This window comes from Macaca nemestrina, chromosome X (genome assembly GCF_043159975.1).
Source record: "Macaca nemestrina isolate mMacNem1 chromosome X, mMacNem.hap1, whole genome shotgun sequence".
Classification (NCBI taxonomy): Eukaryota; Metazoa; Chordata; class Mammalia; order Primates; family Cercopithecidae; genus Macaca; species Macaca nemestrina.
In genome coordinates this window covers 83,116,876-83,243,961 of record NC_092145.1, presented here as the reverse complement: position 1 = coordinate 83,243,961, position 127,086 = coordinate 83,116,876, and the positions used below count along the sequence as shown (strand labels likewise).

General features: G+C 44.9%; 3 protein-coding genes and 1 pseudogene across 5 annotated transcripts; 2 read left to right on the top strand and 2 right to left on the bottom strand.

Moving 5' to 3' along the window:
• Positions 1 to 6,629: 6,629 nt before the first annotated feature.
• Positions 6,630 to 11,837, bottom strand: LOC139360679 (suppressor of cytokine signaling 6-like; annotated as a pseudogene).
• A 170-nt stretch (positions 11,838 to 12,007) lies between these two features.
• Positions 12,008 to 54,931, top strand: LOC105476641 (O-linked N-acetylglucosamine (GlcNAc) transferase). Of its 2 annotated transcripts, none has more exons than XM_011732742.3 (22): positions 12,008 to 12,257; positions 15,084 to 15,234; positions 16,706 to 16,949; positions 23,688 to 23,756; positions 27,023 to 27,139; positions 33,521 to 33,600; positions 34,171 to 34,366; positions 34,929 to 35,069; positions 35,661 to 35,761; positions 35,933 to 36,086; positions 36,176 to 36,277; positions 36,474 to 36,653; positions 38,259 to 38,417; positions 38,563 to 38,652; positions 40,701 to 40,826; positions 41,773 to 41,943; positions 42,056 to 42,172; positions 42,257 to 42,427; positions 43,518 to 43,670; positions 46,491 to 46,743; positions 46,983 to 47,106; positions 52,630 to 54,931. In XM_011732742.3, exons 1-22 carry the CDS (start codon positions 12,221 to 12,223, stop codon positions 52,802 to 52,804), a joined length of 3,111 nt encoding a protein of 1,036 aa, XP_011731044.1. In that variant the 5' UTR covers positions 12,008 to 12,220; the 3' UTR covers positions 52,805 to 54,931. The 2 variants fall into 2 exon arrangements, with proteins under 2 accessions (XP_011731044.1, XP_011731043.1); XM_011732741.2 differs by having other exon boundaries at positions 15,054 to 15,234.
• A 2,645-nt stretch (positions 54,932 to 57,576) lies between these two features.
• GCNA (germ cell nuclear acidic peptidase) lies at positions 57,577 to 96,096 on the top strand. 2 transcript variants are annotated; one of them, XM_071088378.1, is made up of 15 exons: positions 57,577 to 57,802; positions 60,159 to 60,219; positions 70,450 to 70,496; positions 70,870 to 70,903; positions 72,971 to 73,017; positions 73,393 to 73,426; positions 75,441 to 75,487; positions 75,870 to 75,903; positions 79,070 to 79,158; positions 85,311 to 86,372; positions 87,383 to 87,458; positions 91,187 to 91,331; positions 92,898 to 93,036; positions 94,842 to 95,046; positions 95,352 to 96,096. In XM_071088378.1, exons 2-15 carry the CDS (start codon positions 60,161 to 60,163, stop codon positions 95,470 to 95,472), a joined length of 2,139 nt encoding a protein of 712 aa, XP_070944479.1. In that variant the 5' UTR covers positions 57,577 to 57,802; positions 60,159 to 60,160; the 3' UTR covers positions 95,473 to 96,096. The 2 variants fall into 2 exon arrangements, with proteins under 2 accessions (XP_070944479.1, XP_070944478.1); XM_071088377.1 differs by lacking the exon at positions 57,577 to 57,802 and adding an exon at positions 59,241 to 59,341 and having other exon boundaries at positions 95,352 to 96,095.
• A 1,930-nt stretch (positions 96,097 to 98,026) lies between these two features.
• On the bottom strand, positions 98,027 to 100,631 carry LOC105476639 (C-X-C motif chemokine receptor 3). The gene is made up of 2 exons (XM_011732737.2): positions 100,550 to 100,631; positions 98,027 to 99,572 (listed from the first exon to the last, which is right to left on the bottom strand). Exons 1-2 carry the CDS (start codon positions 100,559 to 100,561, stop codon positions 98,478 to 98,480), a joined length of 1,107 nt encoding a protein of 368 aa, XP_011731039.1. The 5' UTR covers positions 100,562 to 100,631; the 3' UTR covers positions 98,027 to 98,477.
• Positions 100,632 to 127,086: the final 26,455 nt, after the last annotated feature.

The following is a 127,086-nucleotide window of genomic DNA, read 5'->3' as shown; positions in this document are numbered from 1 at the left end:
TGCGGTGGCTCACGCCTGTAATCCCAGCACTTTGGGAGGCCGAGGCAAGCAGATCACCTGAGCTCAGGCATTCAAGACCAGCCTGGGCAACATAGTGAAAACCTGTCTCTACAAAAAATACAATTAGCCGGGCATGGTGGTGTGCACCTGTAGTCCCAACTACTCAGGAGGCTGAGGCAGGAGAATCGCTTGAGCCCCGGAGGCGGAGGTTCCAGCCAGCCGAGATCGCACCACTGCACTCCAGCCTGGAGACAGAGTAAGACTCCCTCTCAAAAAAAGAAAAAAGAAAAAGAAAATCAGGTAGAGTTTGTGCCCATATATCATCTTGAGACGTGACAATGTGCTAGCAGCCCTCACTCTCAGCGCCTCCTCGGCCTTGGCGTCCACTCTGGCGGCGCTTGAGGAGCCCTTCAGCCCGCCACTGCACTGTGGGAGCCCCTCTCTGGGCTGGCCGAGGCCGGAGCCGGCTCCCTCTGCTTGCGGGGAGGTGTGGAGGGAGAGGCGCGGGCCGGAACCAGGGTTGCGCGCGGCGCTCACAGTCCAGTGTGAGTTCCGGCGGGCGCGGGCGCGGGCGCGGGCGCAGGCTCGTTGGGCCCGGCACTCCCAGCGGCCGTCCGCCGCCGCCGGCCCAGGGCAGTGAGGGGCTTAGCACCCGGGCCAGAAGCTGCGGTGGGTGCGTCCGGTCCCCCAGCAGTGCCGGCCCGCTGGCGCTGTGCTCGAGTTCTCGCCGGGCCTCAGCTGCCTCCCCGAGGGACAGGGCTCACGACCTGCAGCCCGCCATGCCCGAAGCCCCGCGGTGGGCTCCCGCGCGGCCAGCGCGGGAGCACCGCCCCCTGCTCCGAGCACCGCCCCCCGCTCCGCGGCGCTCGGTCCCATCAACCGCCCAGGGGCTGAGGAGTGCCGGTGCACGGGGCGCGGGGCTGGCAGGCAGCTCCGCCTGCAGCCCTGCTGCAGGATCCAAGCCTGTTGGGCTCCTGAGTATAGTGGGGACTTGGAGAACTTTCCTGTCTAGCTAAGGGATTGTAAATACAGCAATCAGCACCCTGTGTCTAGCTCAAGGTTTGTAAATACACCAATTGGTACTCTGTATCTAGCTAACCTAGTGGGGACTTGGAGAACTTCTCTGTCTAGCTAGAGGATTGTAAATGCACCAATCAGCACTCTGTGTCTAGCTCAGGGATTTTTTTTTTTTTTTTTTTTTTTTTTTTTTTTTTGAGATGGAGTCTCGCTGTGTAGCCCAGGCTGGAGTGCAGTGGCGCGATCTCGGCTCACTGCAAGCTCCACCTCCCGGGTTCACGCCATTCTCCTGCCTCAGCCTCCGAGTAGCTCGGACTACAGGCGCCTGCCACCACGCCTGGCTAGTTTTTTTTTTTTGTATTTTTAGTAGAGACGAGGTTTCACCATGTTAGCCAGGATGGTCTCGATCTCCTGACCTCATGATCCACCCGCCTCGGCCTCCCAAAGTGCTGGGATTACAGGCTTGAGCCACGGCGCCCGTCCAGCTCAGGGATTGTAAACGCACCAGTCAGCACCCTGTCAAAACAGTCCAGTCAGCTCTCTGTAAAATGGACCAATCAGCAGGATGTGGGTGGGGCCAGATAAGGGAATAAAAGCAGGCTGCCCCAGCAAGCCAGCAGCAACCCGGTCCCGTTTCACAGTGTGGAGGGTCTGTTCTTTTGCTCTTTGCAATAAATCTTGCTGCTGCTGACTCTTTGGGTCAACACTGTCTTTATGAGCTGTAACACTCACTGCGAAGGTCTGCAGCTTCACTCCTGAAGCCAGGGAGACCACGAACCCACAGGGAAGACTGAACAACTCCAGATGCGCTGCCTTTAAGAGCTGTAACACTCACCACAGAGGTCTGCAGCTTCACTCCTGATAGCGAGACCACAAACTCACCAGAAGGAAGAAGCTCCAGACGCCTCTGAATGTCTGAAGGAACAAACTCCGGACACACCATCTTTAAGAACTGTTAACACTCACCGCGAGGGTCCGTGGCTTCATTCTTGAAGTCAGTGAGACCGAGAACCCACCAATTCCAGACACAATCTCAGTTACCATCCAAAACTATGATCAAAATGTATTTGGACCAAACTACAGGATGAAGTTTTATTTCTCCTTTTACCTTCCATTTTTTAACCAGACTGTTTTAGTATCATATAAAGTTAATCTTTCATATAACGTTGTGCTACCTATGTCAAATGACTATTTTGCCATACAAAATCAGAAATTATTGCAATACTCCTTTCTTTCTGTTTGTAAATTTAGTTAATTTCTTGGCAAACACTTTTATTTTCATCAATATGCTATCAGAACTTAACAATTTCAAATTGTATTATGACAGGGCATATTTCTTTAAATATATTATGGCTATACAAAAGCACATCAAATATTTATGAAAGAGAATAGTGTTTACATTTGCTCTCCAAAACAACATGAAATACAACTTTAAAAACATTTAGATGAAAGTTTGAATAATCTTGACACTAAACAGTTAGATGTTATATACTGTCATGAGGAAAACTCAGGGGACAAGCTATGTTCACATGATACAATGGGATTCAGGGCAATTCAAAGATCTCTGTGCACAATGATTTCACAAGTAGTACATGTAAGTGCTTCTTGAAACATGGAGAAGCCATTTCAACATTTATTATTAACATACAGTGGCTCTCTGACAATACCTGCCATCCTAATATAGATGCATGGGAACTTTCAACTCACCCTAGATATATTTTAAATTGTTTACATATAAACAGTTTTGCCAAAAAAGTAGTTTAAATGTCTGCACTAATTTGATAGCAAGTTCACAACTGTAATAGTTCTTTTTGTTTGTTTGTTTTTAGAGATTCTTGCTCCCTCACCCAGGCCAGAGTGCGGTGGCACAAATACGGCTCAGTGTAGCCTCGACCTTCCAGGCTCAAGTGATCCTCCCACCTCAGCCTCCTGAGTAGCTGGGACTACCAGAGCATGCCACCACACCCAGCTGATTTTTGTATTTTTAATTTTTTTTGTAGAGACGGGGTTTTGCCATGTTGCCCAGTCTGGTCTTGAACTCTTGAGCTCAGGTAATCTGCCCATCTTGGCCTCCCAAAGTGCTGGGATTACAGATGTGAGCCACCTCACCCGGTCTGTAACAGTTCTTAATCCAAATAGTTTATAGTGAACACATATTACAACACATTCCATATTGTATCATATTAGGTGAAAATATATCAGAAAATGAGTCTTCATTAACAAGGTACAGCCAACGTTTCTCCAAAATTAATTACCTTTTTCCCTTTAAGTCAAAATAGCATAATACCATGATAATTATGGCTTTGTGTCTTTTCTGATAATATCTCAGTCTGATCTCAAAAAACAAAGGAAAAGCTGGGTGTGGTGGTGCACACATGTAGTCCCAGCTACTTGGGAGGTTGAGGTGGGAGGGTGGCAGAGCAAGATCCTGTCTCTAAAAAAAAAAAAAAAAGGCCAGGTGTGGTGGCTCGCGCCTGTAATCCCAGCACTTTGGGACGCTGAGGCGGGTGGATCACGAGGTCGGGAATTTGAGACCAGCCTGGCCAACATGGTGAAACCGCATCTCTACTAAAAATACAAAAATTAGCCGGGCACAGTGGCGGTCGCCTGTAATCCCAGCTACTCCGGAGGCTGAGGCAGGTGAATCACTTGAACCCAGGAGGCAGAGTTTGCAGTGAGCTGAGATCGCACCACTGCACTCTAGCCTGGGCGACAGAGTGAGACTGCGTCTCAAAAAAAAAAAAAAAAAAAAGGAAAATTTAAAAAAGTGGGGATACAGATATGTTTGAATGACAAAGCCCTTAAGTTTGACTTAAGACCTTTACCTCTGTGTTTGTTTATTTGTTTGTTTGTTTATTTATTGAGACAGAGTTTCACTCTTGTTGCCCAGGCTGGAGTACAGTGGTGTGATCTTGGCTCACTGCAACCTCCATCTCCCAGGTTCAAGCAATTCTCCTGCCTCAGCCTCCAGAGTAGCTGGGATTACCAGCACCAGCCACTACGTCTGGCTAATTTTTATATTTTTAATAAAAAGGGGGCTTCACCATGTTGGCCAGGACCATCTCGAACCCCTGACCTCAGGTGACCCGCCTGCCTCGGCCTCTCAAAGTGCTGGGATTACAGGCGTGAGCCACCACTCCCCGCCCTATCTCTGTGTTTAAATGAGGGTAGAGATAGGAAAACTGTAAAAGACAAAGGAAGAAACACCTTGAATTACATGTTGTATGTGAGATGGAAGCATTTTCCTTTAAAGCTGTGTAACTGGAAACATCTTCTGGACAAGGCAATACAAAAACACTACATTACAGCATTGTGCAATGAATACACACACTGCATTTCACAATAACTGAAAACTATTGGGGATAACCACCTCCAATGACTACTGATTCAGAGAATAAAAAGATTAATGGTTCCAAATTACTTGAGACTTAGGTAAAATAAAAATAAACAAAAAACTTTCTTTTTTTTTGAGACAGGGTCTTGCTTGGTCACCCAGGCTGGAATGCAGTGGTGTGATCTTGGCTCACTGCAAACTCCACCTCCCTGGGCTCAGGTGATTCTCTCACCTCAGCCTCCTGAGTAGCTGGGCCCACAGGCAGGCGTCACCACACCCAGCTAATTTTTGTATTTTTTTTTTTGTAGAGATGGGGTTTCACCATGTTGTCCAGGCTGGTGTCAAACTCCTAGGCTCAAGTGATCCTCCCACTTTGGCCACCCAAAATGCTAGGATTACAGGTGTGAGGCACCGTGCTCCCCCTCAAAAGAACTATTTTTTAAATGGCAGTATATATGGTATGCAATAAGACTCCCATAAATCTGGCAGAGTCTTTTTTTGTGCGAAGTGGGGAGGGCAGGGGTCAAATGTAGCATATTTAATAGTGACTACATTCAAGAAAAATATAAATCCAACTTCAAAACAATGCTTTCTTTTTCTTTTTTAAACAATGTTTTATTCAAATCAATTCAAACTTTATAAAAATTTTAATGTTGCAAGATAATACGATCTCTTACGAGAACCAATTGTATAATCAAGTTCTAACCAAGATAATGTTTACTAATCTAACAAGATCAAGATAAAACATTTACCAAAGGAAAATACAGATAATACAAAAAATACTATCATAGGAATCTAAGATCATCTAATACTTTAAAAAATAATAGTTCTAGTTGTCTTTATATGTTATGACAATGTATAGCAGAGTTTAATAACAGAAAAAGCAACAATGTCTATATTGGTGGGATAAATTTCTTTAAGATTTTTATGTGCAAGACCATTTAAAAAGAGGACAAACCACAGATGAAAATGAAGGCAACAGAAAAATTCAACTTTTCACAACCAAAAAATTAGTGCAACCTTAAAATAATTTGGAAAATGATGTTCTAAAAGATATGTTGTGGATCTGTGTTCTCTTGTCTAAGATTATATCAAAGCATAATTCTAAATCTTTCTAAAGTGTAAGATTAAAAATACTTAATCTAATTTACAAGGTAAACGTAAATTCTGTGTTTTATCACAGGTATGTCTCTTCAACACTAGCTTTTGAAAATGGGCCATTTGAAGAGACAACAATTTTTAGGCCAGGCATGACCCACCATGCCTGTAATCCCCAGCACTTTGAGAGGCCAGGGCAGGAGGATCATGTAAGGCCAGGAGTTCAAGACTAGCCTGGGCAACATAGTGAAATTCGGTCTCTACAAAAAAAAAAAAAAAAAAAATTAGCTGGGTGTGTTGGCTCATGGTGGGAGGATCACTTGAGCCCAGGATCCTCCCACTGTGATCCTCCTACCAAACACCATCATGCCCTGTGATCGTGTTACTGCACTCTAGCCTGGGTGACGGGGTGAGACCATGTCTCAAAAATAAAGACAACAATTTTCATTCGAAAAATTTCATTCAGGCCAGGCGAGGTGGCTCACACCTGTAATCCCAGCACTTTGGGAGGCTGAGGCAGGCAGATCACCTGAGGTTAGGAGTTCGAAACCAGCTTGGCCAACATAGTGAAACCCCATCCCTACTAAAAATACAAAAATTAGCTGGGCGTGGTGGCACATGCCTGTAATCCCAGCTACTCAGGACCCTGAGGCAGGAGAATTGTTTGAACCCAGGAGGTGGAGGTTGCAGTGAGGTGAGATCGTGCCACTGCACTCCAGCCTGGGCAACAAGAGCCAAAGTCCGTCTCAAAAAAAAAAAAAAAAAAAAAAAAAAAAACGAAATAAAAATTTCATTCAACTTTACTTGAGATTGAATAAATATGAAATGTGCTTTCAATACATAAAAATAATAGTGGATAGCAGCAAAGAAGTGGCGGTAGCAGTGGAGGAGGAGTTGTGGCAGATCAAGGAGAATCTGAGAATTCCTATTGTAATTATTTGGAAATTGATAAAGATAATTCACAGTTCTAAAAACTCAAGACTTTACTTTTTAAAGGACAAAAATAAACTCAAGACACCTTGCCAACACTTTCCTACCTCTCAACAAATTGATTACTCTTTTATACATAAAACTGAAACAGTTATGGCATCAAAATTGATAGCAATGAAAGTTTGTAAAACTGTATTTCAGTCTCTTTTTCTTGATTCCAAAGTGCAAGATGCAGGGTTTTCATAATCTTTTAGCAATGTTTCCCCTGTCAATAAGCCTTCATTTTGTTTGGCAAAGACAGTTTTTGAAATAAGTCTATTCTGGTATGCTGACATAAAACAAATGACATGGGTGCTGCAAAGAACAAATCCTGTATGAATTGTAATATTGGATTGATCAGTCTTAGGGGGTAAATTGCAGATCCAGGCAACCGAGACCTTGAATAAGAAAAAACTCTATTTTCCAGAGTCCCTGGTTGAATGTTCAATTAGATCAACTAATTGTCCTTTTACATCTGGTTGTTCATAAAAGCAAAACCTGCCATTTGAGTGTTCAATTCTAGTGTGAAGTGTTTACTATGGGAGCAAAAGCTTGAGCTTGAAAAATGACGGTCATTAGGGCTATCTGGGACAAGAAAAAAACCATCTAGCACATTTGCTCACTTCTCTTCTGCCTGTCAGCGTGTGACTGCCCCCAGCACCATCCTTATTTTGCAAGTTTTTTCAGCTCCTCTGTAAGGCTTATCACAACCATAGTGTCACTACTTTGGACAGAATCATCAACTCTTGCCATCCCAGGAGGAGAGTCGGATCAGAATTCAAATGACAGTGGATGCTTTCAGACACTGGACAACTGCACCTGTGAGTCCACAGAAGTTCCTTTAGATTTGATTGTTCTGTATTGGAGGTAGTAATGATGAAAGTGTCTTCAGGAATGTCTTCATGACTTGTTCTTGGGCTCTGCATTGTAACTCCTACAGGTGCCAATTAACAAGCCATTCGGCAATGGATCCGCAAAGATCTCCAGGGCAATGACCAGGTCCTGCTCTTCCCGATTCTCAGCTTTGGGGATAGAATTCCCAGAAACTTCTGTGTTCGGAGTTGGTTCCTTACAGTGGGTTCTTAGTCTCGCTGACTTCAAGAATGAAGCCGCAGACCTTCGTGGTGTTATAGCTCTTAAAGGTGGCATGGAGCCAAAGAGTGAGCAGCAGCAAGATTTATTGTGATAGAGCAAAAGAACAAAGCTTCCACAGCGTGAAAGGGGACCCAAGCAGGTTGCTGCTGCTGGCTGGGGGGGTGGCCAGCATTTATTCCCTTGTTTGTCCCCGCCCATGTCCTGCTGATTGGTCCATTTTACAGAGCACTGATTGGTGTGTTTTTACAGGGTGCTGGTGCATTTACAATCCTTTAGCTAGACACAGAGCGCTGATTGGTGCATTTTTACAGAGTGCTGATTGGTGCATTTACAATCCTTTAGCTAGACACAGAATGCTGATTGGTGCTTTTTTTTTTTTTTTTTTTTTTTTTTTTTTTTTTTTTGAGACAGAGTCTTGCTCTGTCACCCAGGCTGGACTACAGTGATGCGATCTTGACTCACTGCAACCTCTGCCTCCTGGGTTCACGCCATTCTCCTGCCTCAGCCTCCTGAGTAGCTGGGACTACAGGCACCCACCACCACGCCCAGCTAATTTTTTGTATTTTTAGTAGAGATGGGGTTTGACCGTGTTAGCCAGGATGGTCTTGATCTCCTGACCTTGTGATCTACCTGCCTCAGCCTCTCAAAGTGCTGGTATTACAGGCGTGAGCCACCACACCTGGCCAGTGCGTTTTTACAGAGTGCTGATTGGTGCTTTTAGAATCCTTTAGCTAGACACAGAGTGCTGATTGGTGCATTTTACAATCCTCTTGTAAGATAGAAAACTTCTCCAAGTCCCCACCCAACCCAGAAGTCCAGCTGGCTTCACCTCTCACTTCCATGGGAGAACTGTCCAGACAACAGCATGACACCCTTGCAAAGGATAGAGCCTCTCATCTAAAGGCACAGAATACTGAATGTAGTCTTGAGGCATAAGTCCAGTAAGTACAGGCACATGTTCATCGAGGTGAAGATGCAAGTCTCCACTCTGAAATTCTGAACTCTTTACTTTGTTCTTTGTATGAAGTTTCAGGCTGAAGATAGTGAAAATCCGTGCCAGACTTGGATTGGAAGAAAGAACCAAGGCTTTGAGTCTCATCGTCTCATTTCTGTTTTGATACATGTTTTCTTAGTTTGTAAGCCAAGGAGAGGACTATAGTGAGGACTGTGGAGGGAAGTGGACCTTATTGGTCTTTAAGCTCTCACATCTTTAAAGACTGTTGGTGCTGAGAGAAAAAGTATCCTCATCTGGCAGAACTCCCATAGAGTGTGCTCCCCTTGCTGTTCTGCTTTTGTTTTGCAGAAAGCTGCCTTTTCAATGTACTCATTAGGCTTTCACTGTTTTTTCCTTTTTTCCTTTTTCATCTTTCACTGTTGATATCACAGGTGGCCATATCTTTACCAGTGTAGCTACCAAATAAGAAATCATCTTTTCCACATTCACTAGCTAGTGATAGTTGTACTACCATGAAATCAGTTTCTTCTTTACTTTTATTCAGGTTACAAGATTTCTGGAAGGTGTTAAGATCAATTTTAATTAGTCTTTGTGACTGGTTACTTCATCCAGGGGAGTAATTTCTCTCTGGAATATTAGCTCCACACCCCTGGAGAGTCTGTGCGGCTGCATCTTCGTCTGGAGTTGGTTCCTTCCGGTGGGTTCCTGGTCTCTCTTACTTCAAGAATGAAGCCACGGACCTTTGCAGTGAGTGTTACAGCTCTTAAAGGTGTCATGGACCCAAAGAGTGAGCAGCAGCAGGATTCATTGTAAAGAGTGAAAGAACACAGCTTCCACAGCGTGGAAGGGGACCTGAGGGGGTTGCTGCTGCTGGCCTGCGGGAGTGAGGGGGTGGGGCGGGGATGTGGCCAGCTTTTAGTCCCTTATTTGTCCCTGCCCATGTCCTGCTGATTGGTCCATTTTACAGAGTGCTGAGTGGTCCATTTTACAAAACTCTAGCTAGCCACAGAGCGCTGATTGGTGTGTTTTTACAGAGCACTGATTGGTGCATTTTACAAACCTCTAGCTAGCCACAGAGCCGGCTGAAGGTGCGTTTTACAATCCTAGCTACAGAGTGCTGATTGGTGCATTTTACAATCCTCTTGTAAGACAGAAAAGTTCTTTAAGCCCCCACCCGACCCAGGAAGTCCAGGGGGCTTCACCTCTCACATCTATGTATTTCTTCAGCTTCATTTAACCTTTGGAGCCATTTTTTTTTTTCAGCAGCAGCAGCACAGCAGTAGCCACCAGCCACGAGCCCGGGTCTCCTCCAACGCTGGTGCTACTGCTGTGAAATGTTGTGTTGTTTTGAGCAGCTGTATTTGTGATACTTTGTTACACAGCAGCAGAAAAGTATGCAACATCAGTGGTGTTATTGGGTGGCAAAGTTTGGGATTGGGGTTGAAGACTCAACTGATTTAATTATAATTGGTTCTAAATTTAAAATTGCCCACACAAAAAAACCCAGAAATCAATGTGAACAACAAGCACACAAAAGCACTTCCTTCAATGTCCAGATCAAGCCTTCTTCGTCACCCCCTCCAACCTTACCTGTTTCCTCCCTAGATATTCATAGAGAGTAATATATTTTATCATCTAAATAGTCTTCTGTATTGCTCTCTAGTAGCTTTTTGTGTATACTTAACTAGGCTTCAGGTTCCTTGAGGGCGAGGATTTGTTTTGTTCATTTTTGTGCCGCCCACAGTGCCTTGCACATAGAGACTTTAGTAATGTTACTTATTGACTGAAGAAGTACGAGCATGACCTGCATTTAACAACAAAAAGAGTTTTAGTTAATTAGCACCCGCTCATCAGCAAGGCCTAAACATCTGCCAGTGGAATCGGCGAAGTCTTTTCCTAAAAGTTGAAAAGCTGAGTTTATTCATCACAGATTGGGAACTTGTAGTAGGTGTGTGTGTGAGCGGGGGAGGTTTTACCAGTTAAATCAAATTACAAGAGGTTGGTGCCCAATTTTCAAGGGAGTTTGTGTAGTGATCTTTGTCTTTTTCACTGCATGATGTGACTCTTGATTATGGGATGGAAGAAATTAGCATTATGAATTTTCTCTGTGCTTATTTCCATAATTAATTGTTTGTTGACTGTTTTGAAGAAATTTAAGCAGAATTTGAGGATTTAGTTTATCAAAAAATGTAGTGAAGGGGCTAGGTAGCAAAAACTTTTTTTTTTCTTTTTTATTATACTTTAAGTTCTAGGGTACATGTGCACAACGTGCAGGTTTGTTACATATGTATACATGTGCCATGTTGGTGTGCTGCACCCATTAACTTGTCATTTACATTAGGTATATCTCCTAATGCTATCCCTCCCCCCTAGCAAAAACTTTTTGAAGAAATTCATTGACCTGCTTTCCTAGATCAAGGACTTTTTGAAATAAAAAGGCTCTCAGAGATCCAACTTGTAGCCTCCAGTGGCTTGTAATAATTTCTTGCTGATGTGGCAAGTTACCTTAAATCGTTTCTAGAACAAGACGTGAGGTATAAATGCCAATGTGACAAAATGTCTGAACAGTAGACTTGAAACTGCAGGAGGATCATAAGAACCCATTTGTTCAAGGAAGTGGAGGCAATTCATGACTAAATCTAGACGTGTGGTTTTAGGCAGATGGCAAGTGAATTCATTTATCATTGTTGATCTGCTTTGAGCTCAGTGGAATCGCCGATTGTGACAATCCGCAGAGCTAGTTGGTTGAAATGAAGTCACAACTCGGAGGAGAGTCATGAATTTTGACGAACATGAATCACCTTTAACATTTTTATGGCTGCCTTCGGAGTGCAAACCCCCGGCATGTCCCTGAGTTATTAAGCATTTGCCCTATCACTGTGGGCAGGAGTCTTCTGAATACCAAAACGATTTTGAAATTTCGGGCTATACGGTCAACATTGGAGGTGTCTCCATTCAACTGGCCCCGTGAAAGTTTCAGTCTTTTTCATCGAAGTGCCGAAATCGATAGCCGAGTCACAATGAAGACGGCTTCAATCGGAACCCTCTCGCTCCTAGTTTGGAGCAGCTGTCTTTGCGAGGCAATCTTCTGAATTGACTGGATCGGAATTGATCCGTGAGAGTCGTAACCATCCGTTTTTGTACGAATAAAGTTGACAAACTTTTTTAGACGCCTTTGGCGTTTATGTTTAAAACGACACCACCTGCTAAGTAACAAACAGACTCTTCTTTATCGCCGTGGCAGAAATGTATTCTCCCCGTGTGTGTGTTTGTTTGTTTTTACCCTTCCGCTACACTCTTAAGAAACTTAGCCGCTTCCGCCCGGGAGAGTGCCCTAACCGCGAGTCGGGTTGACAGGGCTGCTCGCATGCGCCGTCTCCACCGTGGTGTTTGTCGCAATGGGCGCTGCGCGGAGGGCTACATGGAATCTCGACTTTGCAGCTTGAAGTCATTTTGTTGGCGGCGCTGGTTACCGCGGCTACCTCCGCGCGGGCACTTGATTGTAACAGAAAGTAGTTCCGGCCCGTGTTGTTTCGGCCGAGGAGCCGTCGCCGCCATTTCAAGACCGTACTAGGTAGATGGCCAACTAGAGTTCCCAGGGTTCGAAGCCTGTAACTGCTGCCGCCGCTGAAGCCCTCCAGAGCATTGCTACGGCTGCTGCCCTTGTACTACTACCTCCAAATACGTTCTTGCCGGTAGTGGCGGCAGCAGGACCAGTTACCTTTTTTTTGCTCTCCCTCGAGAAGCTCCAGATGGCGTCTTCCGTGGGCAACGTGGCCGACAGCACAGGTACCGGTGTCCCGTTCTACCTTGGCAGATGCCCCCTTGGGGTCTCGCGCCGTCCTCTACCTTGTATCACTCCTTCCCTCCCTTACCTCGAACCATCCCCATTACATCAGTGACATTGCTGAGCTTCTCGTGGTAGATCGGGTTTTCCGCTGTCGTCCGCTTCCCGAACATTTCCTCCTCCTGCTTTGCTTGCTTTTTGCTCCCTTTCTTGCTTTGTTTTTATTTCGTAAATGTTGTAGCTTTCCACTCTCTCTGGGCGCTTCTATCACACGTGCGCGCTTAGAATGTCGTGGAATGGACTGCATTGGAATCCCTGCCCTTTCACTCCTTTGCAGCGGTTTTCTCCCCTAATTCCAGCTCTTCACCTCTCCTTTTTTCCCTCCGTCTCCCCCTCCAGCCTTTTCCCCTTAGCCAGATTTGGTCCTTCTCTGCCAATCTAGGGCGGGGGTGCCGTTCCGATGTAATCGTATCCTCACTTTGCATCACCCGAGGACGAGCAAAAGCTCGTCGATGGTGCCACAAGTCACCTCGAGAAGAGGGGACGTTGAGCAGCACCCCGCTAGGCAGTGCCTTTCTGGTGTTCTTTCGGTTGAGCGGTCCCGGTTTAGATTGGAAATTTCCAGGGGTTTCCTTTGCCATCGCTCAATTCCACCGCTGCCCTCAGCCTGGATTTCCCACCCTGTCCTCGGGGAACCACACCCTTCCCTTCGCGAGGTTGCCAGCCCTACTGTTCACTTCCTATCCTTGGGGGAGAAACCACCCCGACGCTGCTGCTTTGGCGTTGACCACCCTGCCCGCCCAATTCTCGCTTTGTGTTACTTTCTCGATGTATTCCTCCGCCGCCGCCTCTGGGTATGCCATCCCCATTCTTTAGCCCAGCATCTCTTTATTCACAGGGTGTAATATTTTTTTAAGTTTCCATCCCTGCTTGAAGAGTTTGTAAAGCAACTGGAGTGTAGCTGCACAAGTACAAGGCGGTTGCCCTTTTAGACAATTCAGTCGCGAGCATTTGGTACTAAAAATACGAAAACAACCAAATTATAGGAGTGTCCTTCAGCTGCCTTTCCATATTGAGTCGATTTGGGCGGAAGGGGGTGGGGAATTGGGCTGCGCTTCTGAGGTTTCCCGCGAGGTTATTTTTTGGTTGTTTCTCAGTTGAGATGTGTGGAGGGTTTTAGTTCCTGTTTCTGGAAGTTGTGCTGTAAGTAGTAGGTGAATCGTCCATAGCATCTTATCCGTAATCGTAGGGAGTGGGATTAATAATTAGTCCGTGCCCCTCTCCCCACTTCTCCACCGTGATTTTCAAAGGTTTGAGATTCTGTACTAGCTTGCCCTTTTTAATGTGTTATTTTATTTGAGGAAGCTGTCGTTTCAAGTGTTAAAATAGATAAGCGGCATTGAAAAGTGACAAAGTAATGTGTGAAAACAAGGAGCTAGGAAGTTCTAGAAACTTAGCTAAAATGTAATTTTAGTTTCTATTAGAGAGATAACCTCTCCCAGATGTGGATGCCAGTCTCAGTGCTCTTTGTGTTGGTGGTCAGCTGTGCATTCTGTCAGGAAATTTACTTTGCTTTCCTCAGTATCCAGAGAACACTCATCAGCTCTAATGATTGGGGAGCTGGGCTCAAGTTTGAACTCGTCACCTTAACCTTGGTAGAATTAAAAAATTTGTCCATGGTTTCCCATTTCAACCAGCTAGTGAAGTGCTACGGTCGAATTCCCAGTTTAAGTATTTACAGTTGTGACAAGCAGTTTTTTTCCCCTCTTTGGGCTTTAGCTATATCCTTTAAAGATCTTGATGTATCTGGATTAAGTCAGTTGCAGCAAAGTGCTTTTATTTATTCGTTATGTTGCGCTTTATCAAATATCTTATATTTTAGCGTCCATCCCCCCTCCTCCCCAACGTTTTGACCATTGCAGTTGCAGATAACTGCCTGGTTTATATAGGCTTGTTTGCACTGTCTTAATCCTTTAGTCAATACCAGAGCTCTTTGGAAAATGTTAGTGCTAAACCAACGTGGGTGGGATTTAGCCAATTTAGTCTCCTTGTGAGTTTAGGATGGTAGAGGAGCAGTAAAATCGTGGGTCTTTATTTAAAATGTTTGATGACCCCTTTAACTATTTTGGCTGTTGACAAATGACAAACATCTTGTTTATCAGCTGTTTTAAAAATAGCACTTTGACTTTTTGGTTTTTCCCTTAGGCTCGTTTCTACTTGTCCTTTTAAAGAATTAAATTGTGAAATATACAAACACATTGATAGAATTTAAAGAGTTAACACATCTGGTGTCCTTACTGAGGTTAAGACTGGTAGATTGTTACCAGTACTCCACTTCCACAAATCCAACCTGAAATATGGTACAAAATATTAAGTTTTCCAATATGTTATTCTGGTATTATTAAGTTTTTGTGACCTTGCAAATCACACGTTTAATATTTTGTTTCTGTATGTAAACTAAGATATAAGGAATGATGTTCGGTGAATCCTTAGATGCTACCTATGATTTATAATTTAAAAGTACAAAGTATTTTTGGTCATAAAATGTAATCTCATATGGAAGTAAATATTCCTTTCTAGTTTGGGAAAGTATTAATGGGTGAATTCTAAAAATGTCAATTCTGCACTTGATGTTAACTTGGAGATATAAATAACGTGCAGAACACTCTAGTGCTTTACATAGTTTCAAGCATTTCCATTTTTAAGTTAAATATACCATATTTTTACATTTTTTTGTTTACATTTCTAACTTTTTGTTTTCCCCCCTCCTTCCCTCAAATGTTTTGATGATTCTCCAGAACCAACGAAACGTATGCTTTCCTTCCAAGGGTTAGCTGAGTTGGCACATCGAGAATATCAGGCAGGAGATTTTGAGGCAGCTGAAAGACACTGCATGCAGCTCTGGAGACAAGAGCCAGACAATACTGGTGTGCTTTTATTACTTTCATCTATACACTTCCAGTGTCGAAGGCTGGACAGGTAGGAGATGTGGGGGTACCTGCTCGTGATTGCTGCCTCTGGGTGCTGAGCTTGAAAAATGATACTTAAATATTTGAACTTGAAATTTTTCCAGTACCGGGTTTCAACTGAGCCGCCAACGCACATCTGCTCTCTCTTGCCCACTTGTGACATGCCCAGCTGCCAGTTTTTCTCCTTCCTTTTGTGGTGGTGGTTATATTATCAGTATGACTAGGGACCTTTTCTAGATTTTTCTACCTGGGTCTGCTGCTTTCTAGACTCTGTTCAGGTAATAAATTATTATCAATGTATATCTGAGCATCCAGTCTCCCTTTCATGAGACCTGTCAGTTTGAGGGACTGAAATGCTCAGAAATGGTGGTTATGTATGCTGTGGCAGGAGATGCATACCTGAAGTTTCGTTAAGTTGTTATGGTGTGTTGCTTTTAGTTAATCAGTTGAATTAATCAAAAGGGAAGAATTTGTGTTCTTGTCCTTTTAATAATTGTCATTCTGGCATATTTAGACACTTAAAGATGTGCATCATCAAATCTTAACAAATGGAAAACGAGACTCGTGCACATAGCTTTTCATTTTTCATCTTAATGATCGTGATTTCCAATGTGTGTGGTTTTTTTTTTTTTTTTGTGATGGAGTTTCGCTTTTGTTGCCCAGGCTGGAGTGTAGTGGCGCCATCTCGGCTCACCACAACCTCTGCCTCCCAGGTTCAAGAGATTCTCCTGTCTCAGCCTCCCGAGTAGCTAGGATTACGGGCATGCAACACCACACCCAACTCATTTTTGTATTTTTAGTAGAGACGGGGTTTCTCCATGTTGGTCAGGCTGGTCTTGAACTCCCGACCTCAGGTGATCTGCTAGCATTGGCCTCCCAAAGTGCTGGAATTACAGACGTGAGCCACCACGCCCAGCCAATGTGGTAGTTTTGTAACAAGACCCTAGTTAGAATTTAAAAAAAAAAATTTTTTTTTTTTTTTTTTGAGATGGAGTTTCACTCTTGTCACCCAGGCCAGAGTACAGTGGAGCAATCTCAACTCACTGCAACCGCCGCCTCCCAGGCTCAAGCGATTCTCCTGCCTCAGCCTCCCGAGTAGCTGAGATTACAGGCGCCCGCCATCATGCCTGGCTAATTTTTTGTATTTTTAGTAGAGACAGGGTTTCACCATGTTGGCCAGGCTGGTCTCGAACTCCTGACCTCAGGTGATCCTCCCAAAGTGCTGAGATTACAGGCGTGAGCCACTGCACCCAGCCAGTAATTTTGTTTAGTAAGAAAAAGCTTTTCATTTTGAAATCTAGAATACCTCCACTTTTGAAAATCTTTGATTTTCCAAAATTTTCTGGCTATGCACTAGTTAAAAGATAAGGTATTTATAATGAGCAATAGCGCAGGTCTCAAACTGTTTGAGTTGCATATGGGCCATACCTTCTTTTCTGTAATGTGAATACCCATGCATTAACACTTCTCACCTTTTCCAGATCTGCTCACTTTAGCACTCTGGCAATTAAACAGAACCCCCTTCTGGCAGAAGCTTATTCGAATTTGGGGAATGTGTACAAGGAAAGAGGGCAGTTGCAGGAGGCAATTGAGCATTATCGACATGCATTGCGTCTCAAACCTGATTTCATCGATGGTTATATTAACCTGGCAGCCGCCTTGGTAGCAGCGGGTGACATGGAAGGGGCAGTACAAGCTTACGTCTCTGCTCTTCAGTACAATCCTGTGAGTAAAATTTTAGTGGTTATTTTCCCTTCCTAGAAACCCAGAAAGAAACATAGTGTGATATTTCAGACACTAAAGTTGGTTTTCACATGGAATAAAGTCAAAAGTTTAGAAATGCTTATGTACTTAAAATGGTGAAATTGCTTTTAGCTGGTCTGCGTTATGTTAAAATATTTGTTTTATTTAGCAAGTTATATTAAAAAGCATAAAAATTAAAAAGCATAAAAATTCTTATTGCAAGAAACTACATCAATTTTAAAATAACACCTATAAAGTACAGGGCGCATGACTTTTTTTCTGCTGTGATTAACTTTGGATAAATTCTGGTAAGTGTTTGCAAGTTAATTGATTTTCAAGGAATTGTGGATAATGGGTCTTAATCTGTAAAATTTGTAATATAAAATAGTTTAAAACAAGATGCCACTATATGGAATGATGTGAAAACTAGGCTACAAAATTTCTTCCTCAATATCCTATTCTCTTTTCTTTCAATGTAATTAGAAGTGATAGAATTTACATGATACTACTTACACTGGGCTTTTGATTAGTTTAAAAATTTTTTTTGTCTAAGTTGCAGATGTATTCTGGGAGCAAGTGAGGCTCAACTGGCAGACCTTAAATTCATACTGTGTTTAGGATCTCTGAAAGATACAAAAACTTAAGACTTTCCCTCAGAACTTATGATGTAGTTAGAGAAAGTAGATGTAAACTTAAGAGGTAGGTGACAGTGGGGTTACAGAAATCTAGAAAAAGTTCCCAAGTTACATTGTCAACATTCAGTTTTGTAACCTACCTGGGAATGGCTAAGTTTATTTTAGCTACCATTTACTGAAAGTCTGTGTGGTCACTCTACTGACAGCTTCAAATCATTGGTCTTAGTTAATCCTCACAATAATTCTTCAAAATAGATGATATTATTTCTGATTTTATCAATTAAAAAACAAACCATGGACTCAGGGTTATGTGGCTTTCTTGGGATCACAAAGCTAGTAATGAAGTATTAATAGATATTAAAACCTGAGTCTGAATATCCTCAAAGCAAATGTCGAAGTGAAAAGAAATAAAAGTGGGATAATGTGCCCAGAGGGCACCTACCCATCAAAGCAGCCCTTAGCACAATCAAAAAACCATTGATCATATCCTGCTGTCCCTTAATCTCCATTTTATTGGTTAGGAAACTAAAACTAAATTTAGTAGTTTGCTCAAAGATCCGAAGTCACTTTTCATGATGACATCTATTAACAATTTTTGTAGTTAATTTTGAGAGTTTAAACATGTCCTTTTAAAAAAATCCATTGCTTTAAAAAAATTTTTTTAAGAGATGGAGTCTTGCTATGTTGCCCAGGCTGTACTCATACTCCTGGGCTCAAGCAATCCTTCTGCCTCCACCTCCAGAGTAGCTGGGAGTACAGGTGTGTGCCACCACACCCAGCTTCTAAATTTTTTGGTTTTTGAATGGATACAGTGAATACCTCCAGTTAGCACTCTTGGAGGTAGCAAATGAAACTAATTTCTCGTCTTTTCAGAGACACTCAGTGTATATATATGTACATTTGAGTGACTTTTTGTAAGTTTTATTGCAATACTAATCTAGCTAGTTACCCACATAAAGTTTTAGGGAGACCAGTATGTGCTGCCACTGGGCCTTGGACCCCATTTTTCCCAGGGATCAGGGCTCACCTCTGTACCCAGTTGTCACAGTAAGTTCTTTCCCTTTATTAATCAGGTTGATTCTACTCTTACACAGCTGTGATTCTTGCCATCTTTAACTCTGATGCCCTTGGCTCAGATTTCCAGTTGCCTATGTGTGTAGCAGAGCAGTCATTGCTACTGATAGTGTACCAAGCAGTAGGAGCATGTTGAGAAGGAAAACTAAAGTGAGAGATGGAACCATGCTATTTAATATCTAACCTGCTGTTAGCAGGAAGCTTATTGTTGTACCCTACCAAGGAAGTGAGATAGTACTAAGATAAATCATGGGATTACCTCTTGAATGCATTGAATGGCCATGTGTTCTCATCTGGTTCTATGTTTCTTCTAGTGGAAGGTGCTGCTTTACTTATTTATTACTGTTTTTACCAATAAGAATGAAAATGGGATTGTGCAAATTCCCTTGATTTCAACTAAATGTGCCATAGTGATCATATTTTAATTTATTTCAGGATATCTAAAGTCTTAACTAGATTTAAACTTACTGTCAAATGCCTGTTGTCAATTCAGTAGTGGTAGAATCTTGCGTCTGTTCCTTATGTTCTTGTTGACAGTGCTTAAATGCATCATTAGTACATTGTGGGCCTGAATCATAGATGTAGTTGGCATTCTATGAAAAATGGTTAAAGAAACTCAGGTTATTTTGGTTTTGCAGCAGTGAAAGAGTAGAATGTTAAGGTAGTATCTTTTGTAACCTTGGTAACTGTTTTCAACAGTGTTTATCTTTTTAAGTTAATAGATACATCAATTTAGAAGTTGTTCTCTGTGACTTGATTAGAGAAATTATCTTTGACACAGCTATCATTTTTTTTTTTTTTTTTTTTGAGACGGAGTCTCGCTCTGTCACCCAGGCTGGAGTGCTGTGGCCGGATCTCAGCTCACTGCAAGCTCCGCCTCCCGGGTTCACGCCATTCTCCTGCCTCAGCCTCCTGAGTAGCTGGGACTACAGGCGCCCGCCACCTCACCCGGCTAGTTTTTTGTATTTTTTAGTAGAGACAGGGTTTCACCGTGTTAGCCAGGATGGTCTCGATCTCCTGACCTCGTGATCCGCCCGTCTCGGCCTCCCAAAGTGCTGGGATTACAGGCTTGAGCCACCGCGCCCGGCCAACACAGCTATCATTTTTTTCATTCTGAATTATCTTCTATAATGTTGGGTGTTTTCATAATTTTGGTAAGATTTTAGTCTGTCTTTTTTTTTTTTTTTTTTTTGGAGACGGAGTTTTGCCCTTGTCACCCAGGCTGGAGTGCAGTGGTGCGATCTCGGCTCACTGCAACCTCTGCCTCCTGGGTTCAAACGATTCTTCTGCCTCAGCCTCCGAAGTAGCTGGGATCACGGGGGCCCACCACCACGCCTGGCTAATTTTTTGTATTTTTAGTAGAGACAGGGTTTCACCATGGTGGCCAGGCTTGTCTTGAACTCCTGACCTCAGGTGATCTGCCAGCTTCAGCCTCCCAAAGTGTTGGGATTACAGGCGTGATCCACTGTGCCCGGCCAGTCTGTTGTATTTGAAGGTCTTATTGCAGATAGCATCTTGCAGTGGCAGCGCATGTTCTTTTACATGATGACTCAGCTAGAGTTGCCTATACCTGGCAATTCCTTTTACAAATTATGTATAAAATTATCTTTTGTGTAACGGCTATAACCCTGAGTTGTTTTAAACAGGTCTGTTTCTGAATCTATAGGTTGTTGAATTGTTGCTTGTGCTTTGATTGTGGATGCACAGAACGGAGAGCTGCTGGCATCCTGGCCATCATGTGTGTTCCTGTCGTGTTATTTATTACTGCTGAGCCTCACTTATACAGCTGCACTGTAGAAAACCATACATTTCGATTCTTTTTGTTCTGCTTTTTGTTAAGGTTGCTGTGCAAATGTCGTATTTAAATACGTGAGTGCTTATTGTGTATGCAATGCTTTGTTAGGAATTGGGGAGATGTGTTGTGGTTGAAGTTGCGGGTTATAATATAAGACAGGACCTAACCCATAAAGGAAAAAATGGTGTAAGCTCCTCGGATGATAATTGTTGGAGAGTATTAATCAGAAGATTTCCTCGAGTGGGTGCTTATAACCTAAGCATTCTGTAGGAAGGTAAATAGCAAGTAGACTTCCTTGGCTGAAGTGGTAGTCAAGTAGTAACAAGAAGTGAATGTAGTAGAGGAGAGTCAATTGGAAGATTTAGAAAGAATAGAGAGGCTGAGGAGTTTGAATTTAATTTGAGAGGCAATTGAGAATTACTGTAGGTTTTTATCGACCTGATTTTACTTCATATGTATGTATGTGTCTAGATGTTGTGGCTGGTGGGGGTGGGAGGCTCTAGGGGGAAAGGCAGGAAACTGATGCAATCTTAGGAGGAATAGTTCTATAGGAAAATTTTACTCATTTCCATCTCCTTTTATTCTCACGATTTTCCCTTGTTTACAGTGCCTCCTCCTTTGTCTATTAAAACCCTTCTCATCCTTCAAGGCCCAGCTTAAACTTTTCTTATGAGCTCATCATCTAGTTCTCTTAAAATTCTTTACTATTGAGTGGGCATTTAGCGTGTGCCTTGTCTTTTCACATAGATTTTAAGTGCCTCTTGATGATAAGGATTCTGTATCTTTTCCCTACAGTTCCAGGCATGTTATTGAATTGAATAACAGTTTGCATGAAATGTATTAACCGGGGATGGATAGAATGGGCTAGTTTTGAGAAATATAACTGTCAAAAATGTTTTGATTTGATAGATGAAGCAGAAGTGATATCTTAGGTTTTGAACTTTTGGGAGAATGGTGGTGCCCTTGCATTTTCTAGAAATTAGCTGTTCATGCACATAGATTTGGATCCCCAGACAGGAGAATTGGATTTCACCGTTACAATTAATATGGTGTTTTAGCTTTTTCTAAAACTGTCTTATTGATTATCTTATAGTAATCTTGAAGATAATCTATTTTTAACTATGAGCATTGTGTTAACTTGATTTAGTATACTGTAATGGATCTATATGATAACAACAAAATATAGATAGACAGATACACTGTCAGGACTTAAGTGGCATCCATCCAAGAGTTCATAGAAACTAGAGGGTAATAAAATTATGCATTGGTTGGCTACTATGTATGGCCATTACAGTCATTGTTGGAGAATTATTGCAAGACTTCTGATTATTATGGCTTAGAAAAGGCATAGGAATTGGTAAAAGTCCAAACATAAATAACCACAATTATCAAGTAGTAGAAGGAGCTTGTATGAATGGATTGGATTATACGGTCATGGTCTGCCAAAACAGGGGTAACTCTTTAAGTTTAGAAAAAACATAACCATACAAAGTAGATAGCAAGATTATATAATTCATTACTTCTGAGAGTATAGTGTTAAAAAGTGCTCAGACTAATTAGAGAAGTCAAATAAGATTAATGGTACCTTTGATGTTTTGAGGATTAGTATTAGCCTTTTGTGCTCGAAGTGATGGGAGACAACCTAACTCTCTAGAACATCAGTCATTGCTTGAGGGACAGTACTGAGTCAGGAAGATCATGGAACTGACCCAGTATGGCTGACTGTAAGATTGTTGTGTGGCAGCCTGTACTTTGTTGGCAGACTTTTTGGTTCACCTGATGGATGATATTATACAACCACAAAAGCTGTTTATCAGTAGAATTAATGAACTGATTTTGGAAACCATAATATAGTTCCAGAGCAAATCATATATATGATGATTTTTCGGCACAGTTGACAGAATTTCACTTTCTAGGACTTAAGTCTCTTTCACCCATGGAACAGTTTGGAATAATAAGCGTACTTCCTATTGTCATTGTTTCTGCCTGTCGACTGGTAGATGTGACTGACAATGGCAAAATAGGGCAAATAAAAATTTAAGCTCACTGTCGTGATGAGTGTCTCATCCAGATGAACGGACTGGTGAGTCAGATGACTAGCAGCACAATTGAGCTGCTAATAAAAAGCAGAGTCAACTGCTTTTCATTATTCACCCACTCAACTCTAATGGCACTTAATACTAATGAGTAATCTAGTGGCAGGTGCCAGGATCGAGGCTTTGGTTGGATAATTCTTTTGCCCGATAGTGAAATGAAGTCAGGGTTTCTAAATATGCCTGACAGCCTAAGGGGAGGTTTGCTCATAGGTAGTCATTTGCTAAATATGTTTTTTTCCACTCTGGAAAATTTTTGGTCCTTGACACAGGAGTGATTCATCATAACCTTGAATAACATAGTTGGACAAATATTTGAGATGTGTGTGTATATATATATTCCTTTTCTTTTTTTTTTGAGACAAGAGTCTCTGTCGCCCAGGCTGGAGTGCAGTGGCGTGATCTCAGCTAACTGCAGTCTCTGCCTCCTGGGTTCACCCGATTCTCCTGCTTAAGCCTCCCAAATAGCTGGGATTACAGGCACACGCCGCCATACCCGGCTAATTTTATATTTTTAGTAGAGATGGAGTTTCACCATGTTGGCCAGGTTGGTCTCGAACTCCTGACCTCAGGTGATTCTCCCACCTTGCCCTCCCAAAGTGCTGGGATTACAGGCATGAGCTACCGTGCCCAGCCTGATATATATATGTTTTTTAACGTGACTGACATTTGGGGAGGAGAGAAAGAAGTTCTAGTAAGGTCCCATAGTCTTTTACGTGAAGCTAATGGGGCCAAATGCATTTCAACATTCAGAATTTTTAGGATGTTAGAAAGATAATACCATATATAAAACACCCAGAAAGGTCTGGAGCAGCACCTTTTAGTAAAACACATTTATATTTCTGCAGCAAAAGATAGGAGTATTCATACTAAGTGAGATAACTAAATTCTATAAATAGTTTCATGTCACCTCAAGTCAGGTTTAACCCTCAAATGAGTTTTTGGAACTTTTTGGGATTTGGAATTGTGGATGAGGGGTTGTGGTCCTGCACTGAAGTTTGTCAGGCAGTATCTTTAGTTGATAGAATAAAATGGCAGGGAGCTAGATGCTTAAAAGTGATTTGAAGATATTTTTAATTGACAAAGCAGAGTATAATTAATGACAGTGTCTCTGGGTTTCTAGGATTTGTACTGTGTTCGCAGTGACCTGGGGAACCTGCTCAAAGCCCTGGGTCGCTTGGAAGAAGCCAAGGTAGGTGTTTGATAGAACACATTTAAACATCAGTGTTATGAAAACTTGTACTTTTTGCCAAGTCTTCAACTCTTCATTGAGCTATCTTCACAAAACAGTCCTTTGAAACTGAGGAAAACTGACGGCATGAATCGCCTCAGAATAGAGCAAGGCCAGGCTTTGGCATATCTGTTCTAAATCTGGGGGTAAAGCAAGAACCTGAACATTTTGGAGCCTTTCTGCTGAGCTAGACCATCTTTATAACACTGGGCTCCGTCATGATCTTATGTGGGAATAAATAACATTCCTTCAAATCTGAGGCTTGCCTGCTGGTGACAAGCAGAGCGCCTGTGATTTGGCTCAAGACTCCTATATGATGCAGGTGCCATTGAAAATGCTGCTCTTCTAAGTCCTTTGTGGCTTGTAAGTGGAGAAGAATTTCATCCAAATGTTACCCTGTAATACTGGCATTTAAAATTCTTATTTAACCTTCCTCCCTTCATCTTCCTCACCCTTTACAGTGGAAGAAAGGCTGTTAAAATGATTGCAAATTAATAATTGGAACATCCTGTCCCTTCTTGTCCCCGCTCCCTTCCCAAGTTCCTTTTTCCTCTTTTCCAATCCTAGTTGTCTACCTTCTTTTCTTCCTCATTTCCTTCTTTTATTCCTCCCCACCCCAACCCCTTAAAAAAAGGTCAGAAGGACAAAGCTGGTTTGTTTGGGAAATGGACTGATCGAAAGAAAACTTGCCAAAGTGGAAAGGTGGCTTTTAGCATTCTGTGTTTCAAAATAATGAATTTGAACACCAGGTTGGGTTAATTAAAGCTTTTGGTATAATTTAAAATTAAATTTATAATGCAGTTGTCTTGTTACAAGCCACCTTACGCAACCGCGCTGCAGGGGTGAGGAGTGGGGAGAAACCAGAATGCTTCTGAAACTCCCACCTGTTGCTCTGAGCCCCACGCGCATGCTAATGCGTGGAGTGTATGCGCAGCGTAGCTGTCTGTTTGACTGCTTCATCCAGGGAGGGAGAAGGCTTTTCAGCACCATCTGATGTTAAAAGGCACAGTTTTAAGTGCACAGCTCATAAATTCTGCTGACATTTTGGATTAACCTTATGTAGGTTGCCAGCTAATGAATTGTAATTGATTTCAATCTTAGCCGATAAATCTAATAGGTAATTTATAGAACAAATATTTGATAAGCTCCTATTAATTGTCACCCCACCAAGCGGACAGCTAACATGAATTGCACTTCACTGCAGCTTTAGAGATCGGTTTAGGCTGAGACATTGCGCCTGCCTTAGGTTGCTGACTTCTTTATTTCAGAGCTCTGGAGACACCTAGTTTGAAAAATGTTATTCTGTTTTTTTGTGAGAACTTAGTAAACAAGAAAATACTCTTGAGTGAAATGCAATGTATTTCTTTTGTAATCAGTGCATTTGAAAATTCAAGCCAGCATATTCCTAGTAGATGGAAGCAAAATTAAGTTGTCTTTGTAGAAAATGAAGAGCCTTTCTTCCAGCAAAAATCCCTGCTGTATGCAATAGCCCTGATTAACCCTCTCCCTTCTGCATGTTTCCCATGTTACAGACTTGAGACTGTCCTCATTCCCATATGTAATAGACATCCAAAGAATTTCAATTGCTTTGTTGAACTTTTACTAATGATCTTGTTTTTATTTTCTCTCTTGTTTTTGGTTTTTCACCATTGATATTGTATTTAGAAGGTTTCAGGTGGGTGAAACCTCCTATTCCATGCGTAAGGTGCCTCGCTGAAGGGAGCTCGAGGCCTGGATCTAGGGCAGACACACAACCTCCTCCTCCTCTTCCAGCAAGGAACGCACCGAAAAGTCACATGATGAGAAATATGGTAACGGGTTTGTAACTGCCACAGCAAAACAATTTGCCTCCATGCCTGAATCTTCTGTCTTGTGGCTTCAGAAACAGCTTAAAATAATTTTATTTACAAGCAAGTTATGTAAGAGAATGTTTTATACTATAGCCACAATTCTGTCAAAGATAAGTAAAAGTTAATTGATGTTAAAAATTATTAGAGATAATTTACTTAGTAAAAGCTTCTAACTCTTCTTGTTGTTCATTTTTTTTCCTTTTTTCTTCTTTGTTTGGATTGCAGCATTCTGCTCTTCTGATGATGCGCTGTGACCCTGCAGTAGCGCACAGGCTGCGCAGCGTTAATGCGCATTGCGTGCGAATGAACCCCTGTGAACGGTTGACTAGATGAGTAATCTGATTGACTGGCTCCCTCAGTCCTATTCTGTAGCCTTTTTGGATAAAATTGGGTTTTAACGTACCTCGAGTCCAACTAATCTCATTAAACGAATATTCTCTATGGGCCTGTCTAGTAGATTAATGGATCTGGTTGGCCGTTTGCTGCGTCTGGGGGTGTTCTATGTAGCGCAGCAGTTCGCAGCGATTGCGCAGTGCGATGCTGTTAGGTTGCGCAAGCGATGTTTGCGCTCGCATTACAGGGACCTCAACCTAGGTGCAATCCTGTCATGTGAGGTTTCAGCTTCAGTCCTCCTTGGGAGACAGGGGCATTGTGACAATGTAACTTAAAGCCTGGCTTTATGGTATCCAACTTGGCAGAAAGACATTTTTCTCTTCAGTAGCATAGTTTTGATGTTAGTGAGGAACGTTGTTGAAGAGCAGCGTTTCCCAAAATGTGTTTCATAGTATTCTAATAAAATGCCCAATGAAAGAAGAGTTCCATGGTCAACTAAGTTCAGGGAACCCTGTTATACTATTAAAGGCTTAGGGAAGTCCAGTAAAGAAACCCGTTTTCCTAATTTATTTGATCATGAACTCCCTTTTTTTCAGCCATACCTCTTAACACCTCATAGAACACACTTTGGGAAACAGTGGGGGTAGGAAAACTCGGCCTCAAGTTGTGCCCTCTAGATAGCACTTGAAAACATGACAAGGGCCAGTAGTTGTTTGGGTAAGAGAACTCCAGCATAGAGCCTTATAGCACCTGACTTCCTAGTTAAGTCCCAGTGTAAGGGTTGGTCTTTGGTTGGCAGAACTGAACATGGTGGTTTGCACTTGGGTTCTGGTGGCGCAGGCGCAGGAGCAGCCAGCTGTGGCAGCGCATTAGTTTTGGCGCAAGCGAGCCTATGCTGCAGGGTCACTTTTGGCTGGTCAGAGAAGGAATAATGATATCACCTTCTTCCCCCCTCCCCCCAATCTTTTTTTTTTCCCTTTACAAATTTTCCCCTTTCCCTTTACCTCCTTTCCCTCCCATCTTCTTTCATTAACCCCTCCTAAGGCATGTTATTTGAAAGCAATTGAGACGCAACCGAACTTTGCAGTAGCTTGGAGTAATCTTGGCTGTGTTTTCAATGCACAAGGGGAAATTTGGCTTGCAATTCATCACTTTGAAAAGGTTAGTCATTAAATTAATAATTGCTATTTTTGAAGTGCTTACGTGTGTAGTGTTTTTACTAGAACTAAATAATAGGTGTTAACCAGTCACATTATATCTTTGTTTCTCTGGCAGTATAGGCAGTATGTGACTTACAGAGAACAATGACTTGACTTAAATATTTTTTCAACTTGACAGTGGTGCAAAAGAGATACACAATAGAAATTGTACTTTGAGTACTCATGTAGCCATTCTGGTTTTCCCTTTCAGTACAAGATTCAGTAAATTACATGAGATGCCCAACACACTATTATAAAATAGGAAGGAGGCTGAGGCAGGAGGATCACTTGAGCCCAGGAGTTTGAGGCTGTAGTGAGCTATGACCATGCCACTGTACTTAGCCTGAGTGACAGAGTGAGACCCTGTCTCTAAGATTAAAAAATAAAAAGGTACCATAAAGACACATGCACGCGTATGTTCATCACTTCACAATAGCAAAGACATGGAATCAGCCTAGATGCCCATCAATGGTGGGCTAAAGAAAATGTGGTACATATATGCCATGGAATACCATGTAGCCATCACAAATGAAATCATGTCCTTTGCAGCAGCATGGACGCAGCTGGAGGTTATTATCCTAAGTGAATTAACGCAGGAACAGAAAACCAAATACTGTACTTACTCACAAGTGGGAGCTAAGCATTGGGTACACATGGACAGAACGGGGAACAATAGACAGCGGGGCTTACTTGAGGATGGAGGGTGGGAGGAGTGTGAGGGTACAAAAACTACTCACCGGGTGCTATGATGGACAAAATCATTTGTATACCAAATTGCTGTGACACAATTTACCCATGTAACAAACCTGCATGTGTACCCCGAACCTAAAATAAATGTTGGAATTAAAATAAAACTCATATTAAAGTTTTAAAAAAGGGCTTTGTATTAGATAATTTTGCCCAACTGTAGACTAATGTGTTCTGAGCATGTTTAAAATGAGGCTAGGTGGGCCAGGTACGGTAGCTCACACCTGTGAGCCCAGTGCTTTGGGAAGCCAAGGGCAGATTGCTTGAACTTAGGAGTTGAAGACCAGCCTGGACAATATAACGAGACCCTGTCTCTACAAAAATTTTAGCTGGGTGTGGTGGTGTGCTCCTGTAGTCCCAGCCATTTGCAGGGCTGAGGTGGGAAGATTGCTTGGGCCTGGGAGCTGGAGGTTGCAGTGAGCCAAGATTGCACCACTGCACTCCAGCCTGGGTGACAAAGTGAGACCCTGTCTCAAAAAAAAAAAAAAAAAAAAATAGGCTAAGCTAGGATGTTCAGTAAGTGTTTTAAATGCATTTCGACTTAAGGTATTTTCAACTTATGATGGGTGTATTGGGACATCATCCTAAGTTGAGGAACATCTTTATTGCAGTGTTTCCTGGATAGTACACGGTATGGCAGTTTCCAGTTTTGTGTTGAAAATGTACTTTAGGCTGTGTACAGTGGCTCACACCTGTAACCAGCACTTTGGGAGGCTGAGGTAGGAGGACTACTTGAGCCTAGTAGTTTGAGACCAGCCTGGGCAACATAGTAAGACCCTATCTCTACAGAAAATACAAAAAGTAGCCACGCATGGTGGCGCACGCCTGTAGTCACAGCTACTGGGGAGGCTGAGATGGGAGGATCACCTGAGCTTGGGAGTTTGAGTCTGCAGTGAGCTGTGATCATGCCACTGCACTCCAGCCTGGGCGACGGAGTGAGACCCTGTCTCAAAAAAAATGTGCTTTAGTAATTAAAAAGTGATTTTTATAAGTGGGCTTTAAAGAAGCAGGGCTTCTTGGTGAAAAGGCAGATTCCAAGTCTGGGGCAGGAAATTTAAAAAATGTTTTGGAATGTCTGGTCATACCAAAAAGCAAGGAAGCTTTGACATACTACTTTGTGTCAAAAGGACTCAGGAAGCAACTTGAGGAGGCTCCCACTGGCTAAAGATAAAGATGGAGACTTGAGCATCAATAAGAATAATAACTGAAATATACTATAGCTTACCAAATATGTTTAAATCTATGAGCTCATAATTATGCTAAAACATTCATTGGTCACCTTTGGAAGACTTATATATATATTAAGGAGCAATTAATTGGAAAACTGGTTAAAAAGAGAAGAATAAAGTGTTTGAGGAACCTCTATACTAGTTCCCAAAACGGCTTTACCAGTTTATACTTCCCCCATCAGTTACAAGGCTTCCCTTTCTTTACATCCTCACTAATACTTGTTATTATTCATCCTTTTGATGATAGCTATACTAACAAGTGTGAGATGCTAACTCATGGTTTTATTTTGCATTTCCTTGATGATTAGTGATGTTGAGCATAGTTTTTATGTATCTTACTTGACTTTTTTTTTTTTTTTTTTGAGATGAGATCCTGCTCTGTTGCCCAGGCTGGAGTGCAGTGGCGTCATAATAGCTCATTGCAACCTCAAACTCCTGAGCTCAAACCTCCCATCCTGACCTCCCAAAGTGATGGGATTACAGACATGAGCCACTGTGCCTGGCCTGTACCTCTTCTTTTGAGAAATGTCTGTTTAGATCCTTTGCCTGTAGTTTAATGGGTGTATTTGCTACTGAGTTGAGTTCCTTATCCCTTTATCAGATGTATAGTTTGCAAATCTCCTAACCCAGGGGTTGCCTATTCACGCTGTGTAATTGTTTCCTTTACCGTGCAGAAGCTTTTTAGTTTGATGCAATCTCATTGCGTATTTTTGCTTTTGTTACCTGTGCTTTATACTAAGTGAAATAAACCAGGCACAGAAAGTTAGATACTGTATTATATCACGTATTTGTGGAATCTGAAAAAGGTGATTTCATAGAAACAGTAGAAAGTGGTGAGGCTTGGGGGGTGGAGGAGGGATGGGGAAAAGGGAGATATTGGTCAAAGTGCACAAAGTTTCAGTTAGACTGGAGGAATAAGTTTTAGTGATCTATAGTACTACATGGTGACCACAGTTGTTAATCATGTATATTTCAAAATTGCAAAAAGAATAGGTTTTTAATGTCCTCAACCACAGAAAATAGGTGATGGATATGTTAATTAGCTTGGTTGAATATTTCTAAAATGTATACATGGATCAAACCATCACATTGTATGCCATAAATATACACAATTATATGTCAACTTTAAATTTAAAAATTAAAAGTATAAAGCATTTGTCTTCCCTCTCCTGTATGAACTGGACCATAGAGTAACCTAATAGTTGATGGGGGAAGCTTCTCTTTATAAAAGCATTCTAGCTAATAAGTGAAGAAGGAATGATAAGAGTATCATCATTAATAGTTAAAGCATTTAGGCCGGACGTGGTGGCTCATGCCTGTAATCCCAGCACTTTGGGAGGCCATGGTGGGCGGATCACCTGAGGTCAGGAGTTTGAGACCAGACTGGCCAACATGGTGAAACCCGGTCTCTACTAAAAATACAAAAATTAGCTGGGCATGGTGACAGGAGCCTGTAATCCCAGCTACCTGAGAGGCGGAGGCAGGCGAATCGCTTGAACCTGGGAGGCAGAGGTTGCAGTGAGCCAAGATTGTGCCATTGCCCTCCAACCTGGGTGACAGCAAGACTCCATCTCAAAAAAAATAAATAAAATAAATAAATAAATAAATAAAGCATTTCTCAGTGACAAAAACGAGATATAATCAGATATTAAGTACCTTGTGATAAACAATTTCACTGGTGAAGTAGTCTTGCAAAAAGAGAAAAGAACACAAACCTAATTAAGCTTTTGGTTCTACCTACCAATTTATAGGAGATATACGGGACAGGAAACATGTTAAAGGACGCCATAGGGATGCAGTCAGCAAAATTCAAACTTTGGGAAGCTGACCTTACTTCAACAAATTGTAGTAATAAAAATGGAGATTTAAATTAAACTTTAGGCTGGGTGTGGTGGCTCACCCCTGTAATCCCAGCACTTTGAGAGGCTGAGGCAGGTGGATCACTTGAGATCAGGAGTTTGAGACCAGCCTGGCCAAGATGGTGAAACCCCATCTCTACTAAAAATACAAAAGAAAAAAAAAAGCTGGGTGCCTATAATCCCAGCTACTCAGGAGGCTGAGGCAGGAGAATTGCCTGAACTTGGGAGGAGGAGGTTGCAGTGAGCCAGGATTGTGCCACTGCACTCCAGCCTGGGCGACAGAGTGAGTGACACTCCACCTCCAAAAATAAATAAATAAATAAACTTTTAAAGGATTAAAAGAAAGAGAGGCACATTGACAAATTATATGGGTCTTATTTGGATCCTGACTCGATGAGAAATTGGACCACTGAATGGAATTATTATTATTTTTTTGAGACAGGGTCTTACTCTGTCGCCCAGGCTGGAGTGCAGTGGTGTGATCTTGGCTCACTGCAACTTTCACCTCCCGGGCTCAAGGGATTCACTTGCCTCAGCTTCCAGAGTAGGTGGGACTACAGGCATGCGCCATCACGCCCGGCTAACTTTTTGTATTTTTAGTAGAGACGGGGTTTTGCCATGTTGCCCAGGTCTTAAACTCCTGAGCTAAGGCAGTCGGCCTGCCTCGGCCTCCCAAAGTGCTAGGATTACAGGCATGAGCCACTACGCCCAGCCGATATTTAATATGAAGTAATTGCTGTCTTTTTTTGTTTGTTTGTTAAGTATGATAATGGTATTGTGGTTAGGTTGGGAGGAAAAAGCTTCTTGTGTTGTCCCTGAGATACATACTGAAATATTTTTGAATGGAATATGTCTGAGTTTTGCTTCAAAATGATCTGCGAAGAGCGGGGGAGTAAGTTGGAATATAGATTAAATAAGATCAAACATGATATATGAATTGTTGAAAATGGATAATGGAGACTTGGGTGTTCCTCTATTTTTGTATGTGTTTAGACGTTTCTATTATAAAGTTTAAAAGTTTTTGGAGTGGACATCTATCACTATAGACAATCTAAATTAAATGCATCACACTGTTTACTACAGAGTTGTCATCTAAGTGAAGATGAAGTGTTCTTTATTTTTTTTGAGACAGAGTCTCACTCTGTTGCCCAGGCTAGAGTGCAGTGGCACGATCTCAGCTCACTGCAGCCTCCGCCTCCCAGGTTCAAGCAGTTCTCCTGCCTCAGCCTCCCGAGTAGCTGGGATTACAGGTGTTAGCCACCATGCCTGGCTAATTTTTTTTTTTTTAGTAGAGACGCGATTTCGCCATGTTGGCCAGGCTGGTCTTGAACCCCGGGCCTCAAGTGATCTGCCCGCCTTGGCCTCCCAAAGTGCTGGGATTACAGGCAAGAGCCAGCGCGCCCAGCAGATGAAGTGTTCTTTATCAATCTTTAATAAACATATTCAGTGTCTTAATCAAATACCTTTTTGGTGTTTTTTTTTTTTTTTGGAGATACAGTCTTGCTCTGTTGCCCAGGCTGGAGTGCAGTGGCATGATCTTGGCCCACTGTAACCTCTGCTTCTCGGGTTCAAGCCATTCTCATGCCTCAGCCTCCCGAGTAGCTGGGACTACAGTTGCACATCACCACGCCTGGGTAATTTTTGTGTTTTTAGTAGAGGTGGAGTTTCACCATGTTGGCCAGGCTGGTCTTGAACTCCTGACCTCAAGTGGTCCACCTGCCTTGGCCTCCCAAAGTGTTGGGATTACAGGTGTGAGCCACTGCACCCGGCTGATGTTTTGATTAAAGTTTACATTTACCATCCTGTAGGAGTATCTTTCTTGATCAGTGGTTCTCTTCCTTGGTTACGCATGAGGAGCTTATAAAAGATCTGGATATCCTGACTCTATCTTCAGAGGGTCTGATTTAACTGGCCTGTGATAGAGCCTAGGTACCTTTTCTAGGAGGTAAATTCTTAATATACTGCCAGGGTTGAGAATCACTGCTCTAGACAACATGACAGCTATTTGAATGACACCGTTTAATGGTTAGTTAGTATTTCCTTGAAGTATTGTATCTTACTGTATATACAGCGCTAATTGCATGTCTTAATAAGGTCTTGCTGAGCATGTAGTTCTATGCATACAACTGAGGTATGTATTTTCCTTTTCAGTAAGAGTTTGCTGCCTCTTTTGCCACTATTTTTTCAGAAGAGTTAAACTGGTGTAATTGTGAATAAAATAGGGCCAATCATTAGAAGTATTCAGTTTAATGAAATTGGAGCAGGCCCATTTTAAATTTTTCTGTTCAGGACCCATTTTGCTCCTGAGAACATGAGGCATGAGAAGTTACTTTGATAATAATGAGGTTTGTAAAAGTAATGAGAAGGCACTAAATAAATCATTGGTTTATTAAAATGAAATGTAATTGAAACTCTGCAAGGACCTTGGAGTAAAAAAACTGTAATTGGGAAGTTGATCTGGTGAAATCCTAACTTGCTGTGAGTAACTAACTGTCCTGAAATTTTTAGGCTGTCACCCTTGACCCAAACTTTCTGGATGCTTATATCAATTTAGGAAATGTCTTGAAAGAGGCACGCATTTTTGACAGGTGAGAGAATGTTCTGTTTAATAAATTTTCTTGAATCTTTGTTGTATTGACACTTGATAGTTTGGACCGAAATGATGACAATAGTCAATTGAAACACATTTGCCTTTTCTAGTACGTTGTTCCCTGCCCATGTCTGCTGTGTTGCCTTTTATTTATAGGTGTTCATTGCCTGAGTTTTTGTTGTTGGCTTTCCTCAAAGCCATTATCCTTCTCATTGGGAGTTCAGTTGAAATTTTTTAATTGTAAAATGGTTGAAGTGGTTTTTTCTTAGACTAAATTATTCCTTTGACCTGATTTAGAAAGCACAGTAAATCCTGACTTTTAACTTTTTTTTGTTGTTGTGAAAGGACAGCCTATTTTTTATGTGGGAGTACAAAATTTCTCACTGTAAAGACACATTTTATAAAGGTATGATTTTGGTTTGAGGTTAAAATATAATACAGCATGAATTATGTAATTACAAAGACTTGATATATTTTGATATAGTACAGCTTGAATGAGTTGTAACAAGCCATCCATTAAGAATGAGTTACATTTTGTGTGTGTGTGTGTGTGTGTGTTCATTTACAGAGCTGTGGCAGCTTACCTTCGTGCCCTAAGTTTGAGTCCGAATCATGCAGTGGTGCATGGCAACCTGGCTTGTGTATACTATGAGCAAGGCCTGATAGATCTGGCAATAGACACCTACAGGCGGGCTATCGAACTACAACCACATTTCCCTGATGCTTACTGCAACTTAGCCAATGCTCTCAAAGAGAAGGGCAGTGTAAGGATTTTTACTCATTCTATTTGTTATCTGGTAGGATTAAGAGTCTTTTCTGGCCAGGTGTGGCGGCTCACACTTGTAATGCCAGCACTTTGGGAGGCTGAGATGGGAGGATTGCTTGAGCCTAGGGTTTCGAGACCAGCCTAGGCAACATGACGAAACCCTGTCTCTACAAGAAATACAAAAATTAACTGGGCATGGTGGTGTGCACCTGTAGTCCCAGCTTCTTGGGAGGCCGAGGTGGGAGGATCGATTGAGTCCTGGGAGGTTGAAGCTGCAGTGAGCTGTGATTGTGCCACAGCACTCCAGCCTGGGCAACAGAAGACTCTGTCTCAGAAAATCACAAAAACCGAAAAACAGCAAAAAATGAAAGTCTTTTGTACAAGTATTGAGATGGTATATTGGTTTACTTTAGAGTTTTGGTTGAGGGTAAGAATACCAAAAAATATCAATTTTCTGTAGCATTACCAGCCATTAGGCTTAATTAAGCAATTATTAGAATAGTATCAGTGGAGGCTTTATGATTCTCTACAGTTTTTGAAGACTTTGTTTTGTTTTCTAGGTTGCCGAAGCAGAAGATTGTTATAATACAGCTCTCCGTCTGTGTCCCACCCATGCAGACTCTCTGAATAACCTAGCCAATATCAAACGAGAACAGGGAAACATTGAAGAGGCAGTTCGCTTGTATCGTAAAGCATTAGAAGTATGTGAGGGTGGCGTAGCTGGGTATTTAGCGTGATAGTAGAGGGAAAGCAGTTAAGTTTACCATCATCCACCTCTTTTGTAAAAATAGTGGTTGAATCATTTACAAGAGGATTATTCATTGAAATAGTAATTGAGTACCTAAGGTATGATGTGAGGCCCTATGTGACATTCCAGAAAATCCCTGCATTCAGAGTTCATTATTCTGTGGATAAGATCTGTACAAAACAATTAAACATTAACCCACAGTTCAAGAGAAGTTACTGATAAGTATATAATCTTAGTGCCTGATGGCTGTATGGTAGTGGTTAGTAGATAACGGTAGGAGTTTAGCAGAGAGAGATCTCAGTGGTGTTGGAGTCAGGTGGTCAGGATAAACTAAGAGCAGAAGAGGTGTACCTCATTATGTTTGAAACAAGAAGAGGTATAAAATAGAGGAAGAGGTAGAATTTGAGAATGAATAGACTTGGAAAAGGTAGAGACAAGTTTAGGGATGTAAACGTACTTGAGCAAAGTTCTTAAGGTTGTGGTGAGTTATTACTGCTGCTTTAGCAGATTTTTTAACCTCAGTTATGATCTTGACTCTTTATAGGTCTTCCCAGAGTTTGCTGCTGCCCATTCAAATTTAGCAAGTGTACTGCAGCAGCAGGGAAAACTGCAGGAAGCTCTGATGCATTATAAGGAGGCTATTCGGTAAGAGACACTAACAGCCTTATTTTTAAAATTATTCTTAATTTTAAAATGTTTGACATTTGGCACATTGCAGATGCTAAAATGGCTTTAAATAACAACAGAATAAGTTAGCATTACAGTGGGTTAAAGATTTTTGTATTGGAGAAATAAAACCTTGGGCTTCTCTTTTAGAATCAGTCCTACCTTTGCTGATGCCTACTCTAATATGGGAAACACTCTAAAGGAGATGCAGGATGTTCAGGGAGCCTTGCAGTGTTACACGCGTGCCATCCAAATTAATCCTGCCTTTGCAGATGCGCATAGCAATCTGGCTTCCATTCATAAGGTACTACTGTTTATTATAATATGTGCAATTTAACACCTAAAATTTAAGTTTTGGAAACTTTTTACCATCCTGCTTTATTTATTTTCCAGGATTCAGGGAATATTCCAGAGGCTATAGCTTCTTACCGCACGGCTCTGAAACTTAAGCCTGATTTTCCTGATGCTTATTGTAACTTGGCTCATTGCCTGCAGGTAAAGAATAACAGGCCAGTAATTGGCTCTCAGTGTTGTAATAGCTTTTTAATTGTTATGTACCATAAGAATCCAAGCCTGACTGGAAATAGTATTTTTAATAGGCTATCTGACATTACTTTAGGCCAAAGACATACCAAATATTAAATCCTGGGATAGGGCTTTCTGGATAATAACTTCTTTTTGCTTTCTCTAGATTGTCTGTGATTGGACAGACTATGATGAACGAATGAAGAAGTTGGTCAGTATTGTGGCTGACCAGTTAGAGAAGAATAGGTTGCCTTCTGTGCATCCTCATCATAGTATGCTATATCCTCTTTCTCATGGCTTCAGGAAGGCTATTGCTGAGAGGCATGGCAACCTGTGCTTAGATAAGGTGTGATTCTTTTCTTTTAATCTTTTTGTTGTAAACTAAAACACAAATACAGAAAACTGTGCAAATCAAATCTGTGGATTAATGAATGATTATAAAATGAACACCACCCAAATTGAGAAATAAAACTTGTGAGCCACTTCAGAACCCCTTCCATTGTGTCCTGAGTATAACCCCCTGTACTTCCTAAGATGGAATCCTTAACTCCTTCACTTAAACACTAACAATAGACTGATGGTACTTGAAAGTACCATCCTTTAACTTGAAAGCCATAATTTTTTTTTCTTTTATCTTTTTTTTTCTTTTATCTTTTTTTTTTTTTTCTTGTTTTTGAGACAGGGTCTTGCTCTGTTGCCCAGGCTGGAGTGCAGCGGTGTGATTATGGCTCACTGCAGCCTCGACCTCCCTGAGCTTAGGTGATCCTCCCACCTCAGCCTCCCGAGTAGCTGGGACTACAGGCGCATGCCACCACACCTAATTTTGTATTTTTTGTAGAGATGGGGTTTTGCTATATTGCCCAAGCTGGTCTCGAACCTCTGGGCTCAAGCGATCTGCCCACCTTGCCCTGCCAAAGTGCTGGGATTATGGGTGTGAGCCACCGCGCCTGGCAAGCCATCATGTTTAATGGAGTGCTTGGTATTTTGTATTCACCTTTGAGAATTAGAGCACTACTTGATCAAGGATTGGATCAAGGGTTGGATGATAGATTGGAGTGCTGGGTGTGCTTTTTTTTTTTTTTAATTTTGAAACAGAGTCTCTCTCTTTCACCCAGACTGCAGTGCGGTGGTGCCATCTCAGCTCACTGCAACCTCTGTCTCCCAGGTTAAAGCGATTCTTGTGCCTCAGCCTCCCGAGTAGGTAGGATTACAGGTGTGTGCCACCATGCCTGGCTAATTTTTGTATTTTTAGTAGAGATGGGGCTTTGCCATGCTAGGCTGGTCTCGAACTCCTGACCCCAGGTGATCCGCCTGCCTCAGCCTCCCAAAGTGCTGGGATTATAGGCATGAGTCACTGCCCCCGGCCATAATTTTGTTTTTAGAAAATGTTTCCCCATAGAATTTTCTAAAATGCTGGAGGGTTTATCATGCTCTGTCCATACTGCTTCATACCTACAAGTTTTAGATTTGCTCACACTTTTTTTTTTGAGACAGGGTCTTGCTCTGTTGCCCTGGCTGGAGTGCGGCTCACTGCAACCTCCACCTCCTGGGTTCAGGCGATTCTCCCACTTCAGCCTCCCAGGTAGCTGGGACTACAAGCACGTGTCACCATGCCCAGCTAATTTTTGTGGGTTTTTTTTTTTTTCAGTAGAGACGGGATTTCACTGTGTTGGCCAGGCTGGTCTCAAACTCCTGACCTCAAGTGATCTGCCTCCTTGGCTTCCCAGAGTGCTGGGATTTGCTTGTGCTTTATAGATTTCAGGAGCACGTCAAAGTATGAAGCATATTACATGAAGTGCTGAGGTTGCATCTCTCTGGCAATATTAACTAAATGCTCTGGGCAGACTTTTTTCAACAGGTGTGAGGTTTTGGTTGGTGTGTTTTTCGTCAGTTTTCCTAGATGAAAATATATGTGTAGATTTTACTAACAAGCATTGGATTCTGTTGATAGATTAATGTACTTCATAAACCACCATATGAACATCCAAAAGACTTGAAGCTCAGTGATGGTCGGCTGCGTGTAGGATATGTGAGTTCTGACTTTGGGAATCATCCTACTTCTCACCTCATGCAGTCTATTCCAGGCATGCACAATCCTGATAAATTTGAGGTAAGACTAGTGTTTCTCTAGAATCACTATTTGTTTAAAAAAGAAAAAAACCCACAATGTTGGTTTGTCATGAGGCATGGAAACCCAGTGTCTTTTGGAAAGATTTGAGCCAATGCTATTAAATATGCCATGTACTGCCTTTCAGGTGTTCTGTTATGCCCTGAGCCCAGATGATGGCACAAACTTCCGAGTGAAGGTGATGGCAGAAGCCAATCATTTCATTGATCTTTCTCAGGTAGATAAAACTCTCATACTTTAACTTTTTATTTTGAGCAAGTTTAAATAAAACTATTAACATGTAGTTTATTTTTTGATGACAGGTATTAAATGCTGTAGTACCACATATAGGCAATTGTGTTGATCTTATTTCCTTGGTCATTTATGTTAAATCAGCATGCCTTTTTCCGAGGTTGCAAATGAAACAGAAATGTGTTATGCTTGTGCTTGGACATACAACTTTTGTGGAGATTGAGCCGGCACTTGTGACAGAAGATACTTAATAAATATTAACAAAATGGTGACTTGGGAGAAGAATAAATAGGTCTTTTAAAGAAAATAGGGCCAGGTGTGGTTGCTCACGCCTGTAATCCCAGCACTTTGGGAGGCCGAGGTGGGCGGATCACGAGGTCAGGAGATGAGACCATCTTGACCAACGTGGTGAAACCCCGTCTCTACTAAAACACAAAAAATTAGCTGGGTGTGATGGTGCATGCCTGTAATCCCAGCTACTTGGGAGGCTGAGGCAGGGGAATCGCTTGAACCCAGGAGGCGGAGGTTGCGGTAAGCTGAGATTGCACCACTGCACTCCAGCCTGGTGACAGAGCAAGACTCTGTCTCAAAAAAGAAAAAGAAAATAGATGAACTATGGTTCATCAGTTTCCATGGGCCTTTGCCTTTGGTTATCTTTATATCTGTATTTGTTCTATTGTTGTATCCTCTAGGAGCATAAGTTTTATGATAAATTAAGATTGAAACCTGTGGGGGAATTAATTTGCTGAGTATGTAGGCTACAGTTTTTTCTTTGTAGACTCTATTAGCCACTTTGACTGATAGAGATGATATACTCTACATAGTGTTTGTGTACACACATGTATGTATGTACATACGCATGCAGGTATGGTATGTATGCATATATGTAAAAATACATGTATATACATATGAATCACTGAAGTCCTAGCAGAAAGATTTTGAGACTTCTCATTTAATAAATAGTATGTACCAACAAATTTTGCAATATAGCTGTTGCTTCAAAAGTTTGTCTGGCCATTTTTGATACACCGTTAGACTCTTTGTGACCAAGAAGCATCCCTCTTTCTATCTCTGAGACCTTCAGGGAGTCACTGCTGATTGACTACAGTCTAAACTCTTCAGCATAGCTTTTGTAACCTTTCTCTGTTTGCCACAACTTTGTCAATACTTTCACCCACCATTCTACATCATGTATACCTTATGTCAAATAGAAGTGAATTACCTTTTTTTTTTTTTTTTTTTTTTGAGATGGAGACAGGCTGGAATGCAGTGGCACGATCTCGGCTCACTGCAACCTCCACCTCCCAGGTTCAAACGATTCTCTTGCCTCAGCCTCCCGAGTAGCTGAGATTACAGGCGCCTGCCACCACACCCAGCTAATTTTTGTATTTTTAGTAGAGACGGGGGGGTCTCACCACATTGGCCAGGCTGGTCTCGAACTCCTGACCTCAGATGATCCACCCGCCTCGGCCTCCCAAAGGTCTGGGATTACAGGTGTGAGCCACCATGCCTGGCCTACTCACCATTTTCTAAACTCCCTCACACTTTACTCTAGTTCTTCATTCATACTGTTCTCTACTGAGATTGTATTCTGTTAAACTCCTTCAAACTCCTATTCGTCTTTGAAGACCTATTTCAAATACCAGTTCTAGGCTGGGTGCAGTGGCTCATGTGTATAATCCTTTGGGACAATGAGGTGGGAGGATTGCTTGAGGCCATCATGGGCAACATAGTGAGACCCTGTCCCTACCAAAAAAAAAAAAAGATTACAAATTTCAAATACCAATTTCTCTATGAAATGTTGTTACTCATACATTCAATCCAGAAGTGAACTCTCCTTCCTCTGTGTTCTGTTTCTCTAATGCTTTGGGCCCATTTTAATGGCAGTTAACCATATTTGTGCCCGAATTAATATAGTTAATTTGTGTTCTTACCACTTTTCCATCTGGGAGTCTGAATTATGTTAAATGCCATTACAACTAATGGAATTGATCTGAGATTATACATAGTGAGTTTTTATTTTCTATTCTGTAGATTCCATGCAATGGAAAAGCAGCTGATCGCATCCATCAGGATGGAATTCATATCCTTGTAAATATGAATGGCTATACCAAGGGTGCTCGAAATGAGCTCTTTGCTCTCAGGCCAGCTCCTATTCAGGTAAACAAATTAACAGTCATCACTTATAACATGTATTTGGCTAAGAAGACAGTGATGTGCTGCTTTTCCTCCCTCTGGTTAACTGATATTTGAAACTGTAGGGCAGACATACTTTTTAATTTTTTTAAGTTGTTGAGATGCGCAGGAAAAAAAGAGTGTAGAGCACAATGCTTATAGGTACATGTATATAGAGACATGCAGTTCATGGTTGGCTATGAACAGTTACTCTGTCTTGCAAATTTGAAGAACATTTTAGCATTTTGAAAGTTAGTCTAAAATGCAGGCTGGGTACCGTGGCTCACGCCTGTAATCCCAGCACTTTGGGATGCTGAGGCAGGAGGATCACTTGAAACCAGGAGTTTGAGACCTGCCTGGGCAACAAAGCAAAACACCCTATCTCTACAAAAAATTTAAAAATTAGCCGAAGTGGTGGTATGCCCCTGTGATCTCAGCTATTCGGGAGGCTAAAGTGGAAGGATTGCTCAAGCCTAGGAGTTTGAGGCTGCAGTGAACTATCACTGTGCCACTGCACTCCAGCCCCGGCGACAGAGTGAGAGTCTCTCTTAAAGAACTACTTCATTGCTTTCGACTAAAGAAGTCAGCCTTGCTGTGCCTCTAGCAAGGCCAGTAATCCTGGCTACTCTGGAGGCTGAGGCAGAAGGATTGCTTGAGCCCAGGAGTTCGAGGCTGTAGTGATCTACGATTGCACCACTGTACTCCAGCCTAGGGAACAGAGTGAGATCCTGTCTCTAAAAAAGAGTTAGACCTCCTTGTTCATTTACTTATTTAATTTTGGCACCTTTAGGTTCCTTTTTAAAAAACCATTTTATTGAGGTACAGTTGACATACAAAAAGTTGTACATATTTAATGTATATGACTTGATGAATTTAGAGATAAGTATCCTGATGAAAGTTCTTAATCAGTTTTCGATCTGATTTTTTTAAGGCAATGTGGCTGGGATACCCTGGGACGAGTGGTGCACTTTTCATGGATTATATTATCACTGATCAGGAAACTTCACCAGCTGAAGTTGCTGAGCAGTATTCTGAGAAATTGGCTTATATGCCCCATACTTTTTTTATTGGTGATCATGCTAATATGTTCCCTCACCTGAAGGTAGGTATGAAACAGCGCTATGGGGGAATTTCAAAGAACTGTAGCTTTTTATTTCCTTGCTATTGTCTATGTAAGTCCTAAAAGACATGTCTGAAACTATTTTTTCCATTAGAAAAAAGCAGTCATCGATTTTAAGTCCAATGGACACATTTATGACAATCGGATAGTTCTGAATGGCATTGACCTCAAAGCATTTCTTGATAGTCTACCAGATGTGAAAATCGTCAAGGTCAGAACCTAGTCAATATTGTCATTGAAATACAGTTAACTGCATTCACGATCTTTTTCGTAATCATGCATTTTTTTGTTTTAGATGAAGTGTCCTGATGGAGGAGACAATGCAGACAGCAGTAACACAGCTCTTAATATGCCTGTTATTCCTATGAATACTATTGCAGAAGCAGTTATTGAAATGATTAACAGAGGACAGATTCAAATAACAATTAATGGATTCAGTATTAGCAATGGACTGGCAACTACTCAGGTGAGAAGATAATACAACATTATATGTCCCACCAAGTATGCATTTATTTCCCTTAAACCTCATCATAACTCTAGGAGGCAAGTATCATTATTACCATTTTATAGATGAGGAAATGAGTTCGTGGAAATGTGCATCTTATGTAGGTGTGTCTGATTTTAAAAGTCTCCTGGATTCAGCCAGCAGATTATTACTTACTGAGAAGCTTCTGTGTTAATATCTTGTTATTCCCTGCCTGTGGCTTTACTGTCTTATATAATGAACTGTCTGTACATACCATACAGTTTTTTGCTTCTGTAAACCCATCCTTTCCCTAGCTAAATCCTACTCAGACGTTCAGTTCAGACAGCTCTTCCAGGAATCCATTTCCGTACTTACCGCTAACGTCTCCATCCCTACTTCATTGGTACCTGTCTTTTATACCTCTGTAATGTTTGGAATATATCATTATATACAGCACAACAGATGATAATTCCCTGTGTTTGTATCCTCTACTGAATTGAATTACTGATGTCTTAATCACAGTAATGTAGTATGTACTCAATAAATAATACATTGCATGCCTAAATAAGTAGCTCTATCAAGAGAGTGTAAGGCAAAGATCTCTGACCTCTAGAGGTCATAGATGTCCTTGCACACCTGTAATAGTTATATAACAATGTAAGGCAGTACTCAAATATGAGAATTGCAGGATAAAACTAATTATGTGTGTAGAAACTCAGAAACAGTGATGATCAGTGTGAAGAGAGACACTCTTGGGAGAAGAGACCATTTGGAGGAGTAATTTAACCTTGAGGAGTGGATGTGATTTAGAAAAGGACATTTCGTTCATGAAGAAAAGAGTGATCAAAAGCTGTTGGATTGTTAATAGGATTTTGAGATCTTTTTTGGTTAGAGCAAGAAGTTTCATAGTGCAGTCTCCCCCAAATTAAGATAATGCTGCAACGGTTTGCCTCTTCTTAAACTTCATATATCGTGAATATTTTCTCATGGTTTGGTGACTTTTAATGGTTAGACCATTTTGGATCTTATGGATTGAAATATTGGACTCCTTTTGCCTTTAAATATAACCATCATCTTTTCCTTGTTTTAGATCAACAATAAGGCTGCAACTGGAGAGGAGGTTCCCCGTACCATTATTGTAACCACCCGTTCTCAGTATGGGTTACCAGAAGATGCCATTGTATACTGTAACTTTAATCAGCTGTATAAAATTGACCCTTCTACTTTGCAGATGTGGGCAAATGTGAGTATGCATAGACTTATTGTTACCATCTTAGAGACTAATAAAGATTTTGTATCTAGAGCTTCTTGCTGAAGATTGTCCTTCCACTCCCATTTAGGAGCTGTTCTGCTCATTTCTTTTTAAAATTTTTTTTTGGCTGATCGCGGTGGCTCACGCCTGTAATCCCAGCACTTTGGGAGGCCGGTGCAGGTGGATTACCTGAGGTCAGGAGCTTGAGACCAGCTTGACCAACATTGTGAAACCCCGTCTCTATTAAAAATACCAACAAATTAGCTGGACATGGTGGTGGGCACCTGTAATCCCAGCTACTCGGGAGGCTGAGACAGGAGAATCACTTGAACCCGGGAGGCAGAGGTTGCAGTGAGCCGAAATCATGCTGTTGCACTCCAGCCTGGGCAACAAGAGCAAAACTCTGTCTCAAAAAAAAATTTTTTTTTAAATACTTTTTAAAAAATGTATTTTATTTATTTACATGTGACTCAACTGGGTTATGCTCTTTTTTTAAAAAACAGAATCTCGCTCTGTTGTTCAGGCTGGAGTGCGGTGGTGTGATCTTGCCTCATGGCAACCTTTGCATCCCAGGTTCAAGTGATTCTTGTGCCTCAGCCTTGCAAGTAGCTGGGATTACAGGCATGTGCCACCATGTCTGGGTAATTTTTTTTTGTATTTTTAGTAGAGACGGGGTTTCACCATGTTGGCCAGGCTGGACTCGAACTCCTGGCCTCAAGAGGTCTGCCCACCTTGGCCTCCCAAAGTGCTAGGATTACATGTGTGAGCCACCGCGCCTGGCCTTGTGCTCATTTATAATCTTCAAGAGATGTAGTTTTTCAGGCATTTTTGGTTTCTCCTTCCAGTGTCTAAATAGGACATTGTGAACCTTTTAAATTTACATATTCAAAGCATTCTTCTGTCTAAAGGGTCAGCAAACTTTTTCTTAAAGGGCCAGATGGTAAATATTTTCAGTTTTGTGGTCATGCTGTTTCACATCTACTCAGCTTTGCCGTTGTGGCACGAAAATAACCATAGGCATTTTGTAAATGATGAGTGTGGCTGTGTTCCAGTAAAATTTTATTTATGCGAACTGTCAGTATGTCAGATTTGGCTCACAGGCTGTGTAGTTCGCCAACCCCTGGTCTAAACTGATAGCATATGCTGTCATGTACATCCACCCATTTTTAACATTCTTGTAGTATTGTAGAGTTACAACCAAGAAGGAGTCGATCTATACATAAATCTCTCAGTTCATCAGATAGGTTTGCATAAGTGGGATACCGCATAGCTGTAACTGGCTCTTAATCCATAGAACTAAAATAAAATGGCATGTTTTGCCTTTAGGTAGTCTGGAGATAATTCCTTGGTTAATTTTTTCCCCTGATACCTGTTTTGTTTTATGTTCAGAGGAGAGGGGAGGATAGAAGAGAAGAGGAAGCAGATGAGTACAGGTCTACTGTCCTTAATCCTTACTTCCTGATGTTCACAAAAACTCTGAAAATCAAAAGCTTTTTCGTAAGTGTGTGGCAAATTTGTTTGGCAGCAAAACTACCTGAACTAACCCATTAGGGTATATATTAGTCCGTTCTCATGCTGCTATAAAGGACTGCCCGAGATTGGGTAATTTATAAAGGAAAGGGGTTTAAATTGACTCACAGTTCCCGTGGCTATGGAGGCCTCAGGAAACTTAACAGTCATGGTGGAAAAGGGAGCAAACGTCCTTCTTCGCATGATGGCAGGAAGAAGTGCTGAGCAAAAGGGGGAGAAGCCCCTTATAAAACCATCAGCTCTTGTGAGTACACACTCTCTATCACGCGAACAGCAGCATTGGGAATAACTGCCCCCATGATTCAGTTACCTACCACTGGGTCCCTCCCATGACACATGGGGCTTATGGGAACTACAGTTCAAGAAGAGAGATTTGGGTGGGGACACAGTCAAACTATGTCAAGATATTTGTAGTCTTTTTTTTATTCCATTTAATATGACTATTCCTGCATCTCAATGCAGAGGCACTAATATGTTTGTTTATACGAAGTTGCTGCTGAGCGTTTTATGTAATAACACACACACACACACACACACACACACACACAGTACTACTTTTTTTGAAATCTGAAATATTCTGAATTTGGAAGTTCATCTGTTCTCATAGCTTTCAGAGAAAGGGATTTTGAACTTAAAAATGTACATAGAGTAGATATAAATCTAAATCAGGAGTTGGCAAACTATGACCTGTGGGTCAAATCCAGCCCACTGCTTGTTTTTGTAAATAAAATTTTATGGACACATAGCCATGCCTACTTTTTTACACATTGTCTGTGGCTGCTTTCAAGCTACAACAGAAGAGCTGAGCAGCTATGACAGTCCGTGTAGCCACAGAGCCAAAAATATTTGCCATCTGGCCCTTTACAGAAAAGACCGATTTATATTAGGCAAATAAAGTTAGGCAAGTGTGAGGTAACTTTCTTGGTTGTATCATAGTGGGGGATTTGAAATTTGGAATGCAAAATTCCTCTCTCTCAACAAAACCCACTGCCTCTGTCAATTCCCACAGGAGGTAGCTGCCTCAGATTTTGCCAATTAGTAATTTGTTTTGTCTTCCAACATCGGTCTCCTCTCTTTGAACTCACTCTGAGGACAGCTAAGCAGAAGAGGGATAATTCAATTGATCTAATTCATCTCTGTGAAGGAAAGACTTAAGTTCACAGCAGGCTTCTATCTGGATGGAAAGAATAGAGTGTGGTAGAATTATTAGAGATCTCTGGGAGTCTTTGTTGAAAAAGGCAAATCTGCTATTAATAATTATTCTTATTTTCCCTATTTTAGATTCTGAAGCGTGTTCCCAATAGTGTACTCTGGCTGTTGCGTTTTCCAGCAGTAGGAGAGCCGAATATTCAACAGTATGCACAAAACATGGGCCTGCCCCAGAACCGTATCATTTTTTCACCTGTTGCTCCTAAAGAGGAACATGTCAGGAGAGGCCAGCTGGCTGATGTCTGCTTGGACACTCCACTCTGTAATGGGCACACCACAGGGATGGATGTCCTCTGGGCAGGGACCCCCATGGTGACTATGCCAGGTAAGTTGCTGATAAATCACTGGAGTCTTCCTTGTTCTTTTGAAAATCTCCTTTAGGGGAGAAACTTCCAAGTGAAGTTATATATACTAGGAGCAACATTAAAGGCAAGGTGATAGAAAGTGAGACTTGTTCTCACTTAATTCTCTTCATCTGCATTGTGTGGAGGCTTAACATAAATAACGTTAACTCTATGCTGTTTTACGTTCTCAGATGTGCAGTTGTTATCTTTTGTATTTCAGGAGAGACTCTTGCTTCTCGAGTTGCAGCTTCCCAGCTTACTTGCTTAGGCTGTCTTGAGCTTATTGCTAAAAACAGACAAGAGTATGAAGACATAGCTGTGAAGCTGGGAACTGATCTAGAATAGTAAGTAAACTTTTCCTTGAACAAATTATTTGGTAAAGTAGAGAGAATATAGCTGTTATAAAATGAAGCCATAAAATAAGTGTAATATAAAATAGGTGAACTAGTTGTATGCCCTCTGGATGGGAGAAGTACTTTCTAAACTCTTAGAAATGAAGTAATCAATAGGTTTTACCATGTGAAAAGTAAATGACTGAATAAAAAATATTCAAGAAAATTAAAAGGCAAATGAGGGGGAAAAAACTTTAGTCTCAGATATCAAAGTATTAATGGCCTGGCTATGTAAAGACTGCAGAACATTTAAATTTTAAATCCCCTAGTAGGAAAGTAAAAATGGAAATGACGAGACACCTTGCTAAAGTGGAAATACAAAAGGTTAACAGGAAAGTGTTTCAGGCTCTGTAGTAGAAATGCCAATTAAAATTATGCTGAGGCTGGGTGTGGTGGCTCATGCCTATAATCCCAGCACTTTGGGAGGCCGAGGCGGGCGGATCACTTGAGATCAGGAGTTTGAGACCAGCCTGGCCAACATGGTGAAACCCCGTCTCTGCTAAAAACACAAAAATTAGTTGGGTGTGGTGGCGTGTTCCTCTAGTCCCAGCTACTCAGGAGGCTGAGGCAGGAGAATCTCTTAAACCCGGGAGGCAGAGGTTGCAGTGAGCCAAGATCGCACCATTGCACTCCAGCCTGGGTGACAGAGCGAGACTCTTATCTCAAAAAAACCACACACACACAAAAATCCTAAGGGTATATCCATTATTTGCCTATACAATAGAAAAATTTTTTGTATCAATGAGGGAGCATTGAGGACTAGCCTTTTCATGCATTGGTGAATAAATTGGTACAGCCCTTCCTCAGAGTTTTTAGAGCCTTAAAAGTTAGATCTTTGGGCCTGGCACGGTGGCTCACACCTGTAATCCCATCACTTTGGGGAGGCTGAGGTGGGCGAATTACGAGGTCAGGAGATCGAGACCATCCTGGCTAACATGGTGAAACCCCATCTCTACTAAAAAATACAAAAAATTAGCCGGGCGTGGTGGCGGGCGCCTGTAGTCCCAACTACTCGGGAGGCTGAGGCAGGAGAATGGCGTGAACCCAGGAGGCGGAGCTTGCAGTGAGCTGAGATCGCGTCACTGCACTCCAGCCTGGGTGACAGAGCGAGACTCCATTTCCAAAAAAAAAAAAAAAAAAAAAAGTTAGATCTTTGACCCTAATACTGTCACGTCTTCACTGCAGTCAGTGTAAGAAATAAAAACAGCATAACTTAAATGCCTGAAAATGAGTAGGAATTACAGTGGTGATGCTTAGATGAGTGAGGATTTATTCATACAATAAACCAGTATTTCTTTCATTATTTTATTTTTTTTGAGATAGGATTTTACTCTGTTGCCTAGGGCTGGAATGCAGTGGTGTGATCTTGGCTAACTGCAGCCTCGACGTCCTGGGCTCAGGATGTCCCGGGCTCAGGACGTCCCACCTCAGCCACCTGAGTAGCAGGGACTATAGGTACATGCCACCATGCCCCATGCCTGGCTCATTTTAAAATTTTTTTTGTAGAGGTGAAGGCTCAGTATGTTGGCCAGGCTGGGTATTTCTGTTTTCTTTTCTTTTTTTCCTGGACAGAGTCTCGCTCTGTTGCCCAGGCTGGAGTGCAGTGGCGTGATCTCGGCTAACTGCAACCTCTGCCTCCTGGGTTCAAGCGATTCTCCTGCCTCAGCCTCCCGAGTAGCTGGGATTACAGACGCCCACTACCACACCTGGCTAATTTTCTGTATTTTTAGTAGAGGCTGGGTTTCACTGTGTTGGCCAGGCTGATCTCGAACTCCTGACCTCGTGATCCACCCACCTCGGCCTCCCAGAGCGCTGAGATTACAGGCATAAGCCATCGTGCCCAGCGGGTATTTCTTAAATGAGGTTTTTCTTTCGGTATAATGGGTGATTTTTTTTCTTTGTGTATTTCTGAGAAGCAGCATATTACATAGAAATTAAAGAAATACACTTTTTGAGTCAGACTACCTGAGTGAACCCAAGCTCTCTACTTACGAGCTTTGTGACTTTGGGCAAGTAAATCTCTGTGTTGTGCCTTGGTTTCTTCTGCAAAATGGAGCATAATCTTAGTACCTACTTTGCAGAGATGATGTGAGGATTAAAAAAAACATTCCATGTAAAGTACTTAGAATAGTTCTTGGTATCTGGTAAACATTCAGCAGATGTTAGCTACTTACTATTTTCAGAATTTCCTCCGTAGAACATCACATATGTCTAAGAAAAGTGAGAAATTTGGCCGGGCGCGGTGGCTCAAGCCTGTAATCCCAGCACTTTGGGAGGCCGAGACGGGCGGATCACGAGGTCAGGAGATCGAGACCATCCTGGCTAACACGATGAAACCCCGTCTCTACTAAAAAATACAAAAAAAAAAAACTAGCCGGGCGCGGTGGCGGGCGCCTGTAGTCCCAGCTACTCGGGAGGCTGAGGCAGGAAAATGGCGTAAACCCGGGAGGCGGAGCTTGCAGCGAGCTGAGATCCGGCCACTGCACTCCAGCCTGGGCGACAGAGCGAGACTCCATCTCCAAAAAAAAAAAAAAAAAAAAAGAAAAGTGAGAAATTTGAGCCTAGGCATTATAAAAAAATAAGATTCATGTCCATTAGCCCAGAGATAACTATAGTAAAAAATGTAGTGTGTTTTATTTTCAGACAGGGTCTCACTCTGTTACCCAGGCTGGAGTGCAGTGGCATGATCACGACTCACTGCAACCTCTGCCTCCTGGGATCGAGTGATCCTCCCACCTTAGCCTTCCTAGTAACTGGGACTACAGGCACATGCCACCATGCCTGGCTTTTTTTATTTTTTATTTTTTAATATTTTGTGGAGACAGGGTCTCACCAATGTTGCCCAGGCTGGTAACTCCTGGGCTTAAGCAGTCCACCCGCCTTGGCCTCCCAAAGTGGTGGGATTAGAGGTGCGTGAGACACTGCACCCAGCCTGTAGTGCATTTTAAAATTTTTATTAGACTCTTTGGAACTTAGTTTGGTTCATACAATACTTTTCCCCAACATTTTTGTTGTGAAAATTTTTAATTTTATAATAAACACATCTATACCTACTGTTTAGAATCTGCCATTAGCATTTTACTGTTCTTGCTTTATTACATATCTATTCATCCATTTATTCCCTTTATTCATCTGCCAATCCACCTTATTTGACACATTTTGAAATAAATTGCAGACATCAGTACACTTCTCTTTAAATACTTAAGAATGGCTATCATTAACTGGAGTTAAGTATACATATATTTTTTTGAGACAGGGTCTCCCTCTGTTGCCCAGGCTGGAGTACAGTGATATGATCTCCGCTCACTGCAACCTCCGCCTCCCGGGCTCGAGCAATCTTCCCCTCAACCTCCTGAGTAGCTGGAACTACAGGCATGAGCCACCACACCTAGCTAATTTTTGTAATTTTAGTAGAGGCAGGGTTTCGACAGGTTGCCCAGGCTGGTCTCAAACTCCTGACCTCAAGTGATCCACCTGCTTCAGCCTCCCAAAGTGTTGGGATTACAGGCGTGAGCCACTGCGCCTGGCCATTTTTTTCTTTTGAGGCAGAATTCATATACAGTGAAATACACAAATATTCAGTGAGTTTTGAGAAATAACTTTTTTTTTTTTTTTTTTAGACGGAGTCTCACTGTGTCACCCAAGTTGGAGTGCAGTGGCACAATCTCTGCTCACTGCAACCTCTGCCTCCTGGGTTCAAGCAATTCTCCTGCCTCAGCCTCTTGAGAAGCTGGGATTACAGGCATGTGCCACCACACCTGGCTAAGTTTTCATGTTTTTAGTAGAGACAGGGTTTCACTGTGTTAGCCAGGATAGTCTTGATCTCCTGACCTTGTGATCCGCCCGCCTCGGCCTCCCAAAGTGCTGGGATTACAGGTGTGAGCCACCGTGCCCAACCGAGAAATACCTTTGTAACCCAAACTCCTATGAAGACAACATTATCACTCCAGAGAGATTCTTCATGCTCCTTTTCAGTCAGTCTTTTTCACCAACCCCCAGAGACAACCACTGTTCTGGAGTGTTTTTTTCCCTTCCATAAATTAGTTTTGCTTTTCTAGAATTTTATCCAAATGGAACTATGTCAATATGCACTCTGAAGGCTTCTTTCAGCAAGTTTATTTTGCTGAGTGGTATTTCACTGTGTGTATGTACTCCAGTTTATTTTCCTATTGACATAGAATTAAAAAAAAAATGAGTGCACAGGTCTTTCTCTTTGGAGGGTAGCATTAATATGGACATGGTTGTAGTGAGACCAACAGATATGCACAACCATTTTATTTCTTCTGTCACAACAAACATTAAAACAAAGTTGAGCATGGTGGCTCATGTCTATAATCCCAGCGCTTTGAGAGGCTGAGGGAGGAGGATTGCTTGAGCCCAGGCGTTCGAGACCAGCCCAGGAGTTCGAGACCAGCCTGGACAACATGGCGAGACCCCATCTCTACAAAAAATACAAAAATAGCTGAGTGTGGTGGTGCGTGCCTGTAGTCTCAGCTTCTCGGGAGGCTGAGGCAGGAGGATTGCTTGAGCCAAGGAGGTTGAGGCTGCAGTGAGCTGTCATCGTGCCATTGCACTCCAGCCTGGGCAACAGAGTGAGACTCTATTTCAAAAATTAGAAGAAAATAAATAAAAATTATTGCTTTTAAAAATGCATGAAAATGTTCTGGCTTCTGGTTCTAAAGTATTTAGCTCTTCATCTAAGAATAATCTCATGAAAAATAATATATTCAAAAGGGAAGTAGAAATCTTTTCCCCCGTGTTTCCTGAAGAATCAGTTACTTTTTTATTTCTGAACAGAACCATACTCTTGGTGATATTAGCAGTTTTTAAAAATCTGAACAACTCAGTTCAGGTACAAGTGGAAAATTATGACAGTAGACTTGCTGTATTTGTCTTCCCCTTGAGTGGTTTCCTATTTCATTAAAATGACCATAAATTGAATACTTCATCTTATATTTATGCTTTAACTTTTGTAAATGATGCTTCAATGAATATCTTTGCATGGTCCTGTATGTTTTTGCATCTGATTATTTCTTTTTAATAGATTTAAAAGTGTTAGTGTTAGGCCAGAGGGTTATGAACATTGAAGGTTAATACATACATTGCTAAATTGCTTACCAAAAAGCTAAGCAGTTTATGTTCTAACAGTACATAGGAATAGTCATGTGCCATTGTCAATTCTTGTTATTTTAAAGGTAGAAATAAAACGAAATGGGGAATGCGTGGTATCCCTTGGATGTACTTGTTTAGGAAAGAACTAAGTTTTTTCAGAGTACATGGAGTTGAGCTCATTTCAGTGATAGCATTATGTAAGCTGTGACCCTTCCCTTTTTAACAGGAAGCCAATCAGGAAATGAGACAGCGTAAAGTTTGGTCATGGATTTTTTGCCACAAAGGGAACTAGGTATTTATAGGGTGTGTTTCTGAGTTTTCTGCCCTGATTTGTAAACTGGTTTCTCGTTTTTTATTACTCAGCCTGAAGAAAATTCGTGGCAAAGTCTGGAAACAAAGAATATCTAGCCCTCTGTTCAACACCAAACAATACACAATGGAACTAGAGCGGCTCTATCTACAGATGTGGGAGCATTATGCAGCTGGCAACAAACCTGACCACATGATTAAGCCTGTTGAAGTCACTGAGTCAGCATAAATAAAGACTGCACAGGAGAATTACCCCTATACCTGAGCCTCAACCTTCTGGGGGAAAGGGAACTAGATAACATACTTCTTACTTGTCTGTACAGTACCTTGTTGCAGATGGGTGATATATAATGGTAATAGAATAGCACAGCCAGACTTGCTTCCTGCATGGTAGGGAGAGACACAAGAGATGGGAAATTGCTGTTCCACAAGGAATCTCCGTAGAATTTTGCAGCGACCGGATGGTGCATAGGTCTGGAAGGTCTGATCTCCCTTGGTCTCTTCCATGGGATGGTTAGTGTGGAGGGGAGATATAGATTGTCCGGCCGCTTTGTGATTCCATGGATTGATTCAGTCTTCTGGATTAACTTTTTTCTTTATATTTTGGGTACTGGAGCTTTTAAAAATGTTTGGTTTCAGGTATTTTTATTCATGTGAAGTGTATATGATTCTCTTGAGATAAGGTTTTAAGCTAAAATGTTACTCCCTGTTTTAGTTTCTGAACTCTGACAGATCGACAGGGACTTTGCTGGTGTAGTCTTTTTATAGGTTTTATAAACCACTTGAGCCTATATCAGTCGTTTTAGTGTCTGACCTAATGTTTGGAGCTATCAGTGCTTTGTTGATTTAGATGATGACTCAAGATTTTTTCTGGTCCATTTCCCATTTCCTTCTCTTCCCTGACCCCCATACCCCCACCCTTAAAATTCTCCTGTAACTCAACTAACAAAATCAAGTCTGATTCAAAACATCCTAGGGTGTTTCTCTTAAACACGCCATCTGGTGCCAAATGAAAATTTTTAGGAGTGATGACTAATTATCAAGGGCACAGTTGTGGTACTGTCATTGATAATAATATAGTTTTTTTTTTTTTTTTTTTTTTTGGCCTAATTTTGACCTGTTTCACCAGTGTTTTACCCTTGACTGCCCCTTCTATGCTGCTTCCAAAAGTGATAGTGTGTGTAAGATTTTTACCTTCCTTTCTAAAGTTTTTTTTTTTTTTTCTTAAAGTGAGTCCTGTTCTTCCTATTTCTTTCAGCAGAAATGAAATCCCAGGTAAGTATAAGTATTCAAGTATTTGATCAGTAAGTCACAGTTATCTCCAGTGCATTAAATAACCTTCATCAAGAAACAGGTTATAGGTAAAATCTCTGAAGGACCATCTGTGTATTCAAGTAATTATATTTTAGATAATAACTGTCTTCTGGACTTGGTCTTGAAGTCTGTACAGATTCAGCCTCAATAGTAGCAAACTGCACTGCTCTTTGGTTTGGAGTACAAATTAGACTTATAGTCCTCCTGGAACTTGAGTTATTAAAGTCATAGGAATAAAATTATGGGATCTCAACAGAGTCGAGGGTTTGAGGCTTAAACAAGCCAACATATGAATATATGTTTTGTCTCGCTGTACTGCACTTACGCTATCCAGTCGCAGGTAATTTTTTGTCTGCCAGTAGTGTTCTAGATTATGTCTTTCCAAAGCGCTGAGGCTGTGCACCTATTCTGTAGTTGCAGCTGATGCCTGAATGTATCCTAGCTGACAAATTATTGATTAATAAGAACTTGAATTTCTGAAAGATGCTTACTGTTAACCAAATTTTGAGCTAGGAGTCTCAAAGGTAATTCTGAACCAGAATTACATGTTAATGAACAGTGTACCTTTTAACAATGTAAATCACGGAATATCCGTGAAGGGATTTCTTAATTTATTTTTTACTGGATGATTGAAATACCAGTTAAAGGTTGCCAGCATGGTTGCAGATAAACTGACGTTTGAAATTCACCGAACTACTTAATGTGGAATAGGGTAATATACTTCCAATGCCCTCAAGGCTGTGACCTTACAGCCATTTTACATAGCACATCATTCCTCCTACAGGGATGAACTTTTTCCTGGCGCGAAAAGTAGCCGCTCTGGTTGAAGCTTTGCTTATTGTAACAGGCTTTTATTTCCAGGTAACATGTCTGTGGAAGACTTAATTCTGATTAGAGATATAGATATTACTGGAAACTAATTGTTTTTTTTTTTTTCTATTGTACTCTGCTTTATCAAAGAAGTAAAACATTTAAATCGTGCTACAGAAATTAAGATGTTGTCTTGCGATCCTTAAACAATAAATGAATGATTTCCCCTTAATACGGCTGATGTATTTTGTGTCCTGTTATATTGAGTGGCTTGATGAATAGGGTCATCCAGTGATGAAACCTGTATTTGAACAGCCTCAAACAGCAGCAAAGGACCAAATTTCCCTGCTGTAGCTATGATATTAGGAATTGTTTTCTCAGCCAGGTCTGGTGGAGGGTGGGGGGTTAGTTTATGATCCATTAAGGCGGCAAAGTGGCTGGATGTGGTGGCTCACGCCTGTAACCCCAGCACTTTGGGAGGCCGAGGCAGGTGGATCACTTGAGGTCAGGAGTTCAAGACCAGCCTGGCTAACATGGTGAAACTCCGTCTCTACTAAAAATACAGAAAACTAGACGGGAGTGGTGGCACACACGCTTGTAATCCCAGCTACATGTGAGGCTGAGACAGGAGAATCGCTTGAACCCAGGAGGTGGAGGTTGCAATGAACTGAGATCGTGCCATTGCACTCCAGCCTGGACGACAGCCTGTGATCCCCAACACACCCATTCATGCTTGCTCCTCTTTTGCTTATGACCTCTCTGCTTTCATTTACCCTCGTAGTCTTGGTCTTCGTGTGGACCATTCTCTTCTTGGCTTTTGGGGGCAAAATTATTTTCCTTCCTGCTCTGTATAGTGGTCGAACTCTGCCACGAGCATCAGGGAGGAAGATAGCAATTCATGAGGGGTCAGAACACGCTGTTTGCCAGTTTTCTCAGAGATATAAAAATGAGAGGGAAGATTTTTTTTTTCAGTAAAATTTTGCATAATTTACTTCCCAACTTCTGTTTTTTTTTTTTTTTTTTTTTTTTTTTGAGACGGAGTCTCGCTCTGTCGCCCAGGCTGGAGTGCAGTGGCGCGATCTCGGCTCACTGCAAGCTCCGCCTCCCGGGTTCATGCCATTCTCCTGCCTCAGCCTCCCGAGTAGCTGAGACTACAGGCGCCCACAACCGCGCCTGGCTAAGTTTTTGTATTTTTAGTAGAGACGGGGTTTCACCGTGGTCTCGATCTCCTGACCTTGTGATCCGCCCGCCTCGGCCTCCCAAAGTGCTGGGATTACAGGCGTGAGCCACCGCGCCTGGCACTTCCCAACTTCTTAAAGCCCTGATGTGGATTGGTGTTTGTTTCCTAAAATATTATTATGGGAAGAAAGCCTACTCAACAGTTTTTACTCCTATCTGCTTCTGTTGAAAAATCTACATTATTTCCAGTTTATTTCCGCTCCTCCTGCCTTCAGTCTAAAGGAGTTGCTTGCACACCTTGAGTAAATGTGTGTAATTTCTGAACTGCCCATTTTAAGATTTGATTCCAAACCTGACCCACTCTTACTTGAAGCATATGCCTCTCAATTATAGCTAACATTTTGGTTCTTTGCCCAAACCTGAGGCACAGTCATGTAATCCCCATTCTTATAAAAGAGGCTTGTAGAAGTTAATTTGCAACTTCATTGTAGAGAGAGAGAGAGTAATCAGCCCCCTTTATCCAATTTTTTAATCAACTGAGAAAGTATCTGTATTTAGGTAGGCAATCTGGTGCTTAAGAGCAGGTTTTGGAACTAGAGATGGAGTTTGAAGCTCAGCTCTGCCATTTTTTTTTTTTTTTCCTTGAGTCTCGCCCTGTCCCCAGACTGGAGTGCAATGGCATGATCTCGACTCACTGCAACCTCCACCTCCCAGCTTCAAGTGATTCTCCTGCCACAGCCTCCCGAGTAGCTGGGATTATAGGCACATGCCACCACGCCCGGCTAATTTTTTTTATCTTTAGTAGAGACGGGCTTTTACCATGTTGGCCAGGCTGGTCTCGAACTCCTGACCTCGTGATCAACCCACCTCAGCCTCCCAAAGTGCTGGGGTTACAGGCGTGAGCCACTGTGCCCGGCCAGCTCTGCCACTTTCTAGCTGTGTGATCTCTAAAATGAGAGTGCTAACAATTGCCTACTTTAAAAAGTGTGTATGAATTAAATCGTGAGACACTTGGAATGATGCTTAGCACAAAATAATATCAAACGCAGGGCCGTTTTATTTGTGTTCTGTTACCCAAAGGCATATATTATGAAATATATGGATGCTCGCTGGAGAAACTGGCACACTCTAGAAAGCGCTGCTTCCCCCGTTTGTTTCTCTTGGTGTGTAGGGAGTGAGTGACAAAAAGCCTCAAGTAACCAACCTTTTTTTATCTCTAGTGTTTGGAGGGTTCTGGAAGTAAACATCATAGTTCGCCGTTGCCAGGCGCTGTTGAGTTGTTGCCTTGCTCTTATCTAGGGGTCTAGGTGGCCTTCCCTGCAACCCCTGCCCCCCCGCTCCCCCGCCCACCCCGCGTTCCCGCCCACGCCCCTGCTCCCGCGCCCTCGCCCCAGTTCCCGCGCCCCCGCCCCTCCCCCCGCACCCTCCCCCAGTGTTCGCAATAACGGACTTAGAGGTCTGGACAATTCAAGTAGGGAACAAGGCTCGCTTATCCAAGTAACCGCAGGATAAAAGTTTGTTAGGAAGGATTTCACATGGTTTCTCTTTATCAGAAAGTTGTTAGGGACTTTTAATCACAGAATTGGCCTCGGGTGCCCACGCTCTAGTATTGAAATGGCGCTTTTGGGACAAATAAGCAACATCCGTGGGAGTGGAAAGCAATAGACCAGATTCCGGAAGCATTACAGCTAGGCGCCAAGTTCACAGGCGCGAAGTTCAAATTTGCCTCGTGACCACACTGTGATAGGTGGGTACAGGGGAGCGCGGGCGGGCACACGTGAGTTCCTACCGCCCCCTAGGTCTGGGCACTATAAAAGGGCCTGCGCCTGGCGTTGTTCATCGCAGTTGCTCGGGATCTTTGCACATACTCCACAGGCCGTTGGAGGTGAGCTGCTGCCGGCCACGCCAGAGGCTGCAACACCAGGTAGGTGACCGGCTGGTCGGACTCAAATGGGTGCTGAAGTGGTCCAGAGGTTAATCCTAATTGAGTGACTTAATTGAAATCAGGACCACTGTATACCTTGGACTCTGGTTGCCCATATAGGCCTGAGGTGGGAGTAGAGGAAGTGGCAGCGTGGGGAGAAGTGGAGGCGCCAGTAGTGGCGTTGGGGGAGGTGAGGGGCGCCGGTGGTGGTGTAGGACCATATGGTTGCGCCAGTGGCTGCGTTGGGAGAAGTGGGCCGCCAGTGGCGCCAGTGGGAGATGGGGACGCCAGTGGTGGCGCCAGTGGCGGCGTTGCAGGAAGTGGGGCTGGTGGCGGCGTTGAAGGTGGGGGTGACAGTGGTGGCACAGAAGGAGGTATTGGTGCCAATGGTGGGTGGGGAGAAGTGGGGGCACCAGTGGCGGCGTTGGGGGAAGTGGGGGTGCTGGTGGTGTAGGAGCAAGTGGTGGCGCCAGTGGTGGTGTGGGGAGAAGTGGGGGCACCACTGGCAGCCTTTGGGGAAGTGGGAGTGCTGGTGGCCGCGTAGGAGCATGTGGTGGCGCCAGTGGCTGCGTAGGAATACGTGGCACCCGTGGCGGCGTGGGGAGAAGTGGGGGCGCTGGTTGCGGTATTGGGGGAGGTGGGAGCGCCAGTGGTGGTGTAGGAACAGGTGGTGTTCCTAGTGGCGGGTGGGGAGAAGTAGGGGTGCCAGTGGCAGCGTTGGGGGAGGTGGGGGCGCCGGTGGTGGCCTAGGAATAGTTGGTGGCGTCGATGGTGGCATAGGAGCATATAGTAGCACTGGCGGCGTGGGGAGAAGTGGAAGTGCCGGTGGCCGCATTGAAGGTGGGGGTGCCAATGGCGACACTGGGGGAAGTGGGGGTTCTGGTGGCGGCATAGAATCACTTGGTGGTGGCGGAAGTGGCCTAGGAGCACGTGGTGGTGCTGGTGGGCGTGGGGAGAAGTGGGGACGCCAGTGGCGGCATTGGAGGTGGGGGTGCCAGTGGCAGCATGGGGAGAAGCGGGGACGCCCGTGGAGGCGTTGGGGGAGGTGGGGGCACCAGTGGCGGCGTAGGAGCAGGTGGGGGTGCCAGGACCGTGGGGAGAAATAGGGGTGCCCGTTGCAGCATTGGGGGAAGGTGGAGGGGACAGTGTTGGCCATGGGGGGAGGTGGGAGCCAGTGGTTGTGGGTAGGGGATGTGTGTGTGTGGGGGTGGGGGGGGTCGAAGTCTCATTGGCTGAGGACTGAGTGGTGGTGGGAGACAGGAGTGGAGTAGGGCAGAAGTTGGATAGAGGTGTGGGGGGAGTGGAAGCCTGCTTGGAAAACCGGTTGGAAGCAGTTGGAGGTGGCTGGAGGTGCGAATGTGGGGGAAGGGTGGTTGGATTGAGGCCTGATTGGTGGAAGACTGAGGCGAGAACATGGTGGGGGTAGGGTCCAGACCTGATAGGAGGAAGGCGCTGGGGAGGGGCAAGGCCTGTTTGGTGGAAGATTGACTGGAGGCTGGAGGCAGGAATAGGGAGCGGGAAGCGGGTGGCCGGATTCATGTAAGACCAGTGAGAAGCCAGAGTGGCGGGGGGTAAGGGGGCAGTGGAGGTTGGGCAGAAGGAGGAAGGTGATGAGGGGGCGGTGGTAGCCTATTCTGGGTAAGATTGGCAGTGGGGAGTAGAGGTGGGGGAAGAGGTTGACAACCGGTAGGTGGGAGACTTCCTTGGAGTGGGAGTAGGGGACTGAAGGTGTAGGGAGGTGGAGGGCCAGTGGGATGTGGGGGTGGTCGAGCCCTGGTACATGGCAGACTGGCAAGTTGAGGTGGAAGTGGAGGGAGTGGGAAGTGGGGGCGCGTGGAGGGTGGGAAGGGATTGGGGTGGTAGAGGCCTGAGTGGGAAAAGTTTGCAATAAAACAAATTTAAATACTTTTCATTTTGCAGAGCAAAGTTTCGGCTTTAAGGTGGGGGAAGATACCCAAAGATAAATGCAGAATGTGAGATGTCTCTGGTTTTGAGTTCTGGCTTTCTTTTTTTTTTTTTTTTTTGAGATGGAGTCTAACTCTGTTGCCCAGGCTGGAGTGCAGTGGCACAATCTTGGCTCACTGCAAGCTCTGCCTCCCGGGTTCGCGCCATTCTCCTGCCTCATGAGGCCTCTTGAGTAGCTAGGACTACAGGCGCCCACCACCACACCCGGCTAAATTTTTTTGTATTTTTAGTAGAGACAGGGTTTCACCGTCTTAGCCAGGATGGTCTCGATCTCCCGACCTCGTGATCTGCCCGCCTCGGCCTCCCAAAGTGCTGGGATTACAGACGTGAGCCACTGTGTCCGGCCGAGTTCTGGCTTTCTTAAGAAAGTGTATCTTTGTCTTTACTACAGACATGGATGGGTACAAAGAAGAGCTGCCCCGTTTGCAAGACCCAGAGGAGGACGAGGATTGGTGAGATTTGGAAAGTTATGTTTTCTTTTAGTTTAGTCTTAACTGTATTGGCAGAACAGCTTTCTCGAGAAGTATATTTATTTCCTTTAGTATCTGTAGAGCGTATAACTTGGTTTGTCATAAAATGAGAATTGTAAAGAAGGATTTTACAAACTAGGAGTCCAGCCTCCTATGAAATTTATGAATCCGCTATATAATTTCTCTGTTAGTGGCCAGGAAATGATGACACTTGAGGCAACAGTGCATCTTTGAATATATGTGGTTTCTAGAAAGTTCTTCATTCTGATGCAATTAAAACCTGTTGTTCCACGCCAGTATCGATAGTGCTGCCCTCTAGAGGTACACAAGTATTTTTCTTCTCCATGATAACACAGGGTGTTTTTGTTTTAAATTTTTTTATGGAGATGCACCCTGAACCAATAAAGGTTCAGAGAGCTTCCAACATGAGGTATTTTTGTGTGTGTGTGAGAGACAGGGTCTGCTCTGTTGCCCAGGTTGGAGTGCAGTGATGTGATCAGGAGCTATTTTTAAGATAGCTGCCTGTCTCTAAGTTTTTTCTCTTTTGGAACACTACCCTGTTTTCTTCCCTCACAGATCCGCATTTAAGGGTATGATATGGGGGAAGGTACAAACCAACAGAAAGTCTGGAAATAGACCTAAGTACATAAGAAAATTTACTAAACAAGAAAAACGACATTTCAAATCAATGGGGAAAAATATGGATTAGTCAACAAACCATTTGAGGATAACTGGCTAACCATCTGGAAAAAAATGAGACTTGGGTTTTTGCTTTATTATTCCTTATGCCAAAATAAATTACAAATGGATCAAATATTTTATTTTATTTTATTTTATTTTTTTTTGAGACGGAGTCTCACTCTGTCGCCCAGGCTGGAGTGCTGCGGCCGGATCTCAGCTCACTGCAAGCTCCGCCTCCCGGGTTCCCGCCATTCTCCTGCCTCAGCCTCCCGAGTAGCTGGGACTACAGGCGCCCGCCCCCTCGCCCGGCTAGTTTTTTGTATTTTTTTAGTAGAGACGGGGTTTCACCGTGTTAGCCAGGATGGTCTCGATCTCCTGACCTCGTGATCCGCCCGTCTCGGCCTCCCAAAGTGCTGGGATTACAGGCTTGAGCCACCGGGCCCGGCCATGGATCAAATATTTTAAAATAAAAAATGAAACCATTAAAATGTTAGAAAACAATAGATGGATTTTGTTTCCAATAGTTTTGGAGTAGAAAGGTCTAAGTTTCATATCAAACAAAATATATGGTAAATAAACTGGAAAAAATATTTGTATTACGTATATAAAGGGCTATTTTCCTTAACAAAAAGCTTTCTATAAATCAGTAATTTAGAAAAAGGTGAACAAACGCTTGGAACATGACAAAGAATATTAGAAGGTAGCTGTCTAGGAAAAAAAAAAACAGAAACGGACCTCAGACATTAAAATTTTCAGCTTTGGCCGGGCACACTTTGGGAGGCAGAGGCGGGCAGATCACTTGAGTCCTGAGACCAGCCTGGGCAAGATGGTGAAACTCCGCCTCTACAAAAAATAAAAAAAATTAGCTGGGCATGGCGGCCGCACCTGTAGTCCCAGCTACTCAGGAGGCTCAGGTGGGAGAATCACCTGAGCCCGGGAAGTCGAGGCAACAGTGAGCCGAGATTGCGCCACTGCACTCCAGCCTCCGCAACCCAAGTGAGACCCTCTCTCCAAAAAAAAAAAAAAAAAAAAAAAAAAAAAATCAGCTTTTAATTTATATTGCTTCTCATTAAATAAGTGATAACTTTTAATTATATTGCTTCTCATTAAAGGAATGATACATCTTATTATTTATTTTTTTCTCCCATTTGGAAAAGTAAAGAAATGATAACTTTTAAAATAAGATACCATTTTTTATAAATTTGCAAAAAGTTTGATGATACCCAGTGTTGTCAATTTATAGGAAAACAGAAAATCTCCTACACTCTTTGTGGGAATATATATTTGGTATAACGTTTCTGGAGGGCTGTCTGGCAGTATCACATTTTAAATGCCCATGTCCTTTGAAATAGCAGTTCCACTACTGAGACTTTTTCTTTTAAAATAATTTTATTTAATTTCTTGATACTTGTACTCCCATATACATGAGTGCATAAATGTGATTATATCATACGTGTAATTCAGTAATTGTAATTCAGTCCTATTTTTTCTTGACTTTTCCCCCCCCTTCTCCCATGGCCTTTCTCCCTGTAACCCATGCTGAATATTTATGTAGCTAGCCTTCTATACTTTTCTTCATGTTCATGTAATCATATATAGACATTTACAGGTTATTTTGGTCTTTGTTCGCTTTTGTGAAAGAAGGATATATGGGCCGGGCGCGGTGGCTCAAGCCTGTAATCCCAGCACTTTGGGAGGCCGAGACGGGCGGATCACGAGGTCAGGAGATCCGAGACCATCCTGGCTAACACAGTGAAACCCCGTCTCTACTAAAAAATACAAAAAAAACTAGCCGGGCGAGGTGGCGGGCGCCTGTAGTCCCAGCTACTCGGGAGGCTGAGGCAGGAGAATGGCGGGAACCTGGGAGGCGGAGCTTGCAGTGAGCTGAGATCCGGCCACTGCACTCCAGCCTGGGCGACAGAGTGAGACTCCGTCTCAAAAAAAAAAAAAGAAGGATATATGATTTAATTACCAGGACATAGAGAAATATGTACAAGAACATTCATTGCAGCACTGTTTGTAATAGCACAAATTTGAAAAGAGCTGAAATATCCTAAGGGTCTAGTTGAATAAATTATGGTTCATTGCAAAAATGTGGTGAGAGCTATGTGTACTGATAATGAAAAGACTATGAAGAAATATAAAGTGAAAAATGCAAGTTGCAGTACAATGCATATAGCATAATATTATTTGTAAAAAAAAAAGAAGAGAAAATGGTGTGTGTACTTGTTATGATATGTGCTTACACTTAACTTTCTAAAAGGATAAATAATATACATTGTCTCTGGGAAGAAAAAGAGAGTGTCACTCACTGCTGTTTTCAGAGTTCTTTATTAGTTAGAAAAAAAACGACCTGGTAAACATTATTTTGCCATAGTTATTAAAAATGGGGGTAGGGGGTGGGGTGGCTCACGCCTGTAATCCTAGCATTTTGGGAGGCTGAGGCAGGAGGAATGCTGGAGCTTACAAGTTTGAAACCAGCCTGGGCAACATAGCAAGACCTCATCTCTATTTTTTGTTTAAAAAAACGGGGAGGGGTGGAGGGGATTAGCAAAAGAATGAAGCCAACATTGGAAAATATACGTCTTAACAATAAAAAGGAATGCTAATTTAAAAATCATTTATTAGCAAATTTAAAATATTTAACCTTATTATAGTAATGCTGCTGACATCACAAACTGACAACCCTTTAGAAATGATTAAGCAGATGTACCAAGAGCTATAAAATTGGACATACTTTTAGATTTTTTTTTTTTTTTTTTTGAGACAGAGTCTTGCTCTGTTGTCAAGGCTGGAGTGCAGTCACGCGATCTCAGCTCACTGCAGCCTCTGCCTCCTGGGTTCAAGCAATTTTCGTGCCTGAGCCTCCTGAGTAGCTGGGATTACAGGCGCATGCCACCACGCCCGCCTATTTTTTTTTTTTTTTGTATTTTTAGTAGAGATGGGATTTCTCCATGTTGGCCAGGCTGGTCTTGAACTATTGGCCTCAAGTGATCCATCTGCCTTGGCCTCCCAAAATGCTGGGATTATAGGCATGTGCCACTATGCCTGGCTCTTTTTTTTTTTTTTTTTTTTGTATTTTTGGTAGAGATGGGGTTTCACCATGTTGGCCAGGCTGGTCTCGAACTCCTGGCCTCAAGTGATCCACCTGCTTTGGCCTCCCAAAGTGCTGGGATGACAGGTGTGAGCCACTGTGCGTAGCTGGACATACTTTTGATTGAGTAATTTGATTTTTGGCAACCAAGCATAGGAAAATCCAGTTTATGAAGCCAATTAAATGCCCAAAGGTGCTTTTCGTAGTATTTAATTTTTTTGTTGTTTGTTTGAGACGGTATTACTCTGTCACCCAGGCTGAAGTGCAGTGGCATGATCATGACTCACTGCAACCTCTGCCTTCTGGTCTCAAGTGATCCTCCCACCTCAGCCTTCAGAGTAGCTGGGACTACAGATGCACCACCATGCCCAGCTAATTTTTGTATTTTATTGTAGAGATGTGGTTTCGCCGCCAAGTTGCCCAGGCTAGTCTAGAACTCCTGCACTCAAGCGATTTGCCTGCTTTAGCCTCCCAAAGTGCGGGGATTATAGGCGTGACTGCTGTACCCAGCCTCGTAGCATTTAATTTAAAAACTAAATTAACAGCCGAGCGTGGTGTCTCAAGCCTGTAATCCCAGCACTTTGGGAGGCTGAGGCGGGTGGATCATGAGGTCAGGAGATCGAGACCATCCTGGCTAACATGGTGAAACCCCATCTCTACTAAAAATACAAAAACAAATTTAGCTGGGTGTGGTGGCAGGTGCTACCTTGGGAAGCTGAGGCGGGAGAATGTCGTGAACCTGGGAGGCAGAGCTTACAGTGAGCCGAGATCATACCACTGCACTCCAGCCTGGGCGACAGAGTGAGACTCCATCTAAAAAAAAAAAATTATGTGTGTGATCAAAAATGCAAAAGGTGGCCAAGCCCAGTGGCTCATACCTGTAATCCTGGCACTTTGGGAGGCTAAGGTGGGCGGATGGCTTGAGTCCAGGAGTTTGAGACCAGCCTGGCCAACATGGTGAAACCCTGTCTCTCCAAAAAAAAAAAAAAAAAAAATTAGCCAGGCACAATAGCATACACCTGTAAGCTACTTGGGGTGCTAAGGCGGGAGAATTGCTTGAGCCCGGCAGGTGGAGGTTGCAGTGAGTTGAGATCGCGCCGTTGCACTTCAGCCTGGGCGACTGGAGCAAAACCCTGTCTCAAAAAAAAGAAAAAAAGCAAAAGGTCAAATTGCAGCTCCATGACCCTCAGTCACTTGCCTTCAAATAGGGAGTACCCAGGGTGGATTGTTAGTCTCAGTTGTCCTGAGAGGTAAATGGGTTATGTGTTTTATTAGCCCCTTGTGAATTTGGTTGACAGGAGTCATGCCTTTAGCATTTGATGAATTGATAAATCTGAGTTTCTGAAGCTACAGGTCCAAAAAGCAGATCTTGGGCTTCCGGTTGGAGATAGCCCTTGAGGCCAGACATCAAGCTGCCAGTCTCTAACCCATCTTAGCTCCAAATTGGGACTGCTACTTCCCTTGATGTGGGCATTGTATTTTCGTTAATGAAGATAAGATTGTTAGCTTTTTTGTTTTTTATTTTGGGCTGACTCTTTACCTCGAACCTTCACATAGATGGGCATATATGTGTAATTACATTTTTACACACAGAAAATTATTACTTAGTGAGATCTAGTAGGCGGAATTCTTTCACAACTTGAGGTTTTTTTAGGGGATGGAAAATAATAGAAGGGGTCTTTGGAATCACTCTTTGAGATTCATTCATACATTCATTCATTTAAAAAATACTTACTGAATCCTGACTTTGTATGGAACAATGTGAAACAAATACACTCCCAAGTCCTTGCATAGCTTAGTGTCTGGGGTGGGGGTTAGAAACATGTAAACAGGTAGTAAAGTGTGATAAACGCTGCGATGGGGCAGAAGTGCATGATGCCATAGGAGTACAGAAGTACAGAGGAGGGTAGACAGGATCTTGTTTACTTTCCACAATAGCCCTATGAAATAAATGTTGTTTTTTTTTAACTGAGGCCCAAGAACTTGGTATTATAAAAGTCTAGAAGTGACGGTGGCTTAGAGTAGGGTACTACTAGTGGAGTTGGAGAGATTTGGATGAATATGTAATATATTGTAGTTCATAAATTCGGAGATGCCTTTTCACATTTTCGCATTTCTGAAATTGGCATGTATCATACATTTGATGGCAGGTTGTAGTTTGGTAGTGTTTTTTTTCTTTCATGGAGGAGGTATATATAATAATATCTTAGATTAGAGGAAATATATTAGAGAAGTGGAGCCAACAGGTCTTGCAAATGGATTGGATATGGGAGGTAAGGGAAAGAAAGAAATCAAGGATGACTCCTAAGTTATTGGCATTACTGGGTAGATGGTGGTGCCATTGACTGAGATGGGTAGGGCTGTATTTTTTTTTTTTTTTTTCCTGAGACGGAGTTTCGCTCTTGTCGCCTAGTGATCTTGGCTCACTGCAACCTCCGCCTCCTGGGTTCAAGCGATTCTCCTGCCTCAGCCTCCCAAGTAGCTGGGATTACAGGCCCCTGCCACCACACCTGGCTAATTTTTGTATTTTTAGTAGAGATGGGGTTTCACCATGTTGGCCAGGCTGGTCTTGAACTCCTATTATCCTAGTGTCTTATGAGACAAGGTCATTAACACGGTGAAGGGGGTGGGGAAGGAGGGATTGGCACTTCAAAGGCAGAAGTTGTACCAAAATGCATAATGCAAGAGGTGGGGATCTGATTTTCATTGATAAGCCTAATTAGTACTCTCTGATGCCCACTGACTAGTCTTTTTTAGCCCAAGCAAGATTCTTTGTTTTGTCAATACTATTACAAGATAGCCTTGATGATATGCAGAAATATTGTGTTTTAAAAATTATCCTGTTAGGCTGAATTTAAAATAATCAGAAAAGCAAGTGGGTCACCTAGTGGGTTGGCTATGTTTTAAATTTCTTGACAATGCCAAAGTTACCTAATTAGCATTCTATTGATATTTTCAATTCCTGATTTCAAGGAAAAGAAGGCTGTCACACTTAACTGGTGTTCCTGAAAGTGGGGGTGCTTGTTAAAAATGCAGTTTGTTGGATTTTTTTTTTTTTTTTTTTTAAACAGTCTTGCTCTGTGGCCCAGGCTGGAGTGCAGTGGCACAATCTCGGCTCACTGCAAACTCACTGCCACCTCTGCCTCCTGGGTTCAAGTGATTCTTGTTCCTCAGCCTCCCCAGTAGCTGGGATTACAGGTGTATGCCACCACGCCTGGCTATTAAAATTTTTGTCTTTTTAGTAGAGATGGGGTTTTGCCATGTTGGCCAGGCTGGTCTAGAGTTCCTGGGTTCAAGGGATCCACCCACCTTGGCATCCTAAATCACTGGGATTACAGGTGTGAGCCACTGTATCCAGCCAAAAATGCAGTTTCTGATTTCTGTTGTTCTAGAATAAGGCTCATGAATATTGTCTATTTGTTTTTTTGTCTTTGCTACTAGACTGTGAGATCCCTGGAAGTCATTCTTTTTTTTCTTTTTCGTAGCCCCAGTACCAAGTATATAGTAGATGCTTGATAAATGTCGAATTAGTGAATGAATGAACCACAGATATCCTCATCATATTATAACATATTTATTGAGTTGTAAAAATTACTAAGGGAATATAGGTCTGTGGTGGAAATGAACAGTACAGAAGCATATAAAGTAAAAATTGAAAGTCTGCCTTCACATGCATGCATCCTCCCATTCTTCTGAGGTAATATTTTTGAATAATTTGGCAGTGTTTCTTCTAAAGATTTTTCTGTAGTCATATAAAAGCATACATAATCTTTATGATTTATGGCCTTTTAAAGGAGGGATCTGGCCAGGTGCAGTGGCTCACACCTGTAATCCTAGCACTTTGGGAGGCCAAGGCGGGCAGATCACCTGAGGTCAGGAGTTCAAGACCAGCCTGGCCAACATGGTAAAACCCCATCTCTACTAAAAATACAAAAATGAGCCGGCTGTGGTGGCACACGCATGTAATCCCAGCTACTCCACAGGCTGAGGCAGGAGAATCACTTGAATTCAGGAGGTGGAGGTTGCAGTGAGCCGAGATTGCACCACTGCACTGCAGCCTGGGTGACAGAGCGAGACTCTGCCTCATAAATAAATAAAATAAAATAAAATAGATCTTCTTTTTATCTTTTATAAGTTTTTTTTTTTTTTTTTTTTTTTTTTTTTTTTGAGACGGAGTCTCACGCTGTTGCCCAGGCTGGAGTACAGTGGCGCGATCTCGGCTCACTGCAAGCTCCGCCTCCCGGGTTCCCGCCATTCTCCTGCCTCAGCCTCCTGAGTAGCTGGGACTACAGGCGCCCGCCACCGCGCCCGGCTAATTTTTTGTATTTTTAGTAGAGACGGGGTTTCACTGTGGTCTCGATCTCCTGACCTTGTGATCCGCCCGCCTCGGCCTCCCAAAGTGCTGGGATTACAGGCTTGAGCCACCGCGCCCGGCTATAAGTTGTTTTTTTAAAGTTTTTTTTTTTTCTTTGTCAGCCAGATGGAAGTGCAGTGATACCATCATAGCTCACTGCAGCCTCGAGCTCCTGGGCTCAAGGGATCCTCCTGAGTAGCTGGGAGGATCCCACATCCAGCTAATTTAAAAATATTTTTTGTAAAGGCAGAGTCTCGCTATGGTGCCCACGCTAGTCTTGAACTCCTGCTTCCAAGTGATCCTCCGGCCTCGACCTCCCAAAGTGTTGGGATTATAGGCGTGAGCCACTGCTCCCAGCTCTTCTACAGTTTTTGAGGTGTGTTTTTTTTTTTTTTTTTTAATGTATCTTTAAAGCCTTCCAATGTTATTTCTTAGCCCTTTCATGATAGAGTTCTGGTTCTTGTTCCTTCAATGCATATATTCTTTTTTTTAATGAGGTGTGGTGGGGGTCTCGCTGTATTTCCCAGGCCAGAGTGCAGTGGCTATTCACAGGTGTGATCATGGTGCACTGAGGCCTCCAACTCCTGGGCTCATACAATCTTCTCCTACCCCATGCATGACTGGGACTACAGCGTACCTGGCCTGCATATATTTCCTTGTTTTTTTTTTTTTTTTTTTTTTTGAGACGGAGTCTCACTCTGTCGCCCAGGCTAGAGTGCAGTGGTGCAATCTTGGCTTACTGCAACCTCTGCCTCCAGGGTTCAAGTGATTCTCCTGCCTCAGCCTCCCAAGAACTTGGATTGCAGGCATGTGCTACCACACCCAGCTAAATTTTGTATTTTTTAGTAGAGACAGGATTTCACTACCTTGGCCCAGCTGGTCTCAAACTCCTGACCTCAGGTGATCACCCGCCTCAGCCTCCCAAAGTGCTGGGATTACAAGCGTGAGACACCGCACCCAGCCGAAGTCTAACTTTTAATATGTAGAATCTGGACTTCCTTATAGCTATTAGATCCCCCTCCTTTAGCATTTTGATATCCTCTGTGGACTGTGTGTCACCATAACTAGTAACAAGATGACCTATGATGTAGCCAGGCGCCACATCGGAGGAGTGGCAGTGGGGTCACTGCGGTGTGACTCCTCTGGGCTGGAGTTTGGATCTGGCTGACAGTGGATGTCCAGCCGGCTGCTGTCTGGTGAGCTGAAGGGTTCCGAGCAGGAAGTGCTTGGCTTCACCTCAGGCAGTGCCGCATGGCTGTCTGGTAAGCGATGGCAGGAGGCAAAGGAGCCTGCCACGGAGCGGTGGAGAGTGAGTGCTGGGGCCCCTGGCAGATGAGGCGGAGAAGCAAGAGGCCCCAGCATCGTGGCTCACTGCAGGGAGCAGTGGCAGCTTAGAAACAGTCCGTTCACTGGCTCCCCATGAAACGGAGTTCAGTACTTATCCATTTACCTAGATAGCAATCCCAAACAGTAGGCTGTCTCCAAGAAGTAAACCCGAAAAGGGGACCTCCTTGCCCTTTTGCCCTTTGAATTTTTGACTGCAATCTCCTCTTCCTCAAGTCGTTTCCACCAAGGCCCCTTTCTCAAGACTCACTTTCATGTCTTTATTTTATTATTATTATTTTTTTTAGAGACAGGGTCATGCTGTGTCGCCCACATTGTAGTGCAGTGGCACCATCATAGCTCACTGCAACCCTGAATTCCTGGACTCTAGTGATCCTCCCCCCTCAGCCTCCCAAGTTGGTGGGATTACAGGTGTGAGCCTTTATGCCTGGTGTCGCTTTCATACCTTTAAAGGGAGATAAATTACTTGGCAGAAAACAGGCTTTTCACTGATAGCTAATGATACTCAGCTAACATTCTTCCCCTGTTTTTGATTCAGCAGTAAAGACTGAGCAGCTCATTGCTTCCAATTTTTGTTCACTTGTGCTATTGTGATCCTAGTTTCCTAAGGGGTTAAAACCTTTTTGCATTTCAGGAATTCTGATTGGTTGTTTCATTCACTTATTTGGGATTTTTGATATTTGGTTGCTTATGCTGTCGGTAGCCCTCCTTTTATAAAGTATCTCTTGTATTTTTGCAGTTACATCCTTAATGTTCAGTCAAGCAGTGATGACACCAATGGGTCTTGTAAGTAGAGTTCACTCAAAGCAGGAACATTTTGAAGTGTCTTTGTAGAGATGACTCAACTGTGATTTGGGATATCTGGCCTAAGTTGGTTCTAAGTTCATCACCTCTAGGGCTCTCTTTAGGTTGGTGAAATGAAATTTCCTTACCGTCAGGAGTGGAGGAGGTTCTCCGCCTTTTTTCCAACTTACTTCCTTTCCTCTATTTTTTTTTGGCTCTGGGTTTCCTTACTTTTCTTTCCTTTCTATCTTTCATGGGAGATGTAAATTTTAAGCAGCTCTAATTTATAGACTTTGGTTTTAGGGAGTTCAAGACGTAGGAAACCAGATTTTATCATGCTTCGGATGTTTTCTAATGCCCTCTTTCTCTGATTTAGCTGTGGCCAGAACAGTTCCAAGGAGACAGGTCAGGTGAGTAGGAGAATTAATGAAACCTGACTTTTTTTTTTTTTTTAATTAAGGGGGAAAAATCCCCATTCTCTGTCTAAGGAAATTTAAGAGTGAACTTCACATTTCCTCTGTGGACAGTCTGTGGTTCTCAGCAGGATCATGATGGCTGTTTGACATCACAACCAGGTTCAAAACATTAGATTCCTTATCCCTGATCCATTATCTAACTGGTCAGTTTCTTCTTTGAGGTATCTCTGTGAACTATGCCTTAACATCCAGGCTCTACTTGTCTAATCAGTGTTTACTCCGTTTTCGTTTTATTTTTAGTTTACTTTAGTTTTTATTTTTATTTTTTTTTGAGACCGAGTCTTGCTCTGTTGCCCAGGCTGGAATGCAGTGGCACGATCTCAGCTCACTGCAACCTCCACCTCCCAGGTTCAAGTGATTCTTCTGCCTCAGCCTCCAGAGTAGCTGGGATTATAGTAGCTGGGATTATACTACCATGCCCAGCTAATTTTTGTATTTTTAGTAGAGACGGGGTTTCACCATGTTGGTTAGGCCGGTCTTGAACTCCTGACTTCAAGTGATCCACCCACATCGGCCTCCCAAAGTGCTGGGATTACAGGCGTGAGCCACCACACCTGGCCTGAGTCTAACTTTTAATATGTAGAATCTGGACTTCCTTATAGCTATTAGATCCCCCTCCTTTAGCATTTTGATATCCTCTGTGGACTATGTGTCACCATAACTAGTAACAAGATGACCTATGATGTAGCCAGGCGCCACATTGGAGGAGTGGCAGTGGGGTCACTGCGGTGTGACTCCTCTGGGCTGGAGTTTGGATCTGGCTGACAGTGGATGTCCAGCCGGCTGCTGTCTGGTGAGCTGAAGGGTTCCGAGCAGGAAGTGCTTGGCTTCACCTCAGGCAGTGCCGCATGGCTGTCTGGTAAGCGATGGCAGGAGGCAAAGGAGCCTGCCACGGAGCGGTGGAGAGTGAGTGCTGGGGCCCCTGGCAGATGAGGCGGAGAAGCAAGAGGCCCCAGCATCGTGGCTCACTGCAGGGAGCAGTGGCAGCTTAGAAACCGTCCGTTCACTGGCTCCCCATGAAACGGAGTTCAGTACTTATCCATTTACCTAGATAGCAATCCCAAACAGTAGGCTGTCTCCAAGAAGTAAACCTGGAAAGGGGACCTCCTTTCCCTTTTGCCCTTTGAATTTTTGACTGCAATCTCTTCATCCTCAAGTCGTTTCCACCAAGGCCCCTTTCTCAAGACTCACTTTCAAGTCTTTATTTTTAGTTTTATTATTTTTTTACGAGACGGGTTCTTGCTGTGTCGCCCATACTGCAGTGTAGTGGCACCATCACAGTTCACTGCACCCTTCAATTTTGGGCTCAAGCCATCCTCCCCGCTCAGCCTCCCAAGTTGGTGGGATTACAGGTGTGAGCCTCCATGCCTGGCGTCACTTTCATACTTTCAAATAGAAATAAATTACTTGGCAGAAAACAGGCTTTTCACTGATAGCTAATGATACCCAGCTAGCAATCTTACCCTGTCTTTTTTTTTTTTTTTTTTTGAGACGGAGTCTCGCTCCGTTGCCCAGGCTGGAGTACAGTGGCCGGATCTCAGCTCACTGCAAGCTCCGCCTCCCAGGTTCACGCCATTCTCCTGCCTCAGGCTCCCGAGTAGCTGGGACTACAGGCGCCCGCCACCTCGCCCTGCTAGTGTTTTTGTATTTTTTAGTAGAGACGGGGTTTCACCGTGTTAGCCAGGATGGTCTCGATCTCCTGACCTCGTGATCCGCCCGTCTCGGCCTCCCAAAGTGCTGGGATTACAGGCTTGAGCCACCGCGCCCGGCCTTCCCCTGTCTTTGATTCAGCAGTAAAGACTGAGCAGCTCATTGCTTCCAATTTTTGTTCACTTGTGCTATTGTGATCCTAGTTTCCTAAGGGCTTAAAGCCCTTAAAACCTTTTTGCATTTCAGGAATTCTGACTGGTGGTTTTCTTCACTTATTTGGGATTTTTGATATTTGGTTGCTTACGGTGCCGGCAGCCCTCCTTTTATAAAGTACCTCTTGTATTTTTGCAGTTGCATCCTTAATGTCCGGTCAAGGAGTGGTGACACCAATGGGTCTTGTAAGTAGAGTCCACTCAAAGCAGGAACATTTTGAAGTGTCTTTGTAGAGATGACTAAGCTGTGATTTGGGATGTCTGGCCTAAGTTGGTTCTAAGTTCATCACCTCTAGGGCTTTCTTTAGGTTGGTGAAATGAAATTTCCTTACCGTCAGGAGTGGAGGAGGTTCTCTGCTTCTTTTCCAACTTACTTCCCTTCCTCTTTTTTTTTTTTTGGCTCTGGGTTTCCTTACTTTTCTTTCCTTTCTATCTTTCATGGGAGATGTAAATTTTAAGCAGCTCTAATTTATAGACTTTGGTTTTAGGGAGTTCAAGATGTAGGAAACCAGATTTTATCATGCTTCAGATGTTTTCTAATGCCCTCTTTCTCTGATTTAGCTGTGACCAGAAGAGCTCTGAAGAGACAGGCGAGGTGAGTAGGAGAATTAATGAAACTTGATTTTTTTTTTTTTTAAATTAAGGGGGGAAAATCCCCATTCTTTGTCTAAGGAAATTTAAGAGTGAACTTCACATTTCCTCTGTGGACACTCTGTGGTTCTCAGCAGGATCATGATGGCTGTTTGACATCACAACCAGGTTCAAAACATTAGATTCCTTATCCCTGACCCATTATCTAACTGGTCAGTTTCTTCTTTGAGGTATCTCTGTGAACTATGCCTTAACATCCAGGCTCTACTAGTCTAAGCCCTTATTAGTGTTTACTCCTTTTTATTTTTATTTTTACGTTAGTTTATTTTTGTTTTGTTGAGACCGAGTCTTGCTCTGATGCCCAGGCTGGAGTACAGTGGCACGATCTCGGCTCACTGCAACCTCCGCCTCCCGGATTCAAGTGATTCTTCTGCCTCAGCCTCCAGAGTAACTGGGATTATACTAGCATGCCCAGCTAATTTTTGTATTTTTAGTAGAGATGGGGTTTCACCATGTTGGTCAGGCAGGTCTTGAACTCCTGACCTCAAGTGATCCACCCACATCGGCCTCCCGAAGTGCTGGGATTACAGGCGTGAGCCACCACGCCTGGCCTAAGTCTAACTTTTAATATGTAGAATCTGGACTTCCTTATAGCTATTAGATCCCCCTCCTTTAGCATTTTGATATCCTCTGTGGACTGTGTGTCACCATAACTAGTAACAAGATGACCTATGATGTAGCCAGGTGCCACATCGGAGGAGTGGCAGTGGGGTCACTGTGGTGTGACTCCTCTGGGCTGGAGTTTGGATCTGGCTGACAGTGGATGTCCAGCCGGCTGCTGTCTGGTGAGCTGAAGGGTTCCGAGCAGGAAGTGCTTGGCTTCACCTCAGGCAGTGCCGCATGGCTGTCTGGTAAGCGATGGCAGGAGGCAAAGGAGCCTGCCACGGAGCGGTGGAGAGTGAGTGCTGGGGCCCCTGGCAGATGAGGCGGAGAAGCAAGAGGCCCCAGCATCGTGGCTCACTGCAGGGAGCAGTGGCAGCTTAGAAACCATCCGTTCACTGGCTCCCCATGAAACGGAGTTCAGTACTTATCCATTTACCTAGATAGCAATCCCAAACAGTAGGCTGTCTCCAAGAAGTAAACCCGAAAAGGGGACCTCCTTTCCCTTTTGCCCTTTGAATTTTTGACTCCAATCTCTTCATCCTCAAGTCTTTTCCACCAAGGCCCCTTTCTTAAGACTCACTTTCGGCTAGGTGCGGTGGCTCACGCCTCTAATCCCAGCACTTTGGGAGGCCAAGGCGGGCGGATCACGAGGTCAGGAGATCGAGACCATCCTGGCTAACACGGTGAAACCCCTTCTGTACTAAAAATACAAAAAATTAGCCGGGCGTGGTGGCGGGTGCCTGTATTCCCAGCTACTTGGGAGGCTGAGGCAGGAGAATGGCGTGACCCTGGGAGACGGAGCTTACAGTGAGCCGAGATTGTGCCACTGCACTCCAGCCTGGGTGATAGACTCACTTTCATGTCTTTTTTTTTTTTTTTTTTTTTTTTTTTAGAGACAGGGTCTTGCTGTGTCGCCCACACTGCAGTGCAGTGGCACCATCATAGCTTACTGCAACCTTGAATTCCTGGGCTCAAGCCATCCTCCCCGCTCAGCCTCCCGAGTTGGTGGGATTATATGCATAAGCCTCCATGCCTGGCGTCACTTTCATACTTTTAAATAGAAATAAATTTCTTGGCAGACAATAGGCTTCTCGCTGATAGCTAACGATACTCAGCTAAGGTTCTTCCCCTGTCTTTGATTCAGCAGTAAAGGCAGAGTAGCTCATTGCTTCCAATTTTTGTTCACTTGTGCTGTTGTGGTCCTAATTTCCTAAGGGCTTAAAGCCCTTAAAACTTTTTTTGCATTTCGGGAATTCTGATTGGTTGTTTTCTTCACTTATTTGGGATTTTTGATATTTGGTTGCTTACGGTGCCGGCAGCCCTCCTTTTATAAAGTACCTCTTGTATATTTGCAGTTGCATCCTTAATGTCCGGTCAAGGAGTGGTGACACCAATGGGTCTTGTAAGTAGAGTCCACTGGAAGCGGGAGTATTTTGAAGTGTCTTTGTAGAGATGACTCAGCTGTGATTTGGGATATCTGGCCTAAGTTGGTTCTAAGTTTATCACCTCTAGGGCTCTCTTCAGGTTGGTGAAATGAAATTTCCTTACCGTCAGGAGTGGAGGAGGTTCTCCGCCTTTTTTCCAACTTACTTCCTTTCCTCTTTTTTTTTTTTTTTTTTTTGGCTCTGGGTTTCCTTACTTTTATCTCCTTTCTATCCTTCATGGGAGATGTACATTTTAAGCAGCTCTAATTTATAGACTTTGGTTTTAGGGAGTTAAAGACATAGGCAACCAGATTTTATCATGCTTCAGATGTTTTCTAATGCCCTCTTTCTCTGATTTAGCTGTGACCAGAAGACCTCCGAAGAGACAGGCCATGTGAGTAGGAGAATTAATTAAACTTTTTTTTTTTTTTTAAGTGGGGGAAAAACCCAATGCTCTGACTGAGGAAATTTAAGAGTAAACTTCACATTTCCTCTGTGGACAGTCTGTGGTTCTCAGCAGGATCATGATGGCTGTTTGACATCACAACCAGGTTCAAAACATTAGATTCCTTATCCCTGATCCATTATCTAACTGGTCAGTTTCTTCTTTGAGGTATCTCTGTGAACTATGCCTTAACATCCAGGCTCTACTAGTCTAAGCCCTTATCAGTGTTTACTCCTTTTTATTTTTAGATTAGTTAATTTTTTGTTTTGTTTTGTTTTGAGACTGAGTCTTGCTCGACTAGGTTCGAGTGCAGTGGTGCAATCTCGGCTCACTGCAGCCTCCACCTCCTGAGTTCTGGTGATTCTTCCCCTCAGCCTCCCAAGTAGCTGGGATTACAGGTACACGTCACCACGCCCAGCTAATTTTTGTGTTTTTAGTAGAGATGGGGTTTCACCATGTTGTTCACGCTTGTCTTGAACTCCTCACCTCAAGCGATCTACCTGCCTTGGCCTCCCAAAGTGCTGGGATTACAGGTGTGAGCCACCGTGCCCAGCTTGTTTCTTCTTTTTAAGTGGCATCCTCACCTTGATCTCTTACTTCTGATCCAGTCTGTGTACCACTTGCAGCTGGATCTCCTGAGGCACTGCTTTGATCATATCAATCCCCAATTCAAATAGGTCATAATAGAAAAATCAAGCTCTTGACCCCAATATTTAATGCCTTCTGTGATCTGGCCATAACCTCTCTTTCAGCCTCATCTGCTACTGTTCCTATTAATGAATCCTCTGCTCTAGCCAGATCTTGATGGAGGGGTGTTTCCCAGGTGCCAAACTGTAGGGGGTGCTGAAAAAAATTGCTGGAGTAAATATGAAGTATGGTGCTACATAACTGTTTTCCACATTGACTCCTTGAATTACTGTACAAATGCGAACTGGTCATTCTTGTTGTCCCCATCAAGCCAAATAGTGCTGTCAAGTGGGAAAATTTTTGTTCTGGCTATCTCTGATTTATCTCTGTTGAGTGTTTTTACAACATATAAGCCACCAACTCCTGACACCAATGTGTGAAATGTCATGTAAAGTCTGCAGTTGCAGGCCGGGCACAGTGGCTTATGCCTGTAATGCCAGCACTTTGGGAAGCCAAGGTGGGCGGATCGCTTGAGATCAGGAGTTCGAGACCAGCCTGGCCAACATGGTGAAACCCTGTCTTTACTAAAAGTACAAAAATTAGCAGGGTGTGGTGGTGGCATGTGCCTCTCATTCCAGCTACTCAGGAGGCTGAGGCACGACAATCACTTGAACCTGGAGGGGGAGGTTGCAGGGAGCCATAATTGCGCCACTGCGCCCCAGCCTGGGTGAGAGTGAGACTGTCTCAATAAATAAATAAATAAATAAATAAAGTCAGCAGTTGCAATCAACTGAAATTCTAGAGCCAAATTATGCATTGTATAAAACTATTAATCATTGATGATCAGTTTTATTAATTGTATTTCTAAAGTCTGGTTTATTCAGGTATGATTTACATATGGCAAAATTCACCCTTTTTAGGTGTACAGTTTGATGGATTTTGACAAGCATATGCGGTAGTGTAACCATCACCACTGTCAAGATGCAGAGTATTTCCATTGCTGTTATTTATATGTTAAATGTTCTATCATGGCGCCTAAGAAGTATTCCAGTATATAATATTATACATAATGAAGTCGTTTTTGAAATTAAAATGTATCTGAGTTTTAAATAGAAAAAATAGTTTCTTCCAGCCTCTGCTAGATAGATGGTGAACAAATATTTAAAGAAAATCAGTTTTAAGGGGCCTGAAAGGAGTGCCCACAAGTCTTGGTCCAGTCCCAGGTGCCGTCTATATATGGGATACTATAGGAAGAGTAGATTTGGGAGGAAGGTGATGAGTTTGGTTTTGGGCATGCTAGAATCAAGGAGCCTGTAGGCAGGGCTGATATTCAAAACTTTCTAACAACCAACAGAGCACAGGCAGGAATTAGTCAGGGTGGTTTCCTGCTGGTCAGGACAGACACCATCAATAAACAAATCGGTAAGGCCGTATCTCTGCATACTGACTAGATATCAGCTCTGCCCACAGGATATCCAGGTAGGAAGTTGGAACTGTGAAACTAGAAGTCGGAAGAGAAGTTGGGCTCAATATAATGGATTGGACTGGTATAATTAATAATTGATTGCATTGGCATGAGAGGGCTGGGAATAAGTCCTGGGATTGAGTCGAGGAAGGTGAGTGAGGAGGAGTGAATGGAAAGGTGAGATGAGAACCAAAAGACGACTTTGTCCCAGAAATCAAGAAAAGAGTTTTAAGGATGGAGTGGTCAATAGGATAGCAAAAGCACATCAACTTGGCAGTGTCAAAGTGGTAAACATGGTGGAAGCAGATGAACATGTGTGTCTGTAGCAGGTACAGACATGTCCTGTAACAGTGTTTTAAATATTTTCTTTCATTATGAAAGTATATTATACTTACTATACACTGTTTGGAGACAGGAAGGTGGCCAATTTCATCCTGCTGGAACTTCTGAGCCAAATACCAGGATCAGCTGAGGATGAGGACCCCAGGGGGTGCTTACCACTGGCACCCTGGGTGGTGCAGGTGCACTGCTGAGTTTGACACCTACCAGAGCAGTCCGTCAGTTCAAGAGGGTGGTGCTGGTGTGGGGCTGCAGAGAGTAGCACTGAACAGAAACTCCCTACTTTGAGGTGCCTCTCTCCATCTGTGGCCCTCTACCCTTCTCAGACAACTGGATCTCAAACTTGATAAAGAAAGATGAGAGCTCCCTGATCAGTGTTTCCCCTGTGCCAAAACTATCTGAATACATAAAATAGGACAGAACTCATTTCACTCTCAGTATGTGACAGACTCCTCCTTTTTAGAAGGATGTGAGACAGATGGAAAGATGTAGTAGGAAGATGGAAAAATATAGAAAATTAGGTAGAATGGAAGGATTGAGTGGTTCCAAAGGAGGGGAACAGAGTTACTGTGGGAAACAAAAAATTGACGAGTGGTCAAGATCAGAAAAGGTGAGAAATGCCATGAAAAAGAAGACTGTTGCGTTCATACTTCTCTCTTGTTTTTCTCCTGTCTCATCCCTCAGCTCTGTGGTAGTGATTGACTCTGATTCTGACGACGAATGTTACACCTATGAGGAGAAGAAAGCTAAGTTATTGGAAATAAACAGCGACGGCAAGTATATATTACTTTGTTAGATAAGTAGCTGAAATCCAAAGCCTCATCACACATGGTAGTTTCAGGATCAGAGTCTGCAGACTTCCTATTCAGAATCCTTCAGTAGTGAATGCCACCGTTTCTTTCCTCGTATGTGCTGGATGTGGATATGGCTGGGTTCCCTATAACCCTCTGGTCAATTTCCCAGCAGCAGCAACTGTTGTTGCTGCCTGAGACCTTGGGGGCCCCCTCAGTAGAGTTCTTACCTGCCTAGAGCTACATCAGTGAAGCGGGATTGGGGTGGTGGGTCAAGAATTGAGGCTGGGAAGTATGGAGGCTGCTCTGTGACTCCCTTTTCCCCCCTCTATGTGTGGGAATGATGAGGAAGAGAAAAGGAGTAAGAGGCCTGGCTCATTCTTCCTTCCATCTTGAAGGGTGGTGGTTGTGGGCCAGCTGGCAGTGTCGTGTTGAGAAAATTCTTACTTTCTCCATTGAGCTGCTGGTCCTTGCTGTTTGCCAGTCCTTCTGTATTTTCTAGAGATTCTTGTGTTTCTTTAGAGCCTGTTTCCCATGGCAGATCCTTACCTGTTTGGATTCAGAAGCCCCTTTAACCTTCTGGGTGGCTTGGAGCTTAACTCAATTCAGAACTTACCAGCTCAATGGGGATGAAACACAGGAAGACTAGAAACTTTTTTGTGTGTGTGTGTGTGTGTGACAGTCTCGCTGTGTCGCCCAGGCTCGAGTGCAGTGGCGCGATCTCGGCTCACTGCAAGCTCCACCTCCCAGATTCACGCCATTCTCCTGCCTCAGCCTCCCGAGTAGCTGGGACTACAGGCGCCCGCCACCATGCCTGGCTAATTTTTTTGTATTTTTTAGTAGAGACGGGGTTTCACTGTGTTAGCCAGGATGGTCTTGATCTCCTGACCTTGTGATCCACCAGCCTCCGCCTCCCAAAGTGCTGGGATTACAGGCAAGACTAGAAACTTTTTAAGCATTAGGGACAGTATTTCATTGACCTTTGTTCTCTCAGTACAGATACAGGGCATGATATGTGGGGCACTTAGTTAATGTTTGCTGAGCTGAACTCAACTGAAAATGGGAGATGCTTAAAGTGCCAACTACTACTTTTTTTTTTTTTTGGAGACAGAGTCTCAGTCTGTCCCCCAGGCTAGAGTGTAGTGGCGTGATCTCAGCTCTCTGCAACCTCTGCCTCCTGAGCTCAAGTGATTCTCCTGCCTCAGCCTCCTGAATAGCTGGGATTACAGGCGCCCGCCACCATGCCCAGCTAATTTTTTTATTCTTTTATTTTTTTATTTTTAGTAGAGATGGGGTTTCACCATGTTGGCCAGGCTGGTCTTAAACTCCTGGCCTCAAGCAATCTGCCTGCCTTGGCCTCCCAAAGTGCTAGGATACAGGTGTGAGCCACTGGGCCTGACCAGCACCAGCTACTTCTTAGATAACTACCCCAGAGCTATTGTTGGCCAGAGTTTCTTTTTTTTTTTTTTTTTTTTGAGACGGAGTCTCGCTCTGTCGCCCAGGCTGGAGTGCAGTGGCCGGATCTCAGCTCACTGCAAGCTCCGCCCCCCGGGTTTACGCCATTCTCCTGCCTCAGCCTCCCGAGTAGCTGGGACTACAGGCGCCCGCCACCTTGCCCGGCTAGTTTTTTGTATTTTTTAGTAGAGGCGGGGGTTTCACCGTGTTAGCCAGGATGGTCTCGATCTCCTGACCTCGTGATCCGCCCGTCTCGGCCTCCCAAAGTGCTGGGATTACAGGCTTGAGCCACCGCGCCCGGCCGGCCAGAGTTTCTTAGCTAACCCAGGATATCAGAGCAGGGAAGGGAGAGGTCGTTTGAAACGCTGGTCTCCTATTGTTCTACCACTTATCCTTTTGGATTTCTTTCCCTGCTTCCTCTCTCTAGCTCTGGATGGCTGTGCCTGAGCAGGACAGCGGTCTGGGTATAGAGTAGAGGGTCTGACATGACAAGCCGTTCAAATGTGAAAGGAACTCCAAGGAGGCAGCTTGAGGGCAGGCAGGAGTAACAGAGCCAGAAACCAGTTCACAACCAGAGGCCGCCAGGTGCTTGACTCCTTAAATCAGAAGAGACAGATTCTTTTAAGAGTGAACTTTTAGCCAGGGCTGCTCTTACCTTGCTGGCCTGTAGACTGTAACTGGGCATCCATCGCAGCAATGGAGGGATGAAGAATGCTCCTATAGGACTGGCTTTGTACGTTTCTTTATTGTTCTCTATGTGGCATTTCTTTCTGTTATAATGAATTTAGGCAATTCTACAGAAAACAAGGCCCAGTGAACTCTAAAACATACCTCCAACCTTTGTCGCTGTATAGTCATTTTTAAATATGTTGTAAGCAGTGTGTCCCTACTTTTTCTAATTTTTCATTTCAACTGCAGGTGGCAAATCTTTTAAGTTTTCTAGGAAGGAGGGAAGGCTTTTTACCATAGGAACATCCACTCCTTTTCTCTTCCCTTACTGCATATTTGAAGTTTTTTCACAATTAATTCAAGTAACAGATGAGATTCTCAAAATATATTGTCTCAAATCTGCAGTTTTAGGATAAAGAGTTTTTGCACCATAAGTATATCTTTCACATCTTGCCTATGCCATGGTTTAGATTTTTAGATTTTTTTTTTTACATCCAGAATCATAGAAAGCTAGAACTGGAGCTCCAAACAGACTCCAAAGAGTGTGTGGCGTCAGACACACTGGCCTTCATTTCAGTGCAGGCTGTGATGTTCCAAATGTTCCTGAGGCCTCTCAGAGAGTGCTGACATCAGGACGTACTCCTGACTCATATCAGTGGTTCTGAGAGCTTTGCACTTATGAACTAATTTAAAGAATGAAATTTTGGTGACCAACACAGAGTTGTCAGTTTTTAATTTGTCTAATGAAGGAAATTAAAAAAAAAAAAAACTTCAGCTACCATTTACTATCTTTGTAATTTTGTAAAGAACACCAAAAGTTTAGCCAAGACGTAATCACAAAATAAAGGACAGTCCTTTAAATTATAGAAATTTAACTTGATGGGGGAAAAATACCACTTTATTATTCTAATTTGTCTTATTTTGCTGTGGACCAGTGAAAATATTCAAGTCTGTAGACCTGTGTTTAGGAAGCCCGGAGCAACTACTACATCTTGCTACTTAGAGGCTATGATTTGAAAATTGCCACATGAGTTTGGTTGCTATTTGATCTGTCACTGCTCTCAGTGAAATAAAAAATAGAGGGAAAAACAATCTAAAATAACTTTCTTTTTTAAAAACTAATTTTTTATTTTTGTGAGTAGATAATAGATGTATATATTTATGGGGTACATGAGATGTTTTGATACAAGCATGCAATGTGTAATAATCACATCATAGAGAATGCAGTATCTGTCTCCTCAAGCATTTATCCTTTGTGTTACAAGCAATCCGGTTATATTCTTTTAATTATTTTAAAATGCACAGTTAAGTTATTGACTTATAGTCATCCTGTTGCGCTATTAAATAGTAGATCTTATTCTTTCTATTTTTTTGCACCCATTAACCATCCCCGCCTTTCCACACCCCTCCACTCTCCTTCCCTGCCTCTGGTAACCATTCTTCTATTCTCTATCTCCATTAGTTCAATTGTTTTCATTTTTAGACCCCACATATAAATGAGAACATGCGTGTGGTGGCTCACGCCTGTAATCTCAGCACTTTGGGAGTTCGAGGCAGGTGGATCACAAGGTCAAAAGATCGAGACCAGCCTGGCCAACATGGTGAAGCCACATCTCTACTAAAAATACAAAAATTAGCTGGGTGTGGTGGTGTGCGCCTGCAGTCCCCGTTACTCGGGAGGCTAAGGCAGGAGAATTGCTGGAACCCGGGAGGCAGAGATTGCGGTGAGCCAAGATTGTGCCACTGTATTCCAGCCTGGTGGCAGAGCAAGACTCCGTCTCAAACAACAATAACAACAGCAACGAAAAAAACGTGAAGTTTGTCTTTCTGTGCCTGGCTTATTTCACTTTACATAATGACCTCCAGTTCCATCCATGTTGTTGCAAGTGACAGGATCTCATTCTTTTTTATGGTTGAGCAGTACTCCATTGCTCCATTGTGCATATATACCACATTTTCTTTATGCATTCATCTGTTTTTGTTTTTGTTTTTGTTTTTGTTTTGCGACGGAGTCTTGCTCTGCTGCCCAGGCTGGAGTGCAGGGGCGCAATCTCAGCTCACTGCAGCCTCTGCCTACTGAGTTCAAGCGACTCTGCTGCCTCAGCCTCCTGAGTAGCTGGGACTTCAGGCACCCTCCACCATACCTGGCTAATTTTTGTATTTTTAGTAGAGATGGGGTTTCACCGTTTTGGCCAGGCTGGTCTCAAACTCCTGACCTCAAGTGATCCGTGTGCCCTGGCCTCCCAATGTGCTGGGATTACAGGCGCTAGCCACCGTGCCCGACCTCCATTCATCTGTTGATGGGCACATAGGTTGTTTCAAATCTTGGCTATTGTGAACAGTGCTACAACAAACACAGGAGTGCAGATATCTCTTTGATATACTGATTTTCTTTCTTTTGGGTACGTATGCAGCAGTGGGTTTGCTGAATTGTATGGTAGCTCTGTTTTTAGTTTTTTGAGGACCCACCAAACTGTTTTCCAGGGTGGTTGTACTAATTTACATTCCTACGAGCAGTGTACAAGGGTTCCCTTTTCTTCTCATTCTCACCAGTCTTTTGGCTAAAAGCCATTTTAACTGGGGTGAGATGATACCTCATTATAGTTTTTTTTTTTGGCTTTTGTTTTGTTTGAGACACTCTCACTCTCACCCAGGCTGGAGTACAGTGGTGTGATCTCAGCTCAGTATAACCCCCACCTCCCAGGTTCAAGCAATTCTCCTGCCTCAGCTTCCCAAGTAGCTGGGACTACAGGCACGCACCACCATACGTGGCTAATATTTGTATTTTTAGTAGAAATTGGGTTTCGCCATGTTGGCCAGGCTGGTCTCAAACTCCTGACCTCAGATAATCCATTTGCCTCGGCCTCCCAAACTGCTGGGGTTACAGGTGTGAGCCACCATGCCCGGTCATTCATTATAGTTTTTTGATTTGCAATTCTCTGATGATCAATGATGTTGAACACCTTTTCATATGCCTGTTTGCCATCTGTATGTCTTCTTTTGAGAAATGTCTGTTCAGATCTTTTGTCCCATTTTTTCATTGGATTATTAGATTTTTTTTTCCTATAGAGTTGTTTGACCTCTGTATATACTTTAGTTATTAATCTCTTGTCAGATGGGTAGTTTGCAGATATTTTATCCTATTCTGTGGATTGTCTCTTCACTTTGTTTATTGTTTCCTTTGCTGTGCGGAAGCTTTTTAACTTAATGTGATCCCATTTGTCCATTTTTGCTTTGGTTGCCAGTGCTTGTGGGGTATTGCTCAAGAAATCTTTGCCCAGACTGATGTCCTGGAGATTTTCCCCAATGTTTTCTTGTAGTAGTTTCATAGTTTGAGGTCTTAGATTTATGTCTTTAATCCATTTTGATTTGGTTTTTGTATAGCAAGAGATAGGAGTCTAGATTCATTCTTTTGCATATGGATATCCAAGTTTCCCAGCACCATTTATTGAAGAGACATCCTTTTTGCCAGTGTATGTTCTTGGCACCTTTTTCTAAAATGAGTTCACTGTAGGTGTGTGGATTTGTTTCTGGGTTCTCTATTCTATTCCATTGGCCTATGTTATCTGTTTTTATGCCAGTACCATGCTGTTCTGGTTACTATAGCTCTGTAGTGTAATTTGAAGTCAGGTCATGTGATTCCTCCACTTTTGTCCTTTTTGCTCAGGATAACTTAGGCTATTCTGGGCATTTCATGGTTCCATATAAATTTTAGGATAATTTTTTTCTAGTTCTGTGAGGAATGTCATTGGTATTTTGATAGGGATCGTATTGAATCTGTACATTTCTTTAGGTAGTATGGGCATTTTAACAATATTGATTCTTCCAATCCATGAACATGGAATCTTTCCATTTGTTGGTGTCCCCTTTAAAATAATTGATTCTTAACTGCTGTTCGAAACGCCACAGTTCCTGTCTTAATTTGTGCGAAATAATCTGCTGAAATTCAGTGTATAAAGGAGGTGGTGGAGGGAGTATATTCATATATGATTGTGTCTCTTGAATTTCAGATGAGAGTCCAGAGTGTTGTTATGTGAAGCCTGCCATCCAGGAACCTCCAATAGTTATTAGTGATGATGACAATGACGACAACAACAATAATGATTTGGAAGTTCCCAACAAAAACAGCAACGATTCGGAAGCTCCCGACAACAACAGCAATGATTCGGAAGCTCCCGACAACAACAGCAATGATTCGGAAGCTCCCGACAACAACAGCAATGATTCGGAAGCTCCCGACAACAACAGCAATGATTCGGAAGCTCCCGACGACAACAGCAGTGATTCGGAAGCTCCCAACGACTACAGTAGTGATTCGGAAGTTCTCAAGGACAACAGTAGTGATTCGGATGTTCCCGACGACAACAGTAATGATTCGGAAGCTCCCGAAGACAACAGTAATGATTCGGGAACCCCCGACGACAACAGTAATGATTCGGGAACCCCCGACGACAACAGTAATGATTCAGGAACTCCCGACGACAACAGTAATGATTCAGGAACTCCCGACGACAACAGTAATGATTCGGATGTTCCCGACGACAACAGTAATGATTCGGAAGTTCCCGACAACAGTAATGATTCGGGAACTCCCGACGACAACAGTAATGATTCAGATGTTCCCGACGACAATAGTAATGATTTGGAAGTTCCCGACAACAATAGTAATGATTTGGAAGTTCCTGTGCCAGCAGAAGATTTGTGTAATGAAGGCCAGATTGCCTCAAATGAAGAAGAGCTGGGTGAGGCTGCTGTCTCCCAGCACGATTCATCTGATGATGCTGGTGAGCAGAATCTTGGTGAGAATCTCAGCGAACCACCAAATGATCCTGAGGCTAACCTTGAAGTTTCAGAGAGAAAGCTGCCAGCTGAGGAAGAGCCTGCACCTGTGGTGGAACAATCAGGGAAAAGGAAGTCAAAAACCAAAACTATTGTGGAGCCACTAAAACAACAGAAGGCAAAAACCAAAACTATTGTGGAACCGCTGAGGAAAAGGCAGGCAAAGACCAAAAATATAGTGGAGCCACTGAAGAAGAGGAAGGCAAAAACCAAAAATGTATCTGTGACACCTGGTAAGTCAGTCATGCCAAGTACGCCTGTCCCACTGAATGTGCCTTGCCTGCCGAATGTGCCTGTCTTATCCAGTCTGCCTGTCCCCCCTGTCAACCCTGTGCCATTTCAACAACTTCCTTGTGGCCCAAGGAGGCATCCATCCAGTGAAAGGATGGTTCTGGGAACAGGGGAGGAATGCCCACATCTTTCTCATGCTCCTGTATCTTGGTATCTGCTGTTCACTAGCTTGGAGTGCTGTCTCCCTGAACTTTCTGTTCTGAGGATGTCTTATTTTTCTTAGGACCCAGCCCAATGATCACTTCCTCTATGAAGTCGTGAGTCAGAGTGGCTCCTGTCTCCTGAGTTACCAAAGTTCTAGAGCCCATCTCTACGAAAGCACTAGTCATACTGTTAGAATATGTTCCTGAGTCGGTCCCCTTCCCTACCCTGCCCCGGTAGACTGTGAACCTCTTCGTGGGAGGACTCTTCCTCATCTTTTACTCTCTGTCAGGGTTTGGCCTGGTGCTTGGCACGTGATAGAGGTTCAATAAATTTTTTGGATATATGAATGACACTGACTATTGATACATAAGCCTTTAGCTAGAGCAGCTGGCAGGATGGGTCCTAGGCCCAGGCAGAAAGATCTGCCTTGCCCTGCACACTGAGTGAAGGTGCTGCCTAGGATATGAGCCACTCATCGGAGCAGGTGTGTGAGCTGTACCGTACCACCCCTTCGACTGTGCACGCTTCAGTTGCCCACACCACCTAGCTTCCTAAGGGCACACTCCTGGACCTTCATAGTCCTTGGTGCCTGTGACAGAATCCTACCCAGCTCATGCTGCTGGCAGCTCTGTAATTCACGTGGGTGAGATGGTTGAGAATGATGACAGCGGCAGTATGCCACTTCAGACAGTTTTGTTTAGAGATGTTGCACTGGGCTTGGCAGTGAGGGCTCCTTTTGGGTTTACCTTTCTGTTAGTCTCTTGATGGTACCAATTTTTGGGGTACAAGTAACCTATTATTTTTTCAGCTGGTAAAGGACGTAAGAAGCGTGGACCTTCAAAGAAGAAACACGGTGCGGCAAAAGTTAAAAAACGCAAAACTAGGTATGTACTACCCATGTTCCGTTGAACAGGAATTTATTGCACAGTTGTCACACTGGGCAGTCCACTGGGCACTTGGATGGGGGGTGTGTATAAGGAGATGGAGTCTGGCTGGGATGGAATGGGGGGACAAGATTTCTGTCCTTCAGTAGGAGGGCCCAAGCAAGGGAGAATACCACCCACTGGCTCCCTTCCCACTTCTTTCCCCACTCTCTGAGGCTGGGCATGGGCTCTCCGCCAAGGTGCCTGCAGTTACCTGGGTAGAGGGGGCCTTTCTGCACCCACAGCAGCTCTGGCCTCTGAGATTGCCCATGGCCTTCAACTCAGATCAAAGAACTATGTGTAGCCAAGCAAGACACTTTTTTTCAGGCTTGATATAGCTTCGTGGCCACCAGTTTATGCTAAACCAAGGCAAAGGCACTGGAAATGGTGAGAAGGCAGAAGCAACACATTGATCTGTTGGAGTTGGAGGGAGAGTGGTCAAGATTGTCTTCCAGGTTTTTCTAGTGCTTTGGCTGAACCCAGTTACTGTTACTACTATGTATATCCTTATGAATTTTTCAGCTTAAATGTTAGGATGAAATGGATTGCTTATCATTCCTTTATTTTTATTAAGCTATATATAGTTGATACTGAAAACAACAACTGATCCTGTAGACCAAAGACATGTTAATACTTAAGGCAAAAAATTAATGTGTTTTCTTATTTAGATTCCAGGAATTTCTTAGTTTTTCCCTTAAAAATTTGATATAGTAAGCATAATTTTTTTTTTCTTTTTTCTTTTTTTTTTTTTGTGAGACAGAGTCTCGCTCTGTCGCCCAGGCTGGAGTGCAGTGGCGCGATCTCGGCTCACTGCAAGCTCCGCGTCCTGGGTTCACGCCATTCTCCTGCCTCAGCCTCCTGAGTAGCTGGGACTACAGGTGCCCGCCACCACGCCCAGCTAATTTGCATAATTTTCTTTGTTTTTACTTTCATTGAAGAGTAATGTATACTCACATCTGAATTGTCTTACAAGACAAGGAATGTATTTGAAGGACTATGTTATTTTTTAACGAATATTTGGGGACAATAAGTATATCTTAAGGGAGGGGAAAAAGACTGATTATGTCAGGCATAGGGGCACCAGCTTACCCTGGACCTGAACAGAAGGGCTGTCTGTTTCTGCACTGGCTGAGGTAGCCGGTAGCAGCTTGCCAAGTGCTCTTTTAGCTGGATCCCCTTTCAGGAAGGTTTCTGCTCCAGGCTCCTAACTACATATTTAAGCTACTTTGCCTCCAGGGACATGTGTCTTGGGTAGCTCCCAGGTTGCTTTGCTAGAGCGTGACAAAAGAAGGGAAAAGCTGTCCCTTGGTGTCATTGTCAGTCTGCATTATCCAAAGGAGGCTAGCCTATTTGGACTCTTAACTGTTGTTTAGCACTTCCTGTGTCGTCTGGAGGCTTCCTGTTATGCTTAGCATTGTTCCTGTGTAGGCTGCTTGCTGGTCATAGTGTCTGATTTTCCCAGTTTGGGGTCTTGTCGGTTCCTGTGATGTGAAGGTGCTCAGTCTGCAGTAAAGAGCCACAGGCCTTGAGGTGAAAGTATGCTGAGCCACAAGGCTGGCGTTCTGTGAGCACAAACACACAGGGGTCTGGGCTCTGCCAAAGTCTGCAGAGGGTTCAGGTTTGCATCTGCCACCTTACATACTGATGTAAGTTTGCTTTCAGACCTAAGTAACTGGAGGCAGAAATATTTCAGTCCCCCATTTCAGGCTTGGGATGAAGACCCTTCCGTAACCTCTGTCTTGTCTGGTACTTCCCCTCTCTGCAGCCCAACTTCCTCACGTAGGGTTTAGTTTGTGACTTAAGGGTTAATAACTGTTCTGGCAAAATCTCAGTCTTAGGAGTTCTGTTAAGTCAGAAACTTGCTGCGTTTGCTCCCCTTTTATCTTTCCAGCTCTTTGGGCTCATCTCTGGACTTAGTGGACTGTTCCAGCTAAGATAAAAATGCTTCTGTTTAAATGGTAGTTATTGCAGTATGAGTCCTTTATGTGCTCAGCATTATTCTTTTTTTTTTTTTTTTTTTTTTTTTTTGAGACGGAGTCTTGCTCTGTAGCCCGGGCTGGAGTGCAGTGGCCGGATCTCAGCTCACTGCAAGCTCCGCCTCCCGGGTTTACGCCATTCTCCTGCCTCAGCCTCCGGAGTAGCTGGGACTACAGGCGCCCGCCACCTCGCCCGGCTAGTTTTTTGTATTTTTAGTAGAGACGGGGTTTCACGGTGTTAGCCAGGATGGTCTCGATCTCCTGACCTCGTGATCCGCCCGTCTCGGCCTCCCAAAGTGCTGGAATTACAGGCTTGAGCCACCGCGCCCGGCCGTGCTCAGCATTATTCTTTGTGCCATTTGAATTAGGCCTTGAAAGATGGGGCAGCGATAGTGGTTTAATCAAAAGACCATGAGATTTGGATCAGGAGATTCACTGTCTCTGTGACCGTTGGGCAAGTCACTTGACCTCTGAGCACAGTGGAGATCGTAAAAATAGTAATAGCTTCCTTGAAGGGCGGTTGTGAGGATTAAATATGACAATGCAAAAGGAAGTTCTTTGCGAATGATAAAGTGCTGCGCAGATGGTTATTCTCAGTAGTGGTGGAGATGTAGTCATTGTAAGCCGTGGGAAAATAGATTGTGCCGAGGCACAAATGTGGGAAATTGTGATTTGTGTCCAGGAAACATTTAAGTTGCCCACTTTGGCTAGAGTGGCAGTGGTAGCTGGGAATAGAGCTTTGGACAGGGTTGACCCTGGCCATGAATGTCAGGCCAGGCAGTGAAAAACCAGAGGGGGACAGTAATTGGAGCATGGCCTGCGAAAATGAATCTGGAGGAGTGTGTGTGATTGGATGAGAAGAGAAAGAGCCTGGAGGTAAGGAACACTGGAATGTTCTCATATCCAGGCATAAAGGGTAGGACAAGAACTTGAACTAGAGTAGGAACCAGGGGGATGGAAAGGAGGGGCTGAAGAGAAAGTGTGAAGAAGATAGTCTGTCTCTGTGCCCAATAAAGAGAGAAAAGGAATTTTATTTTATTTTTTGAGACGGAGTCTCGCTCTGTTGCCCAGGCTGGAGCGCAGTGGCGCGATCTCGGCTTACTGCAAGCTCTGCCTCCTGGGTTCACGCCATGCTCTTGCCTCAGCCTCCTGAGTAGCTGCGACTACAGGCACCCGCCACCATGCCCGACCAATTTTTGCATTTTTAGTAGAGACGGGGTTTCACTGTGTTAGCCAGGATGGTCTCGATATCATGACCTCGTGATCCACCCGCCTCGGCCTCCCGAAGTGGTGGGATTACAGGCGTGAGCCACCGCGCCCGGCCGAGAAAAGGAATTTAAAAATGTCTTTGAGGTTGTTCAGCCAATTGTAACACAAGTTTGATAATTGAACACATGTTTAGCTGGAGATACATTCGTGTTAGTCAGTTGGAAGTTTGCACTGGGCAGTTGTAAATTCAGAACTAGGTCTCAGGAGAGCTCCAGAGTGCAGATACAGATGTGGGGATAAGTGTCTTTGAGGTTGAAACCATGGGCTTTATACCTCTGAGGGTTGCAAAGAGTGAAGAGAAAAGGCTGCAAATGAAGGCTTGGGAAATGCCCTCATCTAAGGAACTGGATGGAAGAGGGAGCGACAGGTCTTGACAAGACGCTTACATGTGCATTCCTTCTCTCTCTTTAGCTACATAAACCTCAGCTGAATTTATCTTTACAGGACTCGTAAGTGCAAAGTCCCTGGATGTTTCTTGCATGGCCTTGAAAAATCAAAGAAATACTCTGGAAAAAATTTAAAGCGAAATAGGGATGAATTGGTTCGGAGAATCTATGATCTGTTTAACAGATCCGTCTGTGATAAAAAGGTAGGATCAATGAATGAGCACTGATTGAGCACCTACTATACACCAGTACTCTTGGTGCTGTGAGGTGCACTAACCATATATACTTCCCGCCCTTGAGCAGAGGCGGTTGAGGTTGGGAGATGAGCCCTGGCACAGGTGAAAGCAATAGAGAATGTGTATGAGTTATAATGTATAGGACAGATGGCTATTACCACAGGAGATCAGCAGAGGGAGAAATCACTGAGAGCCTCAACAGCCAGGAAGTAAGATTACCTGGAGGAAGTGAGACTCTGCTTCTTAAAGGATGGTAAGTGGCGAGAACAACAGGATGGGGGAGAGGGAGAGTTGAGGCTTGACAATCAGGAAGAGAGGATTCTTGTGGAAGGATAATGGAAAAAGAGCTGTGTGACCTTGAACAAGTTACTTGACCTCAGTTTCCGTCAGTTTCTTCATCTGTAAAATGGGGACAACACGGTACATATTACCTTACAGGATTATTGTTACCCTTCCATAAGTTAAGACACATACAGTGCCTAGAACAGGGTCTAGGACATAGTAAGCTCTTATTTTTTGATAGTGTAGGACTGGATACTGGAGGGCCTTGGGAATCAGGTTGGAGGAGGTGAAATTTACATGAATAGGCAGCACTGCACAGGGATGGGGTGCATCAGGGAGTGAATGAAATTAACCTGCTGAAAGAAATTAACCTGACAGTAACCTGTGGGTATGGACTGGATTGGATAAAATCTGGAGGCAGAGAGACCTATTGGTCATTAGATTTTTCAGACTTTATCATCTCTGGTGACAACACTTTATGGAGGGAAGTTCTTACATATTCCTAAAGGTTCCCCAGCCTTTGGTGCCCTTCCGGATGACAGTGATGTCACATCAGATGGGTGGAACCTGAAGTGTTCTGAGTTGCATTTTCAGTTCAGCCTCGCCCACCTCAGCAGGGTTGTCCTTCTCTCCTTGGCTGCACCAAGGACAAGAGAGCCCAAGTCCTGCACTCACATGTTCTATCAGTCTCCCTTGTGTCCTGATTGCCTGTTTATTGTCTTTACCCAGACTTCAATGCGGCTTTTATTCTCCTCAGAATGTTTTGATTTGTATTCTCTTTGAATAAATTTCTTCTCAAACTTGCTGTGAGCCAAGAACCTGGGGGAGAAAGTTCCTTTTCCTTTTTATTAGAGGGTAAAAAAACTCTGGAGTTAATATTTTCTGGTCTGCTTAAAACTGCTTTCTGGGCCCAGCATGGTGGCTCACGCCTGTATTCCCAGCACTTTGGGAGACCAAGGCAGGCGGATCACCTGAGGTCAGGAGTTCGAGACCAGCCTGATCAACATGGTGCAACCCTGTCTCTACTAAATACGAAAAATTAGCTGGGTGTGGTGGTGCACGCCTGTAATCCCAGCTACTTGGGAGACTGAGGCAGGAGAATCACTTGAACCTGGGAGGCAGAGGTTGCAGTGGGCTTAGTTTGTGCCATTGCACTGCAGGCTGGGCAACAAGAGCTAAAACTCCATCTCAAAAAAACAACAACAAAACAAAACTGCTTTCTGATTCCTTCCATTTGCTTTTCATTCTCAGCTGCCAGAGAAACTACGGATAGGCTGGAATAACAAGATGTTGAAAACTGCTGGCTCATGCAGCACTGGTGAGATGTGGCACCCAAAGAGGCAGCGCTTTGCCGAGATCCAGATTGGCTTGAAAGTCTGCGACTCTGCAGGTGATGGCAGGAGTGTGGTAGCTTCACTACTATGCTCTTTCCTTCTGACACTGTGCCTATGAAATCACTCCTAGCTGGTAGCCTGTGTCACAGCTCGAACTGTCATTCTTGGGTGGGCAGGCATGCTGTGTGTTGCTTAGAGGACATAGTTATTGGATGTCTCACCATCCCTGTGAATCAAACCCATCGATCTTTATACCAGGCCTGACTTTCTCTCTGCATTTCCCCCTTGCCAGCAGTAGCATCTTCATTCTCTCAGGAGCTGAGGTTCAAGGTCCCCTATGTCTAGCCAGTCACCAAATCTTCCTTCACAGTAGCTCACCATTCCTTCTCTATCTGTGCCTCCATCCAAGGACAGGCCCTCATCCCTGCTCCATTTCGTCTCCCATATGTAACTACATTGCTTTCCTGCTGAGAAACCAGGGCTTTTCAAGGCCTAGAGCCTGGCTTTTGAGGCCATTGTAATGTGCTCCTGTTTGGCTTGGCCAATCTTGTCTCTCAGTATTCTACCACTAGCCCACGCCCCAGACAGGCTGTCTTCACACTGGCCTTCAAAACATACCACAGGCTGGGTGCGGTGGCACACACCTGTAGTCCCAGCTATTTGGAAGGCTGAGGTGAGAGGCTCGCTTGAGCCCAGGAGTTCGAGGCTGTAGTACACTATGATCACACCTGTGAATAGCAGTTTCACTCCAGCCTGGGCAACATAGCAAGACTCAGTCTCCAAAATGTTTTTAAAAATGTGCCATATACTCATGTTTTGCCATACCCAGAATGGCCTTTCTAAATTCAATCAATTAGTAAGAACCCCTGAGATCCCAATTTCACCATGGAGCTTCTTTTTTTTTTTTTTTTTTTGAGATGGAGTCTCCCTATGTCGCCCAGGCTGGAGTGCAGTGGCTGGATCTCAGTTCACCGCAAGCTCCGCCTCCCGGGTTTACGCCATTCTCCTGCCTCAGCCTCCCGAGTAGCTGGGACTACAGGCGCCCGCCACCTCGCCTGGCTAGTTTTTTGTATTTTTTAGTAGAGACGGGGTTTCACCGTGTTAGCCAGGATGGTCTCGATCTCCTGACCTCGTGATCCGCCCGTCTCGGCCTCCCAAAGTGCTGGGATTACAGGCTTGAGCCACCGCGCCCGGCCAGGAGCTTCTAACCAAATCCCACGGCCATAGCGATTGCTCCCCACCCTGTCCACCTCTGTTCCTGGAGGGCAGAAACTAGATCTTGTCTGGATATTTTTCTAGAAGTGCCTCACAAAAAAATGAGCATGTTGGAGCTGCTCTGAAAAGACCTGCTCACAGAAGGCTCTTTGCCGTAAACAATATCGGGTTGAAGTAGGTTCACTATTCACTTTGAGAATCCTGGGAAGGTAACACTCATACTTACCTGCATGTGCTTCTGTAAGATAACCTTGTGTCTGGTGGGGCTGAAAGTCGAGGGGTTGTTGGGTAGCAGATAAGAAGAGGATTGGGGCCGGGTGTGGTGGCACACGTCTGTAATCCCAGCACTTTGGGAGGCTGAGGTGGGTGGATCACCTGAAGTCAGGAGTTCGGGACCAGCCTGGCCAACATGGCGAAACCCCGTCTCTACTAAAACAAAAGACCAAAAAATCAGCCGGGCATGGTGGTGCACGCCTGTAATCCCAGCTACTTGAAACCGGGAGGTGGAGGTTGCAGTGAGCCGAGATCACGTCATTACACTCCAGCCTGGGCGACAAAGCAAGACTGTCTCAAAAAAGAAAAAAAAAAAAAAAAAAAAAAAGTATTGGTTTTAGTGCTCACAATTTCTTTTCATTCTTCTTTCAAGACCGAATCCGGGATACTTTGATCCATGAAATATGCCATGCTGCCTCCTGGCTGATTGATGGTATCCGTGATTCTCATGGTGACACATGGAAGTATTATGCCAGGAAATCCAACAGGATACACCCGGAGCTGCCCAAGGTCACCCGTTGCCATAACTATAAGATTAACTACAAGGTCCATTATGAATGTACTGGGTGCAAAACCAGGTAAGACTCTTCTCCTCAGACTTTTCCCAGTTACGTTTTGCTGGGGCCTCCAAGTGGCTCTTGAGTGATTTCATAAGTAGATGGCTGTCTGAATTGAGGAGGAGAACCTCTCTCCTCCTTTCCATGTTCTCTTTCTCCTTTCTCTTCAGTAATTTGAGCCGGTCTGACCGCTGCTGCCACTTGGTGCCTGGGTCTCTGACAACCCAGAGAAAATTATTGCTTTGGGCCCAAGGCCAACATCTCAGAGCCGATGCCGAGGTGCAGTGACTGATTCTTTTGTTGTGTGTTGTTCCTTTCCTTCCCAGGATTGGCCGCTACACCAAATCGCTGGACACCAGCCGCTTCTTCTGTGGCAAATGCAAGGGGTCTCTGGTCATGGTGCCGTTAACTCAGAAACATGGGACCCGTACTGTGCCCCACGTATGACCATTTGCTGTGTATGTGCAGAAGTATTATAGAAAAATTAAGCAGGAGATGGCTAGGATTAGCCACGGGGATATGATGAAAACACTTGGCAGGAATTACAAGGCAGTGAAGAATTCTTAAAGTTATCTGAGAGTATGTTCATGTGAGCTATATCCTTTACTGGTAAGAAGTTTTAGAAAAATTTGTTTTTGTGAAGTTAGGAATATTAGAATTTAGGTACTGTTAAGTAAGTAGTAGTAGAATTTAAGACTCATGTTATTAATGATCATTGATCTTAACCAGGGACTCTGTTGCTAACTATTCTGTGCCCTTGACAGGGTATTTCTGAAGCCCTTGGGATCTACCTTGGGTCTTACTTGAGTTCCAGATTTTTCACATGTAGGACAAAATGCAAAAGAAAAGTGAGTTTTCAAGAGTGGCAGGTTGAGAGAAAGAGGAGAATGCTGGAAAGAGGACAAGTTTTAGAGGCAACACTTAAATACCAGGGCTACTGTGACATCTATGTAGACAGGAAAGACAAACGTGTTTCATAAAATTCGTTGCTGATGGTATTGATTGAAACTATCTGAGCCATGTAATCAAAAAATAAAGTTTTCTGCATCTCACTTGTTAGCAAAGTCTGTTCATTGACTCCCTGCACCTAGAGCAGAACAGACCCTCTGGTCTTTTGTCCAAGACTCCGGACATCTGAAGCCCTCCAGGACTTGTCTAGAGGAGTACGCTGCACTCCGTGTTTCTCTCTGGCTTCTGTGACAGCCCATAAGGACTTAGCAGCCTCCCTACTTCTTGGAGCAATTCAGGATATGGACTGGGATCCACATTGTATTCATTTCCTATGGTTGCCACGACAAATTACCACAAGCATAGTGGCTTAAAACAACACACATATACAGTTCTGGCGGTCAGGTAGTCCATCACTGGTGCCACTGGGCTAAAATCAGGGTGTTGACAGGGCTGTGTACCTTCCTGGAGGCTCTGGGGGAGCATCTGTTGCCTTGTATTTTCCTTTTTTTTTTTTTTTTTGCGAGACAGAGTCACTCTGTCACCCAGGCTGGAGTGCAGTGGCACGGTCTTGGCTCACTGCAACCACTGCCTCCTGGGTTCAAGTGATTCTCCTGCCTCAGCCTCCCGAGTAGCTGCGATTACAGGCACCTGCCACCATGCCCAGCTGATTTTTGTAGTTTTAGTAGAGACAGGGTTTCACTGTGTTGGCCAGGCTGGTCTGAAATTCCTGACCTCAAGTGATCCACGTACCTTGGCTTCCCAAAGTGCTAGGATTACAGGTGCGAGCCACCTCACCCAGCCTTTTCTGCCTTTTAGAGGCTGCTCACATTTCCTGGGTTCATGGTCCCGTCCTCCAGAGGCAGCAACAGTTCCCTCTCTGACTCCCCTGCTGCCTCCCTCTTTCGCTTTTATTTTTATGTATGTATGTATGTATTTATTTATTTATTGTCGCCCAGGCTGGAGTGCAGTGGTGCGCGTGGACGTCTTGGAGGCCACATTTTCAGCCGGCCACAAGCATCTTGACTACCCTGATACTTTTTCTAGGCAGGGTGTGTTCTGTCATTTCCCTGCCTTTCTTCATTTTGTAAAAGCTTGGAGTGTCTAGTGGCCACAAAGTGGGATGGTGTGTTTATATGGTGGGACGAGCTTCCCCAGCTAACTCTTGAGATTCTTCCTCCCCATTCCCACCTCCAGCCGTATCTGAAGTTTCAGCAGGGGCCCAGCTGGCCTGTGAAACTGGATCCTAGCACATTGGTGACTTAATTAGGGGGCACTGACAGTGCAGTAGACCCACCCGTCACCTTCTGTTTTAACTCAGTAGCCCTGTCACTTGCCTTTCTGGGAAACCCCAGTTATTTCTTCCCCTCACTTCAGCCTCATTGATAGCCCTGGAAAAATGCTCCCCACAGCCCGCCTCCAGGTGGCTGTGTGCTAATGACTGTTGGCAAGCATCTGGCCTTGCTTTTCTTCAAGCCCGCAGCCATTTCCCTAGTAAGCGCTTGTATCACTCACCTGAAAAACCAGTAGGGCCTTCTGAATGGTCTCCAATATCATCACCTGATCCCAAATTAACCTTTCAGTCTTACTTTCAGCCTTCCCACCTTTGCTACTACCCTCCCTTATGCCTGAAAATACCTGCCCTTTAAGTCTTCAAGAAGCCTTCCCAAATGGCTCCAACCTTCAGTGCCCTGAGCTGTGGGTTCACCGTGCCACTTATTTGCCCCATGGCCCAGGCTGCTGGGTTTCAGTAGTTTCGTACACATCTTGCCTCCTGTCCTGAGCTGCTGGAGTGCAGAGCTCTTGTGTTCATGTCTGATGGCCCCTTCCCCAATTATGTCAGCCGGCTGCCTAACTGGTCGCTCTGCACCCATGTACTTGGGTGTTTCCCTGTGAGTAGAACAGGAGCGCCCACGGGGGCGGAGACAAAGCTGTAGACAGACATCGATGAAGGCAGGATGGGCTGGCACAGACCCAGGGCCAGGCAGGGAGAAGCAGAAGTGCCCCTGGAGCCCAGGTGGGCTGGCTGTAATGATGCACGAACACGCCCTGGTCCTGACGATCTTGTTTATTGAAAAGTTTTAAGCAGGATTTTCGACGTAAAAATAAAAGCAAATATAGAGGTCTTGGGGACCATGGCCACAGTCACTGCTGAACTGGAGGCCTTGGGCTGCGGCTTCGTGGGGCAGCGCCCTCTATGCTATGCCTTGTACTCCCAGCACTTGGGGAAGGTGAAGTTTTAGTTTCCAAATGAGAAGGGCAGTGGGGCTCCACGCAGCCACCTCGGCCGGCAGGATGGGGCTTGGCAGCTAACGAGCAGCAATGGTGCAGTCCTCAGAGCTGGGAGGGTGGCTTCCCTGGAGACCTGGTGGTGCTGGGGCTGCCAGTGAGTCCCGGGAGCGAGGATGTGGGGAGAGCCAGAACTGGCTCAGCAGAGGGAGGGAGGAGCCTGGAAAGCGGGAAAGTCAGACTGTGTGGGTGAAAGGGGAGCCCAGATTCTGGCCTCACAAGCCCGAGTAGGAGGCCTCTGAGGTCTCAGACCAGGATGAATCCCGGCGGGAAGACGATGGCTGCCTCTGGAGCCCTCTCTGGTTGGGGCAGCCCAGGCGCAAGAGCAGCATCCACATCCGCTCCCGGAACTTGACCCCTACAAAGGCATAGAGCAGCGGGTTGAGGCAGCAGTGCATGTAGCCCAGGCCTGAGGTGACCGACTTGGCCACGTCTACCCTGCTTTCTCGGCCACAGTTCCGGGCTAAAGCGCCCAGGTCCATGAGGATGTCCACCAGCACCACCAGGTGATAGGGGGTCCAGCAGAGGGCAAAGGCCACCACGACCACCACCACCAGCCGCATGGCCCGCAGGCGCCGCTGGCCCCTGGAGACCAGCAGCACGGCCAGGATGTGGGCATAGCAGTAGGCCATGACCAGCAGGGGCAGCAGAAAGCCAGCCACCAGCTGCAGCACACGCAGAGCCGTGCGGCCCACCTGTGGGAAGTTGTACTGGCAGTGGGTGGCGTTGAGGCGCTCGTCATGGTGGGCCGACAGGAAGATGAAGTCTGGGAGGGCGAAGAGCAGGCAGAGCCCCCAGACAGCCAGGCAGGTGAGGGTCACGCGGGCCGGGGGCCCCCTGCGGTAGAGCTGGGTGGCGTGCACTATGTTCAGGTAGCGGTCAAAGCTGATGCAGGCCAGCAGGAGGGCCCCTGCGTAGAAGTTGATGTTGAAGAGGGCACCTGCCACTTTGCAGAGGCCAGAGCCAAAGACCCACTGGACGGCAGCGTCCACTGCCCAGAGTGGGAGCGTCAGCACCAGCAGCGTGTCTGCCACAGCCAGGTGGAGCAGGAAGGTGTCGGTGCTGCTCAGGGCTGCCCGCCGGCTCAGCAGCACCGCTGCCACCGCGCCGTTGCCCAGCAGCCCCAGCAGAAAGAGGAGGCTGTAGAGGGCTGGCAGGAAGGCCCGGTCGAAGTTCAGGCTGAAGTCCTGTGGGCAGGGCGGGGAGGTACAGCACGAGTCACTCTCATTTTCTCCATAGTCATAGGAAGAGCTGAAGTTCTCCAGGAGGGCAGCAACCTCGGCGTCATTTAGCACTTGGTGGTCACTCACCTGTGAGGGAGGGAACGCAGAGGAAGGGGCTGTGTAAAGGCCCGCCAGGAACTCCTTTGTGACTGAGTCTGATTTAGACTGTGATTTACTCTGAGCAGCTCCTCCTATAACTGTCCCCGCCAGTCTTCCAGGGCCATACCTCCTCAACTCCATCCGCTCAGCCTGGGCTCTGGAATGGTAACTTCCCTTCTCAAAGACTGCTTCTCTTGAACTCTTCTGGGTGATCCCATAGGCCCAGGGACCCCTGGGCAGGAGGAAGAGCGTCCCCCCGGTGCCCAGAGCCCTCTCTGCCCACTGTCCTCGCTCTCCCCGCTCTCCCTTCACAGCTTGCCTTGTATCCTCAGTGCCCCACCCCCAACACATAGTTCAATCACCTTCCTCCCCAGCGCCTCTCCACAATCCCCTTTTCCAGTCACTGACCCTCCTCTTCCCTCCTCGGCCCTTGTCCGGGGACCCCAACTTCCTGCCCCCTTCTCCCCGTGTGGCCTCTCTACAAGTCACCACGCCCCCAAATGCATGCAGTCTGCCCAGTCCTTCCCCCTCCCTACACTGAGGCTTGCACGGCCATTTAGTTGCCCACGAGGGGATCCCCCACTGAGCTTGAGAAGGAATCTTCTTTACCCCCTCACCCCCAGCACTACGGACCTGCAGGCCTCCCCAGTGCCAATTCAATCCAGCACGCAAGAGTCAAAGTTCCAAGTCGCCTGAAGGGAGCCTTTGAGTCTACTTGCCCCCTGCCCTCCCCCATTTTGCAGACGAGACACCAAAGCCAGAGAGGAGAGGAGAGGCACCCAGGGTCAGTGGCCAAGCTGGGTTCCCAATTCCCCAGTGCTGTTTCTGCCACAACCCATGCAGCCTCCAGCTACTCACCCAACCCTGTGGTGACCCTGGGCTGTGGGCGAGCCGTGGTATTCCCCTAGTGCCCCGGGTTCTCCACTTCGAACTCTGTCCTGGCCTTGCTGGGCAGCAACACTTACCTCAAGGACCATGGCTGGGCTGGTGCTCTGGCTGCTGGGTGGTGTGCTGCCTGCCCCTCTGCTTTGGTGCTTGTGGTTGGAAACCTGCAGTCACAGAGGAAGTGAGAGTTTCAGGCAGTTCTCAGCAGCAGCCTCTTCCAGGGAGTTACCTCTACCAGACCTCCCTAAACCTTAGGCCGCAGAGTTTCCGTGGCTGGGTGAAGCCTTTCTGGAGGAGCTGGCCACAAGCTTGGGACCAGAAAAGCTGGGCAGAGGATGACTGGCTGGGGGCAGGTCCTTTGAGAAGAGAGGTCCGAAGAAGAACCAGTGCAGCTGAGAAGTGAAGGGCAGCCCTGCTGCCTGCACTGGTAGGGTCAGTGCTCCATAGATTGGAACTCATCTGTTCTGATCTTGAGTTGATCTTTGCATGATTGTAAAGACTGGGTAGAGAAATAAGTCTGTAGAGGAGATCCACCTTCTTAAAAATTTCGGTCAGGTGCAGTGGCTCATTCCTGTAATCCCAGCTACTGGGGAGGCTGAGGCAAGAGGATCACTTAAGGCCAAGAGTTTGAGACCAGCCTGGGCAGCATAGCGAGGCTCCATCTCTACCAAAACTAAAAGAAGCCAGCCAGGCATGGTGGCATGTGCCTGTAGTCCTAACTACTTGGGAGCCTGAGACAGGAGGATTGCTTGAGCCCCGGAGTTCAAGGCTGCCTTGAGCTACAATTGTACCACTGCACTCCAGCCTGGTGACAGAGTGAGACCCTGTCTCTTAAAAAGGAATTAAAATATTTTTTAAAAAGTCATTACCCTAAATCTAGCTCTTTACCATCGCCCCTCCCTGCTAATCAATGGAGAAAAGGAAAGGGAACTACCAGTAATGAACTTGCTATGTGCTAGACATTGCTTTAGGTGCTTTCTCTGACACTGCCTTATTCCAACCACACAACTCACTTGTGAAGTGCGGGGTTATCTGCATGGATGATTCAGAAAGGGGACAGGCCTTCCCCAGATACAGCAATTAAAGGTGGGCGTGAGGATTGATCCCACGGCTGTCTGATTCTCCTTTTCCTACTCATGACACTGTCTTCAGTTTCTTTTAAGTGAATAAGCTATGATATATTCATGCAGTTAAAAACAAATGAAATAAAGCTACACATTTTAACATGGATGCATCTAGAAAAGCCAACGATCACATGGTAGAAGAGGCAAGTTACAGAATGCCATGTATAGTTTGATGCCACTTACATAAACTCTAAAAACCACTGCAAAATCAATACCATGTTGTTTTGGGTAACACTCTTTGTTCTCAAAGTTTAAAACAGGGATGGGAGATACCACAAGTTCATAAAAGCAGTTGCTTCTGGGGCAAGAAGGATGGGGTTGGGGAGGAGGCCATAGGAACCTCTTGACCTTAAGGAAAAGCTGTAAGGCAGCCTTGGTACAGCACATCAGTCACTTTATGGCGGAGAGTGGTGAACAGTTCCTCTCCCCACCTGCCCTCAGCGCTCCCCTTCACCCTCTTCTCCCCTCCCTGTTGCCCTCTTCTCATTATCAGTGGGCAAGGCTACCTGTAACTTGCTTCTCCCAAGCAGTTTCCTCTTTCTATCTCTCCCCCAGTTGGAAAGCAGGGGTGGAGGGAGAGAAAGACGAGAGAAGAGAGAGAGAGAGAGAGAGAGAGAGAGAGAGAGAGAGAGAGAGAGAGAGAGAAGCAAATGCTAGCCCATGGTCTTGGGGCCAGTTTTCAGCCAGACTGCTCCACCAAAGCCTCCAGGCTAGGGCCTGGAATTCAATTTACACCTACTCACATGATGCATACTTGCAAGGCATCAAGGCCCTTCCCCTCCTGTGGACAGATGTGACTCTCCTTGCTCTAAAACAGCTTGTCACCTGCAGGTTCAGGCCAGAGGAAACTGAGGGCCTGGCAGAGGTCAGGAGCAGTGCCAGTGGAGCAAACAGGAAGGATTCCAGAAACCAGGCCAGTTAGGATGAGCAGGACTCGGCCAGTAGCTACCTATGGGGGTGGAAAAGGGATGGGAGCTGGGACCACAGTTTCCCAGTGCTGACCTGTGAAGAGGTTTGAGTTCCCTAGGCTTCTGCAAATGAGAAAATTGACCACGGAAAGCCACATCTGTTCCATTTAAAGGCCTGTCTTGTATTCAGCAATCATGTTATTTGTCCCCTTTTTTTTGGTATCAAAAGGGCCTTTTCTTTGTGAAATGATGGGGAAAATAGATGGTAGTTTTGGAAATATCTTGTGATGGCAGAAGTTGACAACCCAATGTGGGTCCTCTAAATCAGCAGTCCCCAACCTTTTTGGCACCAGGGACCAGTTTCATGGAAGACAATTTTTCCATGAACTGGAGCGGGGATGGTTTCGGGATGAAACTGTTCCACCTCAGATCATCAGGCATTAGATTCTCATAAGCAGTGCACAACCTAGATCCCTCCCATGCGCAGTTCACAACAGGATTTGTGCTCTGCTGATCTGACAGGAGGCAGAGCTCAGGCAGTAATGCTCCCTTGCCCTGCAGCTTACCACCTGCTGTCCAGCCTGGTTCCTAACAGGCCACAGACCGGTATACTGGTATACTGGTCCACGGCCTGTGGGTTGGGGAGCCCTGCTCTAAATAGATGTTGAAATGTTACTGGTCCATGTGAAAGATAAAAATCCAGGCCAGGCATAGTGGCTTATGCCTGTAATCCCAGCACTTTGGGAGGCCAAGGCGGGTGGATCACCTGAGGTCGGGAGTTTGAGACCAGCCTGACCAACATGGAGAAACTCCGTCTCTACTAAAAATACAAAAATTAGCTGGGCATGATGGCATATGCCCATAATCCTAGCGACTCGGGGGGCTGAGACAGGAGAATTGCTTGAACCCAGGAGGCGGAGGTTGTGGTGAGCCAAGATCACGCCATTGCACTCCAGCCTGGGCAACAAGAGTGAAACTCCATCTCAAAAAACAAAACAAAACAAGACAAAAAATTAACCAGGCTGGCACATGCCTGTAGTCCCAGCTACTCGGGAGGCTGAGGCAGGAGAATTGCTTGAACTCAGGAGGCAGAGACTGCAGTGAGCTGAGATCATGCTACTGTACTCCAGCCTGGGTGACAGAGTGAGACTCCGTCTCAAAAAAAAGAAAAAAAGGTAACCCTGGTGTCCTCCCTGGTGTCCTTCCAGTCTCCTCACTTGTTTGTCGCATGTCCTTCCCAGGTTTCTGGCAAGGATACATGAGAGAAAGTAGGGCAAGAGCTTTGGAAAGGGGCAGAGAGCTTTCCTTTCTGAGCTTGGACACCCTGATATCAGGGCCGTGTCCTGATAGCCCAAGCTGGGCTATGGGGCTGAGCTGTTCCTGGTGAGGCCATGATGTTGTGGGAAGAATGCTAAACTTGTCTGAGTTCCAGCCCTGACTCCACCCTGTTCAACCTGTGTGACTTTGGACAAATTACATAGCTGAGTTGAGCCAGTTTCCTCAGCAGGGTTGTTAAAAAGATGATCTGGAATAACCAAGGCTGTAGGCTTCTAGCACAGGGCCCAGGGCTTAGTAGGAGTGCAATCGAGAATGTTGAGTGAGAGAGATGTTGGCTACAAACCCGGAGCGACCAGGAGCCTTTCCTATCAAGGGAGCCAGGGATAGAGGGTGGCACTTGTGGGGCATACAGGCGTGGACTTGGCCGGAGGGCTGGTTTTCCAGAGAGGCCACCTCCTGTCTTAACTGGGGGTGGAGGGGGACGGTGGGTTTGCCAGTCCTAGCCGAATCCTCTGGCTGCCCAGCTGTGTAATCTCAGGCAAATGATTCCATCTCTGTACCTTGGTTTCCTCATCTGAAAAATGGGTCTAAGGATAGTATACATTTGATAGGGTTGCTCTGGGGACTGCAAACGATATGTGTAGAAAGTGTCTGGGGCAGGGTAGGTGCCCAGTGAGCAGCAGTCTCCTCCTGCTCTAGGAACTTTTCAAACCGACCCCTCCCAACCTCCCAATCGCAAGTCTGTGGTGGGCTTCTGCCGTCATGTACAGCTAAGATGCCTTAGAAGGTTCCTGCGTTACGGGGCCGAGCCAAACCCTTGACCAGCTGTCTAATTTGGTTCTTTCTAGTCCCAAACAGCTCCCAGACCAGGACAGAACCAGGCCCAGCTTAGGGGAGAGCCGCCTGGCCAAGGGCCTGCAATCAGAGTTCTGGCCGGTGAGCCTCCTGCCTCCGCCCTCCAGAGCAGCTGACAGGGAAGCCTGAGGAGGAAGTTAGTCAGAGTGAAGCTGCTCCGGGCCCCACCTGTGGTCAAGGTGTGAAATGTGCACCTGGCTCTTCTCTGCCACCCCTCCCCCTGTTTTTTTCTTTTTTTCACACCTCTGGGCTGTGGTTTGAGGAGATGAGAGGCTCAAAGGTTGAGGCCTGGGCCCAGTGCCTCACAGGAAGGAGGGCCCCTAGTGCTGTCTGCCACGCCGGCCAGCCCGGGAAAAGGGCCATTTCCTCCTCCTCTCTGTCAGAGTCAGCTGCTTCACAACCTCTCTCACAGCTCCTCTGAATGCCTCTTGGAGCACTACTCCAAAAGCTCCTGGACTCGGCCGCAGGCCCCAGGCTGTTAGGGGAGCAGGCTCAGTCAGGCCTGAGGTTCCCGTGTGGCCCAGGCTGGGGCTGAGACTCTGAAATTAAGAAGAGTCCGAGCCCTGGGCAGGGGCGTGTATCTGCTCCAGACAGTGCTGGGACCCTGGGCTTCCTTCTCCTGGTCCTGAATTTCCCTTGAAAGATAGCTGAAGTCACAGGGAGACCTGGGGCCTGGGGCCTGCCTCTTCCTCTGCCCACGTCCTGCAGCTCTATCTAACCCCTCCTGGGAGGCAAGTCCATTTTAAGTGCTGGGGGCCATGGGCTGGGGCCTTGGGAGCCCAGGAGGTGGGACAGACAGCCCCAACCCATGAGGGTGAGTTCCCAGACGTGTGGGGACACTGCTTTTTGGGGGACTGGAGAAGGCCTCACAGGGGAGATGAAGTTTGAGCTTGGTCTTGGAGGACGTTGCTGCTGTTTGTCATGTGGCAAAGGGAGACGAGGCTGTTCTCAGGCTGGGGGAACACCAGGTGCCAAGACAAGGAAGTAAGGAAGAGCTCCTCACACCAGGGGCGGTCAGACTGGTTAGAACGGAACATTCTTGTGAGGGCAGCAGGGTAGAGGGGGCTGGAAAGCAGCTCAGGACCCAAGCCCCACCACCGAGCACAATGACCTTCCTGTCATCCTGTCTCTGGCAGTTCCCTGGGAACTATTTTTTTTTTTTTTTTGAGACGGAGTCTCGCTCTGTCGCCCAGGCTGGAGTGCAGTGGCCGGATCTCAGCTCACTGCAAGCTCCGCCTCCCGGGTTCACGCCATTCTCCTGCCTCAGGCTCCCGAGTAGCTGGGACTACAGGCGCCCACCACCTTGCCCGGCTATTTTTTTGTATTTTTTTAGTAGAGACGGGGTTTCACCGTGTTAGCCAGGATGGTCTCGATCTCCTGACCTCGTGATCCACCCGTCTCGGCCTCCCAAAGTGCTGGGATTACAGGCTTGAGCCACCGCGCCCGGCCCCCTGGGAACTATTAAATAAAACGACTTCCATTCTGCAAGGCTTTACTTTCATACACACGATCTCCTTTAAACCGTTCAGCTATCCAGTGAGGGAGAGGCTACTGCGCCCATTTTGCAGAATGGAGGTTCAGAGAGGTGAAGTGATCTGTCCAAGCCTAGTCAGCCAGGAGGGCTGTGTCACACTGCCAGCCCTCCAAACATCCTGCTGCTCAAGGACTCATCAGGAGCCACACCTTCCTCATCACACAGCCCTAATCAGGCATCTTGTCTGGTGAGAGTGGACACCCACTTGGCGGGGCTAGAGCCATAGAGGGGAGTGTTGACATAATTTGCTTCTTGCATTTCCTTGGGTTTCCCCACAGGATGGGGTCAACCAGGGTCATAAGAACTGAGGACATTTATTTGTTTTGGGGCTTTTTTTAGTTCTTTTTTTTTTTTGGCTTGTTTTTGTTTTCTGTTTTTTAGAGACAAGGTCGCACTCTGTTGCCCAGTGAGGAGTGCGATCATAGTTCACTGGAGCTTCGACTCCCTTGGCTCAAGCGATCCTCCTGCCTCAGCCTCCTGAGTAGCTGGGACTGTCGGCATGTGCCACCACGCCCAACTTATTATTATTATTTTTAAACTTTTTGTAGAGACAGGGGTCGCCTCGCTATGTTGCCCAGGTTGGTCTCCAACTCCTGTACTCAAGCCATCCGCCCGCCTCAGCCTCCCAAAGTGTTGGGACTATAGGCGTGAGCCACCTCACCGGATGGACATTGATTGATTACCTATGTGCTAGGTGCTGTTCTCAGGGTTTTACTGGGATGAATTCATTTAATACCCACAACTATGTAGTAACTACGCAGCCGTTACTATCATCATCATCCTCATTTCACAGATGACAGAAACACAGAAAGTTCAAGTCACATAGCTAGTTAGTGGCACAGGCTCCTCACCCTCCCCCATTACACTCTACGGGGACGCTGTGTAAGGTCAGAGGGGCTGGGAGCGAGAGTGTCCTTCAAAGAGGAACTACTTTGGCCTTGTCTGTATTGTTTTATTCAGAGACTGCATTCATGTATTAGCTGTGTGATTAAACAGTCATCAAAAAGGAGAATAAGGCCGGGCACGGTGGCTCACATCTGTAATCCCAGAACTTTGGGAATCTGAGGTGGGCAGATCACAAGGTCAGAAGTTCAAGACCAGCCTGGTCAATATGGTGAAACCCTGTCTCTATTAAAAATACAAAAATTAGTCAGGCTTGTGGCAGGCGCCTGTAATCCCAGCTACTCAGGAGGCTGAGGCAGGAGAATCACTTTGACCTGGGAGGCGGAGGTTGCAGTGAGCTGAGATCACGCCACTGCACTCCAGCCTGGGCAACAGAGCAAGACTCTGTCTCAAAAAAAAAAAAAAAAGGAGAATGAGCTGGGCATTGTGGCTCACGCCTGTAATCCCAATGCTTTGGGATGCCAAGGTCAGCAGATGGCTTGAGCACAGGAGTTTGAGACCAGCCTGGGCAACACAGTGAAACCCCGTCTCTACAAAAAAAAAATACAAAGATTAGCTGGGCATGGTGGTGCACACCTGTGGTCCCAGCTGCTCGGGAGGCTGAGGTGGGAGGATCACCTGAGCCTGGGAAGTTGGGGCTGCAGTGAGCCGAGATCACACAACTGCACTCCAGCCTGGGTGACAGAGCAAGACCCTGTCTCAAAATAATAATAATAATAATAAAAGAATAAAATTAAGCTAAAAGATTGGGACAATTGGTAAAATTTGAATATGGCCTGGAGATTAGACAAAAACCTTATATTCCTGTTATTTTGCTAATTTGGATAATGTAAGAGAATGTCCTTGTTTGTAGGAAATACACATTGAGGTATTTAGAAGTTAAGGGTCATGATGTCTGCAATTTACTTTTGTGTGACTTGGAAACCAAATATGCAGAGCAAGAGAGAATGCACAAAGGATAAAGCAAATGGGGTGACATGCTAACAACTGGTGATACGGAGGAAGTACATAAAGGAAATCTTTGTACTATTCTTGCAACTTGTTTGTATTAGGTTGGTGCAAAAGTAATTGCAGTTTTTGCAATTAAAAGTATTGCAAAAACCACATTTAATTGCAAAGACTGCAATTACTTTTGCACCAACCTATAAGTTTTATGTTACATCAAAATAAAAGGCCGGGCACGGTGGCTCACGCCTGTAATCCAGCACTTTGGGAGGCCGAGGCGGGCGGATCACAAGGTCAGGAGTTTGAGACCAGCTTGGCCAACATAGTGAAAGCCCGTCTCTACTAAAAACACAAAAATTAGCCGGGCATGGTGGCACGCGCCTGTAGTCCCAGCTACTTGGGAGGCTGAGGTGGGAGAACCATTTGAACCCGGGAGGCGGCGGTTGCAGTGAGCCGAGATTGCACCATTGCACGGGTGACAGAGTAAGACTCCGTCTCAAAAAAAAAAAAAAAAAAAAGTACCAAAAGAATCTCAGGCAGGATGGTTTTGATATCGGATGCTATTATTCCCTGAATCAGCTTAGAGGCCGTTTGAGAAGAAGGTGGGGTCAAGCCTGCCTGGGAACACATCTTTTCTGGCAGTGGCCTCTGGCCTCATCCCAGTCCCAGGAAAGCACCACTCCCTCATTCACTTGGTTCCCACCTTTCCTGCTTGTGGCCTCACTTTGTGCTTCTAGAGTCCTGGACTTCTTCCCTTTTCCCACTGTCTGGCTACCTCCAACCTCTCAACCAAGTTCCTCCTGACTTCCCCTGCAGCCTTTTGAACCAGGGAGGGAAGGCTGCCTGCCCTCCAGCTGCAAGGCATCAGCAGCCCGCTTCTCCAAGCCACTCAGGGCCCCTCAAGGAATACAGGCCATGCCAGAGGCTCCCGGGGTGACCCTATCCTTGGCTCAGACTGGCTGAATAGAAGGGATTTGGGTTGTGTTATTCAGAAAGTGTCATCAGCTGAGAGCCTGAAGTTCTTTTTCCCAGACTGAAGAGGGCCTGCACAGCTGGCTAGGGCCCCTTCCTGAGGAGCAGGTAGTCTGGACTGGGCATGGCCTGGGGCTCTTGGCTGCTGCTGGGCTTCCAGGAACAGGGAAAGGCACACCCTGGAAACCATGGTGCCCAACCCAGACACTTCACTGAGCAAAGCTGCCGAGTAACGTTCTTCCCGGGGTCCATACCTTCTGAGACACCCAATAATGCTTGAAGCTGCCCTCCCAGGACCTGCACGAGGCCTCTTAATTGCGGGCCTGACTCTGGGCTGAACTTTACCTGCTTGGACTCTCAGGCCTTCTGGAAAATTCCTCAACAAGCCAAAACTCGTTTTCTACAATCCCAAGAGGGTGTGGTGTTGGCCTTGGGGACTTTGTCCGCATGCCCTGTGCCGAGGTGCCGCGGCCCAGGCCCTGCCTCCTCTTAGAGTGGAGCCCATATTTCTCCAACTAGGCAGTCAGCCATCTGTACAGGCATAGGCATCAGTGGCAGTCTGGCCAGATCCTGGCTAGTCCCACGCAAGGCAGGGCAGCAGAGTGGGTAAGCACATGGACCCTGGAGCAAGCTGTCTGGATTGGGTTCCTGGTCCTGGCTCTGCCATTTACTAGCTGTGTGACCTCGGACAGGTTATTTCACCTCTCTGCCTTCTGGACTAAGAGTCAGTCTAGGGCTGGGTGTAGTGGCTCATGCCTGGGTGCTCCCAGTACTTTGGGAGGCTGAGGCGGGTGGATCATTTGAGGTCAGGAGTTTGAGATGAGCTTGACCAACATGTTGAAACCCCGTCTCTACTAAAAATACAAAAAATTGGCCAGGCGCGGTGGCTCAAGCCTGTAATCCCAGCATTTTGGGAGGCCGAGACGGGCAGATCACGAGGTCAGGAGATCGAGACCATCCTGGCTAACCCGGTGAAACCCCGTCTCTACTAAAAAAAATGCAAAAAACTAGCCGGGCGAGGTGGCGGGCACCTGTAGTCCCAGCTACTCGGGAAGCTGAGGCAGGAGAATGGCGTAAACCAGGGAGGCGGAGCTTGCAGTGAGCTGAGATCCAGCCACTGCACTCCAGCCTGGGCGAAAGAGCGAGACTCTGTCTCAAAAAAAAAAAAAAAAAAAAAAAAAAAAAATTAGCCAGGCGTGATGGTGGGCACCTGTAATCCCAGCTACTGGGGAGGCTGAGGCAGGAGAATCGCTTGAAGCAGGAGGTGGAGGTTGCACTCCAGCCTGGATGACAGAGCCAGACTGTCTCAAAAAAAAAAAAAAAAAAAAAAGAAGAAGCTTGAGGAGACACCAAATTAAAAACATGCTCTCGCTTGTGGCACCCACGAATTCCTCACTCACAAAATCCCAGACTAACTGCTGACTAAGCCAAAACATCTGAAGATGGGTGGACAGATGGATGGCCACAACAATAATATTGACCAGGAACGCTCCCCAAGTGCCAGGTGGTGCTTAAAGTACTTTTACAGCCAGGCGTGGTAGCTCACGCCTGTAATCCCAGCACTTTGGGAGGCCAATGGGAGCGGATCACAAGGTCAGGAGATCGAGACCATCCTGGCTAACACGGTGAAACCCTGTCTCTATTAAAAATACAAAAAAAATTAGCCGGGCGTGTTGGTGGATGCCTGTAGTCCCAGCTACTCGGGAGGCTGAGGCAGGAGAATGGCGTGAACCCAGGAGGCAGAGCTTGCAGTGAGCCGAGATCGCACCACTGCACTCCAGCCTGGGCGATAAGAGCGAGACTCCATCTCAAAAAAAAAAAAAAAAAAAAAAAAAAAAGCACTTTTACATATATGTATTCTCGTGAAAACTCTTTGAAACAGGTTCTATTTTTATTTCTCTTTTAAGGATGATAAAACAGACTCAAAGAGGCTAAGTCACTTGCCCAAGATCAAACAGCTAGTAAGTGACAAAGCCTGGCTTTCAAACTAAGCCATCTGGCTTCAAAGTCCACACTCCTAACCAGCCCACCCTTCTGTCTCTGGAAACACGTTTTATTTTGTGAATACCCTTCCTGCCTCCAACTGGATTTGAAAAGACCATGATATGAATTAAGGGGCTGAGGACACCCAGTCCGGGACCTGGTGATGGGCTCTGGAGTGGAGCACTGAGACAGCGCAGGGGCTGGGGTGAGAACCACGGCAGGGCGTCTTCCTGGAGCCAGGGAGTGTGGGAGTGCCTCAGACACTCTGCAGTTACCGAGGACAGCAGGTCTAGGGGTCAGAAACTAGAGGTGGTTACCAAGGAAACTAACAGTGCAGTAAAGCTCTGTCTAGTTCTAAAAATAAAAAAAAAAAAAAAAAAAAAAAAAAAAAGCAAACGATATTTTTGAAAAGTTAAGGCTGGGTGTGGTGGCTCACGGCTGTAATCCCAGCACTTTGGGAGGGCAAGGCGGGTGGATCACCTGAGGTTGGGAGTTCGAGATCAGTCTGACCAACATGGAGAAACCCCATCCGTACTAAAAATACACAATTAGCCAGGCATGGTGGCACGTGCCCGCAATCCCAGCTACTCAGGAGGCTGAGGCAGGAGAATTGCTTGAACCCGGGAGGTGGAGGTTGCAGTGAGCCAAGATCGTGCCATTGCACTCCAGCCTGGGCAGCAAGAGTAAAACTCCGTCTCAAAATAAACAGGTAAATAAATAAAAATAAAAAGTCAATTTTTTTTCAAGGATGGCTTAGGACAAACCCTCCTTGAGACTCAGATGAACTTTTAGCATATTTGCTAGTGAGTAGTGGTCTTTCACATAACTGGAAAGTATTTAGCCATTACCATAGCTTATAAAATAGCTAGAGAAGCGCTTTCATCTGAAGAGGCACAGGGTAATGGGATGGTCGAAGAGGATGGCTGTGGTGCCGGCAGGGAAGGTGAGTCTGGAAGAGGGGAGATGGTATGGGGGCAGGTAGGTTCAGGGAGACCCGTTAGAGGGCAGGAGGGTGTTAGTTGAAGTGGAAGTAGCAGGGTGGCCGAGAGCGGAGAGAGGAGGCGATAAAGAGCCGAATCCACAGGATTGATTGGCCATCCCCAGGCCAGTCTGCCTCTAGCGGGGCTCCATCCATGTTCACTGTGAGGATGGCACTCACCATGACCCATTGGCTTGCCCTCTGGCCGTCATGCCAGGTCAGAGAAACCATGCACAAAAGGAATCTGTTCACTTTCACTGAACCTCAACTTATTTAAGAAGGAACCTTCACCTTCTCACAAAAGACTACCTCCTGTCACTGCTATCACTATCCCCAAACACGAATGGTCTGCAGGACACGCTTTGGCAAACACCAGCCCAGAGAATGGAGGCTGTTCTCCTGGCCTGGCCATTAAGGCCTTCCATGATCTGGCCCCAGCCTCCAGGCCAGCCCGATTCTCCACTCTGTCTTGTGCATTCTATATTCCAGCCGGACTGGGCCACATGCTGTTGTAGACCTGCTCCAAGCTTCCACTGCTTGGCTGGTCTGTCTGCCGGAGTCCCACCCACCATCCAGGACTCAGAGATACAGCTCAGAGCCACAAAGGCATAAAAAGTATCTTTAACTGGACTCTGTGGCTCTGCCTGAGGGCCCCAGGTGACGGTGCAGGACACAAAGGAAAGATGAGGAGACCCAGGGGAGGAAGCAGGAAGTTTCGGTACCCTATGACTGCCTTCCAAATATAGAACTAAGTTGAAGCGATTCTGCAGGGCAAGTCTCTGACTAGAAGTGTCCTTTGCCATCTGATCCCCTGCCTCCAGATTTCTTACCCTCAGAATCATTAGTCAATGATTTCCCAAACTCCACTGGGAATCAGTGAACAACTGTAGTAGAAAGGACAAGGCAGGCTCTAGTGAATTCCAATGGGAGTTCAATTGGGTACAGGAACCGTGTAGCATGGTAGTAGTAAATGGGCTTTGTTTGGTGTCAGACCCGCCTAGGTCTCAATCCCAATCCCATATCGACCAATTCATAGCTGTGTGATTTGGACAAATCACTTCACTTCTCTGAGCCTCAGTTTCCTTGTGTACAAAGTAGAGATGACACCTACTTTATATGATAATAATGAAATGGGTTGTTGAGAGCATTACATGAGATTAATTTGGGTAAATAACCTGGTGAAATGCCTTGCCTTCTCTGATCACCCACTGTAAAATACACCCTGCATCCCTCTCTATCCTTTTGGCCCATTATATATACGTGTATATATATGTGTGTGGGGGTGTGTGTGTGTGTGTGTGTGTATATATATATATATATTTTTTTTTTTTTTCCTTGAGACAGAGTCTCACTCTGTCACCTAGGCTGGAGTGCAGTGGCGCGATCTCGGCTCGCTGCAACCTCTGCCTCCTGGGTTCAAGCGATTCTCCTGCCTCAGCCTCCCAAGTAGCTGGGACTACAGGTGCACACCACCACGCCCAGCTAATTTTTTTTTTTTTTGTATTTTTAGTAGAGACGAGGTTTCACCATGTTGGCCAGGCTGGTCTCAAACTCTTGACCTCAGGTGATCCACCCATCTCGGCCTCCCAAAGTGCTGGGATTTACAGGTGTGAGCCACTGTGCCTGGCCCATTTTATATTCTTTATAGCATTCATCACTACCTGCTACTTATTTGTTTATTGATTGATTATTTCACTAGAATATACTTTTCACAAGAGATATAATTTGGGTTTTATAAATCACTATATCACCAGGGCCTTGAATCATTTCTGATGCATAGTAGGTGCTCATTCAACAAATACATTTTTATTTATTTAAATATTCAATAAATAGGCTGGGTGCAGGCGCTCATGCCTGTAATCCCTGGACTTTGGGAGGCCGAGGCGGGCAGATCACTTGAGGTCAGGAGTTTGAGACCAGCCTAGATGACATGGTGAAACTGTCAGAGGTATTTAAACCAGACAACTCCATTTTGAACAGGGGCTGGGTAAGATAAGGCTAAGACCTGCTGGGCTGCATTCCCAGGAGGTTAAGGCATTCTTAGTCAGAGGATAAGAGGTCAGCATAAGATACAGGTCATAAAGACGTTGCTGATACAACAGGTTGCAGTAAAGAAGCCGACTAAAATCCACCAATACTAAGATGGCGACAAGAGTGACCTCTGGTTGTCCTCACTGTTCCTCTCCCACCAGTGACAGTTTACAAATGCCATGGCAATGTCAGGAAGTTCCCCTATAAGGTCTAAAATGGAGAGGCAGGAATAATCCACACTACTTGTTTTAACATATCATCAAGAAATAGGGCCAGGCTCGGTGGCTCACACCTATAATCCCAGCACTTTGGGAGGCTGAAGAGGGCGGATCACCTGAGGTCAGGAGTTCAAGACCAGCCTGGCCAACATGGCGAAACCCTGTCTCTACTAAAAATACAAAAATTAGCTGGGCATGGTGGTGGCTACCTGTAATCCCAGCCACTTGGGAGGTTGAGGCAAGAGAATCGCTTGAACCCAGGAGGCAGAGGTCACAGTGAGCCGAGATTGCGCCTCTGCACTCCAGTCTGGGGGACAGAGGGAGACTCCGTCTCAAAAAAAATAAAAAATTAAAATTAAAAAATAAAATAAATAAAAATAAAAATGGGCAACCAGCAGCCCTTGGGGCTGCTCTGCTTATGGAGTAGCCGTTCTTTTATTTCTTTATTTTCCTAATGTGCTTTCACTCTACTCTATGGACTCACCTTGAATTCTTTGTTTTTTTTTTTTTTTTTTTTTTTTTTTTTTTTGAGACGGAGTCTCGCTGTGTCTCCCAGGCTGGAGTGCAGTGGCGTGATCTCGGCTCACTGCAAGCTCCGCCTCCCGGGTTCACGCCATTCTCCCGCCTCAGCCTCCCAAGTAGCTGAGACTACAGGCGCCCGCCACCACGCCCGGCTAGTTTTTTTTTTGTATTTTTAGTAGAGACGGGGTTTCACCATGTTAGCCAGGATAGTCTCGATCTCCTGACCTCGTGATCCACCCGCCTCGGCCTCCCAAAGTGCTGGGATTACAGGCTTGAGCCACCGCGCCCGGCCACCTTGAATTCTTTCTTGCACGAGATCCAAGAACCCTCTCTTGGGGTCTGGATCGGGACCCCTTTCCGGTAACAAAACTTCATCTCTACAAAAAATACAAAAAATTAGCCAGATGTGTTGATGTGAACCTATAGTCCCAGCTACTCAGGAAGCTGAAGCGGGAGGATCACCTGAGCCTGGGAGGCAGAGGTTGCAAAGAGCCGTGATGGCACCACTGCACCCCAGCCTAGGCAACAGAGTGAGATTGCCTCAAAATAAATAAATAAATATTCAATAAATAATTCTTTATTGGAATGAGTTAGAAAATGAATAAATAGTCTCATGCATAAAGGTCTTGCACACATACAATCTGCGGTGCTGAGAGCTTGGTTCGTGGCGGCTGGCTAAGGTGTGACCTATCACAGGGTGTGTTCTATGGAGCACTTGTCTGGGGCCTGTATTTGGAAAACAATGCCCATTAGCATAGGAAAGTTTTCAGGACATTCTGCTATAGACAGAGTCACCAAATTCATTTGGTCACTGTATTAGCTTCCTGAGGCTACTGTAACAAATCACCTCAAACTAGGTGGCTTAAAATAACAGAAATTTATTATCTCAAAGTTCTGAAGGCTGAAAGTCCAAAATCAAGGTGCCAGCAGGGCCATGTTCCCTCCAGAAGCTCTAGGGGAGAATCTATTCTTCACCTCTTGTAGCATCTGGCAGCTGCTGGCTGTCATTCCTGGGTTTGTGAGAGCATCACTCCAGGTTCTGCCTTCATCTTCATGGGGGCGCTCCCTCTTCCGGGTGTCTGCTCTCTCTTTGTCTCTCCTTTATAAGGACACACTTGTGAGGCCATTTAAGTCCCATCCAGATAATCCAGGATAGTCTCCTCATGGCCAAGTATTCAACTTCATTACATCTGTAAAGACCCTTTTCCCTAAATAAAGCAGCATTCACAGGTTTCAGGGGTTAGTACCAGACTTATCTTTGGGAGCCATTATCAGCCACTAACTACTGTCACTAACTACTGTGTTTTTCCCAGCTCCCCTGCACTCTCTACAGAATATATTCTGAGAAATGTTGACTTGAGGAAATGGGCTTTTAGAAAGAATGGGGTGGAGATGGGAATAGAGTACAGGAGGAAACAATTTCTCAGAAATTTCAAAGAATGCTACACTTGCCAGACCTCCTCAGGATGGGAGGGATGGGGCTGGATATCGACCAAGTGCTGCTGCTGATTCTTTTTGTGTGTCAAGGACTAGGACCCACAGCGCACAAAGACATGGAGAGGTAATTATGTCTGATAGAGAGCAATGAGGATGCAGTGCTTCTCATTTAATTAGGCCGGGGAGAGTGTCTGGCTCTGGGTAGTTTTCAAGAGCTCTCTAGGTAATTGTAATGCACATCAAGAGTGGAAAGCCACTAGACAATAGTGCTGAGGCAATGAGAATTTCAAAACAGCTGTTAATGAATATTATCTTTAAGAGTAGTAACAAGTTTCATAACATTGTCATCAATAATTAACCCTCTTGACCTTCTCAATGAGATAATAATGAATGTGAAAGACCAAGAGCACTAGCTGCTCTGGGGAGAAAGTCTCAGCAAGCATGAGGGGCAGTGAAAAGCACAAGAGAAAAAGGGTGCCTGGAGCCACTGATGTTCCACAGCCTTGGCCCCTACATGGAGACTACAGGGCCAGGGGCGGCGGAGACGTAGGGGACCGGCAAGAGCTGCCAGGAGTTGCCTGGAAGAAGAAAGAGATGTTCTTCATTGTTGTTGTTTGTTAGTTTCTGTTTCTGTTTTTTTAAAAGGGAAGCCCCTGGTTTGGGCTCAGTGGTCAGCGGCATCTACTCCCTTCTGCCCCTGGGGGATTGGGACAACCCTGTCATGACCGCCGAGGCTGGAGGCGAGGGACTGCAGTATCTCTCCTCTGATTCCCTGCAAGAGAAGTTGACCTTTAGGATGGGCCAGTGCTTTTGGTGCCAAAATATTAAATGTACATGTGAGGTTCAAGCTAACTGGTATGAGGCCTCACGAAGGATTTACTTCCACCCTTTTGAGGTTGGCACTTCCAAAAAGGAATGCTCCTTCCTTTCTCTACTGGGTCCTATGCAGGGCCTAGCTCCCTCAGCCTCCCAGCTCCCTGGGGAGAGAAATCAGGCAGATTCTTTTTTTTCTCACTTTTTATTGTGAGGCTGGGGCCAGAGTCTGTGTGCCTGAAATGAGGAAAGCTCAGGCACTGCCTCTCGTGGCCACATGAGTGAAGAGGCTGACTAGGAGACAGAGAATCTGGTAAGACCCAGAGCCTGGTGTGCTGGCACACGCCTGTAGTCCCAGGTACTTGAGAGGCTGAGGTGGGAGGATCGCTTGAGCCCAAGAGTTCGAGACCAGCCGGGGCAACATAGTGGGAGCCCGTCTCTATAAGAAAAAAAAAAAAATTAAATCAGCCAGGTGTGGTGGTGTGGCTTGTAGTCTCAGCTACTCCGGTGGCTGAGGCAGGAGAATCACTTGAGCCCAGGAGTTCGAAGCTGTAGTGAGCCATGATTATGCCACTGAACTCCAGCCTGGGTGACAGACTGAGACCCTGGCTCTTAAAAAAAAAAAAAAAAAAAAAAGATCCAGATTTGTCAGGCCAAGCCAGACTAGGCTATGCTGTAAAACAAAAAGTACCAAACCTCAGAGCGTTAATCAAACAGAACTTTGTTTTTTATTCACATTAAATGTACAGCACAGGTTAGCGAAGGCTTGGCTCACTGTTGTCACCCAGGGACCCAGGCGCTGACAGTGGCCCCATCTTGGCACATTCGCTCATGCTCATTGCAGCAGGGGGATGAGAATGAGATGGATTGTACACTGTGTCTTAAAGCTTCATTGGCAAAGGCAAGCCACATGTCCACATCCAATTCTAAAGAGGTTCCCTGGGATGCGCAATCTTACCACAGGCCTGGAAGGAGGACCTATTTGTAGATTCAGCAGCTGTCAACACTCATCTCTAGTCAAGACTTGGCTTTTACATGGCTTAGAGGGAAAGGGGAGACATGGGTTTCTATGAGCCCACGAGGCCAGGGCCAGAGGCAGACCATGTGTCCTATCCCCATCCTCCACCACCCTAAGGTGTGGGAGAAAACAGGATACCAGCCATGCTCAGGGCTACCTTCAAGCCCCAGAATGGAAATAGTTACACTGAAAATCATAAGAAGAAATTAAAAACCATGAATTTCCTTTTGTAGCTTGCATTCATTTCCTACTGCTGCTGTAAAAAATTATGACAAATTTAGTGGCTTCAAACAATACAAATTTATTATCTTTTTTTTTTTTTTTTTTTTTGAGACAGAGTCTCGCTTTGTCGCCCAGGCTGGAGTGCAGTGGCACCATCTCGGCTCACTGCAAGCTCTGCCTCCTGGGTTCACGCCATTCTCCTGCCTCAGCCTCCCAAGTAGCTGGGACTACAGGCGCCCGCCACCACGCCTGGCTAATTTTTTGTATTTTTAGTAGAGACGGGGTTTCACCGTGTTAGCCAGGATGGTCTCGATCTCTTGACCTCATGATCCGCCCGCCTTGGCCTCCCAAAGTGCTGGGATTACAGGCGTGAGCCACCACGCCCGGCCCAAATTTATTATCTTATAGTTCTAGAAGTCAGACGTCTGAGATGTGGACTGGGTGTAGTGGCTCATGCCTGTAATCCTAGCACTTTGGGAGGCTGAGGTGGGCGGATCACCTGAGATCAGGAGTTCAAGACCAGCCTGGCCAACATGGTGAAACCCCGTCTCCACTAAAAATAAAAATAAAAAATTAACCAGGTGTGGTGGCACGCACCTGTAGTTCCAGTTACTGGGAAGGCTGAGGCAGGAGAATTGCTTGTACCCAGGAGGCGGAGGTTGCAGTGAGCCAAGATCCTGCCATTGCACTCTAGCCTGGGTGACAAGAGTGAAATTGTCTCAAAAAAAAAAAAAAAAAAAAAAAAAAGCCTGAGATGCGTCTCACTGGACTAAAATCAACGTGTTGGCAGGCTTGGTGTTTCTTCTAGAGGCTCTAGGGAAGAGTCTATTTCCTTGCCTTTTCCAATTTCTGGATGCCTTGGCCCATGATCCCTTTCCCCATCTTAAAACCTGGTAACATCAGGCCAAGTCCTTCTCACACGGCCATCTCTCTGGTTCGTTCATTCTGCCTCCCTCTTCTACTTATAGGGCACTGAGATTACACTGGGCCTACCTGGATAATCCAAGAGAATATCCCTGTCACAAGTGTGCTGACTGGCAACCTTAATTTTATCTGCAACCTTCATTCCCCTTCGACATGTAATCTCACACACACACAGGTTCTGGGTTAGGATGTGGATGTGGATATCTTTGGTAGTTGGGGAATTATTCTGCCTACCACACAGGCCTAGGAAGAAAAGGGTCGTCATTCTAAGAGGAAAAGTGGCAAAGTCCCCTGGAAGATTTCCTGTGAATCCGTGATGCTGGGCTACACTCCCACTTATAAGTATTTTAAGCTTGGTTTTTTCTTTTTGTGGAGACCGGGTTTCACTATGTTGACTAGGCTGGTCTCGATCCTCCCACCTTGGCCTCCCAAAGCGCTGGGACTACATGCATGAGCCACTGTGCCTGGCCTAAGTATTTTAACGTTAGATTGGATGTTGACATTTTATTTTATTTTATTTTTCTTTTTTTCTCGAGACAGAGTCTCGCTCTGTCACCCAAACTGGAGTGCAGTGGTGCGATTTGGGCTCACTGCAACCTCTGCCTCCTGGCTTCAAGCGATTCTCCTGCCTCAGCCTCCCAAGTAACTGGGACTACAGGCACGTGCCACCACACCTGGCTACTTTTTTTTTTTTGTATTTTTAGTAGAAAATCAGTTTATCCCTTTAGGTGCCATAGGCTGAAGCCTGTATCTTCCCTCCTTGTGTTTCCCTCTTTCTCCCCACACTTTATCAAAATGAAGCCTGCTATGTGCTTTATTGCCTCAGGAGAGGTATACAGCCTGAGTAGAAGGAAAAGAGGGAGAAGAGAGAGAGCTGTGGGTCCCCGGGCCCTGCTTCCTAGTAACACTATTAGGAGGTGGTAATTCCCCAAAGAGGAGTGGTCCCCTGATGTGTGCAGAGAGATGCACCAGAAACTGCAGGCCTCCCAGCTGCCTGGTGGATTTCCTCAGCCACAAAAGCAGCAATGAACAGGGTAGAATGAATGGCTTAGCAGAAACTTACAGACAACAAGACCCTCTACCCCTCTGCTCCTAGATGTCTGATACTGTGAAAAGTCCCCAGACCTCTTCTTGACATCAGGGAAGCAGGAACTGTGAAGATGACTCAGGGTGAATTTCCCAGACTCTGCCAAGATGGAGTGCAGAATTGAAATTAGATTGATATAGAAAAACATAAAGAGAGGCCATGTTTCTTATATACCTAGATTTATAGTCTGGGATGACTAACAATAAAGAAAGATACACCTTTCAATGTACTGAGGAGCCTGGGCATAGTAGAAGAGAAAGCAGGGACGAGCCATGCGTGCTACACGGGGAATCACAAGTTTAACATGAAGCTTTTGATTTTCTTTATCATCAGAGAATATGATTCTCCTTCACAGGGCAGTTGATATGCAATAGCATTATGGGAAGACTGAGAGAGAATGAAAAATAGCTGGGATGCTCTAAAGAACATTTCCTATGTAAATTGGTGCAACATTTTTGGAGAGCATTTGGGTAGTATTTAGGCAACAGATGCATCTGTGATGATTCAGCAGCCCTACCAGCACAAGTGCTCAGAAACCTATGTTCTTAAATAGGTTCCCTCCTCTCTGCCCTTCCTCCCGAGGCTCAAGCTGGCATCTCTCAACTGGCCCACCGCGACAGCCCCTCTTACCTGATTCCCCTGTGCCCAGTCTGCTTTGATATGGAAAGATTGCTCAGAATACAAATCTAATCATATCATTTCCCTGTTCAAAACTCAACAGTGCTCTTCCCCATGGCCCTGTGTTTATAGGTCGATGCCCTGAGCCTGACACACAAGGCCCCAGTGGCCTGGCTCTTTAACAAGAGTCCCACTTACTAAGCATACTGTCAAGTTTGTTCACCAAATGGGTCAACAGGCTCCTCTCCATGCCTCTGTGCATGTTGTTCCCATGTGCTCTGTCCTAACTCAGTTGCCTTATCCATTGGGAATCTCTTCCTTTCAGAAGTTGGCCTCAAACATCCAATGCAGTAGTGACTGCTTCTTTTTGGGCTCCCACAGGACAGTGTGCACCAGCATAGAATAGAAATTTGGATATTGGATTTTAATTTTTTTTTTTTTGAGACATGGTCTTGCTCTGTCGCCTAAGTTGGAGTGCAATGGCACCATCTTGGCTCATTGCAACCTCTGTCTCCCAGGCTCCTGTGATCCTCCTACCTCAGCCTTCTGGATTGTAAATTTTTAAAAAATTCTTTCTCTTCCACTTAAAGAATGCTTTGAAGGTACAGGCTATGCCTGGTAGCTCTATATTCCCACCATCTTGTAAGATTCTCAATGATAGGCCGGGCGCGGTGGCTCAAGCCTGTAATCCCAGCACTCTGGGAGGCCGAGGCGGGCGGATCACGAGGTCAGGAGATCGAGACCATCCTGGCTAACACGGTGAAACCCCGTCTCTACTAAAAAAAATACAAAAAACTAGCCGGGCGAGGTGGCGGGCGCCTGTAGTCCCAGCTATTCGGGAGGCTGAGGCAGGAGAATGGCGTAAACCCGGGAGGCGGAGCTTGCAGTGAGCTGAGATCCGGCCACTGCACTCCAGCCCGGGCGACAGAGCGAGACTCCGTCTCAAAAAAAAAAAAAAAGATTCTCAATGATTCTCTCCAAGGACCTGGTTTCAGGCCCTGGGGCTCTGCTCCTCATTCTCCCAGATCACCTCCTTCTGGTCTCAGTTACCTCAAGCTGAAGGGACTGGAGTTAGAGATGACTTCAACACCAGAGGGGTGGCACAGGCAGTAAGTCCTGCTTTCACTCAGATGGATCAACCAAAAAACACGATATCTGGACTGCATGCCTGTATCTGTCACTTCCTGTGTGATCATGGACAGATCACAGTCTTTAAGGCTGTTTGTTCCTCAGTAAAATGAGCAAAATAATAATAGCTACCCTCAGAGACTGTTGTGCAGATACTGAGAGACGAAGTGAAAGTGCTGCACACTGATAACCTCCAAAGAACCAAGTTAGTTAAATGTGGCCCAGAAAAAGAAATGAAAAAAAATTAAGTTCCTAAGTTAGGAACTTGTTCATACAGATTAAATCCTCCCTATTCCTTTCCCGGTCTTTAAACTAACTTCAAGCTTAATTCTGCCTCGACCTGCCTTCGTCGGCAGGACATTGTCCTCCCCTCTCCATGTCATCTTTTTTTACCCCCTTCCCAGATCTTATCTTCAGTGAGAGCAAAGCACCATCTTCCTTTCATGACACGATCAACTCGACCTGAGAGTTACAGATCTGGTCAAAGCTCACCTCCTCCATTTCCCAGCTGCGTGACTTTGGACTGGTTACTTAACTTCTCAGTACCTCGGTTTTTTTCATCTCTATGGCCTACATATATGATGAGGATTAAATGAGACCCTGTGACTATTCCTTTCAATTTCAGTCATCTCCATCTTGACTCTCATTCAGCCTCCCACACATTTAATCACACTTAGGATGCCTTCTTCTTCAGTCAATCATTGTTTCGTTTTCAAGATTTTAAACTTGGAAATCCTCTTATTTGAGTATAACCTCTGGTTCTTCTTCTTCTTTTTCTTCGAGACAGAGTTTTATGCTTGTTGCCCAGACTGGAGTGCAATGGTATGATCTTGACTCACTGCAATCTCTGCCTCCCAGGTTCAAGCGATTCTCGTGCCTCAGCCTTCCGAGTAGCTGGGATTTCGAGCATGCACTACCATGCCAGACTAATTTTTTGTATTTTTAGTAGAAATAGGGTTTCGCCATGTTGGCCAGGCTGGTCTCAAACTCCCAACCTCAGGTGATCTGCCTGCCTTGGCTCCCAAAGTGCTGGGATTACTGGCATGAGCCACCTCGCCCGGCCAACCTCTGGTTCTTTCAATTCTCTTCCTTCCACCAAACTCACTCTGTCTCTAGCTTGGGTTCCAGCCCCTTGAACCATTCTCATTCTCCCAGACCATCTTTTTCTGGTCTGTCACCTCTCTGCCAAGACAGAACTTCGTGGCCAGACGTTTCACTGTGCGCTCACTGTTACTTTGCATTTCCACACTCCCTGTCTCTGGGTGGTTTCCAGGCCCAGGTAACCCCTGCTTACTGTTTTAACTTCCAAATGTCCAAGTTTGCAGGAGAAAAAGTCCTTCCCTCTTATGCTATGGGGCCACTCCCATTACCAGAAAGCCTCTCTGCCTCTCCTTGGTCTCCTCCTGTCATGGCTGAGGAAGAATCATCCCCTTCCTTAACAACAGTGTCCTCTGACTCTCACCCCAGAGTGCTACCTCCAGGCTTTGTTCCAACCATGATCTTACATTTCATTTGCCTCTTCAGTTGTTCTTTCTACATCTCCTTTCCTTCTGCTTATAATACACTCAGATCTCCTCCATTCTATAGATACCTTCTCAGCTCCACGCCAGATACCACCCTATGCTGACCTATCCCTTCATTAAACTCTCTTTTTTTTTTTTTCAAGACAGAGTCTCATTCCGTCGCCCAGGCTGGAGTACAGTGGCACGATCTTGGATCATTGCAACCTCCGCCTCCCGGGTTCAAGTGATTCTCCTGCCTCAGCCTCCCGTGTAGCTGGGATTACAGGAGCACGCCACCATGCCCAGCTAATTTTTGTCTTTTTAGTAGAGATGGAGTTTCACCATGTTGGGCAGGCTGGTCTTGAACTCCTGACCTCATGATCCGCCCACCTCGGCCTCCCAAAGTGCTGGGATTACAGGCATGAGCCACCGTGCCGGCCTATTAAACTCTTTCAAAGGATAATCTACACATGCTCCTCAACCTGCTGATCGACTATTCACTTGTTAATCCCTTGCAATCTGACTTCTACTCCTACCACTCTACTTGATCACCAACCTAACGACCACTAACATGACGACCTCTCGCCTCCCAAATTCAGGCAGCAGTCTTCATCCTCTGTCTAGCACTTGGCACCCTGGCCCACCTGTCTTTTTTGAAACACTCTCCTTCCTTGATATCCACTGCTGCTTTATTGTGGTTTTACCTCTGTCTATTCTCTTCCTCAAGCATGATGCTCCTCTCTCGACACCACTCGCTTGGTGAGCACCTCTACCCTCATGGTTTTGACGGGGCCTTGGCAGACTTTTCCTAAATGTCAGAGAGTAAATCTCTTTGACTTTGTGTGCCGAGAGGCAAAATCAAAGCAATTCTGTAGGTCTTTATATAAACATTTAAAATGTAAAAACTAGCTGGGTGCAGTGGCTCATGCCTGTAATCCCAGCACTTTGGGAGGCTGAGGTAGGCGGATCACTTGAGGCCAGGAGTTCGAGACCAGATTGGCCAACATGGCGAAACCCTGTCTCTACTAAAAATACACAAAATTAGCTGGGTTTGGTGGTGTGTGCCTGTAGTCTCAGCTGCTTGGGAGGCTGAGAGGCACAAGAATCACTTGAACCTGGGAGGTAGAGGTTGCAGTGAGCTGAGGTGGCACCACTGCATTCCAGCCTGGGTGACAGAGTGAGACTCTGACTCGAGCAAAACAAAATTTTATATATGTATTTATATATATAGACTCAACTGTGAGTCTCACTATGTTGTCCAGGCTGGAGTGCAGTGGCGAGATCTCGGCTCTCTGCAACCTCTGTGACATTTGTTATAATGTCTCTCTCTTCTCTTCTCTTCTTTCTTTCTTTCTTTTTTTTTTTTTTTTGAGACAAAGTCTCTGCCACCCAGGCTGGAGTGCAGTGGCATGATCTTGGCTCATTGCAGCCTCTGCCTCCCGGGTTCAAGCGATTCTCTCTCCTCAGCCTCCTGAGTAGCTGGGATTACAAGCACCCACCACCATGTCCAGCTAATCTTTGTATTTTTAGTAGAGATGGGTTTTCACCATGTTGGCCAGGCTGGTCTCGAACTCCTGGTCTCACGATCCGCCCGCCTCGGCCTCTCAAAGTGCTGGAATTGCAGGTGTGAGCCACTGCTCCCAGCCTTCCTCTTTCATTTCTGATTTTAGTTGGAGTCTTTCCTCTTTTTTTTTTTTTTTTTCTTAATCTAGCTAAGCATTTGTCAGTTTTGTGGATCTTTTCAAAAAACAAAATCAGTTTTATTTATTTTTATTTTTTATTTTTTTTTTGAGACAGAGTCTCGCTCTGTCACCCAGGCTGGAGTGCAGTGGCTGGATCTCAGTTCACTGCAAGCTCCGCCTCCTGGGTTTACGCCATTCTCCTGCCTCAGCCTCCCGAGTAGCTGGGACTACAGGCGCCTGCCACCTCGCCCGGCTAGTTTTTTGTATTTTTTTTAGTAGAGACGGGGTTTCACCGTGTTAGCCAGGATGGTCTCGATCTCCTGACCTCGTGATCCGCCCGTCTCGGCCTCCCAAAGTGCTGGGATTACAGGCTTGAGCCACCGTGCCAGGCCTTATTGTTTTTTTCTACTGTTTTTCTATTTAATTTATCTCTGCTCTAATCTTTATTATTTCCTTCCTTTTGATAGCTTTAGGTTTAGTTTGTTCTCCTTTTTCTAGCTTTCTGAGGTGTAAAGTTAGTCTGTTTCTTTGAGATCTTTCTTTAATGTACGACGCATTTACAGCTATAAACTTTTTTGTTGGTACTGCTTTCGATGCATCCCATAAGTTTTGGTATGTCGTGTTTTTATTTTCATTTGCCTCAAGGTATCTTCTAATTTCCCTTGTGACTTCTTTTTTAAAATTTTTCAATAGCTTTAGGGGTACAAGTGGTTTTTGGTAACATGAATGAATTATATAGTGGTGAAATCTGAGAGTTTAGTGCACCCATTACCTGAGTAGTGTACATAGTACCCAATATGCATATTTTTATCCCTCGCCCCTCCCACCAGCCCCCTTTCTGAGTCTCCAATGTCCCTTATATCACTCTGTACGCTTTTGTGTACCTACAGCTTAGCTTTCACTTAATGGCCTCCAGCTCCATCCAAGTTACTGCAAAAGACATTATTTTGTTCGTTTTTTATGGCTGAATATTCCATGGTGTATGCCACATTTTCTTTATCCACTCGTTGGTTGATGGGCACTTAGGTTGGTTCCACATCCTTCCAATTGTGAATTGTGCTGTGATAAACATATGTGTGCAGGTGTCTTTTTTTTTTTGTATAATTACTTCTTTTCCTCTGGGTAGATACCCAGTAGTGGGATTGCTGGATTGAACAGTAGATTCTTTTAGTTCTTTGAGAAATCTCCATACTGTTTTCCATAGAAATTGTACTAATTTACATTCCTACCAGCAACATATAACTGTTCCCTTTTCACCACATCCATGCCAACATCTATGGGATTACAGGCGTGCTCCACCATGCCTGGCTTACAAGCCATCCAGAAACAGGCGGTGGGTTTGATTTGGCCTCTGGGTTGTAATTTGTTGATCCTTTGTATTTTGGTTTTTTAATAATGGCAATTCTGGGCCAGGTGTGGTGGCTCCCGCCTGTAATCCTAGTGCTCTGGGAGGCTGAGGCAGGTGGATCACCTGAGGTCAGGAGTTCGAGACCAGTCTGGCCAACATGGTGAAACCCCGTCTCCACTAAAAATACAAAAATTAGCCGGGCATGGTGGCAGGCACCTGTAATTCCAGCTACTTGGGAGGCTGAGACAGGAGAATCACTTGAACCCGGGAGGTGGAGGTTTCAGTGAGCTGAGATCGTGCCACTGCATTCCAGCCTGAGTGACAAGAGTGAAGCTCCATCTCAAAAAAAAAAAAAAAAAAAAAAAAAAGAGAGAAGAGAAAAGAAAAGAAAAAAGGCAATTCTGGCTGGAGTTAGGTAGTATCTTATTGTGGTTTTAATTTGCATTTCCCTGATGATTAGTGATGTTGAACATTTTTTCATATGTTTATTGGTTATTTGTATATCTTTGAGAAACATCTATTCATGTCATTTGCCCACTTTTTGACAGGATTATTTGTTTTTTTATTTTTTTTCGTGCTGATTTAT

Coding starts and splice junctions, on each gene's coding strand:
- LOC105476641 (XM_011732741.2), top strand. CDS start 12,221: ATGGCGTCTTCCGTGGGCAACGTGGCCGACAGCACAG. Junction 34,367..34,928: donor CTCTCAAAGAGAAGGGCAGT/GTAAGGATTTTT, acceptor TTTGTTTTCTAG/GTTGCCGAAGCAGAAGATTG. Junction 40,827..41,772: donor TCAGGCCAGCTCCTATTCAG/GTAAACAAATTA, acceptor GATTTTTTTAAG/GCAATGTGGCTGGGATACCC.
- GCNA (XM_071088378.1), top strand. CDS start 60,161: ATGGATGGGTACAAAGAAGAGCTGCCCCGTTTGCAAGACCCAGAGGAG. Junction 75,488..75,869: donor TGGTGACACCAATGGGTCTT/GTAAGTAGAGTC, acceptor TCTCTGATTTAG/CTGTGACCAGAAGACCTCCG. Junction 91,332..92,897: donor GATCCGTCTGTGATAAAAAG/GTAGGATCAATG, acceptor TTTCATTCTCAG/CTGCCAGAGAAACTACGGAT.